The sequence below is a fragment of the Sus scrofa genome, chromosome 12 (assembly GCF_000003025.6).
Source record: "Sus scrofa isolate TJ Tabasco breed Duroc chromosome 12, Sscrofa11.1, whole genome shotgun sequence".
Classification (NCBI taxonomy): Eukaryota; Metazoa; Chordata; class Mammalia; order Artiodactyla; family Suidae; genus Sus; species Sus scrofa.
In genome coordinates this window covers 25,268,683-25,409,216 of record NC_010454.4, presented here as the reverse complement: position 1 = coordinate 25,409,216, position 140,534 = coordinate 25,268,683, and the positions used below count along the sequence as shown (strand labels likewise).

The following is a 140,534-nucleotide window of genomic DNA, read 5'->3' as shown; positions in this document are numbered from 1 at the left end:
TAGACCTCCTAGCCTGGGAACTTACATATGCCCTAGGGTACGGCCCCAAAAAGACCAAAAGAAAAAAAAATTTTAAAAGGTCAGTTTTCTGCTCCGGAAGACAGCCTCGCGGTGGAGCGAGCGTCCGTTTTGTGGTTTGGGGTGCTAAAAAAAACTTCTGAGTAGCATAATAATTAACGGAGGAAGTGCGGACTTGGTGAGCTCATTTAATTTTTATAAACAGAAAGAAGGATCAGAAATACGTCTTGTGGGAGTTCCCGTCGTGGCTCAGTGGGTAACGAATCCGACTACGAACTATGAGGTTGCAAGTTCCATCCCTGGCCTTGCTCAGTGGGTGAAGGATCCGGTGTCACCGTGAGCTGTGGTGTAGGTCGCAGACGTGGCTCGGATCCCGCGTTGCTGTGGCTCTGGTGTAGGCCGATGGCTACAGCTTCAATTAGACCTCCAGCCTGGGAACCTCCATACACAGGCACCTGCGGCCCTAAATGGCTTAAAAAAGGGGAGGCGGGGAACCGTGTTGGTTAGATGATGTTTTATGAGGATTAAAATGAAGTATACGAGTTCTCTGATGGTGCAGCAGGTTAAGGATCCAGCGTTTTTCCTCCTGTGGCAAGGGTTTGATCCTTGGCCACCCGGGGAACTTCCTCATGCCCTGGCGCTGCCGAAACAAATAAGGAAACCAAGAAACACGTTTGTACTGAGGCTATGGCAGAACTCAGCAAAGGGAGGTAGCTCTTGCGTTACCAGCTAAAGTCCCTTCTAAGGCTTTCCTTCCAGCACTTCCCCAAAATTATCTCATCCCACATTCCTTAGTGAATGAGGAGAATGACCAGGAGTCTTGATACCAGGATCCAAACTGGTGCCAACCGAACATTCTGGCAAGTCCATGTTGCTGTGTTTATGTCTCTAAGATTTTAAGGCTGCTGGCTTGGGTGACCTTGGGAAACAGGTTTCTTCCTCAGAAGAAACTTACTCTTTTAAATGTTTATTTGCCTTTTTCGTTTTCTTTTCTTTCTTTCTTTTTTTTTTTTTTAATTAAAGAGTGTCTGATTTTGAAATGTGCATTTCTGATCTTTGTCCCTCTGAGAAAGGATGTTTCACTACAACACACCCTACCAACCCAGGAAATGATCGTTACTTCCTGTTGGTGAATTCATTTCATTTCATCCACTGTGGAGCACTTATCTGTTACGTACAGGCCCTGTTCTAGATTGTGCCTCTAATGCGCCCAGCAACACTCTTGGAAGAGTTATGTCCACTTCAGAGCTGTGAACATGGAGAATGGAGGTTGCCCAAGGGCAGCATTATAAGGAGCAGATGGGAATCCAGCTGTACTTGAGGATAACGCCAATGCTTCTTTTTTAATCTTTTTGAAAAGTTAAAGTATAGTTGATTTACAGTGTTGTGCCAATTTATGCTGTACAGCCAAGTGACTCACTCATACATATATATACATTCTTTTTTTTTTCCCTTTGGTCTTTTTGTCCTTTTAGGGCCGCTCCCGCGACATATGGAGGTTCCCAGGCTAGGGGTCTAATTGGGACTGTAGCCTCTGACCTACACCACAGCCACAGTAATGTCAGATCCAAGCCATGTCTGCGACCTACACCACAGTTCACGGCAACACTGGACCCTTAACCCACTGAGCGAGGCCAGGGATCGAACCCCCAACCTCATGGTTCCTACTTGGATTCTTTCCTGCTGAGCCATGACAGGAACTCCGTTATATACTTACTGTGGTTGCAAGTTTACTATTTTTTTTTTCTTTTCTTTTTTTTTTTTACCATTTCGGGCTGCACCCTCAGTGTTACAGCAGATACCCAGCAGCCCTGCGCTGCAGCGTATCAGCTCTGGCGACAGCCCCGTGGCTGTAGCGTACCAGCTCCAGTAGCTCTGTGGCCATAGTGGAGCAGCTCTTTTACCCGGCGAGAAACCAAGCAAGCACTCGGAGAGTTGGAGAACTCAGGTTTATTACGCCGGCGGGCTCAGATGAGATCACTCTCCAGAGTCTGAGCCTGGAAGAAGGGTTTCACAAGGCTTTTATGGGCTACGTCTTCCAGGTCCAAGCTTGGGTAGTTGGACTGGAGTGACGTCAGGCAAGGTAGTAGATGCGGAAACAAATTTACAGAAGCAGATGCATGGGGGAGGACTGGTTGGGGCAGTTGGCTAGACTTTGCTTAGTCGTCATGGCCGGGGTCTCTCCTTTCCACATTTTATTGGGACATTTTCTCCTACATCCCCCCCTCTTGATGCTTTTTCACATTCTTGGAGCAAGCATCAACCTTTCTGGTCTTCTTGGCCCAGAGGCTGATATAAGTGTGGCCGGGACATCACCACCGTTTGTAGCTTTATAGATTCTAGGCCTGAGGAGACAAACTTGACAAGACAGTTCAGGATACAGGGGCCAAATGTGAGGGCCATGAAGAGCATGAGGAGGGGCCCAACCAAAGCGTGAGCCATGCCACCCAACTCCAGTAGTTGCTCCAATTTAACCAGGAGTTATCTAAGTCTTCCCTTCTCTTTGCTATGCGTTCTTTTATTTGTTGGGCCATGTTTCTGACTATTCCAGATCTGCTGGCATAAAGACAGCATTCTTCATCAGGCAAAGTTCCCCTTTTTCAGCAGTGAATAAGTCCAGTGCTCTCCTGTCTTGAAGGGCCACTTCTGCCAGAGAGTCTACCTAATCCTGTAAGGCTACTAGGGAAGGGGCTACTTGTTCCACATCATCCGTGAATTCTTTAGATAATTGATGATAATAAGCAGTGGAGGATTCTATTCCTCCCACTCCTGCTCCTATCCCTGCTGGAATTCCCAAACCAACTAAATAAGGGGATAACTTGCATTGCTGTCTTGTTCTGCCATGTGCCTCTATGGGCACCATAAGAGACTGATTCCCAGGGACAATATCTATTTGAAGAGTGACAAAGGCTAGAGTGCAGGTCCCTGTCCAATTAGCAGGGAGGCACTGGTAAGCATCTGTTAATCCCGTCCCATCCCATAGATCATTGTCCCAGTCTGTTGCCCCTGGAGTGAGCAGCAGGGTGAGTGTTAACAGAACTATGATTCCTTTGATCCTTTTCACTGACCCATTATGAACAGGGATTCTAGTATACTGACAGTCAGGAGATACATCACACAGATGAGTAGCTGGGCTCCCTGTCCCCATTCTGAAGGGGATACCGCATATAGCCCCACTCCAAATATGAAGGCTATGGCAATTTCAATTACCAATATTCCCCACCAGAGCATGAGTTCAGTTCAAGTTTGCATAGAGATCCTCTGGCCTCCACTTGTACAAACCAACCAACTCCAGTATGTGGCTGGGGCAGGGCTGTAGACTCCTCAAGTTTCTGCCGTGCATAGACTGGCCAGCTTCTGGGTGTGACCAGAGCAGGGCCTGCCATCCTCCGGTGCCACATGTCTCTGGAACTTGATCCTGAGGGGGGTTCTCAGGGTGCCGGACAGCTTCCCAGGTGTCTGTGTCAATGGCGGGAGCAGCCTTCTTTATTCTGGTGTGATGGATCCATGGGGTAATACCTGTAACCTTTATAGCAGTTGGGGTTGCTGTGCAACCCTTAATTTACAAATGTTAACCAATAGCCACATCAAAGAATGTATCGAAGCCCATGTTCCTACACTGACTACCTGAGTGAATATTCTGCCTCAATCCCACCAGTGAGTTGGAGACTCTAACTGTGGGGAAAGGGGGCGATGACCGCTCTGACTTCTTCCTGCTGAAAAGGGGCGTCATTAGGGAAAGTAGTTAGGTCTCCACTCATGGGACGGTCAAGTGGGCTTTGATACATTGCTTTGGGTACCCCTTCTATCAACATTTTAAGGTTGATGGCTTTTAATCAGGATGTAATGAAGCAAGAAATACAGTTAATTATACAGGGTCTGAATAAAAAGATATGGTGAAGAAATATTTTCACCAGGAGGAGGAGGTCAGCTGGTTCCACAGGGCAGCTCCAAAAGCTGGAGCTGGATAGGACCACTCATGAATCTACTGTTGAAGATGGAGCAGGGAATTAGACACATTCTGTGAACAATCAAGAATACAACACTTAGATTTTATAATAGCACAGGTAACTTGTATGATTTTTCGGATTTCTCTGGCTGGTTATGAAACACTTGTATGCCTTGGTCAGCATGTAATTGAAAGCTACCTTATGTCCTTGTGAGCAGTATGATTTATGGCACCACATTACTTTTAAAGTTAACTTACTCAAATATAGACAGTCCCCACCATGCACAAAATTCTCAGTGTCCACTTCCCACACACCTTGTATCACTTTCTGTATCCATATTAGTCTGTCCCTTATTTTCCAACCAGAGCAATCAGCTGAAGACAGACTTTCTTTTGCCTTCATAAAATGCAGTTCCATCCCTCATTCCTTCTATGTTGAAAGCACACAGATTCTACGTTTCTAAAGCAACCACAGACTGTCCTTTATAATTTCTAAAAACACATGTTTTCCTTATGGAGACCATTCAGGGTGACACTGATCATATTGATTAATTATTCTAAATACCTTTAGTTTCTGTTTAGTAACTGATGTCTCAGTGTCTCATTTGACTTCTGTTAAACCTAGGTACGATAAGATATTATACCTAATGTTGACAGCTGTAATGACATGTGTGTATTAATTAGATCAGCAAACTTCAATTCTAATTTAAGATATTAATTTAATACTGAATATTTCCCAGTTGACTTGAACCTAAAATTAATTCTGGTCAGTTAGTTACCTTCCATATTTTGAGAATTTATATATGCAAAGCCTTAGTCAAGGAAATGCAGAATAAAGGCATCTTTTAAATATGATACAGTAACCCATGCTGCTGTTTCTGGAATTTGTGAAAGAAGAGTGTAGAGATTGGGCACCACTGGATGTAATGAGACCAGTGTCTCATTTATTAGATGGAGGTCTTGTACTAGGAACCAATCCCTGTTAAGTTTTTGCACTCCCAATATAGGAGTGTTACAAGGGCTGATACAGTCAATTAATAATCTGTTCTCTTACGCTTCCTATAATTGATACAAGTCCCTGTCATGCCTTGGGTCTCAGAGGATACTGCTTTTGGCAAAGAAATAAATTCCAGTCTTTAAGACCTATTTCCACCAGTTGAGTATTCTTTTCTCTTCCTATGTTTCCTCCTATGGCCCAGACTTCTGGGTCAGTATATACTTCCATCCAAGGCAGGCATAAACCTTGATTAGGCTCCATTGCCATGTGAATTGAGGCTTTAACCTCTTACAAAATATCTCTTTCTAAAAGAGGAGTTGGACTCTCTGGAACAATCAGAAAGGCATGAGAGAAGAAAATGGATTCCCAGCCACAACTCAAAGGCTGTGTAAGAAATTTTGTAACCGGCTTGCCAGAAATATAAATGTGGCAGATTCATGAGGGAGGGGCCCAGGATTGGAGAGGAGGACTGAAAAGTGGCTCCCGTATTCAGGAGGAAGTCAATAGGCTGTCTTCCTACATTTAGAGTCACCCAGGACTCCTGAGTGGTGAGAAGGACAGGAGCCATTATGGAAATGTCCAGTCAGCCTTGATCCTGGGCCTGAGGGGTCAACCCCAGAGACCTTCGTCTTCAGGGGCAGTCCCTCTTCCAGTGATCTCCCCAACACATGGGGCATGGCCTAGGTGCTGTGGTCTGAGGCTTGGGGCATTCCCATTTAAAGGGTCCCTCTTTTCCACAGAGGAAACAGGCTGCAGGCATAGGTCTCTGCCCTAGTCCTCTCACCTTGGCAACTCCCAGGTTGACTCCCTGTAGTGCCATAACTAGAGCCTCAGCCTTTTCTCTGTCTCTCCTCTCATTCTCCTTTTATTCTTCCTGGCCCAGATTATAACATACTTGAGTTGCTACTCTGAGGAGGTGCTCCAGGTCCTGATCAGGGCCAAAAGCCAATTTTTGGAGCTTTCTCCATATATCTGGCACCAATTGAGCTATGAATTTATCCTTAAGAATTATTCGGGAGTTCCCGTCATGGCGCAGTGGTTAACGAATCCGACTAGGAACCATGAGGTTGAGGGTTCGATCCCTGCCCTTGCTCAGTGGGTTAACGATCCGGCATTGCCGTGAGCTGTGGTGTAGATTGCAGACTCGGCTCGGATCCTGCATTGCTGTGGCTCTGGTGTAGGCTGGTGGCCACAGCTCTGATTAGACCCCTAGCCTGGGAACCTCCATATGCCGCGGGAGCGGCCAAAGAAATAGCAAAAAGACAATAAATAAATAAATAAATAATTATTTGGCCCTCCATTGTTTCTGGGTTCCCTGTTTTATGTTTTCTCAATGCCTTTCTGAGCCTTTTTAAGAAAGCTGATGGACTCTTGTTCCCCTAGTAAACCTCCGATAGTTTTTAACGGGCTTTTAATCCCTTAACTATACAAGTAATAAAATGATTTCTATGCCAATTGTTGTTATCTCCCTCATCAGCAGACCAATTGGGATCGCTCATAGGAACTGCCTGACACCCTGTGGGGAATCTTGATCATTCCTCTTCTAATCTGCCTCTGGCATTTTTAGCATCATTCCATTCATCTTCCCCAGCTTTGAGCAGTTTTGGAGACTTTATGTAATTTTCCACTTATAGTCAATGTCTGTTTCCGTAATAACATGACGTCCTTGAAGGCTAACTCAAAGGACTGCATGAGACCCTGAAAACCTCAATATATCTGGGTCATCAGCAAATTTTCCCAAATCTGTTTTTATTTGCCCTAAGTCCTGAAGTGAAATAGGTATATAGACCTGTATTTGGCCTCCATTCTCTGTTTGCTACTTCTTGTAAAGGGAGTAGAGAGAGATATAACTTTGGCACTGGCTTGCGGGGAGAAGGAGCCTTGAGCAGTATTGGAGAAGGCTGACTAACTTCTGGCTAATTGGAGAATGGTATTATAAGCTAGTGAGCCTTCAGATGGCTGTCACTCTCCATCTGACAGATTATATAACGGCCAGGCTTTTGTTCGAAAGAAAATTAAATGTTTCTTTTTCAGAATCTCAGGGTCAAACTTTTTCCAGTTCTTCAAGGCACATGTCAGAGGGGTTGCTATTGAGTCATGCAGCAGGCTTGAGGGTGTGGCTCCCATCCGAAAAAGACAAAAAACAGCATCCAGCGCCTATTGTCCTTTCTTGGCTATGTGAGGGTGTCCCCTCTCTTATATGGAGCAGCTAGACACTAGTGGTCAAATGTCCCATCCGACCTCAGGCTGACTGGAATTAACCACTCCTTACCAGCGTAGCCTCTCTTCCCGTCATCCCTGCCCAGTGCCTGTCTCTGGACAGAGGTGAAGAAAACCCAGGCATACAGGCCCTGCCCTGAGTTTTCAAATCCTAAGATGCTCACTCTGACATGCCCTGTATTAACATTAGGAAAGTTTCTAAACCACAGTTAACAGGTAAATTGGATGAACCAGCCATCAATTACTCCAACCAGGATGAAAGTAAACAGCAAAAAGCAAAACTGACTATGCCGAGGCTCTGAGGCTAAACACTTGGCCTAAGTTGGATGAATACTAGCTATGAACTCCTTTTCCCCCACAGGCCTGGTAACAACTCAGGATGGTCTTAACATCTAGAGGTCTGTTTCCTTTGCCCCCACAGCTCTATTTGAGGTAATGGCAAAGGAAATGATGAAAGATCAGGTTAGTTTTATACCATAATCTTCAGAAAATCCCTTTTTGAAATCTTTGATCACACAGTCTACAACCACAGGTTTAGACTTGGGTGAACCCATGGTGTCTTTATGAGGATCTTTTCTATGGCCTGATATTATGAGACCTTCTCTGGCCTCGTGGGTGGTATCCCCAATAGCTTTGCCTCCACCACTCTTGAAAGCAAGACAGATCCCACTCAGCTTGCTCTATGACTGGGAAGAGCACCTGCTTTATTGCAAGTATCTCCAATCCATCTGGACCCCCGGTCTCAGGAAGGCACTCTCAGACAAGTTCTAATGTTTTGGGCAAAGGACAGGGGACCTTGTACCCAATCCTCCCTATACCCTGAACTGAGCCAGGGATGACAGGCTTGTCTCCCTGACTCAGATCCTGGGCCTCCATGAACTGACAAAATAGGCAGTCCCATGGCTGGTTTAGAATCTGGGCCGGGAGTTCCTGGAGGCCCAGGGGCAAGGTCAAATTAGGTCATCTCCTTGGAGGAATTTATGGCCCAAAATGGCGAAAGCACAGGGGTCTCTGGCTCGTGGGCTTCTGGGTTAGGTCCCACCCCATGTGGACGCCCTGTGCCAGTGTCGCAGACAAAACAAGGGAGGGTGCCTCCTTCTCAGAAAGTGGCCATTCAGATGTCCGCCTGACTGCCCCCCTCTCGGGAGTTTAGGTGCCTCTTAGCAATTGGCTGGTTCGTATAATCCCCGAACTTGGATTGGACTTGCAGGGAGGGAACAGAACCCTCAGAGTCTGCTGCAGCCATAAGCCCTATGAGGTCACCACGGAACTGCAGGTTAGGACCCACTCAGACTCCATAGCCACTAAGACCGTGGAGCCACAAACTCGAACCTGAAGCACAAGCGAATCAGGCCACTCATTCACTCTCACACACACTCAGAGGTTATCACAATGCCTCCCACTCCCTGGGAGTCCCTAACTAGTAGCTCGATCAAGCACAACTTTCAATTGGCTACACCTGACAGTTGCTCCACCCAAGCAAGAGGTTCCTCTGCTTCCAATCTGGAGCACTAGGACTGCTGCTCCAGTCAGGCACAGCTTCTGACCGGGAGAGTCTCCCTCAGGGGGTGATCAGTCCCCTCTTCTGCCCACTGGGGCAGGACCTGACTGGGGTTGGCCCCGGGGCCTTACCTTGTCCGGATGCCTTTCTGGTGAGTTGGTCCATCCCTCCACTGAGTCTGGTCAGGGTTTGGTCACCCGGGAATCAGGAATGCCGCTGACGAAGGAGGACCCGGAATACCGTCGGGTGGTGCGCCGCCTCATTCGGTTTGAGGCTCCCCGGCTCCCGGGCGGCCTTACCTCTGTTCCAGTGGCTCAAGGGACCAGAAAGGTTGGAATCTCGCTGGGGCCTCCAGAAATGTTACAGCAGATACCCAGCAGCCCTGCGCTGCAGCGTATCAGCTCTGGCGACAGCCCCGTGGCTGTAGCGTACCAGCTCCAGTAGCTCTGTGGCCATAGTGGATCAGCTCTTTTACCCGGCGAGAAACCAAGCGAGCACTTGGAGAGTTGGAGAACTCAGGTTTATTACGCCGGCGGGCTCAGACCAGATCACTCTCCAGAGTCTGAGCCCGGAAGAAGGGTTTCACAAGGCTTTTATGGGCTACGTCTTCCAGGTCCAAGCTTGGCTAGTTGGACTGGAGTGACGTCAGGCAAGGTAGTAGATGCGGAAACAAATTTACAGAAGCAGATGCATGGGGGAGGACTGGTTGGGGCAGTTGGCTAGACTTTGCTTAGTCGTCATGGCCGGGGTCTCTCCTTTCTACATTTTATTGGGACATTTTCTCCTACATCAGCATATGGAAGTTCCCAGGCTAGGGGTCGAATTGGAGCTGCAGCTGCTGGCCTACACCATGGCCACAGCCACAGCAACACTAAATCTGAGCTGTTTCTGTGCCCTGAATCCTCATGGATGCTAGTCTGATTCATTTCTGCTGTGCCACAGCGGGGAAAGCCCTGCAAGTTTACTCTTGAAAGGAACCTCTGCAGCTGAGCCAGGTCTATGTTGGAAACCAGTTGTACTGGTGAGTTTGTCAGATTACCTTGCACACAGAATATAATTTTTATTAAAGATAAGTAATAGAATGTGCTAATTGAAGCTCACCTATATTATTATTATCTTATTAAATTTTTTTATTGAGGTACAGTTCATGTATCATATAAATTTCAGGGGTGCAACAGAATGATTGGCCTTTTTATAGGCTACATTCAATTTATAGTTATTACGAAATATTGGCTACATGCCCTCTATTATATTGTTTGTCCTTGTAAAAACTCATCTTCAGTATTAAAACTTAACAAGAACCACAGCAGTTGCTTAGAACATAGACCAGCCGTTCTTGATCTTTTTGGTCTCAGGACCCCTTACACTCTTCGAAATTATTGAAGACCCCAAAAAACTTCTGTTTACATGGGTTGTATCTATTCCTATTACCCTATTAGACACTTTTTTTTTTCTTCTTTTTTGGCTGCCCCGATGCATATGGAGTTCCTGGGCCAGTGATCAGAGCTGAGCCCCAGTTGAGACTTATGCCCCAGTTGTGGCAATGCTGGATCTTTGACCCACTGTGCAGGACTGGAGATCAAACCTGCATCTCTGCGCTTCAGAGATGCTGCTGATCCTGTTGCTCCACAGTGGGAACTCCACACCTAATTAGAAATTAAAGCTGAGAAAATCTAAAATTTTTATTTATAAAGTTATTAAAATAATAACCTTAAACCTACTCAATGTTAACATTTTATATATATATATATTTATATTAAAAATTTATATATATATTTTTTTTAGGGCCGCCCCCTGTGGGTGGATGTTCCTAGGCTAGGGGTCGAATTTGAGCTGTAGCTGCTGGCCTGTGTCACAGCCACAGCAATGTCAGATCTAAGCTTTGTCTGTGACCTGCACTGCAACCACAGCTTGTGGCAACACTGGGTCCTTAACCCACTGAGCAAGGCCAGGGATCAAACCCGTGTCCTCACGGATACTAGTCCGGTTTGTTACTGCTGAGCCACAACGGGAACTTCAACATAACCTTTTTTTTTTGTGTGTGTCTTTTCTAGGGCCACACCTGCGGCATATGGAGGTTCCCAGGCTAGGGGTCCAATCAGAGCTGTAGCTGCCAGCCTATGCCACAGCCACAGCAACACGAGATTTGAGCCGCGACTGCGACCTACACCACCGCTCATGGCAATGCCGGAACCTTAACCCACTGAGTGAGGCCAGGGATTGAACCCGCAGCTGCAGTGGGAACTCCCGATTTTTACCCTTTTTTGAATGTGTCTCAAATGTGGTTCAACTATAATAGCGGGCGGACCCATATAATTTTAACATCCCCACTTAAGTACATAAAGTGCAGTTTTAACAGTGGAGAACATTTGTAGTTATCTATTAAAAATTGGGCGGTTGAACATTTTATTAAAAATCTCCTACCAAACAATTCCTATTAATGCCGTCCCAAGCGTTCCTGGGCCAGGGATCGTACTTGTGCAACAGCAGCAACCTGAGCCACTACAGTGACAACACCAGATCCTTTACCCACTGTGCCACAGGACAGCTATTCTCAATATCTTATAATAGGGAGTTCCTGGTGTGGTGCAGCAGAAAGGAATCTGACTAGTATCCATGAGGGTGTAGGTTGGATCCCTGGCCTCGCCCAGTGGGTCAAGGATCCAGTGTGCTGTGAGCTGTGGTGTAGGTTGCAGACATGGCTCGGAAACCGTGTTGCTGTGGCAGTGGCCGTGGTGTAGGCGGGCAGCTGTAGCTCCAATTCGACCCCTAGTCTGGAAACTTCCATATGCCACACATGCAGCCTTAAAAAGAAAAAAAAAATGTTGAAACAACCTATAATAGAAAAGAATCTGCAAAGGATATGTATGTGTATATATGTATATATGTAATTGAATCACATTGCTGTGTACTTGAAATTCACACAACATTGTAAATTAACTATACCACAATTAAAAAAAAAGAAATTTCTTAAAATGCAAAAAAATTGACTAAAATCGTTGAAAGATGTATTCTGTATGTTCTGCACAAGATACAGGCAACCCTTTACTAGAAATGTTACTCATTCACTCTCATTCTTTTTATTTTTTTCAATTGCTTTTTCTTTTTTCTTTTCTTTTTTTTTTTTTTAATGGCCGCAGCTTTGACAGCGCCAGATGCTTTAACCCACTATAGCGGGCCAGGGATCAAACCCGCACCTCCACAATGCCCCGAGCTGCTGTAGTCCGATTCCTAACCCACTGTGCCATAGCGGGAACTCCCACTTTTTTTCCTTTGTCAAGAGTTCAGGCCTGTTGTCTTGCAGAAAACATTCTGATGTCCCTGATTTGTCTATTGTTCTTGATGGTGTTACTAAATTTTTATCCCCTGTTTTTTCCTATAAATTGGCAGTGAGGTCTCTGAGGCTTGATTACATTTCGGTTAAATATTTTGGCAGTAATACTCCTTTAAATGATGTGTGTGCTTCCTATCATCATATCCGGAGGACAGTTGGTCAGGCTGCCTCACTATTAAGGATGTTTATTTGACCATGTGGTTAAGGTAGTGATGCATGATCCTTTCATTGCAAAGATGTGTTTTTATCTCTTTGTAAGTAGTAAGTGTTCTCCGGAATGGCACCATTCAATATCCTGCCTCCAGGAGTTCCTGTCGTGGCTCAGTGGCTAATGAACCCGACTAGTATCCATGATGAGGCAGGCTTGATCCCTGGCCTCGCTCAGCGGGTTAAGGATCTGGCATTGCCGTGAGCTGGGGTGTACGTTGAAGGCACAGCTTGGATCCAACGTTGCTGTGGCTGTGGCGTAGGCTGGCAGCTGCAGCTGTGGTTAGACCCCTAGCCTAAGAACTTCCATATGCTGTGGGTGCAGCACTAAAAAGACAAAAAAAAAAAAAAAAAAGAAAAAGAAAAAAGAAAAGAAAGAAAAAGAAGAAGAAAAACACAAAAAGCAGAACAAAACAAAACAAAATCCTGCACCTGGCAACTGTTTTAGAACAGATGGACAATCCTGGAGTTCCCATTGTGGCTCAGTGGTTAACGAATCCGACTAGGAACCATGAGGTTGTAGGTTCGATCCCTGGCCTTGCTCAGTGGGTTAACGATCCGGCGTTGCCATGAGCTGTGGTGTAGGTTGCCGACGCGGCTTGGATCCCTCGTTGCTGTGGCTCTGGCATAGGCTGGCGGCTACAGCTCGGATTGGACCCCTGGCCTGGGAACCTCCATATGCCGAGGGAGTGGCCCAAGAAATGGCAAAAAGACGAGGGAAAAAAAAAAAAAAAAAGAACAGATGGACAATCCTGGCCAGAATCATTTATTACATTGTTGGTAGCAAAGTGGTGATTTTTCTAATTCTATCATTTCTCCTACATATATTTGTTTTGTTTTGTTTTTGTAAAGAGGAACTTTTTTTTTCTTCAATGGGTAAAAGATTAAAATTTCATAATCAGAAAAAATGGATAAAAATGGTTGCATGCAAAAATATAAGCAAAGAAAAAAGCAGAAAAAAGTTCTGGAGATCCGTTCTAAAACGACATGAACAATCTACATTATGAAAGTATATTTACACTTAGAAGTAGTTAAGGTGGTAAATTTTTTCTTTCTTTCTTTCCTTCTTTCCTTCCTCTCCTCTCCTCTCCTCTCCTCTCCTCTCCTCTTTCTTTCTTTCTTTCTTGTTTTATTGAGGGCCACACCTATGGCATATGGAGGTTCCCAGGCTAAGGGTCAAATCGGAGCGATAGCTGCCAGCCTACACCACAGCCACAGCAACGTCAGATTTGAGCTGCATCTGCGACCTACACCGCAGCTCATGGCAAATGCGGGATCGTTAACCCACTGAGTGAGGTCAGGGATTGAACCTGCATCCTCATGGATACCAGTCAGGTTTGTTTCTGCTGAGCCACAACGGGAACTCCAAGGTACTAAATTTTATGTGTTTATTATCAGGATTAAAAAACCTTTTTAATAAATTGTATTCGGGAAGTAATTAAAAAATAAAGAAAAAAAGAAAAAAAAACTCTGTCTAGTCACTTATGATGGAGCATGATAATGTGAGAAAACAGAATGTGTACATGTATGTGTAACTGGGTCACCATACTGTACAGTAGAAAAAAAACTATATTGGGGAAATAACAGTTAAAAAAAAAGGTTAAAAAACCCTGTGTTTTGGGCAAGGTGTGCAGCGGCTTGATGTGGGATCTCAGTTCCCAGACCAGGGATTGAACCTGGGCCACAGTGGTGAGAGTGTAGATCCATAACCACTGAACCACCAGGGAACGCCTCCAAACTCTTTTTGGCAGGGTGGAGGGGCCGTGCCAGTGGCATATGGAGTTCCTGGGCCAGGGATCAGATCTGAGCCACAGTTGCAACCTATGCTGTCAGGGATCAAACCTGTGTCCCTGGTGCTGCAGTGATGCCACCGATCCCATTGTGCGCAGTGGAAACTCCCTCTATTTTGTTCCCTTGCTTGGTGGGTTTAGGATCCGGCGTTGCTGTGGCTGTGGCGTAGGCCAGCAGCTGTAGCTCTCATTCCACCCCTAGCCTGGGAACTTCCATATGCCACAGTGGGGCCCTCACAAAAAAAAAGCAAAAAAAAAAAAAAAAAATTTCATTGATATGGTTTCAGAGTCCATACTTTACTAACTTTTTAAGAAAGTACCACTTCTTGGAAGTTCCCTCGCTCCTAGGGGTTCGGGTTCACACTTTTTTCCTCTGTGGCCTAGGTTCAGTCTCTGGACTGGGAACTGAAATCCCACATGGAGCTACTGTCAAAAAAAAAAAAAAAAAAAAAAAAAAAACGACAAAAGACAAAACCCTGCTACCACTTTTTGACTTTTGGTGTAGTATCAAAGATAAATATCTACAATATTGAAAAAGCAATTAAAGTGTTTCTCCCTTTTCTGGTGACATACCTGTGTGGGGCTGTATTTTCTTCATATTCTTCAGCGAAACAACCTGTCCTAACAGATGGTTCATTTTATCTATTAAGCTAAACATTAAATAGGCAAAAAGGTAAAATGATGCCACTTTTCCTCACTACTGGGTTTTTTTTTTTTTTCCTTTTCTTTTTTTTTTTTTTTTTTTTTTTTTTTTTTTTTTTTTGGTCTTTCTGCCTTTTGCTTGAGCCACTCCTGAAGTATATGGAGATTCCCAGGCTAGGGGTCGAATCTGAGCTATAGCCGCTGGCCTACACCACAGCCACAGCAATGTGGGATCCGAGCCGTGTCTTCGAACTACACCATAGCTCACGGCAACGCCGGATCCCTAACCCGCTGAGCAAAGCCAGGGATCGAACCCACAACCTCATGGTTCCTAGTCGGATTTGTTAGCCACTGCGCCACGACAGGAATTCCCATATTTTATTTCTAAATTAGTAAATAAAACTAAAAAAAACCTCCTCAAATTTAATTTCCAAAATGGTAAACATTAACCATTAAGTATCACCCACAAAAACAAAAGCTCTTTGGGCTCCTCAGTAATTTTTAAGATTATAAAGGGGTCCTGAGACTGAAAATATTGAGGACCAGTGATTTGGGCTATTATCAAATGGCTGCTAATACCCGAAAAGATGATGAGCTCTTCTGAGCCCCACCTTCCTGAGAGGGGGCCACACACCGTTACCTATGAAGTAGTTTCCTCAGAAATCAAACCTGAATCGGAGTTCCTGTTGTGGCACAGCGGAGGCGAATCCGACTAGGAACCATGAAGTTGCAGGTTCGATCCCTTGCCTCACACAATGGGTTTAAGGATCTGGCGTTGCTGTGAGCTATGGTGTAGGTCACAGAGATGGCTCAGATGCCTGCATTGCTGTGGCTGTGGCTGTGGTGTAGGCTGGCAGCTGTAGCTCCGATTCGACCCCTAGCCTGGGAACCTCCATATGCTGCAGGTATAGCCCTAAAAAGCTAAAATAAATAAATAAATAAATGAATGAATGAATGAATGAAAAAGAAAATTTGCTTAAAAAATAAAAAGAAAGAAATCAAGAGTTCCCATTGTGGTGCAGTGGAAACAAATCCGACTAGGAACCATGAGGTTTTGGGTTCGATCCCTGGCCTCACTTAGTGGGTTGAGGATCCAGTGTTCCCGTGAGCTGTGGTGTAGGTCGCAGATGTGGCTCGGATCTAGCATTGCTGTGGCTCTGGTTTAGGCAGGTGGCTACAGCTCTTATTAGACCCCTAGCCTGGGAACCTCCATATGCTGCAGGTGTGGCCCTAAAAAGACAAAAAAGAAGAAGAAGAAGAAGAAGAAAAAAAAAAAAGAAATCAAACCTTAATCTGATTGAGACTCTTTTTTTTCCCCCTTTAAGGGCCACATCTGTGGCACATGGAAATTCCCAGGCTAGGGGTCAAATCACAGCTGCAGCTGCTGGCCTACACCACAGCCACAGCAACGCTGGATCCTTACCCCAATGAGTGACGCTAGAGATCGAACCTGCATCCTCATCGATACTAGTTGGGTTCTTAACCCGCTGAGCCACAACGGGAACTCCTGATTGAGCCTTTTCATCTAACCACAAGTTTATAGAAAATACAGGGGGCAAAAGAGCATGGGCCCATGGCTGAAATCAGCACAACCCAGGATGTGGAAAATCCAGATCATGTTCAAAAAACCACACAGTTCCTTCAACAAATAAGTTGCAAGCAGGAGTTCCTGCTGTGGTGCAACAGGATCAGCGGTGTCTTGGGAGCAGTGGGATGCAGGTTCTATCTCTGCCCCCGCACCATGTGCTCAGAATCCAGTGTCGCTACAGCTATGGCTTAGGTCGAAGCTGTGTCTTGGATCTGATCCCTGGCTGGGAACTCCAGGTGCCATGGGGCAGCCAAAAAAAGAAAAAAAAAAAGTTGCAAGGAAAAATAAAGAGAGGAGTTCTCCTTGTGGCTCAGTGGTTAACAAACCTGACTAGTATCCATGAGGATTCGGGTTCGATTCCTGGCCTCACTCAGTGGGTTAAGGATCTGGTGTTGCCATGAGCTGTGGTATAAGTCCCACATGCAGCCTGGATTGCATGAGGCTGTCGCTGTGACCTAGGCTGACAGCTGCAGCTCCGATTTGACCCCTAGCCTGGGAACCTCCATATGCTGCAGGTGTAGCCCTAAGAAGACAAAGAAAAAAGCTAAAATAGGAGCTCCCATTGTGGCGCAGTGGTTAACGAATCCGACTAGGAACCATGAGGTTGAAGGTTCAATCCCCGGCCTTGCTCAGTGGGTTAAGGATCTGGTGTTGCCGTGAGCTGTGGTCTAGGTCGCAGACATGGCTCGGATCCCGAGTTGCTGTGGCTCTGGTGTAGGCTGGCAGCTACAGCTCCGATTAGACCCCTAGCTTGGGAACCTCCATATGCCACAGGAACGGCCCAAGAAATGGCAAAAAGACAAAAAAAAAAAAAAAAAAAAAAAAGCTAAAATGGACTCTGACTACTAGGGAGAAGCATGTTCATATTGATGGGAACTGGTTTTTTCCCCCCTCCCCTTGAGGGCGTCTCATGATGATTAACCATTTGCATCTGCAAAAGGTATTCTTCCAGTTTTCACGTCAGATGAAAGCCAGGATAAATGTTGAGAGCGTACCTGGCCTGGGCAAATTCCTTGTGAGGAGGCTAAAGCTCAGTTACGCAGAACTCGGAATGGATAACAGTTTAAAGAGAAAAAATATATATAGAATACCGGGCCAAATATCCAGAGAATTTTTTTTTTACTCTCCATTTTTTGTTTTTGTTATTGATTCTTTTTTGGTATGTGTGTGTCTTTTTAGGGCCGCACCCGCAGCACATGGAGGTTCCCAGGTTAGGGGTCCCATCAGAGCTGTAGCTGCCGCCTACACCACAGCCACAGCAACACAGGATCCAAGGTGCGTCTGTGACCTACACCACAACTCATGGCAATGCCGGATCCTTAACCCACTGAGCAAGGCCAGGGATTGAACCTACAACCTCATGGTTCCTAGTTGGATTCGTTAACCACTGAGCCACGACAGGAACTCCTGTTTCTGTTTTTGTTTTCGTTTGGGTTTTTTTTGGCCACGCCCGAGGCTTGCAGAAGTTCTCAGGCCAGGAATGGAACCCATGGCACAGCAACGACCAGGGCCGCTGCAGTGACAACACTGGGTCTTTAACCTGTTGAGCCACAGAGAAAGTCCGACCCTATTTTTGTTCTGTTTTCACTAAGTGATGCAATTTTAAGTTTTAGTACCTAATAGCAAAAGGAAACAAACCCAACCCTCAAAAAGGCCAAGACCACACTCACTTCCGCCAAATGCTGCCCCCACCCAGGTTGTCAGTGATTTGTTTCTATCTGATAGTCTGAAAATTGTGTTAGGAACTTAGGATGTGATCATTCTTTTTTTTTTTTTTTTTTAAGGAGGGAGAGCAGATGAGACTGTGGGCCTAAGATGAGCTGACAGCATGGCGTCGGTGTGGTTCAGCCCCACAGTGGCACTGAGTTATCCTTGCCCTCCTAGAAGGAACATGCTTTTGTTTTTGTCTTTTTAGGGCCGCACCTGTGGCGCATGGAGGTTCCCAGGCTAGGGGTGGAATCGGAGCTACAGCTGCCGGCCTACACCACAGCCACAGAAACATGGGATCTGAGCCACGTCTGTGACCTACACCACAGCTCACAGCAATTCCAGAGCCCTGACCCACTGAGCAAGGCCAGGGATGGAGCCTGTGTCCTCATGGATACTAGTCAGATTCGTATCTGCTGAGCCATGACGGGAACTCCAAGAACAGCATTCGTTAACGGTGACTCATTCATTTAAGATACTGTTCTGTCCCACTGGTTAATATTTGTTTGGCGTATTTACGTTGTTATTCGTCAGTACCTATATTTGCATCACTGCAAACTGGTTTCTTATAAACCAGTCTGGAGTTACTTGTGAAGTGTGGATTTGGGACTTTGAAAAGTACATAGACCTTTGATAAATTCCTGTTTTTTTTTTTGTTGTTTTTTTTTTGTCTTTTGTAGGGTCGAACCTGTGGCATGTGGAGGTTCCCAGGCTAGGGGTCTAATTGGAGCTACAGCTGTCAGCCTACGCCAGAGCCACAGCTCATGGCAACGCCAGATCCCTAACCCACTGAGCAAGGCCAGGGATTGAACCCAAAACCTCATGGTTCCTAGTTGAATTCATTAACCCCTGAGGCATAAAAGGAACTCCTTGATTGTTTTTTCTTTTCTAATTTTTACAGGTCTGTTTAAGTCTTTTGTGGGTTTTTTTTGGGGGGGGCTTCAGTGGGAATTCTTTTATTTATTCGTTTATTTGTTTATTTTATTTCCCCAATATATTATTCATTTGTGTTTTTGTAGAAAGTCATCCCTTTCATCTAGGTATTCAGGATCTAGGCGTCTCTATTTTAAAAAAAAATTTTTTAAGTTAAAAAAACTAAATTAAAAATTTTTTAATTTTAAAAAAATTAAAAATTTTTAAATTAAATTTTTTTTTTTTTTTTTTTTTTTTTTTTGTCTTTTAGTGCCATACCCATGGTATACGGAGGTTCCAAGGCTAGGCCTACACCACAGCCACAGCAATGCAGGTTCCGAGCCACATCTGCAACCTAAGCCACAGCTCACGGCAATGCTGGATCCATAACCCACCCAGCAAGGCCAGGGATCGAACCTGAAACCTCATGGTTACTAGTTGTATTCGTTTCTGCTGCGGCACAATGGGAACTCTTTTTCTAGGGGAGGGGCAGGTGAAGGAGAAAAAGATAGCTTTATTGCTTTGTCAGGCAAAGGGAGCCATAGCAGACTAATGCCTTAAAGACACTGCCCCCAAAATTTTAAATTAAAAACGATTTTTTTTTAGGGCCGCACCTGTGTCACATGGAAGTTCCCAGGCTAGGGGTCGAATTGGATCCACAGATGCCAGCCTATGCCACAGGCACAGCAACGCCAGATCCAAGCCGCATCTGCCACCAGTTTGCGGCAATGCCAGAGCAAGGGTGGGGATTGAACCTGCATCCTTATGGACACTGGTCATGGTCTTAACCCACTGAGCCACAATGGGAAGTCCTTCTAGGCTTCTTTTGTTTCTCCCACCTTCTGTCTTCTCTCTCTTCTTTCCTCCCCTCTATTCTCAGTTCAGGGGATTAGGATTAGCCGAACAATATCTCTGGTTCCCCATTTCTGGGAAGGAAATTCTGGCTGATTAGCCCCATTCGGATGAGGTGAACACCCGTGGTCCACTCAGCCAGGACCAGGGGAGCGTCATGTGATATAACCAGACTCGTTTGTAGGCATCACTTCTGGGTCAGGAGGAAAGTCTTAGAGCAAGGAGGTTATAAAGTTGTCTGGAATTCCCACCCTGGCACAGTGGGTTAAGAATCCGACTGCAGTGGCTCAGGTCACTGGAGAGGTGCAGGTTTGATCCCTGGGCCCAGTGCGGTGGTTAAAGGTGTAGGTTGAAGCTATGGATTGGATTCAGTCCTTGGCCTGGGAACTTCCACAGGCCATGGCTGTGGCCATAAAATTAAAAAAAAAATAAAAGAAAAAACCAGTTGTCTACTCTGTGCTTAGATTTAATGATGATTCCATTTTAGTTTTTTTTTTTTAATTCACCACTTTCTATTTGGCTATTTCTAAAATCTTGTTTCTGCTTTTCGTAGGTTCATTTTGTTGTCCATTTTCAAATCTCTTATTTTATTGCTTCATTTATTAATTTTAGGTCTTGTGATCAGAAGTGCGTATTTGAAAAACTTCACATTTTCCACTGAGTATAGTTTTTTGGCCATGCCCACGTATGCAGAAGTTCCTGGGCTAGGGATGGAGGTCATGCCACGGTGGTGACCAGAGCCACAGCAGTGACCACACCAGATCCTTAACCCAATGAGCCACCAGGGAACTCTCTGCAGATTTGATTCTTTACTTTTCTATTTATCCGAAATCAGTTTTTTAAATGATTTTTATCATTTCCATTATAGCTGGTTTGCAGTGTTCTGTCAATTTTCTACTGCACAGCAAGGTGACCCAGTCACACACACATGTATACATTCTTTTTTCTCACATGATCATGCTCCATCGCAAGTGACCAGACATCGTTCCCAGTGGATCCCAGCAGGATCTTTTTGGGTTATTTTATGGTTTCCTTTGCTGTGCAAAAGCTTGTCAGTTTGCTTAGGTTTATTTTTGCTTTTCTTTCTCTTTTGCTTTGGGAAGAAATCAATTTTGATACGTAGTGTACGAAACAGGTTTGACTTGCATTTTTGCTCAAGTTGCTATTCCCATCTATGTCGCACAATGAAATCTTTTTTAACATACTCAGAAAAGATTTTAACAGCGTTTGCTCTCTTGTGTCCCAACAGCCCTAGATGTCTGTCGATCCTCAAGATATCGATGGTGCTTTTGGTCCTGAGCGTTGGACTCTTTATGTTCCAAAGCGTGTTCCTCGATACAGACTTCAGTCTCCTCAACTCACCCATCCCGTCCCCCACCCTGGATGCGCAGACGCTGAAGCTTCTACCTGAGAAACCCGATTTCTACGGTGAAAACGGGTGAGATGGCAAGAATACCACTTTGCACTGACACTTCCCTGGCTCCTCCTGTGGCTTTACTGTGTCCTTTTTTCTTTTTTTTTTTTTTTGTCTTTTTGCTATTTCTTGGGCCCTTCTCGCGGCATATGGAGGTTCCCAGGCTAGGGGTCCCATCGGAGCTGTAGCCGCCGGCCTACGCCAGAGCCACAGCAACGCAGGATCCGAGCCGCATCTGCAACCTACACCACAGCTCGCAGCAACACTGGCTCCTTAACCCACTGAGCAAGGCCAGGGATCGAACCCTCAACCTCATGGTTCCTAGTCGGATTGGTTAACCACTGCGCCACGACGGGAACTCCTACTGTGTCCTCTTATGCCCACTTTACAGCCAGTTCCCTACCTTTCTGCACCTGTGCTGATTGGGAATGTGAATCCTGACTGCGGGACCTGGTGGGAGTATGGCTCAGGGGTAGAGCATTTGACTGCAAACGGCGGGACTAGAAAGGGGCTTGGTCTGCTGGGCATAGCCTCTATAGCACCCAGCAAAGTTCTTTAGGACTTTGGAGGGCCTATTTAACCAAAACTGTAGGAGGAGTTCCCGTTGTGGCTCAGTGGTGACAAACCCAACTAGGATCCATGAGGATGCGCAGATTTGATCCTTGGCTTCGCTCAGTGAGTCGGGGATCCAGGGTTGCGGTGAGCTGTGGTGTAGATTGAAGACGCAGCTCAGATCCCATGTTGCTGTGGCTGTGGTGTAGGCCGGCAGCTGTAGCTCCGATTCCACCGCTAGCCTGAGAACTTCCATATGCTGCAGATGTGGCCCTAAAAAACAAAAACACATTAAAACCCCCAAAACTAAACAAAATTATAGGAAAGATGTGGCCTTTCTGGCCCTCTGGCCTTTTCATCTGGTGGGTGGGGCTGCAATGCCTCTGAGATTCCTGTGACTCTCAAGTTTAAAGGAGTTTGGGGAGTTCCTGTCATGTCGCTGCAGAAACGAATCTGGCTAGGAAGCATGAGGTTGTGGGTTTGATCCCTGGCCTCGCTCCATGGGTTAAGGATCGGGGTTGCCGTGAACTGTGGTGTAGGTCCCAGACGCCGCTTGGATCTGATCTTGCTGTGGCTGTGGTGTAGGTTGGCAGCTGTAGCTCCGATTGGACCCCTAGCCTGGGAACCTGCATATGCTGCGGGTGCAGCCCTACAAAGCAAATAATAATAATAATAATAAATAAAGGACTTTGATTCCAGAGAGGGGGCCTTCTCGCCCTCCTTCCTTCCTCTCTTCCCTTCCTTCCCTGTGTCTTTGGGAGCGGCCGCTGCTGGGATTCCAGGGTCTCAACCCAACCCTGGCGCTAGGTATGGGAAAGCCTAGGGGGAAAAACACACTGGATTGGGAGTTCCCATCATGGCTCCGCGGAGATGAATCCGAATAGGAACCATGAGGTTGAGGGTTCGATCCCTGACCTTGCCCAGTGGGTTAAGGATCAAGCATTGCTATGAGCTGTGGTGTAGGTCGCAGATGCGGCTCGGATCCTGCGTTGCTGTGGCTCTGGCGTAGGCCGGTGGCTACGGCTCCGATGAGACCCCAGCCTCGGAACCTCGCGGCCCTAAAAAGACAAAATAAGAGAAAATAAAAAGTTAAAAAAAAAAAAATACACCGGACCGAGCTTGCGGCTCCCCCTCACCTACCAGCCCACTTTCCCAATATGTGATCTTTGACCTTATCTTATTTTAGGCTGTTCCCGAAAAACCAGTGCCAATGTGACGCCTTCGGGCATCAGGAAAGCTATAACTTGGAGGATGCCTACGACCCGCGTGACCTCCCCGCAGTGAACCTGAGGAGACAGGCTGAGCTCGAACACTTTCAGAGGAGGTATTGCAGATGCTGAGGGCTCTTGCGCCCTGAGATGGAGCGGAAGCTCTCTACTCATTCCCGAGGGTGTGGCTCCAAGGAGGGGGGAGGGAATGCCCTCTTTTTTTTTTTTTTTTTTTTTTTGTATTTTGCCTTTTCTAGGGCCACTTCCCATGGCACATGGAGGTTCCCAGGCTAGGGGTCTAATCGGAGCTGTAGCCTCTTGCCTATGCCAGAGCCACAGCAACGCCAGTTCCGAGCTGCATCTGCGACCTACACCACAGCTCCAATGTAACGCCGGATCCTTAACCCACTGAGTGAGGCCAGGGATCGAATCTGCATCCTCATGGATCCTAGTCAGGTTCATTTCCACTCTGCCACAATGGGAACTGCACATTTGTGGTTTTAAAAGAGGAGGGGATAGTTGTGTGTATAAGTGTGGGTAGATGTGTTTATATGTTGAGGGAGAAATATGAATAGTGGTGGTAATATTTAACCATGGGCTTTTGGTAGTGGCTTGTAGTGCTTGCCAATTTCCACGGTTTAATAATCACACTGTACACAACATTGTAAATCAACCCTGCTTTAGTAAAAAGTTCAAAAATTAAAGAAGGAGTTCCCGTCGTGGCGCAGTGGTTAACGAATCCCACTAGGAACCATGAGGTTGCGGGTTCGATCCCTGCCCTTGCTCAGTGGGTTAACGATCCGGCGTTGCCGTGAGCTGTGGTGTAGGTTGCAGACGCGGCTCGGATCCCGCGTTGCTGTGGCTCTGGCGTAGGCCGGTGGCTACAGCTCCAATTCAACCCCTAGCCTGGGAACCTCCATATGCCGCGGGAGCGGCCCAAGAAATAGCAACAATGACAACAACAACAACAAAGACAAAAAAGACAAAAGACAAAAAAAAAAAATTAAAGAAAAACCCAACCCTACAAGAAATCACACTGTGGCTGATTTCAAGTCTCCCACGAGATATCATTGCATGCCAGTTATATAATATCTCCATCCACAGGGAGATTGATGCAAATAACCTCAAGAGTAGAGATAATATGTTAATATTTTTTAATATTACATGTAAAGACTTATTTAAAATGGCTCACATTGAAAACCAGCAATTGAAAATGTATTAAAATAATTCGAACGTGGTGAGTGTTAAGCAGGTGTTACCTTGTTCTCTTTATGTTATGTTACATTTTATTTATTTATTTACTTTTTAGGGCCGCACCCGAGGCACATGGAGGTTCCCAGGCTAGGGGTCCAATCGGAGCTACAGAAGCCAGCCTACACCACAGCCACAGCCACAGCCATGTGGGATCCGAGCCGCGTCTGCGACCTACACCACAGCTCAGGGCAACGCTGGATCCTTAACCCTCTGAGCGAGGCCAGGGATTGAACCCGCAACTTCAAGAATGCTGCATTGGATTCTTAACCGGCTGAGCCACAACAGGAACTCCGTGATTTTTATTTTTAATGTGTGTTGTTGTAATCTGCCTTAGTTTCTTTGTGGAATTCGAGGCTGGAGGGAGGGGCAGGAATAAAGAAGAGGAGAGAATGCAGGACAATCCGACGATTTACTTTGGATTTCTCCCCCTTTGCAGCCCAAAGCTCTGGGCACAGATACCCCTTTAAGAGCTAGCCAGCAGTTCCTGTCGTGGCTCAGTGGTTAACGAACCTGACTAGTATCCATGAGGATGTGGGTTGGATCCCTGGCTTTGCTCAGTGGGTTCAGGATCCAGCATTGCTGAGAGCCGTGGTGTGGGTCGCAGACGCGGCTCGGATACCGCATTGCTGTGGCTGCGGTGTAGGCCGGCAGCTACAGGTCTGATTGGACCCCTAGCCTGGGAACCTCCATATGCCGCGGGAAGTGGCCCTAGAAAAGCAAAAAAGAGAAGGAAAAAAAGAAAAAGAACTAGCCGGTGGGGACAGTGAAGAGCTCCTGCTGTGGTACAATGGAATCAGCTGTGTCTGGGGAGCACGGGGATGCAGGTTCAACCCCTGGCCTAGCACAGTGGGTTAAAGATCTGTTGCTGCAGCTGCAGCTTAGGTCGCAGCCACAGCTCAGGTCTGATCCCTGGCCTGGGAACTCCATATGCCTCGGGGAGGCCAAAAACGAAAGAAAAAAAAAGAACGAACCAGTGGGAGCAGTGGGAGTTCCCTTGTGGCTCAGCACGTTAAGGAGGATCTGGCATGGTCACTGCATTGGCTCAGGTCGCTGCCGTGGGGTGGGTGAGATCCCTGGCCTGGGAACGTCTATGCCGTGGGTGTGGTCGCACCCCCCCTCCCCCCCAAAAAAAGAGCTAGTCAGGGACAGGTATCAAGGCAGCTGCTGATGGTTTTGTTTCCCTGCAGAGAAGGGCTCCCTCGCCCACCGCCCCTGCTGGCTCAGCCCAACCTCCCCTTTGGGTACCCGGTCCACGGGGTGGAAGTGATGCCTCTACACACCATCCCCATCCCAGGTAGGTGCATCTCCACCCGGACAGGACCCAGGCAGCTCTCGTAGTCCTTCTGAAGCAAAGGAGGGAGCAGAAGGGAGCAGTTAGCCGCTGAATCATTCCCGGATACCCAGCACAATCCGTGAAGCTGGACATGGTTTCATTTGATGTTATTCTCACTGTTTCCACCACTGGGAATGGCACTTAGGAGCTGTTGCCTCCCTGGGCATCTTGGATCGTATAGGAGAGGATGGAGATCTGGGTGCCTCGAGGAATCTTAGGCCATTATTGGCTTTTTGGTGTCTGCCAGCATCAAGGGAGCAAGCAAAGCCTCAGCCCATCTCCAGGGACTGCATATGGAAAGAATATTTCTATCCGTTACAGCTCCTCCACGAGTGGTTTTTACACACACCTCTCGTCCAGCATACATCCCTGTGAGGTAAATGTTATTTTGCCAATTTCCCAAATAAGTTTAGCATGTTAGCTAAGGCCACAGAAGGAGGATGTGTTTGAGTTAGGATTTGCATTAGTCATAAGAACAGAGATAGATTTTAAAGTAAAAACATTTGAGATGAGTTGCTGGTGTTTTGGGTTTTTTTTGTTTTGTTCTGTTTTTTGTTTTTTGTTTTTGTCGTTTGTCTTTTTAGCACCTGGAAGTTCCCAGGCTAGGGGTCAAATCGGAGTTGTAGCTGCTGGCCTACAGCAGAGCCCCAGCAACACCAGATCCGAGCTGCGTCTGCGACCTACACCACAGCGCACAGCAATGCTGGATCCTTTACCCATTGAGCGAGGCCAGGGATCGAACCCACAACCTCATGGTTCTTAGTTGGATTCGTTTCCACTGCGCCATGACAGGAACTCTGAGTTGCTCGTGTTTTTAAGTACTCATTTAAAAAATGATTTGCCATTTTGGATAATTCTCTTTCTAGTGTGTAAAATATATGTAACATAAAGTTTACCATTTAGGGGTTCCTGTGGTGGTGCAGCGGAAACAAATCCAACTAGGCACCATGAGGTTTCGGGTTGTATCCCTGGCCTCGCTCAGTGGGGCAGGGATCCAGTGTTGCTGTGAGCTGTGGTGTAGGTCGCAGACTCAGCGGACAATCTGTATTGCTGTCATTGTGATGTAGGCCAGCAACTGCAGCTCTGATTCAACCCGTGGCCTGGGAACTTCCTTATGCAGAGGGTGTGGCCCTAAAAAGCCCCCAAACCCCCCCAAGACCCAACAACAACAAGACAAAAAAAAAAAAAACAAAAACCCAAACTAGGGGAGGGCATCAGAGGCTTTGGTTTGCTGGAGTTTGCAGAGGTCCGTTGGACACCATCTAGCAAGCTCTAGTGGGGAGGCGAGCGGTCTGCAAACACCCTGGATAGGTGACACTTGAAGGGGCTCTGGAGGGATGTGTAGGAATTGGCCAGGGAGCTGAGAGCATCAGGGAACTCTTGGCATCCTCTCAAATGCTTTTTTTTTTTTTTCCTTTCTCCTTTTTCCTGTGACCTCCAGGCCTCCGGTTTGAAGGACCTGATGCTCCCATCTATGAGGCAAGAGTCCCCTTCCCAGCCCCACTTTGCACTTAGCATCCTGTCCTTGGCTCACTGCCCATGCGCTTTTCCCCGTGATGGTGGCTGGTCTCAGCGTTTGACAGAGAGACAAAGATGGGGCAGACAAAGATGCTGTAGCTCTGATTGGACCCCTAGCCTGGGAACTTCCATGTGCTTCAGGTCTGGCCCTAAAAAGAAAGAAAAGAAAAGAAAAGATCTGTTGACTGAAATGTTTCCAGCAGTTTTCTTTTTCTTTCTTTCTTTCTTTCTTTTTGTCTTTTGTCTTTTTAGGGCCGCATCCAGCGGCACATGGAGTTTCCCAGGCTAGGGGTCCAATCAGAGCTGTAGCTGCCAGCCTACGCCAGAGCCACAGCAACACCAGATCTGAGCCGCATCTACAACCTACACCACAGCTCGAAGCAACACTGGGTCCTTAACCCACTGAGCAAGGCCAGGGATCGAACCTGCAACCTCATGGTTCCTAGTCGGATTCGTTATCACTGAGCCACAACAGGAACTCCAGAAGAAATCTTTAAGAATGGATGCCACTTAACTCTGCATGCCAAGAGTTAAGAATGTTTCAGAAATGGCCCTTGAACACACCAGGTCCTAGGTCCTAGGCTTTTGGGGCTGGGGCAGACACTCCATCAGAGCCAGACCCTAGCTTTCGGGAGCATGAAGCGTTCTTCTCCTCACACCCTTATGCATGCTGCCCCCTGCTGGCCGTCCTGGGTATGTGCCTCTCTGCATTTAGGCTTTCTACCTCCTTTATCCTAGGTCACCCTGACAGCTTCTCTGGGGACACTGAACACCCTTGCTGACGTCCCAGACAATGTGGTGAAGGGCAGAGGCCAGAAGCAGCTGAACATTTTGACCAGTAGCCGGGAGCTTTTGAATTTCATCCTCCAGCATGTGACATACACGAGCACAGAGTACCACCTCCACAGAGTGGATGTGGGTGAGTCCGTCCTCGGATGGCAAAATGCTGAGGGACCCCATAAACACCACCACTGCCCCCGCCCCCGGCTCTCAAAGTCTCCAGGAAGCCTGCTTCCCTGGCTCCTGTTTCTAACTTCCCACTTAGTGTACCTGGTACTATCCCCGTGTTGCCATTGAGCCCATGGAGGGACCCGAAAGAAAGACAGTGAAATGCCTGCTTGTCTGTACATGAGGACAGATCATTCATGCTCTGCACCTGGAAACCATCCCCTTCTGCTCCCGTTCTTATCAGTGATCAAAGCTGAAGTTTCCCTGTTCCGGTTGTGGTGCAGTGGAAATGAATCTGACCAGTATCCACGAGGTTGGCGGTTCGATCCCTGGCCTCACCAGTGGGTCGGGGATCCGGCGTTGCCGTGAGCTGTGGTGTAGGTCGCAGATGTGGCTCAGATCCCATCCTGCGTTGCTGTGGCTGTGGTGTAGGCTGGCAGCTGCGGCTCCTATTCGATTCCTAGCCTGGGAACTTCCATATGCCACGGGTGCGGCCCTAAAAAGCAAAGGGAAAAAAAGAAAAAGAAAAAGCTGAAGGTTTCAGCTGCAGTAGAGGAGAACACAGTCCATGCGTCAGTGGCTTGTCCTGACCACTACGGGAAAGAGGGATGTGGGGGAGCTGTCAGTCCCAAGGCAGTGGCTTTGTCTTCCTCCTCCCCTCCCATCCCAAACCCGACTCTTACTCCCAGAATTCATGGGAGACCAATTCCTGCCACCCTCAGGGCAGCCCCACTTACCTTCTGGAAGAATTAAAACCCTTTTCCGGGAGTTCCCATTGTGGCTCAGTGGTTAACGAACCCAACTAGTATCCATGAGGACACGGGTTTGATCCATTGCCTTGCTTAGGGCATTAAGGGTCCGGCATTGCGTGAGCCGTGGTGTAGGCTGCAGAAGTGTCTCAGATTCTGAGCTGCTGTGACTGTGGTATAGGCTGGTGGCTACAGCTCCAGCTAGACTCCTAGCCTGGGAACCTCCATATGCCACGGGTGCAGCCCTAAAAAGAAAAAGACAAAAATAAATAAATACATACATAAATAAATTACCCTTTTCCGGAGTTCTTGTGGCTCAGTGGATTAAGAACCTAACTAGAATCCATGAGGATGCAGGTTTGCTCCCAGGCCTCGCTGCGGCATAATTCGCAGATGTGGCTGGGATTCCATTGGCTGTGGCTGTGGCTGTGGTATAGGCCGGCAGCTGCAGCTCCAATTTGAGCCCTAGTCCAGGAACTTCCATATGCAGCAGGTGCAGCCGTAAAAAGAAAAAAAAAAAAAAAAAAGACATTTACCTTTTTCTGCTTTGACCAGATACACAGGATGCTTTCCCAACCCCAGTGAATGTGAGGCAGATTTTCCATGAGCATAAGCTAGAGAGAGAGTTCTCTGTACCTTGGGATTTTTAAACATGTCTTACCACAGAATGACCCTGTGACGGGGCTTCCCACTGTGGCTCAGCAGAAACGAGCCTGACTGGGATCCATGACGATGTAGGTTCAATCCCTGGCCTCACTCGTGAGTTAAGTATCTGATGTTGCCAGGCACTGGTGTAGGTTGCAGACACGGCTCGGATCCCATGTGGCTGTGGCTGTGGCTGTGGTGTAGGCCGGCAGCTACAGCTCCGATTTGACCCCTAGCCTGGGAACCTCCATATGCTGCACCTGCAGCCCTTCAAAAAAAAAAAGGCACTGTGAGGTGAACTGGGCTGGTAGTGTTACCCTGGTTTTGGAGGTGGAGGTGGAGGTGCTGTGACTTACCCAAGGTATTTCAAATTATAGATGCAGAGTCAAACTTAATCTACCCCTCTGATTCCAAGCCCACTTCACCCGACAGAGTCTCACGGGGGCAGACATGTGCGTTTCAGAGGCAGTCAGCAGGTTGCTTCCGGAACACACAGCAGGGTAGGAGCCAGAATGCCATAGACTCTGTGGGGTCCTCAGTCCTTCACTCCCCCATCACGTGGGCTTCCCCGGCCTCGTGGGGAGTGACCCAGATACCGTGCACCAGCCCTGACCTGATTTCTCCCTCCAGTGAGTCTGGAGTCCAAGTCCTCAGTGGCCAAGTTTCCAGTGACCATCCGCTATCCTGTCATGCCCAAGTTATATGACCCTGGACCAGGTAAGACCCTTGTCCCTGGGGCTCCATCGTGGGTCCCTGGAGACTGTTGGGTGAGATGCAGAAGGGCTCCCCTCTGAGATGGAGGAGGAGACTCGATGAAATAAAAGCTCCAATAGGATTCCTGTTAACAAGCTTTTTTTTTTTTTTTGGTTGTGCCCGCAGAGTGGAAGTTTCCAGGCCTTGGATGGAACCTGTGCCACAGCAGTGACCCAAGCCACAGCAGTGACAACACTGGATCCTTAGTCCACTAGGCCACCAGGGAACTCCAACAAGCTTTTTTGGAGGAAAAAAATGCTAGAATACGCTCTTAATACTGCTTCATTACGTTTAACTTATTGTACGGTTGAATTTATTTTGAAAAAAATCTAATGATTTATGACATTTTAATAAGTAATAATTATAAAAATAGAATGTTATTGGACCACGAAGAGCTATGTCAGTGGAATCAAATTAGATACCTAGGCATTCTTGTCATGGCTCAGTGGTTAACGAACTAATCCGACTAGGAACCATGAGGTTGCGGGTTCGGTCCCTGGCCTTGCTCAGTGGGTTAAGGATCCGGCATTGCCATGAGCTGTGGTGTAGGTCACAGACGCGGCTTGGATCCCATGTTGCTATGGCTCTGGCATAGGCTGGCAGCTGCAGCTCCAATTCGACCCCTAGCCTGGGAACCTCCATGTGCCGTGGGTGTAGCCCTAGAAAAGACAAAAAAAAAAAGAAAAAGAAAAGAAAAGAAACCCAGAAATAGACATCTTGGAATTTTACTGTGTGATCAAGGTAGTTTTTCAAATTAAAGGGGAAAAAGATGGATTGCTCAAGAGATTGTGTTAGATAACTGTGTAGCTGTGTGAAAATAACAAGCTGAATCCATCTCATAGCTCACACCAAGGTACATTCCAGGTAGAGCAAATATCTAATTTTTTTAAGTACTAGGAATCAGCCTGGAGTTTAAAAATAACTGTGTAAAGTATGACTTTTCTAAATAAGACACAAAACCTAGGAAAAAGACGAAAAACATAAATTATATAACAATTTTTAATGTTTTTAATGACGGAAGCCTACCATATGCAAAGTCAAATGACAAAAGACAAACTGGGGAAAAATAACAACACACACGAAAGTCAAAGGTCTAATTTTACTTCAGAGGACTTATGAATCAGTAAGAAAAGAACATGAATAAGAACCACAAGGAGTTCCCGTCGTGGCTTAGTGGTTAACGAACCCTACCAGTGCCCATGAGGTTTCAGGTTCGATTCCTGGCTTTGCTCAGTGGGTTGAGGATCCAGCATTGCTATGAGCTGTGGTGTAGGCTGCAGACTCGGCTCGGATCTGGCATCGCTGTGGCTGTGGCTGTGGCTGTGGCCAGCAGCTGTAGCTACAATGCGACCCCTAGCCTGGGAACCTCCATATGCCGTGGGTGCAGCCTTAAATAAGCAAAAAAAAAAAAACCAGGCCAGGCACGTCTCTCTGTAGGATTGCAGCTGTGACAGGGCAGGTCTCAGGTCTTTAAATCTTTTCCCGTCTTCCTGGGCCTCATGACTGGTCATATTGAATCCCTTGATGGGCGAAACTCTATGCGTCTCAATTCCCAGTAACAGCATGAAAGCCGGTTGCAAACCAAGTGCAGATAGGCAAGCATAACTTGAAGCATCCCACTCGACAGAAGGAAACAGCAGACTGGAGCCAACAGAACCAGAAGAGAGGAGTTCCCGTTGTGGCTCAGTGGGTGAAGAACCTGACATGGTGTCTGTGAGGATGCAGGTTCAACCCCTGGCCTCACTTAGTGGGTTCAGTATCTGCATTGCTGCCAGCTGTGATGTGGGTCAAAGATGCGGCTCAGATCTGATGTGGCTGAGGTATAGGCCTGCAGCTGCGGCTCTGATTCAACTGGGAGCCTGGGAGCCTGGGAACCTACATATGCTGCAGGTGCAGCTACTAAGAAAAGAACAAACAAACAAGCAAAAAACAAAAACCAAAAAAAAAAAAAAGGGAGACACTCTAGAAGACAGAAACCATTTAAACAAATTGGGAGTTCGCGTTGTGGCTCAGTGGGTTGAGAATCTGACTCATGGAGTTCCCACCATGGCTCAGCGGAAACGAATCTAACTAGCATCCATGAGGATGCAGGTTTGATCCCTGGCCTCGCTCAGTGGGTTAGGGATCCAGCGTTGCCGTGAGCTGTGGTGTAGATGAGGCTCGGATCCTGTGTTGCTGTGGCTGTGGTGTAGGCCGGCAGCTGTAGCTCTGAGCTGACCCCTAGCCTGGGAACCTCCATATGCTGCAGGTGCGGCCCTAAAAAGACAAAAAGACAAAATAATAATAATAAAATGTATTTTCTGATCCAACTAACATCAACTGTGAACAAGAGGCATGAGGTCCACAAACACTCGAGACATCGCCGTGTAAAGAAACCTCCAGAGCAATGCACGTCAGTGAGGATTCTTGAAAACAGAGCTCTGACACCTACCCTTTCTTGCCCAGAGAGGAAGCTCCGAGACCTGGTGACCATTGCCACCAAAACCTTCCTCCGTCCCCACAAGCTGATGACCATGCTCCGGAGTGTTCGTGAGTACTACCCAGACCTGACGGTGATTGTGGCCGATGACAGCAAGGAGCCCCTGAAAATCACTGACAGCCACGTGGAGTATTACGCCATGCCATTTGGGAAGGTATATTCCTCCCAGAGGGGGAGACACGGGCACCTTGGGACCAGAGGGCCCCAGGGTCAAGTGGTACCCTGGTTGGGGCTGCTTCGGGGTGGGGGGGGCCCTCCCGCAGCAGCAGGATCCTTGGGGGCGGGGGTGGGGGTGGGGTAGGACTCCTCTGAGTCCCCTGGCTGCCTCCAAATTCCCGGAGAAATCAGGTCACTCTCCCTTTCCTGCAGTGACGGGGTGGGTAATCCGTCTTTCCTCACGCTTGGTGTGGAAATTGATGGAGGTCCTTGTAAGCGACTGGCGGTGTCTGACGCTCTAAGGTTTCCTGATACGCAGGTCCCACAGCAGAGAAACCTCTCTCATGATTTCACCCTTGCTGGGGCGTCTCTCTCCGCGCCCCACACCTTCCCTCGAGCACACCGGGAGGAAGTGGATGTTACCCCTTCCAGAGAGCCCCACCCTCCAGCATCTTCCAGGCAACACAGGGGGAAAGGGCCACAAAGACTGTCAGGTGTAAAGGGACTTGCATCCATCCCTCAAGCCACACGGCCAAGGAAGGACTTTCTCGTCTCCAGAGAGTCCCTCTCCTTCTTCCAGGGTCTCTGAGACATGGACTCCCTTTAGCCCAGAGGTTTTCAGCCACTGTCTGGGGGGCAGCCTGACCCTTGGGAGCTGAGAAAGCCCCCAGGTGATGCTAGGAGGCAGCGGGGCGGGCAACCACGGGTCTAACCTCCCTGCCCTCGCAGGGCTGGTTTGCTGGCAGGAACCTGGCCATATCTCAGGTCACCACCAAATATGTGCTCTGGGTGGACGATGACTTCATCTTCAACAGCAAGACCAGGATCGAGGCGCTGGTGGACGTCCTAGAGAAAACGGAACTGGACGTGGTAAGTGAGCTGAGCGCTGCCAGTTCTACCCCATTGCCATCTGACGAGCCAGAGGGGGAGGGAGAGGGCAGAGAGGAAAGGACAGGAGGAAAGAGGAGAGGAAAAGGGACTGGGGGGGGGGAGGAAGAGGGAGGGGGGAGGGGAAGGGCCGTGCAGGAGGTGATGCAGAGCAGCTCTGGGGTTGAGACTCTCGCACGGAAATGAGACCCGCGGATTCTGCTTCTGCCTCCATTCTTACTTTTCTTTGAACAAATCACACCAACCCCACTCCCCAGACTCACCGTTGTTCTGTCCTTAAAGTGTGTTGTGGAGTTCCCGTCGTGGCTCAGTGGTTAACGAATCCGAGTAGGAACCATGAGGTTGCGGGTTCGATCCCTGGCCTTGCTCAGTGGGTTCAGGATCCGGCATTGCTGTGAGCTGTGGTGTAGTTTGCAGATGCGGCTCGGATTGCCCGTTGTTGTGGCTCTGGCATAGGCCAGCGGCTATAGCTCTGATTGAACCCCTAGCCTGGGAACCTCCATATGCTGAGGGAGCAGCTCAAGAAATGGCCAAAAAAAAAAAAAAGTGTGTTTAGGCACTTTTTTCAATGTTTTTTTTTTTTTTTTTTTTTTTTTTTTTTTTTTGTCTTCTGTCTTTTTAGGCCCCATCTGGAGGTTCCCAGGCTAGAGGTCCAGTTGGAACTGTAACTGCTGGCCTACACCACACTTTACAGCAATGCCGGCCAGATCCTTAACCCACTGAGTGAGGCCAGGGATCAAACCTGCAACCTCATGGTTACTAGTTGGGTTTCTTAATCACTGAGCCACAATGGGAACTCCCAGTCATTTTTTTTAATTGAATTTTTTTTTTTTTGCTTGGCCACACCTGCGTCATGCAGATGTTCCCAGGCCAGGGATGCAGAAGTTCCCAGGCCAGGGATCCAGCCTGATCCCGCCTGTGCCACAGCAGTGAGAATGTTGGATCCTTAACCTCTAGGCCACCAGGTGGCCTAGGTTTTATTTTATTTTTATAAAATTTATAAAACCCTAATTTGTATTTTCTATTGGAGTAGAGTTGATTTACCATGGTGTATCAGTTTCAAGTGTACAGCAAAGTGATTCAGCTATACCCATTCTTTTACAGATTCTTTCCCCCACGTAGGATATTACAGAATAATTGCGTGTACTTCCCTTTGCCATACAGTAGGTCCTTGTCAGTTATCTTTTTTTTTTTTTTTTTTTTTGGTCTTTTTGGGGCTGCATCCGAGGCATATGGAGGTTCCCAGGTTAGGGGTCAAATCGGAGCTATAGCTGCTGGCCTACACCACAGCCACAGCAACATCAGACCTGAGCTGCATCTGTGACCTACACCACATTTCACAGCAACACCGGATCCTTAACCCACTGAGCAAAGCCAGGGATTGAACCTGCATCCTCATGGATCACAGTTGGGTTCATAACCCACTGAGCCACAATGGGAACTCCTATCTATTTTATATATGGTAGTATGTATATATTAATCCCAATTTCCTAATTTATCCCTCCACCCCCTCCCCACGCCAGCCACCTTTCCCCTTTGGTAGCCATAAGTTTGTTTTCTAAATCTATGAGTCTGTTTCTCTTTGGTAAATAAGTTCATTTGTATCTCTTTTGAATCCACATATGTGGGATATCATATGATATTTGCCTTTCTCTGAATTCATTCAGTATGATAATCTCTAGGTCCATCTGTGTTGCTGCAAATGGCATTATTGCACTCTTTTCATGAGTGAGTAATATTCCATTGTGTGTGTGTGTGTGTGTGTGTGTGTGTGTGTGTGTGTGTGTGTACACCACTCATCTGTTGATGGACATTTAGGTTGTTTCCACGTCTTGGCTATTGTGAATAGTGCTGCCGTGAACGTTGGGGTGTGTGTATCTTTTGAAAACTGTGGTTTTCTTTGTATGCATCACTTCCAACTTCCTCTCTGGACTGGTGAGAGTTGGAGAGGAATGTGAGTGCTGCTCTGGTTTTGTCACACACCATCACAAAAAATGAAAATGGCACAAAGCTATAAAAGCACACGTGGCCTTAATGACAATAAAAAATTAACACAGGAGTTCCTGTCGTGGCTTAGCAGTAATGAACCCGACTAGTGTCCATGAGGATGTGGGTTCAATCCGTGGCCTTGCTCAGTGGGTTAACGGTCTGGTGTTGCATAAGCTGTGGTGTGTGTCCCAGACGTGGCTCAGATCTGGCATTTCTGTGGCTGTGGCAGTGACTGTGGCGTAGACTGGCAGCTGCAGCTCCAATTGGACTGCTAACCTGGGAACTTTCATATGCTGCAGGTGCAGCCCTAAAAAGACAAAACAAAACAGAACAAAAAACCCACACATATCAAAAGTTAATTTACACATGGAAAAGGGGGAAAAAAGGTGATGAATAGTTAATAATACTGCATTGCGTTCTTGAAATTTGTGAAGATACCCATACTGTGTAGAGGTGATGAATTCATTAATTAGCTTGCGTGTGGTGATCTTTTCACAGTGTCTACATATATCAAAACATCAAGCTGCAGGGAGTTCCCTGGTGGTGTAGTAGTTAGGATTTGGTGCTTTCCCCACTGTGGCCCAGGTTCAATCCCTGGTCTGGGAATTGAGATCCTGCATTAAGCCACTACATGCCACAGACCAAAAAAAAAAAAAAAAAAAAAAAAAAAAAAAAAAAAAAAAAATCAAGCTGTACACCTTCAATACATACAGTTGTTTTTTTGTTGTTGTTGTTGTTGTTTTGTCTTTTTGTCTTTTTGCCATTTTCTTGAGCCGCTCCCGCAGCATATGGAGGTTCCCAGGCTAGGGGTCCAATCGGAGCTGCAGCCACCGGCTTACGCCAGAGCCACAGCAACGCGGGATCCGAGCCACGTCTGCAACCTACACCACAGCTCACAGCAATGCTGGATCCTTAACCCACTGAGCAAGGCCAGGGATCGAACCCGCAACCTCATGGTTCCTAGTCGGATTCGTTAACCACTGAGCCATGACAGGAACTCCTTCATACAGTTTTAATATGTCAAAGGTATCTCAATAAAGCTGTTTGGAAAAAGAAAGATGGGAGTTCCCTGGTGGCTCATAGGGTTAAGGATCCAGCATTGTCACTGCTGTGGCGCTGGTTCTATCCCGGCCTGGAAAGAAAGTGGATAAGTAGAACCGTGACCACAGTTATCTCTTATTCCAGGTGGACAGTCCCCCAAAGCATCTGGATTGACGAAGATGTCTCTTTGCTACTCTTCTAGAGACCCAGTCACAATAGCATAAATGACAAAAAACATGCGGTTCCTACCCGTGTAAGAATGCAAGCTGGGGAGTTCTTGTCGTGGCACAGTGGTTAACGAATCCGACTAGGAACCATGAGGTTGCGGGTTCGGTCCCTGCCCTTGCTCAGTGGGTTAACGATCCGGCGTTGCTGTGGGCTGTGGTGTGGGTTGCAGATGCGGCTCAGATCCCGCGTTGCTCTGGCTCTGGCGTAAGCCGGTGGCTGCACCGATTGGACCCCTAGCCTGGGAACCTGCATATGCTGCGGGAGCGGCCCAAGAAATAGCAAAAAGACAAAAAAAAAAAAAAAAAAAAAAAAAAAAAAGAATGCAAGCTGGCCCTATCCTCTCTTTCCAGGGTCATCCTGGTCCAGCTTCCTTCCCTGTTGTTCATCCATCTTTGTGGCCCTCAGCTGCACGGTCAGAAGAAAGGGGGAGAGAGGGAGTGGAAGACAGCAGTTTTCTTTTAAGAATGTGGTCTTGGGAGTTCCCTTCGTGGCGCAGCAGAAATGAATCTGACTAATATCCATGAGGATGTGGGTTCGATCCCTGGCCTTGTTCAGTGGGTCAGGGATCCGGCATTGCCGTGAGCTATGGTATAGGTCACAGACAAGGCTTGGATCTGGCGTTGCTGTGGCTGTGGTGTAGACCAACAGCTGTGGGTCCAATTTGACTCCTAGCCTGGAAACTAACCACTAACCCCCTATGCCGTGGGTTCAACCTTAAGAAGCCAAAAAAAAAAAAAAAAAAAAAAAAAAAGGAAAAGATGAGAAGAATGTGGTCTTTTTAAAAATTGGAGACATCTGTTCTAAATCACATCCTTTCAGGGAGTTCCCACTGTGACACAGTGGGTTAAGAACCCGACTGCAGCATTTCGGGTTGCTTCAGAGGTGCTGGTTCAGTCCAGCGGGTTAAAGGATTTGGCATTGCTGCAGCTGCAGCTGGGATTCAAGCCATATGCTGTGGGCCATTTCTCCCTTCCTTCCTCCCTCCCTCTCTCTCCTCTTTCCCTCCCTCCCTCTTTCCCTTCCTTCCTCCCTTCTTCTTTGTAGGGCACATGGAAGTTCCCAACCTAGGGGTCCCGTTGGAGCTGCAGCTGCCCGTCTATACCACAGCCATAGCAACATGGGACCTGAGCCGATTTTGTGACCTACACCACAGCTTACGGCAATGCCGGATCCTTAACCCACTCAAGGAGGCCAGGGAGTGAACCCACGTCCACATGGATACTGGTCAGGTTCATTACCGCTGAGCCACATTGGGAACTCCAGAGAAGTGGGGAAATTTCATCTTTCGTAGGATCATTGTCGCTTAATTTAGTCCACTTAAATCTCAGAGGGTTTGGAGTTTGGAGTTCCCACTGTGGCATGGGGGTTAAGGATCCAGTTTGTCTCTGTGGAGGTGCCCATTCAATCCCCAGTCCTGTGCCATGGGTTAAATTAAGTATCCAGCGTTGCTGCGTGGGGGTGGGGTGGGTGCAGCTCTGGCTTGGATTCCATCCCTGGCCTGGGAACTGCAGGGGCGGCTGAAAAAGGAAAAACAAAAACCAAAAAACACCTCAGGGGGCTCATTTCCTAAGAGGAGGAAGGAAAGAACAGGCGAGGGGGTGGGGGGCAACTGGCAGATTCTGCTCTGCCTCCCTAGGTGATTATGATGGTTCAGGAATAGATGTACTTGCTTGTCCTGCTGTGCTCGGGCTCACACAAAGCTGCGAGCTCCCAGGAGTGTGTGGTGTGTGGACAGACGGCGCAGAGAAGTGAGCCAGGGGCAGAGAATGGGAGGGAGACAACTTGAGACAAAGGCTTGCTCAGGAAGTCCACATAGGGACGGCTGCACCCTGGCTGCCTCTCACCTGCACCCAAACGCGATCCCCCATCCTCGATCCTCCTGGATCCTTGTAGCAGAAGGGAGGGGAGGGAGTGGCCCTCTGGAAAGAGTGAGCTTGCTGGAGGGTAAGTGCAGCAGAGACTTTGCTGCCCTTTGGACTTGGCGGAAGTGTAACATGAAGGGTAGATAAGACAAGGGAGTACAATTCTTTTTCTTTTTTATTTTATTTTATTTTATTATTATTATTACTTTTTTCTTTTTTTTTTTTTTTTTTGGTCTTTTCGCCATTTCTTAGGTCACTCCCGCAGCATATGGAGGTTCCCAGGCTAGGGGTCCAATTGGAGCTGTAGCCACCAGCCTATGCTACAGCTCACGAGCCACGTCTGCGACCTACACCACAGCTCACAGCAACGCCGGGTCCTTCACCCACTGAGGGAGGCCAGGGATCGAACCCGAAACCACATGGTTCCTAGTCAGATTCGTTAACCACTGAGCCACAACGGGAACTCCAGGGAGTGCAATTCTTGTCGTGACTGAGGTTCAGTCCAGTAAGGCTTCCTGGCAGAGGCTACATGGATATGGAGTCTGTTCTCTAACAGATTTCTCCTCCCGCTGGCTAGGTAGGTGGCAGCGTGATTGAAAACACATTCCAGTTCAAGCTGTTGCTGGAGCAGGGGAAGAATGGCTACTGTCTCCACCAGCAGCCAGGATTTTTCCGGCCCGTGGATGGCTTCCCCGACTGCGTGGTGACCAGTGGCGTTGTCAACTTCTTCCTGGCTCACACAGAGCGACTCCAAAGAACTGGCTTCGACCCCCGGCTGCAGCGAGTGGCGCACTCAGGTGGGGAGGCTGGAAGGGCAAGAAGCGAGCTGGGCTGTGCGCTGGCTTCAGAAGTCTCTTTCTGAGGGAGGGCGGGGCCCCGCTGCTCAGGGAAGCGGCCCCTTCTCCCCAAACTAGGGAGCTCTTGGTCTCTCTTGCCTCCCTCCACCTTCGTGTCTCCCATAGGCTATTCCTGCTTCTCCGAGACACCCTTCTACCTCCTCTCCCTGCAGCTCTGCCCCTTCCCTCTTTCCTTGTCTTGCTGCTGCTCCTCCTTTTTTTTGCCTTTTTAGGGCTGCACCCATGGCATGTGGAGGTTCCCAGGCTAGGGGTCGAATTGGAGCTTTTGCTCCCGGCCTATGCCAGAGCCACAGCAACACGGGATCTGAGCTGCCTCTGTGACCTACACCACAGCTCAGGGCAGCGCCAGATCCTTAACCCACTGAACGAGGCCAGGGACCGAACCCACAACCTCATGGTTCCTAGTCGGATTCATTAACCACTACGCCATGACCGGAATTTCCTGCTCGTCCTTTTCCAGACATCCTTCTCTGTTTAGCTGCAGCTGGTGAGCAGCACCCCACCTCTTCCCCTCTCATTCCTCCCAGTCCTGGGGTCTGCTAATCTGTGTCTCTCTGCTGATATCTGTCTGATCTTCCAACTCAGTGGCTTTGCCATGGGACTGAACCTCCCCAGAATAGAAGCTATGTCTCCCCCACACACACACCAGCCCTCCTCCCAGAGTCGCAGTATTGGCCCCGGGTCTCTGGTTTGAAGCTCACGTTTCCTTCTCGCGCTCTCTCCCTCTCTTGGCAGAGTTCTTTATTGATGGGCTCGGGAGCCTGCTCGTGGGGTCCTGCCCACACGTGATCATAGGTCACCAGCCCCATTTACCAGTGATGGACCCAGAGCTGGCCACCCTGGAGGGGAACTACACCAGTTATCGGGCCAACACCGAAGCCCAGATCAAATTCAAGTTGGCTCTCCACTACTTCAAGAACTATCTCCAATGTGTCACCTAAGGTATCCGGGCATTGGAAAAGCGCTGAGCTGCCTGGTTGCAAGTATCTAAGACAGCGGATGCGGTGGCTGGGATACCAATATTTGAACTCCTCATAAGATAAGCACTGTAATGCCCAGGGAGCAGGGTAGGCAGGTGGGTCTGACTCCGTTACTGGAAGTACCAATAAAAGTACAGGGTCATTAGAAATGGACCAGTCACTGAGGTGGGCAATGGAGACTTCATTCATAACGATTACGGCGGAGTTTCCATCATGGCTCAGAGGTAGCAATCCAGACTGCTATCCACGAAGATGCGAGTTGGATCCCTGGCCTTGCTCAGTGGGCTAAGGATCTGGCATTGCTGTGGCTGTGGCATAGGCTGGCAGCTGCAGCTCTGATGCGCCCCCTAGCCTGGGAACTTCCAGATGCTAAGTGTGTGGCCATAAAAAAAAAAAAAAAAAAAAAAAAAAAGACCAAAAAAGAATAAACAAAAATTACTGTGTTATGATGCCTTACTATGTGGGAAGCATTTGTACATATAGTATCTCCCATCATCTGATTCCATCTCACTGGGAAGAGTGTATCTTCAGTCAAAAAGATGGCTGCTGGTTGCTGGGAAACCTGGACAGCTGCATGCAAAGCAATGAAACTAGAACACGCCCTCACACCATGTACAAAAATAAACTCAAAATGGCTGAAAGACTTAAATATATGACAGGACAAACTCCTAGAAGAAAACATAGGCAAAACACTCTCTGACATCAACATCATGAATATTTTCTCAGGTCAGTCTCCCAGAGCAATAGGAATTAGAGCAAAAATAAACCCATGGGACCTAATCAAACTGAAAAGCTTTTGCACAGCAAAGGAAACCAAAAAGAAAACAAAAAGACAACTTTCAGAATGGGAGAAAATAGTTTCAAATGATGCAATGGACAAGGGCTTAATCTCTAGAATATATAAACAACTTATACAACCCAACAGCAAAAAAGCCAATCAATCAATGGAAAAATGGGCAAAAGACCTGAACAGACATTTCTCCAAAGAAGATATACAGATGGCCAGCAAACACATGAAAAAATGCTCAACATCGCTGATTATAAGAGAAATGCAAATCAAAACTACCATGAGATACCACCTCATATCAGTCAGAATGGCCATCATTAATAAATCCACAAATAACAAGTGCTGGAGGGGCTGTGGAGAAAAGGGAACCCTCCTGCACTGTTGGTGGGAATGTAAACTGGTACAGCCACTATGGAGAACAGTGTGGAGATACCTTAGAAATCTATACATAGAACTTCCATATGACCCTGCAATCCCACTCTTGGGCATCTATCCGGACAAAGCTCTACTTAAAAGAGACACATGCACCCGCATGTTCATTGCAGCACTATTCACAATAGCCAGGACATGGAAACAACCCAAATGTCCATCAACAGATAACTGGATTCTGAAGATGTGGTATATATACACAATGGAATACTACTCGGCCATTAAAAAGAATGACATAATGCCATTTGCAGCAACATGGATGGAACTAGAGACTCTCATACTGAGTGAAATGAGCCAGAAAGACAAAGACAAATACCATATGATATCACTTATAACTGGAATCTAATATCCAGCACAAATGAACATCTCCACAGAAAAGAAAATCATGGACTTGGAAAATAGACTTGTGGCTGCCTGATGGGAGAGGGAGGGAATGGGAGAGATCGGGAGCTTGGGCTTATCAGACACAACTTAGAATAGATTTACAAGAGATCCTGCTGAGTAGCGTTGAGAACTATGTCTAGATGCTCATGTTGCAACAGAACAAAGGGTGGGGGAAAAAATGTAGTGTATACATGTAAGGATAACTTGATCCCTTTGCTGTACAGTGGGAAAAAAAAAAAGACGGCTGCTGGGTCCTTGAAGGTTACTTGCTGGAAATTATATTACAGATCATCTCCAGCATCACTGTCCTCCACAAATTTTCCTTTGGTCCTACCTTGTGGACTCAAATAATGTGAAGAACCCAGGGTCCTTGCCTTGAGGAGGTGGCAGCCTCGTTCGGTTCAGTCCGCTAGTAGGATTGAGCAGCCAGGGTTGGGGGACCAGAGAAGGGAGAAGTCACAGGGCCCCGGCAGGTGAGGAGAGCTCTGTGGAGTCAGCTCACCTGGAGCCCGGCACAGGGATGGGATGCAGGCAATTAGAGGGAGGCGATCACTGCGGTAAACCACGCCCTGCCAGAATAAAGGTTTCCCAGGCGTCAGACTCCCTACCATAAAGGCATATTCTCGGAGTTCCCATTGTGGTCCAGTGGATTAAGACCCCACACAGTCTCTGTGATGATTCGGGTTCCATCTCTGGTCTCACTCAGTTGGTTAAAGATCCAGCGTTGCCACGAGCTGTGGAGTAGGTCACAGATACAGCTTGGATCCAGTGTTGTTGTGGCTGTGGTGTAGACCAGCAGCTGCAGCTCCAGTTTGACCCCTGGCCAGGGCACTTCCATATGGTGTGGGTGCAGCCATTAAAAAGAAAAAAGAGGAGTTCCCGTCGTGGCTCAGTGGTTAACGAATCCGAGTAGGAACCATGAGGTTGCGGGTTCGATCCCTGGCCTTGCTCAGTGGGTTAAGGATCCGGCATTGCCGTGAGCTGTGGTATAGGTCGCAGACGCGGCTCGGATCCCGCGTTGCTGAGGCTGTGGGGTAGGCCGGCGGCTACAGTTCCAATTGGACCCCTAGCCTGGGAACCTCCATATGCCACAGCAGCGGCCCAAGAAATGGCAAAAAGACCAAAAAAAAAAAAAAAAAAAGACACCTACTAGAATGCCTGGGATTGATCTGGGACCCTCTGCTGAGGTGCCAGTGTAAGGCTAAGCCACTAAATTCCAGGGCCTTGAGATCAGTTGCTGACCATTCAAGACCCATGTCAAGTACAGAGTCTGGCCATCATGATGAGGCAGGCTCTCTCTGTTATCTTAAGAGTTAGCATGGGGAGTTCCCATCATGGTTCAGCAGAACTGAATCTGACTAGCATCCATGAGGACGCAGATTCAATCCCTGGCTTTGCTCAGTGGGTTAAGGATCCAGTGTTGCCGTGAACTATGATGTGCGTCGCAGATGTGGCTCGGATCCTGTGTTGCTGTGGCTGTGGTATAGGCCAGTAGCTACAGCTCAGATCCGACCCCTGGCCTGGGAACCTCCATATGCCTCAAGTTCAGCCCTTAAAAAAAAAAAAAAGAAGAGTCTGGGCTCAGTGGTTAACGAATCCAACTAGGAACCATGAGGTTGTGGGTTCGATCCCTGGCCATGCTCAGTGGGTTAAGGATCTGGCATTGCCATGAGCTGTGGTGTAGGTTGCAGACTCGGCTCGGGTTCCGTCCGAGTTGCTGTGGCTCTGGCATAGGTCAGCGGCTATAGCTCTGATTGGACCCCTAGCCTGGGAACCTCCATGTGTCGTGGGAGCGGCCCAAGAAATGGCAAAAAGACAAAAAAAAAAAAAAGAAAGAAAGTGGTTAAGAGAATAAATCCTACAAGTTCTCATCACAACGAAAATTTTTTTCTATTTAATTTTTTATTTATATGAGCTAATGGATGTTCACTAAACTTACTTATTTTTATTTGTATGTGTTTTTTAAGGCTGCATCTGTGGCATATGGAAGTTCCCAGCCTAGGGGTTGAGTCAGACCTGCAGCTGCCAGCCTACACCACAGCCATAGCAGTGCCAGATCCTTAAACGCACTGAGCGAGGCCAGGAATCCAACCCGCATCTTCATGGATACCAGTCAGGTTCATTACTGCTGAGCCACAGTGGGAACTCACTCACTAAACTTATTGTGGTAATCATTTCATGACGTATGCAAGTCCAGTCATTATGCTCTACAACTCATTCAATGCTGTAGGTGAATTATAAAACTGGAAGAAAAAAATACATAGGAGTTCTCTGGTGGCCTAGTGGTTAAGGTTTGGCATTGTCGGTGCTGTGGATCAGGTTGGATCCCTGGCCCAGAACCTTCTGCGTGCTGCTGGTGTGGCCAAAAAAAAAAAAACATATGTTTACTGATGAACATTTGAGCATCTCGGGATCTAGGGCTCAGCACTGGGACAACATAACCTGTTTCCCTAAATAGCCCCTCGTTGAAGGTGGTCAAAAGGTACAAACTTCTGGAGTTCCCATCGTGGCTCAGTGGTTAACGAATCTGACTAACAACCATGAGGTTGCAGGTTCGATCCCTGGCCTCGCTCAGTGGGTGAAGGATCCGGCGAGGCCGTGAGCTGTGGTGTAGGCTCCACACGCGGCTTGGATCTGGCATTGCTGTGCCTGTGGTGTAGGCTGGCAGCTACAGCTCTGATTGGACCCCTATCCTGGGAACTTCCATATGCCATGGGTTTGGCCCTAGAAAAGACAAAAAGACAAAAAAAAAGTACAAACCTCCAGTTATAATAACCACCTGTTTCCCTAAATAGCCTGTACATTGTTCAGACCCCAGGGGAAGTGCTTCTCTATACCTCTTACTTTATGTCCTCAAAACAAAAGATGACTGGAGTTCCTGTCATGACTCAGTGGTTAACAAATCTGACTAGGAATCATGAGATTGAAGGTTCGATCCCTGGCCCTGCTCAATGGGTTAAGGATCTGGCATTGCCGTGAGCTGTGGTGTGGTGTAGGTCGCAGACGTGGCTCGGATCTCGAGTGGCTGTGGCTGTGGTGTAGGCCAGTAGCTGCAGCTCTGATTTGACCCCTCCCCTGGGACCTTCCACATAACTCAGGTGTGGCCCTAAAAAGGAAAAAAAAAAAAAAAAAAGGAAAGTTAAATATATAAAATAGTTAAAATATAAATAAACATTTAAATATTTAAACAAATATTTATTTTCTCCTAGGTCTGCTTCCAAAAAAGTTCTGCCTTCCTGATGAATTACTTGCTTTGTTTTTTTGTTTTAATTTTTTTTTTTTTTTTTTTTTTTGGCTGTGCCCACAGCCTGCAGAAGTTCCCAGGCCAGAGATTCAACCTGAGTCACAGCAGCGACAACTCCAAATCCTTAACTTCCAGTCCATTAGGGAACTCCTAAAAGTTTTAAATTTTACTTAATTTATTTTTTGTCTTTTTGCTATTTCTTGGGCCACTCCCTCGGCACATGGAGGTTCCCAGGCTAGGGGTCCAATCGGAGCTGTAGCCACGGGCCTACACCACAGCTCACAGCAACGCCGGATCATTAACTTACTGAGCAAGGGCAGGGACCGAACCCGCAACCTCATGGTTCCTAGTCGGATTCTTTAACCACTGCGCCACGACGGGAACTCCACTTAATTTTTTATTTATTTATTTATTTATTTTGGCTGTGCCTGTGGCATGCAGAAGTTCCTGGGCCAGGAATAAAACCCTCACCACAGCAGTAACAATGCCAGATCCTTAACCCACTGAACCACCAGGGAACTCCTGACTTACTTGCATTCCTGTTTTCTTGTTTTTGTCATTTTAGGGCTGCACCCTCGGCATATGGAGGTTCCCAGGCTAGGGGTTGAATCAGAGCTACAGCTGCCAGTGTGTGCCACAGCCACAGCAACACCAGATCCAAGCACATCCTTGATCTACACTGCAGCTTGCAGCAACACCAGATCCTTTAACCCACTGAACTATTCTAGGGATCAAACCTGCATCCTCATGGATATTAGTTAGATTCTTAACCTGCTGAGCCACTAGGGAACTCCTGAAACATGCACTCTTGATACAGGGAGATAGAGTTGTCCACTTTCATGGCAGTTGTTGCATGCTCCAACATCCCCCAGCAGGGACTGTTTTGATGTGCTGTAGTTATCATCAGTAGGTTCTAGGAACCTCTTCCCTGCCCCAGGATCTGGAACCTTCTACTCTAGCAGGAAGGAACTGTTGTAGGACTTACGTACAGAGATGGGACACCCACCAAGGCTTATTTCCAGGAAGCAGTATTTATTCATGCCAGCACTGGCTCGACAGATTCATGTCCAAAGGCTGAGCCCCGAGCACAGTGAGGAGATGCCTTTTATATTATTTTTACCCCTTTGTCCCCTTTTTATGGTAACATATAGCCTTACTGCAGTCTTATTGGGTACAGTCTGGGCTGTGCGTACGTGTAGAGAGGGTGATTGGGCCATGCGGTTCTTCCTCATTTTAAGGACGTTCCTGTCACCTTCCTTGGGGAGAGGGTTCTGCTGTGCCACCACAGCAAAGTTAAAATGGAACTCTCGGAGGGTGTTAACCACTGAGCTGAAATGAGAGACTTCTGAAAACCTTCTGGTTCTTTCCTAAGCTCTGGCTACAGTCCTGCCCTGGGATTTTATAAAACACTGTGCCCTTATAATTCCCCATTTTTCTTTAACCTAATCTGAGTTGCTTCCTATGACTTAGAAGCAAAGTGTCCAGAATAATAAATACGACTGTTTTCTTTGTCTGTGTGCCTTTCAAAACAGAAAGGGTGGAGTTCCTGTCGTGGCACAGTGGTTAACGAATCCGACTAGGAACCATGAGGTTGCAGGTTCGATCCCTGGCCTTGCTCAGTGGGTGAAGTATCCGGCGTTGCCGTGAGCTGTGGTGTAGTCTCCACACGAGGCTTGGATCTGGCGTTGCTGTGGCTGTGGTGTAGGCCGGCGGCCCCCTATCCTGGGAACTTCCATATGCCATGGGTTTGGCCCTAGAAAAGACAAAAAGACAAAAAAAATAGCAGAAAGAGTTTCTTTTGGGCTGATTTGGAAGCAAAAGTCAAGGCACAAACAATAACCGTCACACAGCGCTCCCTTCAGCCGTGACTTTTCAGGCACAACCGAGCAGCCTGGACCAAAACCACTGACAAAACTATCCTTCCAGGACGGTGAATGAAGACCCTCGGATTCTTCCCGCTCAACTCCAAAAGCCAGGACAAGTTGGTGCAAATAATCGTTTGGGCCTCCAGGGGGAGCTCAAGTCCACTCTGTGGCCGCAACTTATTCCCCCGCCCCCACTCTGCTCAGGAAGGAAAAGCGCTGTGACTTTCAGAAAGGAGGAATCCTATTGGCTACTGGACTAGGGGCCTTTTTCTTATGTACCTGGGGCCTGTCCAGTTCATGTGGTGGAAGTGGAAATGGGACTGGGGCCTGTTTCCCTCTGGATGCTCTCTTTCCCCAAGCCTTGGGAAGGTCTCTGTTTTTGATTTTTGATGGACCAACAATATATACAAGTCACTACAAAAAGTGCATCTACTAGAATGCAGTTGTCTGCAAGGTACTGGAAATGTGACCCAAACTCTCTCTCTCTCCTTTTTTTCTTTGGGTTTTAGGGCTGCACTCTCCGCATATGGAGGTTTGCAGGCTATGGGTTCAACTGGAGCTGTAGTTGCTGGCCTACACCATAGCCACAGCAACATCGGATCTGAACCCACTGAGCAAGGCCAGGGATCGAACCTGCATGGATGCTAGCCAGATTCATTAACCGCTGAGCCATGACGGGAACTCCCCAAACTGTCTTAAACTGTCTCCTGTATCGCTTGAAGCCCAGAGGTGAGCCAGACCACATGTATTCTCTGACCGGCAGGAATACACAGCAGGGAGGGTGTGCCTTGCTTAGCCCATCTGGCACCATCCAGAACTGTCCAGGTTCTTCTCTCTAGGAGGTGCCCCCATGGCCACTACTTTCCCAATCCCCATCCGAGGGGGCGTTGGGTGGGCAGGGTGACCTTTCTTGGGTCTACACCGCTCTAACTGCCTGCTTTTTGTCTGCACCAACGTGGGGGTGGCCACAGAAGTTAAAATAGTTGTTATCAGATTTTTAAGGAAGCCGAATTGCCAATGAGATTTCACTGGCCACGAAAGCTTACAGATTTTCTGTCGTTTCAGTCCATTCCAGACGACTTGTCTAGACAGAATCTTTGAGACTGGTAACCACAGGTCTCTGCCTACCCTCTGGCACCCAGTTCAGTGGCTTCTGCCTTGATGCTATTTCAAACGTCATCTAACGTGCAGAGAAACTACCTCGAACCTGCCCTTTGCCCCCTGAGTTTTCTCTTCATGCGCAGAAAATGTTTAACACATTGCAGTGCAATGTAGTAGACAGTCTTTCGCTCAGACTGGTCTCTGGCCAAGTCTTCTGTCTCTGCTGGAGCTTTCTCTGGGGGTAGAGAATTCAGCTTTTCTAGCCCTGCAAGTCTTCAAATTATAGGACTTCCAGTATACTTGGATTGCAAGCTTTACAACCTAAACCCTGTCTCTCTCTCTGTTGTCTTTTCTACGGCCACACCCTCAGCATATGGCGGTTCCCAGGCTAGGAGTCTAATCAGAGCTGCAGCTGCCAGCCTACACCACAGCCACAGCCACAGCAACGCAGGATCCCAGATGCGTCTGCGACCTACACCACAGGTCACAGGAACGCTGGATCCTTAACCCACTGAGTGAGGTCAGGGATTGAACCTACAACCCCATGGTTCCTAGTTGGATTTGTTAACCACTGAGCCACAATGGGAACTCCCTAAGCTCTCATCTAGGACCATCAATAAGACTGTGTGAAGTCACTAAGACATGCCAACCTCCTGATTTTTTTTCCTACCAATTCCCATCCTTGATATTCCACAGCTTTGAGAGGCCCTTGGTCTGTGTTTCAGACACCAGCAACAAATTTCAGGATCATCAGCTTCCCAGGAAGGCACTGCTCTTTACTTCATTTCTCGTTTTTCTTTCTTTCTTTTCTTTTCTTTTCTTTTTTTGGTTTTTAGGGCCGCACTTGCAGCATATGGATATTCCCAGGATAGGGATCCAATCAGAACTACAGCTGCTGGCCTACTCCAGCACTGCAGCAATGCGAGATCCGAGCCGTGTCTGCGACCTACACCACAGCTCACGGCAACGCCAGATCCTTAGCCCACTGGGCGAGGCCAGGGGTTGAACCCTCAACCTCATGGTTCCTAGTCAGATTCGTTTCCACTGGGCCATGACGGGAACTCCTTTACCTCATTCTGCTCATACCTACATCTGTAGGTTTCATGACGGGATTCATGTCTATGTACAGCTTTTTCTTAATCCTTTGCCAGGATGCTGCAGCCATAGCTAACCTCCTCCTCTAGCTTCAGACAAGTCTGCCATATAAAACCTACATTCCGGAGTCCCCCGCGTGGCTCAGCGGTAACAAGCCCAACTAATATCCATGAAGACTCAGGTTCAATCCCTGGCCTTGCTTAGTGGGTTAAGGATCTGGTCGTGGTGTGTGCGTGGTATAGGTTGCAGACGTGGATTGGACCCTGCGTTGCTATGGCTTGGTGTAGGCCGGCGGCTACAGTTCTGATTCGACCCCTAGCCTGGGAATTTCCATATGCCGCACTTGTGACCCCAATAATAATAATAGTAATATAATGTAATTAATAATATATTAACAAGTATATGTATATACTGGATGTGATGTTAAAGTTCTCCTTTGTCCTCTTAGGGGGTTTCAGTGAACATGTCTGTTAAGGCACCAGCCACACTCAAAGACAAGCAAGTCTGAGGTCTGTCCCCCATGGAATTCACAGCCCATCCAAGGGGGAGAGGGAGGGAAGATGGGAGAGACTGAGCTACAGAACAAGAGAACCCGCCCACAATTGCTTGCTTGCTTGCTTTTTTTTCCTTTTTTTTTGGTCTTTTTGCCTTTTCTTGGGCCATTCCCGCAGCATATGGAGATTCCCAGGCTAGGGGTCTAATCGGAGCTATAGCCACCAATCGGACCTACACCACAGCTCACGGCAACGCGGGATCCTTAAGCCACTGAACAAGGTCAGGGATTGAACCCTCAACCTCATGGTTCCTAGTCGGATTCGTTAACCATTGCGCCACAACGGAAACTTCTCCCACGATTTCTTTTTGTCTTTTTTTTTTTTTCTTTTGTTGTTGTTGTTGTTGCTATTTCTTGGGCCGCTCCCGCGGCATATGGAGGTTCCCAGGCTAGGGGTCCAATCGGAGCTGTAGCCACCGGCCTACGCCAGAGCCACAGCAACGCGGGATCCGAGCCGCGTCTGCAACCTACACCACAGCTCACGGCAACGCCGGATCGTTAACCCACTGAGCAAGGGCAGGGACCGAACCCTCAACCTCATGGTTCCTAGTCGGATTCGTTAACCACTGCGCCACGACGGGAACTCCCCACGATTTCTTATAATTCCAGTGAGTCATGAAAAAAAGGTGCTAAGAGATTTGATCCTTCTATGTCCCTTGAGGCATCCAAGTGGGGGATTTCATTTGGGCTGGGAAGATTTTTTTTCAAGCTGAGAAAAAATGGGGGCGTTCCCGTCGTGGCACAGTGGTTAACAAATCTGACTAGGAACCATGAGGTTGCAGGTTCGATCCCTGGCCTTGCTCAGTAGGTTAAGGATCTGATGTTGCCGTGGGCTGTGGTGTAGGTCACAGACGCAGCTCCGTTCTGGCGTTGCTGTGGCTCTGGTGTAGGCTGGCAGCTGTAGCTCCGACTGGACCCCTAGCCTGGGAACCTCCATATGCCACGGGAGTGGCCCTGGAAAAGGCAAAAAGACCAAAAAAAAAAAAAAAAAAGTGGAGGGAACTGTAAAGGCAGAAGTAGGGAGGGTGGGATCAGGAGGGTCATCATTCCTCCTCCCTCACGCTGGACAGAGGAACTAAGTCATAAACATCACCCTTCAGTAGCTTTCTATGGTAGCTTTTTTTTTTTAAGGCTGCATCTGTGGCATATGGAAGTTCCCAGGCTAGGGGTCGGATTAGACCTGCAGCTGCCAATCTACACCACAGCCACAGCTGTGCCAGATCCGAGCCACGTCTGCAACCTACACAACAGCTCATGGCAACGCCAGATCCTTAACCCACTGAGTGGGGCCAGGTTTCGAACCCACATCCTCATACTAATGAGGTTCATTTCCGCTGAACCACAACAAGAACTCCTACAGTAGCTTTTGAAAAATTAATTTCAATACACTCTAGCTGGCACAGAATTTTGTAAGAAGGAAATAGATGGGAAAACTGAGGTCCAGAGATGCTAAAGTCATTTAACGTTAAGTCAGTTTGGTGTTAAGTCACTCCAGCCTGAATAAAGGGACACCCTGATCTCACTTAGCTCAAGAGAAGTTTGGTTCATTCTTCAAAATGGAAAATAGTTAATGCTCCTTCTGATGATACATAAAAGTTATAAACAATTTTTTCAAGGAATACACAAAAAGCCCCTTCACAAATTTACCTCTAGTGGGAGGGGGAAGGGGATGGGATGGACTGGGGGTTTGGGGTTAGTAGATGCCAGCTACTACATTTAGAATGGATAAGCACTGAGGTCCTACTGTACAGGAGTTCCCGTCGTGGCTCGGTGCAAACGAATCTGACTAGCATCTGTGAGGACACAGGCTCCATCCCCTCTCAGCAGGTTAAGGATCCGGCATTACTCTGAGCTGTGGTGTAGGTGGAAGACGCGGCTTGGATCCAGCATTGCTGTGGCTGTGGGTAGGCCAGCGACTACAGCTCCAATTTGACCCCCTACCCTGGGAGCCTCCATATGCCCCAGGTGCAGCCCTAAAAAGATAAAAACAAACAAACAAACAAACAAAATAGAAGGAAGTCTATCAGTCTCTATCCAGTCTCTTTGGATAGACCAGGATGGGAGACAACGTAAGAAAGGGAATGTAGGAGTTCCCATGGTGGCGCAGTGGTTAACGAATATGACTGGGAACCATGAGGTTACAGGTTCGATCCCTGGCCTTGCTCAGTGGGTGAGGGATCCGGCATTGCCGTGAGCTGTGGGGTAGGTCACAGACATGGCTCAGATCCTGCGCTGCTGTGGCTCTGGCGTAGGCCAGTGGCTATAGCTGCGATTCAACCCCTAGCCTGGGAACCTCCATATGCTGCAGGAACGGCCCAAGAAATGGGAAAAAGACAAAAAAAAAAAAAAAAAGAAAGAAAGGGAATGTATATATATATATGCCTGACTGGGTCACTTTTTTGCACAGCAGAAATTGGCACAACACGGTCAATCAACTATACTTTAATAAAAAAAATAAATTTACTCTCAGGAGATAACTGTTATCAACAGATCTTTTCAAGTTTGGACTAAGCAGATTCTTGACTATATGCAGCAGAAATGGACACTGGGTACCTTAGGTGGAAAAAGAACTACTTAGGAGGATGTCATATGGCTCACAGCACCAGAAGGATAACAAACTCAGAAAGATGGGCAAGGATGAAGGGGAACTAGGCAACCAGGAACCCAGCCAAAGTCCGGATCCTGGATCACCTAGTTAGGATGCCACTTCTGCTGCCAATGGACTTGGCATGGCTACCATCACTGCCTCTGAAACCCTGGCTGTCACAGCCACCGCCAGCAGCCAGGTTCTAAAATGTTCTTGCTTCTGGATTCTAAGTCCAGGTGGCCAAGCTAAGGACACATAACTTTTGCTCCAGCTGCCAGAAGCCTGGAGAGTGAGTTTGTCTATCTTGGGGCCTAGCTTTGTGTCACTTTGACCCGTGAAATGTTGACTCCTTCAGAAAGAGAGTCAATCAGGTGGACCAGGGCGAATAAATGGCAAATGTTTGTTACATATATATTCATATTTTCTGCTTGTATATTAGCGGGATTTTTATTAAACATACTAATTGGGGAGTTCCCGTCGTGGCACAGTGGTTAACGAATCCCAGTAGGAACCATGAGGTTGAGGGTTCGGTCCCTGCCCTTGCTCAGTGGGTTCAGGATCCGGCGTTGCCGTGAGCTGTGGTGTAGGTTGCAGACGCGGCTCGGATACCGCGTTGCTGTGGCTCTGGCGTAGGCCGGTGGCTACAGCTCCGATTGGATCCCTAGCCTGGCAACCTCCATATGCCGCGGGAGCGGCCCAAAGAAGTAGCAAAAAGACAAAAAAAAAAAAAAAAAAAAAATACTAATTGGTAAGTAGATTTTTATTTTTGTTTTGGCTTGTTTTGTTCTTTTCATGTGAATACAATAATATATCCCCTAAATTCCTGCACAGTATTTATGTTATATATTCAATATTTAATCAATTTTCCCCGATGGACATATATTTCAATTCTTTATTGTAAACCACACAGCTGAGAATATCCTTGGACACTTGGCACTCGTTCTTAGGATAAAGTTCCAAAGTGAAATCGCTTAGCAAATGGACTATAAAATTTTATCTGCCTCCAGACTGACGTGAGGAAACATTTATCCATTTACACTCTCACTAAAACTTATGAAATAAGTCCAAAAGGGACTCTTCACTGATTTGATTCTCATCTACAAGTGAAAGGAACCATCCATCCACCAAATAGCTTTTAAGGTAGAACACAGAAATGGAAGCTAAACGTTCTGGACAGATTTCTCGGTGTCCCTAGTTATGTGGAATGCCAAGGAGTCAGGTGGGGCACAATCCCTAGCGGCAATTCGCGCTTGGGGCGCCCGGGGCCTTGAACCCCTGTGCCCTAAATGCCAGTCGTCTTCCCTACCCATTCGGCCAAAATAACCTATTCCGGGCACTCGCTGCGTAAATAAATAAACAAACAAGTACGAGGCCCAGGATTCCAGCACCGAGCACCGAGCCGGATGCGCCTGGGGGTCGCAGCCGGTCTTCTCTGGCCCAGCGTCACGGGCCTCGCTCTGCTAAGACCGATCCCGCCAACCTGCCGCCCTCCGGGCTTCCCCAAACACCGTGAGGACCCCTGTAGGAGAGCAGGGAGAGAGGCAGCAAGAGGTACACCGGGGCTAGGATCGTCTGGCACGTCGGAGACGCAGAAGCCCTGGCTGTTCCGCTCCCAGTCCCGGCCTGTGTGGCTTGAGGCCCAGCGTGCAGGGCCCAGGTCCAGCGAACCCGGCATCCTCTATGACTTTCGAAGGCAGCCCGGTGAGCTCTCTATGTGGCTTGAGAAGGCTCCCGGCTGCCTAAAGCAGCCAGCAGGTCCCATGGTGTAATGGTTAGCACTCTGGACTTTGAATCCAGCGATCCGAGTTCAAATCTCGGTGGGACCTCGGTGAGTATTTTTCTCGTTCTACAACCCCTGTTTTGGAGGACCGTGGCGGCATTGGCCTTCACGGACTGTCCTTTGCCCCTGTGACCTACCCAACTGCAGTTTAGGGTCCCTCCCCCTCTCTCAAGATGCTTTCATCTTGAGGATCGCAGTGCGCATGCGCGAGAGTGGGCCGGAAAACGAAGTGTATCTGTGGCAGCTGGAGCGTGACTCTAACCCTGAAGGGGACAGCCCCAGGCGCCCGAGGGATCCCGAGCATCCTGCTTCGGAAGGGGAGCTGCTGCAGTCTCCCTGTCTGGGGAAGCCTTCTTTCGATTGGCTAACGCGCGGAGAGCCAAACACTGGTGCTTTGGAAGCCGGGACTGAAGTGCCCAACAGAGCGGACGCGCGCTAGAGGGCTGCGGGGGAGGGTGTGTTTGCAGGTCAGTCCGCTTGGAAGTCGGTCAGATTCTGAAGTGTGTCTGACTGTGAGGTTGTCTATGTCTTCCAGTCGTAAAAAAAATTCTCTTAGTCAAAGAATTGGTCCGTCAGTCTATTTCAGCCCGAAAGGTATGTCTGCCTGCGATTTCTCGTCGGATGCTGGGCTATTTCTCCCGCGCAGACGGTAGCAATCTCTATGGGGTTCACCCGCAGGGCTGAGCGAATCTCTTTTGGTGAATTTGGCCAGGGTGGGTGATCTGGGTGCTGACCAAGCGCACGCGATTTGCAGGAAAGAGTCTACCCCTGGGATAGCGGGAAAGAGGCGTGCACAGAGAGTTGTCTTCTGTAGCTTGGTTTCCTGGGTTTTGAGAGCTGGCCGTCCCTCTGGGATAAGTGACGAGGGAGCCTGCTGACGCATTTCCATCTCCCTACAGGGTGATTGGCACTGTGGTTATACGGCCCTGAGCCCTGGCGAGATGCCACGGGAACGGAGCATCCTTGCCCTGCTCTCCCCATCTCTCTCCTGGGTACCCCTCCTCCCACCCCACCCCACACACTCCTTAAACGTTTGAATGGATTTGTGGGTATGAGCGATCCCAGCTTCAAAAATACCTAGTCATGAGATGTGGGAGGACTTGCACCATAAGATGTTAAAGCTTATTATCAACTATAAGCTATAGGAATTAAGAGAGCGTGGTACTGGTGCAGGGATAGCCAAACATACCTATGGAACAGAACAGAGAGCCCGGATATAGCTCCACACCTACTTGGACAGTGATTTTTTTTTTTTTTTTGGTCTTTTTGCCATTTCTAGGGCCGCTCCCGCGGCATATGGAGGTTCCCAGGCTAGGGGTCCAATCGGAGCTGTAGCCACTGGCCTACGCCAGAGCCACAGCAACGCGGGATCCGAGCCGCGTCTGCAACCTACACCACAGCTCACGGCAACGCCAGATCGTTAACCCACTGAGCAGGAGCAGGGACCGAACCCGAAACCTCATGGTTCCTAGTCGGATTCGCTAACCACTGCGCCACGACGGCAACTCCTGGACAGTGATTTATGACAAATATAGCACAACAGAGCTGTGGAGAAAAGGATCTATTTTTCAGTAAATTCTTGTGGGACAATCGGGCATCCATATGGAAAAATATAAAATGAAATTCCTCCGGGTTTACACTAAACACAGCAATACATTCCGTGTGAAGTATGGATCTGAAGGTGAAAGGAAAAGCAATAATTTTGGAAGACAACATAGGAGAATATCTGCATGACCTCAGAGAAGGGAAAGTCTCAAGCAAGACACAAAATTTTCTTAAAGTTTGATATACGTCACCATATTAATATGATATTTTATGTTCTTACCAAAAGGCCCCAGTAAGGAAGTGAAAAAGCAAGCCATAGAATAGGAAAAGCTATTTGTAACACCCAACAATTTCTAGCTAGATTGGGTTGTATTAGAATGAACGCCTCAAATTCTGTAAGAAAAAAGACAACCTAATGGAAAAATGGCAAAAGATGGGGAGTTCCCCTTGAGGCCTAACACGTTAAGAACCTGATTAGTATCCATGAGCATGGGGGTTCGATCCCTGGCCTTGCTCAGTGGGCTAAGGATCCAGCATTGCCAAGCTGCAGTGTAGGTTGGAGATGCTGCTCGCGTCTGGGGTGGCCGTGGCTGTGGTGTAGGCTGGCAGCTGTAGCTCTGATTGGACCCCTAGCCTGGGAACTTCCATATGCCGCAGGTGTGGTCCTAAAAAACAAAAATAAATGAATGAATGAATGAATAAATAAATAAATAAATAAATAAATAAATAAAATGCCGTATGAACACCTAGAAGATAAGATTTGGAGGAACAAACTTTTTCAAAAAAGAGCAAAAGAGGAGCTGGCACTTCACACACACAAAAAAGATACAACAAAAAGATGCCAAGCGTTATTAGTCATCAGGAAAATGCAAATTAAAAGCTCAATGAGATACCATTTTTACACTCACCAGAATGGCAGTGTTGAATGGTTTTTTGTTTTTTTGTTTTTTTTTTTTTTTTTGCTTTTTAGGGCCACACCCATATGGAAGTTCCCAGTCTAGGGGTCAAATCAGAGCTACAGCTGCTGGCCACAGCCACAGCCACAGCAACGCAGGATCCAAGCCGCGTCTGGGACCTACACCACAGCTTATGGCAACACCAGATCCTTAACCCACTGAGTGAGGCCAGGGATCGAACCTACATCTTCAGGGATACTAGTCGGATTTATTTCCACTGAGCTGTGATGGGGACTCCCGACAGCACTGGAGGTTATTGAGAATATGGTATAATGTGAAATCTCAAATGTAAATTGGGAGAAGACAGTTTGACACTAACTACTAAAGTTGAAGGTATTGTACCCTGTGATCTAGCAATTTCACTCTTGTACATATACCCACAGAAATGCAGGCATTTGTGCACTTAGTGACTTGTATAAGAATGTTTTGGGGAAGTTGCCCTGTAACGCATTGAGTCAAGGGTCCCCCGTTGCTGCCGCTGTGGCTCAGGTCCCTGCAATGGCACAGGTTCAATCCCTGGCCCAGGAACTTTTGCATACCATGGGCGCAAGCAAAAACAATAACAAAACCTCCCCAACAAAACAACAACAAAAACTCGGAGAAGATGGGTAACCTCTTGAATTTGGGACTACCTAATTTTGGAGGTTTTGCTTTTTTTTTTTTGCTTGTTGAGGGTTGCGCCTGTGCCATATGGAAGTTCCCAGGCTAGGGGTTGAATTGGAACTGTAGCTGCTGGCCACAGTCACAACCACAGCAACTCGGGATCCGAGTCTGCAACCTACACCACAGCTCATGGTAATGCCGGATCCTTAACCCACTGAGCAAGGCCAGAAATCGAGCCCGAGTCCTGATAGATACTAGTTGGGTTTGTTATTGCTGAGCCACAACTGGAACTCCCTGGAACTACAGAATTTTGAATGACCTATTCATTCAGTCATAAAGAAGAGAATCTGGGAGTGCTTTCCTAAAAGTGATGGTTAAACCTAGTTGTGATTTTTTTTTTTTTCTGTCTTTTTGCCATTTCTTGGGCCGCTCCCGCGGCATATGGAGGTTCCCAGGCTAGGGGTCCAATCGGAGCTGTAGCCACCAGCCTACGCCAGAGCCACAGCAACGCGGGATCCGAGCCGCGTCTGCAACCTACACCACAGCTCACGGCAACGCCGGATCGTTAACCCACTGAGCAAGGGCAGGGACCGAACCCTCAACCTCATGGTTCCTAGTCAGATTCGTTAACCACTGCGCCACGACGGGAACTCTTTTTTTTTTTTTTTCTAGTTGTGATTCTGTATGAATTAGCTACATGCAGAAGGGGCAGCATGCTAAGGTGTCTCAAGCAGGACATGAGCAGGCGGAAGAAGTTTAAAAAAAGATCCACTGGAGTTCCCACTGTGGTGCAGCAGAAACAAATCCATCTAGGAACCATGAGGTTGCAAGTTCGATCCCTGGCCTCGATCAGCGGGTTAAGGATCCAGCATTGCCGTGAGCTGTGGTGTAGGTTGCAGACACGGTTGGGATCTGGCGTTGCTGTGGCTGTGGTGTAGGCTGGTAGCTGTAGCTCTGATTCAACCCCTAGCCTGGGAACCTCCATATGCCATGGGTGTGGCCCTAAAAAGCAAAAAAAAAAAAAAGTTCCGCTGGAATTCCCTAGTGACCTGGTGGGTTAAGGATTGGGTATTGTCAGCGCTGTGGCTCATCCCTGGCTGGGGAACTTCCGAAGCATGTCACAAGGGGGAAAAAAAAAAAAGAAAAAAAGGAGCCCTGGAGGCATGTGGGGTGAGCAGTGGGGAGAGCTGAGGCCGCAGGGGTAGGCAGGACCTGCCAGTGGTGTGGGAAGGGCCTCTGTGCTAAACCCACAGGTCTTGACTTGGTCTTCTAGGAGGTAAGCAACAGAGCCACAGAGAAGCACTGCAGCTGGGGCAGGGCTGCAGGGGGATCGGCCCAGGGCCGAGGCTGGGAGGCTGTTGCAGCAAAGGGATAAACCGATGAATGTGTGAAGGCTGGAAAAGGTCATCTCTTTAGGAATTTGGATTTGACTAGACGGGATGGGGAGGATGGGGAGTGGGCAGAGGAGAGGCGAGTCCATGGCTCTTCTTTGCCTCCTCACTCCTCCCCCCAGTTCACTGTCTCAGCTCCGATGCTGGAGGTAATGAGTCACCCGCTTCACCCATTGCTGTGGTCTGGTAGAGAAAAGTCAGAGGGGCCAAAGGGACACTGAGAAACACCACAGAGGCACTTCCTCTGCCCCTGCTTCTAACCCTCAGATACAGTGGAGGAGGGCAGGAAGTACGAACATTTTGACGCTATTTTGTTTTGTGGGTTTTTTAATATTTTATTTTATTTTGGCCTTTTAAGGCCACACCGGCAGCATATGGGGGTTTCCAGGCTAGGGGTCGAATCGGAGCCACATCTGCTACCTACACCACAGCTCACGGCAATGCCAGATCTGAGCAAGGCCAGGGATCGAACCTGAAACCTCATGGTTCTTAGCCGGATTTGTTCCTGCTGTGCCATGACAGCAACTCCTTATTATTATTATTACTATTATTATTATTATTATTATTTGCCAAAGAAATTCCCTGGCCAGGGATCTAACCCACGCGACAGCAGCCACTGAGCCACTGCGGTGACAATACCAGATTCTTAACCTGCTGAGCCCTAAGATAACTCCTAAATGAATTTATTTTTAAAAATTGAAAAGTTGATATACAATGTTGTGTTAATTTCTGCTGTACAGCAAAGTGACTCAGTTAAACATATATATATATATCCTTAAATTTTTTTTTTTTTTTTTTTTTTTGGCCGCACTTGTTGCATATGGAAGTTCCTGGGCCAGGGATTGAAGACAAATCTCAGCTATGACCTATGCCACAGCAGATTCTTAATCCACTGCCATAGTGGGAACTCTGTCTTTTTTGTTTTTTAACTGATAAATTAAATTTTATTAAATTCTCATTTCTTATGCATCTAGAAATTACATGCAGAGTTCCCATTGTGGCTCACAGTGGTAAAGAACCTGTGAGCTGTGTATAGGTCACAGACACAGCTTGGATCCCAGGTTTCTGTGGCTGTGGCTGAAGTATAGGCTGGAAGTTGCAGCTCCAATTTGACCCCTAGCCCAGGAGCTTCCACATGCCACAGGTGTGGCCCTAAAAAGCAAAAGAGGAGTTCCCGTCGTGGCTCAGTGGTTAACGAATCCGACTAGGAACCATGAGGTTGTGGGTTCGGTCCCTGGCCTCGGTCAGTGGGTTAAGGATCCAGTGTTGCTGGGAGCTGTGGTGTAGGTTGCAGATGCAACCGATCCTGAGTTGCTGTGGCTGTGCTATAGGCCAGCGGCTACAGCTCCGATTGGACCCCTAGCCTGGGAACCTGTATATGCCTCAGGTGTGGCCCTAGAAAAGGCAAAGAGACAAAAAAAAAGAAAAGGCAAAAGTAAAGAAAAGAAATTACATGCTATGGGTATTATGAATGAATGAAATATATGGAAATTCCCCTATTCTTTTTTTTAAATGTTCTTTCCCATTATGGTTTATCATAGGCTATGACATATATTTCCCCGTGCTCTACATAGGACCCTGTTGTTTATCCGTTCTATACGTAAGTTTGCATCTGCTATCCCCAGAATCCCAAAATCCCAATCCTTCCCTCCCCCTCCCCTTCTCACCCCCTCCCCCTTGACCACCACAAGTCTCTTCTCCATATGAATCTGTTTCTCTTTCATACACGTTCATTTGTGTCATATGTTAGATTCCATATATAAGTGGTGTCAGATGGTATTTGTCTTTTTCTTTCTGACTTGTTTAGCGGGATAATCTCTCAGTCCATCCATGTTGCTGCAAATGGCATCTCATCCATTGTTATGGCTGAGTAGTATTCCATTGGGTGCATTATGCATTCTTTTTTTTTTTTTTTTTTTTTAATCTTTTGCCTTTTCTAGGGCTGTTCCCATGGCATACGGAGGTTCCCAGGCTAGGGGTGGAATCGGAGCTATAGCTGCCGGCCTACGCCAGAGCCACAGCAACGTGGGATCCGAACTGCATCTGCAACCTACACCACAGCTCTTGGCAACACCGGATCTTTAACCCACTGAGCAAGGCCAGGGATGGAACCCACAACCTCATGGTTCCTAGTTGGATTTGCTAACCACTTCACCACGATGGGAACAGCTATCTATTCATTTTTGATGCTATTTGGAACCTCACTTTATTTTATTTTTTGCTTTTTAGGGGCACACCAGGGGCATATGGAAGTTCCTAGGCTAGAGGTCCAATTAGAGCGACAGGTGCCGGCCTGCACCACAGCCACAGCCAGAGCAACTTGGGATCTGAGCCGAGTCTGCCACCTGCAGCGCAGCTCACTGCAATGCGGGATCCCTGACCAAGCGAGGCCGGGGATCAAACCCATATCCTCATGGATACTAGTTGGATTCCTTTCCGCTGTGCCACAACGGAAAACCACTTTAAACCCTGCTCCTTGGAGTTCCCTTTTGGTGCAGCAAGTCAAGGATCTGGCGTTGTCACTGCCGTGGCCTGGGTTTGATCCCTGGCCAGGGAAATTTCACATGCTTTGGGTGAGGCCAGAAATAAATACAATAAAACCCTGAGCCTGGATAAGCATCCTGCCTTCTCCAACAGGCCTCGGTATCCCGCACAAGACCAGGCAGAACACAGGGGGCCCAGGACAAAACTGTTGAAAAATTAAAAACGTCAAGATGGGGACAGCAGAGTGTGACACCAAGTCTGCAGCAAGCACAGGGACCTTCTGAGCAGGAGGCCTGGGTGTCCCGCAAAGCCAATTTGGTCCCCAGGCCTCCAGCTCAGATAGGGAGCTGGAAGGAGGTAGCAGGGGGCTCTGACTAACTTTCCCAGAGGCCCTGAGGTCAGAGTTGGGTAATTGTCCTCTGCCTGAGGCACCAAAATGCCCAGCAGATAAGGCACGCCCCCCATCCCATTCCTTGTAGGCTGCAGGACATCCAGAAGGAGGTGGAGGTAGGGAGGGGGCCTGGTCCATGAAGAAGGATGTCGAGCATCAGCCAACCCTAGGAGCTGAGCCCTGTTAACCAGTTAACCTGTTAACCAGTCAGCTGTTCACCTCTTCCCCTCTCCTTCTGGGGCCTGGGACTCCTATTCTGGGAGGCTCTGGTGAGCACGGAGGGCGGAAGGAAGGTGATATAGAATCTGAAACTTGGGGAGTTCCTGTCGTGGCTCAGCACAAACGAACCCCACTAGTATCCATGAGGATGCAGGTTCGCTTCCCGGCCTCGCTCAGTGGGTGAAGGATCCGGCGTTGCCGTGAGCTGTGGTGTAGGTCACAGACGAGGCTTGGATCCTGTGTTGCTGTGGCTCTTGCAAAGGCCAGTTGCTACAGCTCCGATTTGACCCCTAGCCTGGGAACCTCCATATGCCGGGTATGACTCTATAAAGAAAAACAAAACAAAATTGAAACAGGAACTATTCAGCCTGATGTTAATTGATCAGGAAATGAGGAGCTCGAGAACAACTGGCTCCCTTCCTCCCATTCAGCACAATCTTACTGCTCTGGACCATCGGAATGTCAATTATCCCTCCTCTGCTTGGCCTCCTAACACCTCTGACCTTCTTACCTTCTTGGTCTTTTTTTTTTTTTTTTTTGTCTTTTTGCCATTTCTAGGGCCACTCCCACGGCATGTGGAGGTTCCCAGGCTAGGGGTCGAATCGGAGCTGTAGCCGCCAGCCTACACCACAGGCACAGCAACGCAGGATCCGAGTCGCATCTGGGACCCACAACACAGCTCACAGCAACGCTGGATCCTTAACCCACTGAGCAAGGCCAGGGATCAAACCCACAACCTCATGGTTCCTAGTCGGATTCGTTAACCACTGAGCCAGGACAGGAACTCCTCTTCTTGGACCTTTTCACCGCCCTCTTCCTCCATCCTAGTAAAGCAAAAGGCTAAATGTCCCTCGGGGATTGCCAATCTCATCGCGTGTCTATCATCTGGAAGCTGGGAGCCTTGCAGAGTGAGGACTGGCCTGGTGCAGGTCCGGTTTTGTGCCAGTGAGGAGTTACCATGTGCAAAGCTGGGGTGTTGTCAAGAGGCTGCTGGATGTTCTCTGACCTGAACCAGTGACAACATCCAGTGCTTTCTTTTCATGACTGCGAGGCTCAGGGATTCCCATCCCTGACCTTGAGGCACAGGGTCCTATGGTTTGGGTTTTTCTTTTTTTTCCTTTGTCTTCTTAGGGTCAGACCCATGGCATATGTAAGTTCCCGGGCTAGGGGTTGAATCATAGTTGTCGCTGCCTGCCTATGCAAGAGCCACCCAGCAACGCCAGATCCGAGCCGAGTCTGTGACACAGCTCATGGCAATGTCGGATCTTTAACCCACTGAGGGAGGCCAGGGATTGAACCTGTGTCCTCATGGATACTAGTCCGGTTCATTACTGCAGAACCACCATGGGAACTCCCAGGGTCCTAGGGTTGTTAGCACACGTTGAGGGCCCAAGAGGGTATAGGTGGAGCCAGGAGAGCCCCTGGGGCACCATGGCCTGAGTAAAGGTGTTAGCAGTTAAGAGAGGGGTCCCCAGGGAAAGAAAAGCAGACGTGACTTTCTTTTTCTTTTTCTTTCCATTTTTTTAGGGCCGTACCTGCAGCATTTGGAAGTTCCTAGGCTAGGGGTCCAATCAGAGCTGCAGCTGCTGGCCCACACCACAACCACAGCAATGCCAGATCCCAGCCGCATCTGCGACCTACACCCCAGCTCACCGCAATGCTGGATCCTTAACCCACTGAGGGAGGCCAGGGATCAAACCTGCATCCTCATGGATCCTAGTTGGGTTCTTAACCCGCTGAGCCCCAACAGGAAAACAACTTTCTTGCCCAAAGAAAAGCCATTTTTGGCCTGAGCCATTTTGTGATCGAAGCCTGGTCACAACGCCTGCCCTTGAACGCGTCTCCGTAATGAATGATCGGAAGGGAACAGAGGAATGCCGGAACAACTGTCATCAGGCCAGAGGAGTAACGAAAGCAAAGATAATATCTCAGTTGTAAAGACTACCACTCCGATGTCTGCGGTAAAGATTAGCCTGACTGCTCAACCACCAGATCAACTGGAGCCTAAAGGATGATGACGTTGACCTTTTCTGACCCTTGTGACTCCAATCGACTCATGCTTGGACTCCTTGGGACCTTCCAAGCCCCTTCATAATAGGCATATATGCTTAGCTTCAAACGTCCCCAGTACTGGAGTTCCCTTCATGGCTCAATGGTTAAGGAACCCAACTAGGATCCATGAAGATGCAGGTTCGATCCCTGGCATCGATTGGTGGGTTAGGGATCCCGTGTTGTCATGAGCTGTGGTGTTGGTCGAAGATGTGGCTCGGATCCCGAGTTGCTGTGGCTGCGGTGTAGGCCAGTGGCTGTAGCTCTGATTCGACCCCTTGCCTGGGAATTTCCATATGCCACAGGCGTGGCCCTGAAAAAAAAAAAAAAAAAAAACACTTCCCCAATAGTGCTGTTCGGAGAGATACTGCCTGGAGAAAAATTCCCATGTGCTACAAGTAATAAATCTTTCCTTCTCCCATTCTTTGCCTTAATTGTGTCTTTTGTCTTGACATCCATCAAGAGGCCAACCCAGTTTTTCAGGTGACAAAGGTGAGCAGAAGAAATTACTGCCCTACCTGGAGCTCCGATAAGGGTTCAGAATCCTCAGGAATGAAGGTTGGAGTCAGCCCCCTGGACCAAGAACTTTCACCAAGAAGGAAGCCACATGGAATATTTATGCTTCCCCACCAAAAAAACGAAGTATTGAGTAGTTCTTGCTATGGTATAGTGGGTTAAGAACCCGACTGCACAACTGTAAAGAAAAAATAAAAATCTTTAAAAAAAAAAAAAAGGAAAACAAAAAGGCAATAACTGTACTTTGTGAGTCAACATGAATAATTATGTAGTCAACACTGAATATTTATTAAATAAAAAGTTGCTGAGTAACCATTATGGGAAGATAGGGGAAAAGAAATATGGGGGAAAAAAAAAAAAAAAAAAGAATTTGCGAAGTTCCCGTCATGGCAGAGTGGAAACAAATCTGACTAGGAACCATGAGGTTGTGGGTTCGATCCCTGGCCTCACTCAGTGGTAAAGGATCCGGCGTTGCCATGAGCTGTGGTGTAGATTGCAGATTTGGCTTGGATCTGGCATTGCTGTGTGGGCCAGCGGCTACAGCTCCAATTAGACCCCTAGCCTGGGAACCTCCATATGCCTCGGGTGCAGCCCTAGAAAGCAAATAAATAAATAAATAAATAAGTATTGCATTTCAATGTTTTCTCTTTCTCATCCCTCTCCTTCCTCTTCAGACAGAATGTATTGTGGCCGCTGAATTTATTACTGAGGTTGCCGATTGGTGAAGTGGGGCCCTGATGGAATTGGGAAAGGAGTGAACTGGGAAGGAGCCTCTGGGAGATTCTGGATTCTGATCAGTGACCCAGGACGCGCCCTGGGGCTGGGGCCCGCGGGGAGGGGATGAGGGGGGGTGGAGCTCCAGGTCAGATCACTGTATTATGTTAGGTTCATTTTCACACACTTGCTTCCAAGTCTCTCTCACCACCCACCTCCCCCAGACAGAAACTTGGGCGGCACCCTTGACCACTCCCGGTCCCTCGCCCATCACTGCATAAGATGGCAAGATCCGAAAACTTCATTTCCTAAGCAACTCTTCACCCCAGCTCCCCCTCCAGATGCAGCCACTGCCCGGACCCCTGCCCCCAACTCACAATCAGCTCTTTAATACTCTCTCTGCCTCCCTCTGCTCTTCCCCTTTCAATCTTGTCCAAAGCCAATTCCCTTCTAAATGGAAACATTACTGACCAACTCCCAGCAGATAAGGTGGTTTAGTGTTGCCAACAAGACCCTCCGGTCATCTCCAGCCCCACCTCTCTAGCAGGTGATCCTAAGCCTCTAGGCCTTTCTTTTTTCTTCTTTTTCTTTCCTTTTAGCTTTTTAGGGCCACACCTGTGGCATATGGAGGTTCCCAAGCTAGGGGTCCAATCGGAGCTGTAGCCGCTGGCCTACACCAGAGCCACAGCAACGCGGGATCCAAGCCACATCTGCGACCTACACCACAGCTCATGGCAACGCCAGATCCTTAACCCACTGAACGAGGCCAGGGATCGAACCGACAAACCCATGGTTTCTAGTCTTTCTAGTCAGATTCATTTCTGCTGTGCCACGATGGGAACTCCAACGCCTTTCTTTTTTCAATTCTTTTTTAATGGCTGCACCCACAGTGCAAGGAATTCCTGGGCCAGGGATCAGGCTCAAGCCACAGCTTCGACCGATGCCCCAGAAGCGGCAGCACTGAATCCTTAACCTCCTGCACCACAGCAGGAACTCCTAGGCCTTTCTTTTGACATTCCAGCAACTCCAACCTGAATGGGGTTTGCATTCAGACACTTGTTCTTTTTTTTTTTTTTTTTTTGTCTTTTCGCCATTTGTTGGGCCGCTCCCATGGCATATGGAGGTTCCCAGGCTAGGGGTCGAAATGGAGCTGTAGCTGCCAGCCTATGCCAGAGCCACAGCAACACAGGATCCGAACCACGTCTGCAAACTACACCACAGCTCACGGCAACGCCAGATCATTAACCCACTGAGCAAGGCCAGGGATCAAACCCAAAACCTCATGGTTCCTAGTTGGATTTGTTAACCACTGCACCACGTCAGGAACTCCTTTTTCTCCTTCTTGTATCTGTTCCTCTTGTTCATACTGCCCCTTCGACCAGATTTACCATCCATCCACCCACTTACAGCTTCACCCTTTAGGACTCTGCTCCAAATATCATCTCCTTTGGGAGTCTCCCTGTGGCTCAGTCAGTCAAGAACCTGACTAGTGTCCATGAGGATGTGGGTTCCATCTCTGGCTTCACTCAGTGGGTTAAAGGATCTGGCGTTGCTGTGAGATCTCATTTAGGGGAGTTTCTGCTGTGGGGCACTGGGTTAAGGATCTGGTGGTGTCTTTGTGGCACCCTGGGTTCACTGTCTACCTGGTCTGATACTCTGGGTTAAGGATCCGGCATTGCAATTGGACCTGTGTCCTCATGGATCCTAGTCAGATTAGTTTCCGCAGGGCCCAGCGGGAACTCCTCACCACCTTTTAGAAGCCTTTCCTTTCCTCCCTCCCAGGATGCAACGCCCCCATTCCGCTGGATTAGGCAGCCCGTCTGAGTGTCCAGCTCATGCTCTGCACAGACCTCTCGGATGTGGCACTGAATGCATTGTATCATGAAAGTTTGTCTGTGGCTCCTTTTTTTTTTTTTTGGTCTTTTTAGGGCCACACCCATGGCATACGGAAGTGCCCAGGCTAGGGGTCCAATCAGAACAGCACCTGCCCGCGTGTGCCACAGCCACAGCAACACGGGATCCAGCCGCGTCTGTGACCTACACCACAGCTCACGGCAACGCGGGATCCTTCACCTACTGAACGAGGCCAGGGATGGAACCCGTGTCCTCATGGATACTAGTCGGGTTCATTACCGCTGAGCCACGACGGGAACTTGTCGGTGGCTCCTTTAGACGGTAATCTTCTTGCTACCAAGACGCAGGAATTAGTCTTCCAGCCCTTAGCAGGATCCAGCCTCCCTTATGCTAATCAAAGCCTGGCCTTCTGCTGTTTAAAGAGCTTCACAAGCTTCCTGTTGCTATGAGGGTGAAAAAAGAAAGTTCTTACCTGAGCTCATGGCAATGTCCTTTAAGACTTGACCTCACAGTCCCCTCCAGCTCCATGTTTTACTGCTCCTGGGTCTGCCCCCCTCCCCACTTGCCCGCCGCAGTTGACTGTGACCTTGTTCACTGCCCTGAAAGTCTGCCCGCTGTGTGTCCCTACAACACTCTCGGCTTTCCCCAGAGTAGCTCTAACCGATTTAATTGTAACTCTTGTTTCCCGTCTCCTCTGCTAGATTCTATGAGAATAAGAGGCATTTGAGGGTTTTTGTCTGTTTGTTTTTCTTTTTCTTTTTATGGTTGAACCTGTGGCATATGGATATTCCCAGGCCAGGGATCAAACCCGCACGCCCGGAACGACCCGAGCTTCTGCAGTCAGGATCTTAACCCCCCGCGCCACAGAGGGAACTCCATGTCCCCCCCTCTTCTATCCTGCTTCTCGCATGGAGCAGACATTCAATAACAGTGAAGAAATCATGACTTTACAGGCTCTTTGTCCTCACGTCGGCTGGGGTGATCTAAATGACTAGGCGGAATTCCCCGGGACCAGATGTGACGGGGGGAGAAGGACGCCCCCACTCCAGTCCTCGACCCAGCTCCTGAATGGGAATGACGGGTTTTAGGAAGAGAGTGGAGGGGAAAAGGGGAGGGGGTTCTAAGGAGTAACTGTTGCCAAAGGACTTCCCTCCCCCACCCCGGGGTGGGGGTGGGGGAGCAGCTCAGGGAATTGCAGTCTTTTCAGACCCCACAAAGTGCCACCCGCTGCCCCTGGGGAAGCTCTCCAAGCACATTTCCAAGTGGGGTCAGCAGTGCCCCAGCAGGTGGTGGAGGGATGCGAGAAAGGAGCTCAAAGCGGGACTAGGGCACGGACTGCCAGTGCGTGGAGCCGGGCGTCTTTACTCATTCTCTAAGAGACAGTGAACAGCCACCGGCTGCCTGGGTGACCCAGGACATTTGGTTCTGGCTGAGGAGGGGGCTGAGGAGGGGCAGGCAGTCTGGGTGAGGGGCTCCAGTGCCATCAGCTTATCAGACAACCGCCTTTCTCTTTGAAGGGATTCTTGTCCTCAGGGATGCCTTTGAGAAGAGGGTCATTTCCTGCTTCAGCCTCCACGTAATCTTTGATTTCCTTTCCTGTCTTAGAAATCTGCAAGAAAGCAGAGCGTGGTTCTAGCCCTTGTCTGTTGCTCAGGAGTCATGATTGAGTCAGTCTCAAGAAAACAGCCTTCTGGGAGTTCCCTCTGTGGCTCCGACTAGTGAGCAGGAGGATGCTAGTTTGATGCCTGACCTCGCTCAGCCACTTAAGGATCCGCCTTTGCCGCACGCTGTGGTGTAGGTCACAGATGCGGCTCTGATCCCACATTGCTGTGGCCGTGGTGTAGGCTGGTGGCTGCAGCTCTGCTTCAACCCCTAGCCTGAGAACGTCCATATGGTGCGGCGCTAAAAGGACAAAAAGTAAAAAGAGGAAGGGGTGTTCCCGTTGTGGCGCAGTGGTTAACGAATCCGACTAGGAACCATGGGGTTGAGGGTTCGGTCCCCGGCCTTGCTCAGTGGGTGAGGGATCCGGTGTTGCCATGAGCTCTGGTGTGGGTTGCAGATGAGGCTCGGATCCCATGTTGCTGTGGCTCTGGCATAGACTGGAGGCTACAGCTCCGCTTTGACCCCTAGCCTGGGAACTTCCATGTGCCATGGGAACAGCCCTAGAAAAAGGCAAAAAGAGAAGAAAAAAAAAGAAAGAAAGAAAGAAAGAAAGAAAAAGGATACATTCTCTTGGGCAGGGTCGGGGATTGAGGCCAGAGAGGAAAAAGAGGAGAGGCACAGGCAGATGCGAGAGGGGTGCGAGTTCCTTGAGCAGAACCCCAAAGACCAACTCTTACTGGGAGGGCCATTTGGCCAGGCCCCACTCCGGACAGGGCTGGAGCAGGCTGGATACACGGAGCCCTCCAGGCTCTGCGCCCATCTCTTGCGCACCTTCGTGAGCTCAAACCCTGGCCTCCTTCCCTATCCCAGCTCTTTCCAGAGGCAGCTAGATCTCCTTCCACTGCCCTGCTGTCCATCACTTCCTCCTTCGCATCCCGGCTCCAAGGGGACCAGAAAGGGATGGAGGAGAGGGTGTGGGGAAGGGAGGAGGAGGCTCACCAGGGCTCTTGGGGTCTTCACTTCCTTCTTCAGCTGCTCCACCTCCATCTTCAAGAGCTCCTTCTCGCTGAGATCCTGGGCCATCCTGCCCCGGAGAGACCAGGTCCTGGAAAGGATTCCACAGCCGAAGCTGTACATCCCTTGGGCTCACCCAGCTCCCTTCTCTGCACTCTCTACACCTCAGCATCTCCCCGCTCTCCCCCTGCCTTCTGTGGCCTCCCTTCAGGCCCTTCATTGCTCACCCCTACCGGGTATGCACTGTACCACCCCCGCCCCATCATAAGTCCAGGCTCAAGAGACGAGGATGCTCCAGTCTGATGGGATCTTGGCCCTTGGAGAAGGACCTATCTATGGCGGAAATGGAAATCAGAGCGTGGAGAAGGGGGAGAAAAGGAGTTTCTTTCCTTGAGCAAGATTTGGGAAGCAGGAGTTCCCGTCGTGGCGCAGTGGTTAATGAATCTGACGAGGAACCATGAGGTTGCAGGTTCGATCCCTGCCCTTGCTCAGTGGGTTAAGGATCCAGTGTTGCCGTGAGCTGTGGTGTAGGCTGGCGGCTATAGCTCTGATTGGACCCCTAGCCTGGGAACCTCCATATGCCACGGGAGCAGCCCTAGAAAAGACAAAAAACAAAAAAAGATTTGGAAGCAAAGTTTGTGTTCCACCGAATGACACAGGCAGAAGTTTTCAGGAAACTCCAGGTCCTGTCAGAGGCGCGAGTGCCCTAAGGGTTAACAGAAGGGCTCTGATTCCAGTCTGAGCTGGATCCTTTAACCCCACTGCATCGGGCTGGGAACAGAACCCATGCCTCTGCAGCAACCAGAGTGGCTGCCGTCAGATTCTTAACCCACTGCACCATAGCGGGAACTCCCCAACTCTGATTGTGACTCCGCTGCTTCCACGCTGTGTGGCCTGAGGCAATGTTGATCATCCTCCTGGAGCCTCCGTTTCCCCATCCTCACAATGGGTATAATGAGTAGTACCTGCCTTTCCTGATTATTGTGAGTCCTAGGACCACAACACATGTGAAATACTCTCACACACCGCCTGGCGCATAATGAACTCGATACAATTATCATCGTCACCGTCACCATCATCCCCCCATCCCTCCTCCAGGGTCATCGGGGAGGCCTGCCCGGTGCCTCATGTCAACCACTGTAAGCCGAGATCCCAGCCCAGTGCAACCGCAGCCCCTCTCACCTGCCAAGCAAGAGCGTGCACTTCAAGCCACTTGTCCCCGACCCAGACAAGATGGGGTTTGAGCCTCCTGGCTCCTGATCAGCTGAAAGTCTTTGGATAAAGCAGATGGTCTGGAAGCCCAAATCTCTCACGCCTAAGCTGATCATAGGCTCAAGGTTCCAAGCCCATCCGGCAGCCTGAGCCTCCAAGACGGCCACCACTGCCGGCCCCCTGCACCCCCCGCCCCCCCCCCGGCATCAGCCCCATGCCCCTAGGGACCCCTCTGGTTCTGGCTTAGAGCCCATTTCTCTAGTTCTCACCCTCCAGCCCTGCAAGCTCCCTTTTCCCTGCCTTCTCCCCCAAGCCCTCTGCTTCCCTACCTCTGAGCCTGCTCTGAGGCTGTTCTTTCTCCCCAGAGAGGCAAGTCCTGGGGAGCCGCTGTGTCCCCCATTCAAGCCCCACAATTTCCCCTTACAAGGTTCTCCCAGCTCAGGCTCCATTCACCCATTCAATGAAAAGGCACTCACTTAGGATGCTGTGCCCATCGGCGCTGGGGGCCGTGGCCACCTGTAACACTTGTGTCCCTGCTTTTTTGCCTCCATGCCTCCCTGGGGCCCTGCCTGTGGTTCTCCCTCGGCCATCCCGGAGCACAGAGTCCGCATCTGGATCTCGCTCTTGGTTTTCTCCCAGAACCGCACAACGGCTATGCCCTTGAGCAGTCCCTGGGCTCCTGCTGAGATGGACTCCTGACCAATGACAAGGGACCCTCTCCAGGAGCAGATGTTATGGGACCAATGTGGTCAGTAAGGGATTCTCTTTTTATTTTTTAATTTTTTTGTGTGTGTTTTGGACTTTTCTAGGGCCGCACCCATGGCATATGGAGGTTCCCAGGCTAGGGGTCCAATCGGAGCCGTAACCTCTGGCCTACGCCAGAGCCACAGCAATGCCAGATCCGAACCACGTCTCATGGCAACGCCGGATCCTTAACCCACTGAGCAAGGCCAGGGGTCACACCCTCAGCCTCATGGTTCCTAGTCGGATTCGTTAACCACTGTGCCACGACGGGAACGCCGGGATTCTCTTTTCTTCCTGACTCTAGACTGACACTCGACTCCTCAGTGGAAGGGGTGGGGAGGAGGCCAGAGTTCATCTCAAGCTTTCCCTGCCCCAGGATCCAAGTCCCACTCCCAGCTGTGAGCTCTAAGAATTTGAGATCAGGAGTTCCCGTTGTGGCTCAGTGGTAACAAACCTGACTAGTATCCGTGAGGATGTGGGTTCAATCCCTGGCCTCGATCAGTGGATTAAGGATCTGGCTGTTGCTGTGAGCTGTGGTGTAGGTCACAGACGCGGCTCGGATCCTGCATTGCTGTGGCTCTGGCATAGGCTGGCAGCTGTAGCTCTGAGCTGACCCCAGCCTGGGAACTTCCATACGCTGCGGGTGTGGCCCTGAAAAGACCAAAAATAGAAAAAAAGAAGAAGAATTTGAGATCAGGTCAGGACCCCAGAGGTCATCCTGAGTCCTCTGTGATGCAGGAAAAAATGGGGCACATACCTGCTGAGGCTGGCTCAGTGCTCGGTCCACCTCTGCCTCCTAAGACCGACCGGATAATCTGGAATTTAAATCTGGTGCTTCTCCAAGCCAAGTCCTTCCTGCCATCTAGCCTGAGCCCCTCACGCTACCTTTGGTCGGTTTCATCTTGTCCTGCCTCCATCAGGCACAGAGTGTGTACACCAGGTCTTCACGGCAGGGTACCCTTCGGAGACTTGATAACCCTTCTCAGGGGACCTCTGGTTGTATCTTCCCAGCGTCCAATCTGACTCCTCTCGGCTGCTGCATCAGCAGCTTCCCATTGCTGCCGCCCTGCCGGCCCACAGCCCCCCAGCCTGATCCGGCTCCATATCCTCTCCACCCTCCAGTGCCCTGTCTCTTGGTGACTCATCCCCGAGCTTCCCAAGGAAGCCCCCACCCTCTGCCCTTTCCTCCCCTTCCATGAGTGGAAAATTCATCTCCACCCCCCCGGAGCAGGCCAGCCCCTTCCTCCTAGTCTCCCACCCCAGCCCATGCGCGCTGCAGTTTCCTCTCCAGGCCCAGGGAGCAATCACAGCCGCCCCCATCTTGACTTCCTCTGCGGGGAGAGAATGGGGGGCTGGGCCCCCAAAGGCCCTCTCCCCCGCCCCCACCCCCCCACCCCAACCCTCGCTTCCCCCTTCCCCTAGGCGGGGACAGAGAGGCACAGGCCCAGGGAGCAGGGACTGACTTCCTCTTGTCCCAGAATGAGCATGCCTGCCCTTTGCGAGCAGGTTTGGGGCTCTCACAAAGAGGAAACCAAAAGCAGTGAGAGAGAGAGAAGGCGGAGCGACCGATCAAGGGCAGGGTGAGGTGCAAAACCGGCCGGCTCCCCGGGGAGCCCAGCAGAGGCGGGGGCCATGGCGGAGCTGCAGCAGCTGCAGGAGTTTGAGATCCCCACGGCCCGGGAGGCTCTGCGGGGCAACCACAGCGCCCTGCTGCGGGTCGCGGACTACTGCGAGGACAACTACGTGCAGGTAGGCAGCCCCGCACCCCAGCCCCACCAGGCGCCTGGAGCCTGTCCTGACAGGTGCTTGGCTTGGACCCGGCTGAAATATGCCCCCGACCCAGATCAGCTTCACCCCAGCCCCCCAAAACCTGAACACTGACCCTGCTCCCCAAACCCCCACGGTGCCCCCTTCTCTCCTCCAGAGCCTCAGGGATGCCAGCCTGGGCAGTGCGACCCCGTCCTGCCACGGGCCTCGGCTCCTTCCCAGCCTCATCATCATATCCAGAGGCCCAAAGACTTGGCCTCGCACACCTGTTGGTGCCAACCTTCCCTGTTGAGGATGGCTCTAGGTGCGACTTCAGCAGAACTTTCCAAACTTTGTTGTGAACTTGAGATGCACCAAGGGAAGGTCTCTCCCTGATATCTGAAGGAGAGCTGAGAGAGGTCAGACTACACCGGGTTAAGGAGATGGGGTCTGGAGTTCCCGGCGTGGCTCAGTGGTTAGCGAATCTGACTAGCAACCATGAGGACACAGGTTCGATCCCTGGCCTTGCTCAGTGGGTTAGGATCTGGGGTTGCTGTGAACTGTGGTGTAGGTTGCAGACATGGCTGAGATCCCGCATGACTGTGGCTGTGGTGTAGGCTGGCAGCTATAGCTCCAATTAGACCCCTAGCCTGGGAACCCCCATAGACACGGGTGTGGCCCTAAAATGCAAAAAAAAAAAAAAAAATGATGGGGTCTGACTCAGAGGCAGGGGGATGGACCATATGACAGCTGGGAGCAGGCTACAAGCAAAAGACAAGGATAGTGGCATTTTAGAATGGCTTTCTAAGGAGTTCCCTGGCGGTCTAGTCGTTAAGGGTCCAGTGTTGTCACTGGTGGGGCTCAGGGCTGCTGTGGCAGGGATTCGATCCTTGGCCCAGGAACTTCTGCATGACATGGGCACAGCCAGAAAGGAAAAAAAGAAATGATAGAGCACCTCTGTTATTTCACTGACCTTCTTAATCGCCTTGCGAGACCGTATCGCTATTCCTATTTCAGAGATGAAGAGACGGCAGTTCAGGGAGGCAAGATGACTTGTCCAAGGTCACACGGCTTGGCAATGGTAGAGCCGGGCATCCGCCCAGGCCTCCTGACTCCTCAGGCTGAGCCCTTTCCTTTCAGCCTTCCCCTCCCTGACACGCGGTATGATGTTAAGACAGTTTATGTGCACTGGGACCTCCCAGCTCAAGGGGTGTTGAAAAAACAATAGTAAAAGGAGTAAGTGTTTATGGGAAAATGGCAGCTTAAAGAAAGTCAATGTTGGAGTTCCCACTGTGGCTCAGTGGGTTAAGAAGCTGACCAGTACCCATGAGGATGCAGGTTTGATCCCTGGCCTCGCTCAGTGGGTTAAGGATCAGTGGGCAAGCCATGATGTGGATGTGGCTAGGATCTGGCATTGCTGTGGCTGTTTCCACCCCTAGCCTGGGGAACTTCCTTCCATATGCTGCACCTGCGGCCCCCCCAAAAAGAAAGAAAAAGAACAGGAGAGGGAGAGAAATAAACAAATACATACATAAAGAGCACCAATGATAACAACAGCTAAGATACTCTGCCCCCCTAACTGCCCTCATTGTCTCCTTCAGTCCTCACCCCAATCTTGGGAGGCAAGGAGCACTCCCACTTCACAACCAGAAGGCGGAGCTTTGGAAAGGTTAACTCACTTTCCCAAGGTCTCCAAGCTAGTGGGGCTTGAATGGGAACTCTGACTCCAGAGCTCCCCCGACACACACCTCTAGTTAAAAATGCTACACTGGGAGTTCCCATGGTGCGTGGCTCCGTGGTTAATGAATCCGACTAGGAACCATGAGGTTGCGGGTTCGATCCCTGGCCTTGCTCAGTGGGTTGAGGATCCGGCATTGCCGTGACCTGTGGTGTAGGTCACAGACGTGGCTCGGATCTGGCGTTGCTGTGACTGTGGCGTAGGCTGGAGGCTACAGCTCCGATTGGACCCCTAGCCTGGGAACATCCACATGCCATGGGAGCAGCACTAGGAAAGGCAAAAAGACCAAAAAAAAAAAAAAAAAAGCTACACTGAGTGTAGATGTTGAATGACTAATTGTAGATACTGCAGATGAGCTGGAACATGGCTTGTAAACCATCCATTCTCCCAGCACCAGAAGGCACGCTCTTCCTACGGACTAGGATGGAGGCGCTCCTTCCATTCCTTAAACACCTTCTGCGTATCTCAAGGCACGTCTGGGTTGGTCCTCCCTTGCGCGCACAGTGTACGTAGAGATTTGGAGATCGCCAAGACCTGAGGCCAATTCCCATCTCCTGGACCTGTGGCAAATTTCCTTTTTCTTTTTTTCATCTTTTTGCCTTTTAGGGCCACACCCGCAGCATATGGTGTTCCCAGGCTAGGGGTCGAACTGGAGCTGCAGCTGCCAGCCTACACCCCAGCCCCAGCAACGCCAGATCCTTAACCCCCTGAGTGAGGCCAGGGATCAAACCCGCATCCTCGTGGATACTAGTAGGGTTCGTTAACCGCTGAGCCATGATGGGAATTCCTGCATTTCTTCTTTCTTCATGCAGAACACTAACTACCAGGCCACACAACCCGTTACTTCTCCCGGCTTCTCTGGGGGTTTTGGGGAAGGAAACGCCTAGGAAGGGTTTGGGTGACTTCTCAGAGCTGGTTTTAAACAAGGCCTGGTTCCCACGACCTCCCTCCCCGCCTCCCTCTACCCCAACCAGGTGTCAAGAGACCCTTGGGGAATGGGGGAGGGCAGGCTGGGGTCACCTGCAGAGTTCTCTGTCAGGGTCCGACGAGTTTTCAGGCAGGTGATTTGCATGATGCATAAACAGTCAGCCATGACGATGGCTGCCAGGCCTTTGCGTCTCTCCAGACCTGGCTCTGGGTCAAAACCCAAGCCAGGGGACAGGAGGCATCCGGGCTCTAGCCTCCCAGACCTGGGCCCAAGCAGACCTTTTTTCCTGTTTGGACGGACGGGTAAAATCCAGTGATGCATTCCGCATGCCAGTCCAGGGAGGGGACAGTACAGGGGAGGCCAGCCAAGACCAAAGGAGTTGTCACCGCTCCATTCTGGGCCTTCATCTCCTCACCTAATTTTTTTTTTTTTTTTTTTCGCTCTTTAGGGCCGCACTAATGGCATATGGAGATTCCCAGGCTAGGGGTGGAATTGGAGCTATAGTTGCTGGCCTACACCACAGCCATAGTAACTCGGGATCCAGCCTCATGGTTCCTAGCTGGATTTGTTTCCGAGGCGCCACAATGGGAACTTCTCCTCACATATTAAAGGAAGGTTTTGAGCTAAACTAAGACCTGCTGTCCTTTCTGGTTTTAACTTCCTGGGCTTGATTTTTTTTTTTTTTTTTTTTTTTGCTTTTGCTTTTTCAAGGCCCTTGGTTACATATGCTGATGCGATGAGATATAAACTGAATGCAAATGAGCAGCTCGCTCCCTCTGTTGGAACAGAAAGCAGGGAGGACCACCTGACGGGAGCGGGGGACAGAAGATTTTCTGGGCCTGCCCTTTGGCTCCAGCCTGCCCTGGGCTACCCCGGAGGCCCCCGGGTCTCTCTCAGCATCCTGTCTGGATAGGTTCTAGGTCTGTTCTCCACTACAGGCCCTGAGCGCCCCTGAGGGCCCTCAGCAAGGAGACCCTAGCGTGCAGTCTTGCTGGTCAGTCCCCGGGCCTCTCCCCAGACTTGCCCTGGCATACCCCCCTCCCCTTAATGTCCCGTCCTGGGATGAGGAAGCTGCCTGGGGAACCAAATGACCAGAGAAGTCTTGTCCCAGCCCCCACAGTCTGATCTGGGACTGAAAAAAAAACGCTCTTCTGTCTTCAGCCACTCCCTGCCCACCCCACCACCACCGACTGGAAGTGTGGCCCTGGCCAGAACCTGGCACAGTGCCTGGCATGCAGTAGGATGATGCCCAGCAAGTGATTGGGCTGGCATGCAATCTGCTGATTAACTAACGAACACGGATTTATTAAGTATCATGTATGTGTTGGGCACTAATCCAGGAAAGGATGCAGAATAAAACACGCGAGTTTCCTTCTTTCCAAGCACTTATTTTAGTGTGTGTGTGTGTGTGTGAGAGAGAGAGAGAGAGACAGACAGAGAGACAGAGAGAGAGAGAATGGGTGAGGGAACAGATAATAAAGTTCACAGATAAATAATTACTGATAGTGTTAAGTGCTCTGAAGAAAAGAGAACAGAGTCAATTTGACAGAGACTCCATACAGAACGGAGTTCCCATCCTGTGTGGCTCAGTGGTTAACGAATCCAACTAGGAACCATGAGGTTGCAGGTTCGATCCCTGGCCTCGCTCAGCCGGGCTAAGGATCCGGCGTTGCCGTGAGCTGTGGTGTAGGTTGCAGATGAGGCTTGGATCTGGCATAGCTGTGGCTGTGGTGAAGGCTGGTGGCCACAGCTCTGATTTGACCCCTAGCCTGCGAACCTCCATAGGCCGCGGGAGCAGCACTAGAAAAGGCAAAAAGACAAAAAATAAAAAAATAAAATGCAGAAGTATTAGCTGGGGCCAGAAGGTAATCTCTGAAGAGCTGAGCGATTTAATAATAAGGATTCTTGAAAGAAGTACAGTGGAGTTCCTTGGTGACTCAGTGAGTTAAGGATCTGGTGTTATCACTGCTGTGGCTCAGGTCATTGCTGTGCCATGGGTTCGATCCTTGGCCTGGGAACTTCCACATGCCATGAGCACAGTCCCAAGGGGGAAAAAGGTACAATGAGTGCAAAGGCCCTTGGGTAGAAACAATTTTTTTTTTTTGTCTTTTTCTAGGCCCGCACCTGTGGCATAAGGGGGTTCCCAGGCTAGGGGTCCAATCAGAGCTGTAGCTGCCAGCCTATGCCACAGCCACAGCAACGTGGGATCCGAGCTGCCTCTGTGACCTCCACCACAGCTCACAGCAACGCTGGATCCTTAACCCACTGAGCGAAGCCAGGGATTGAACCTGCAACCTCATGGTTCCTCGTTGGATTTGTTAACCACAGTGCCAGGACGGGAACTTCCCGAAACAATCTTATTTTGATCAGGAACAGAGACCCAAAGGCCAGTGTGGCAGGAGGACCATGCGGGAGAGGGAGAGTGGAAGGGGAGGAGGAGGAGGAGGAGGAAAGCAGGAGCCACCCTCGGGGGGCCCATGTAAGCCATGGCCAGAGGTTTGCTTGACTCTCAGAGTGTTGGGAAGCTACCGGTGGAAATGAATGATGCCACCCTTCATGGGCCTCAGTTTCTTATCTATAAAATGGACCAGAGAGTTCCTTGGTGGAGCAGTGGGTTCAGGATCCAGCGTTGTCACTGCTGTGGCGTGGGATCCATTCCTGGCCCAGGAACTTCTGCCTGCCATGGGCTCGGCAGAAAAAGAAAGGGGGAGAAAAAAAAAAGGACCACAGGTTATTGCTACCCCGAAACCAACTTGCAGACTTGAGCTAAACCAGGAGCATAGGAGGCACCAGGGGAGCTTTTAGAGGTGCAGATTCACTGGCCTCACTCCCAGGGGATTCTGGTTAGAAGATCTGGGAAATGGAGTTCCCCGTTGTGGCTCAGTGGTAACAAACCCTCCTAGTATCCATGAGGACGAGTGTTGGATCCCTGGCCTTGTTCAGTGGGTGAAGGATCCAACGTTGCCGTGAGCTGTGGTGTAGGTTGCAGATGCGGCTGGGATCCCGTGTTGCTGTGGCTGGGGTGTAGGCTGGCAGCTGCAGCTCCGATTCCACACCCCAAGCCTGGGAACTCCCAAGTGCCTCGGGTGGGGCCCTAAATAGCCAAGAAAAAAAAAAAAGAAGAAGAAGAAGAAGATCTGGGATGGGTGCCTGAGTTTGGTTGTTTGGTTTTTAAGTCTGAGAATATCTCCTCCAGCCAGTAGTGACTTCCTCTTTCCTTTCTACTGTTCACTTTTTACTGTGCCATCCACCTCCCCCAAAGCCCAGGAAGCTGGTAGAGCCAAGCCTCAGGCTGACTATTTGAGAAGGGTATCAGGGTATCTTTTCCTCACCTTACATCCAGATCCCAGGGCCACAGGTTCACTTCACTTCCCTGATGTTCCCTCTCTAAGCCATTTTTTTTTTTTTTTTGCTTTTTTTTAGGGCCGCACCTGCGGCATATGGAGGGGCCCAGGCTAGGGGTCCAATCAGAGCTGCAGCTGCCAGCCTGCGCCACAGCCACAGCTACAGCCACACCAGATTTGAGCCACATCTGCAACCTACAACACTGTTCACGGCAACTCCAGATTCTTAACCCACTGAGCGAGGCCAGGGATCAAACCTGCATCCTCATGCATACTAGGTGGATTCGTTTCTGCTGAGCCACCAGGGAAACTTCCCCCATGTCATCCTTCGAGAAAACACCTGAACCATCTAAGGGTTGAGGCTTTCTCCCAGCTCAGCCCTCGCCTGCCTCATCCCTTACCCCACCCTAGCCCATCCAGCCAAGGATCCAGGGAGACAGGGTGGCCTGAGGCCAGGACTGCGTGTCTTTCAGGCCACAGACAAGCGGAAGGCGCTGGAGGAGACCATGGCCTTCGCCACCCAGGCCCTGGCCAGTGTGGCTTACCAGGTGGGCAACCTGGCTGGAAACACTCTGCGTATGTTGGACCTTCAGGCGGCTGCCCTGCGGCAAGTGGAAGCCCGAGTGAGCACACTGGGCCTGGTAAGCGCTGTGGGGAGACTGCTCACGTCAGCCCCCAACTCTTTTTTCTTTCCTTTTTTTTTTTTTTTTTTGTCTTTTTGCCTTTTCTAGGGCCGCTCCCGTGGCCTATGGAGGTCGCAGGCTGGGGGTCTCATCAGAGCTGTAGCCACCAGCCTACACCAGAACCACAGCAACGCGGGATCCAAGCTGTGTCTGTGACGTACACCACAGCTCATCGCAACACCGGATCCTTAACCCACTGAGTGGAGTTAGGGATCGAACCTTCCACCTCATGATTCCTAGTCAGATTCATTAACCACTGCGCCACGACGGGAAATTCAGCCCCCAACTCTGAAGCCCCTCCCAGACACCTTCTAGAGCCAAAGCTCTTTGCTGCCTTCCTCCATGTCCAAACGCACATGCCAGGCTTTTTGAGCCCTCTTGTCTCTGTAGCTATGTCTCAGGGGTGGGCCTTGCTGCTCCATCAGAACAGGAATTCTGTGATGGCAGAACTTTTCTTTTTTTTTTTTTAAAGCTGTACCCATGGCATAAGGAAGTTCCCAGGCTAGGGGTCTAATGGGAGCTGTAGGCACCAGCCACAGCCACAGCCACAGCCAAGTGGGATCTGAGCCGCATCTGCGACCTACACCTCAGCTTACGGCGACACCGGATCCTTAACCCACTGAGCAAGACCAGGGATGGAACCCAGAACCTCATGGTTCCCAGTCGGATTCGTTACCCATTGAGCCATGACCGGAACTCCCTGGCAGAACTTTTTTTTCCCTGAGTTCTCTCCTATATGACAGACAGTAGGCTCGCCCCATCACGGGGGCTGCATGGGACAGGAAAGAGGCAAATGGACCCAGTTTCCATCCTAACACAGGCGGTGACTTAGGAAAAATCCCAGACCCACAGTGCTTGCCTGGCAAGGTATCCTCAGCCCTGGCAGCACTGCCACTACCCCCCACCCTATCTAGCACACACGCCCTCCTCCTTCCTTCCTGGATCCTTGGCCGAGCCACTGCCCCATAAACCACCCGCACAGCTCCAGTTACACATCAGCCTGGCCAGTGTATCCTCCACAGGTTCCGTGTGGGTGTGTCTTTTCCTCTCACCCCAGCAGGCTGGAGGTCCCGCCCTCCCGGGGCTGCAGGTTTCTCCACAGAACATTCCAAGAGGAAGTTAATTCACTTCATAGTGTCCCCCCAAAGGGAGAGCTGCTCCAGCCACAATTCTCAGCCACCTCTGCATTGACCCGCTCTGCTCCCGAGCCAGCCCCGTCTCTTCCCTGCACCCCCAGGGATGCTGTGCTTTCCCTTTGCCTCTGGTTCCTGCTCAGCGAACAATAAATAACCCTTGTTCTCTTCCGCCAGGAAGTTGCTCCAAAGTAGCTCCATCCTCCCCTGGCCACTCTTTTCCCAAATGCTGTGTGGCCTTGGGGACAGACCTCCCTCTTTCTCTCTGGACTTCACGGCCTCCTCTGGTCCTCCCCCCGCCCCCCAACATCTTAAAGGGCAAGGTGCTGGGCAGAGGCCATCTCACTGTCACCTCCAACCCTGTGTCTGTGTCGCAGATGGTGAACATGCATATGGAGAAGGTGGCCCGAAGGGAGATCGGTACTTTAGCCACCGTCCAGCGGCTGCCCCCCAGCCAGAAAATCATCGCCCCCGAGAGCCTACCTCCCCTGACACCCTACTACAGGAAACCCCTCAACTTTGGTTGCCTGGACGACATTGGCCATGGGATCAAGGTAAAGAGAGGGGCCCCTCCTCTTTCTCTACAGCCCACCCTCTTCTGCCTCACCGATCTCTTCTCTCTAGAGCCTCAGCTCTCTTCCACGGCCATGTTCTTGTCCCCACCTGCGGCCTCTTTCCTTCCTCAGTCCCTGAAGCCATCATCCTAAGTTGCTGCCCCACCCCACAAGGCCTCCTTAAAGAGGAGACTCCCGGAGTTCCTGTTGTGGCTCAGTGGTTAATGGATCCGACTAGGAACCATGAGGTTGCAGGTTCGATCCCTGGCCTTGCTCAGTGGGTGAGGGATCCGGCGTTGTCATGAGCCGTGGTGTAGGTCACAGACATGGGCCAGATGCTACATTGCTGTGGCTGTGGTTTAGGCCAGCAGCTACAGCTCTGATTAGAACCCTAGCCTGGGAACCTCCATGTGCCATGGGTGCGACCCTCAAAAGACCAAAAAAAAAAAAAAACCCAAACAATAAAATCTTCATGGAGTTCTCATTGTGGTTCAGTGGTAATGAACCCAACTAGTATCTACAAGAATGTGGGTTCAATCCCTGGCTTCACTCAGTGGGTTAAGGATCTGACGTTGCTGTGAGTTGTGGTGTAGGTCGCAGATGCGACTCGGAGATGGCATTGCTGTGGCTATGGCGTAGGCCAGTGGCTGCGGCTCCGATCAGACTCCTAGCCTGGGAACTTCTTTTTTTTTTTTTTTGTCTTTTTAGGGCCGTGCCTGTGGTATATGCACGTTCCCGGGCTAGGGATCTAATCAGAGCTGTAGCTGCCAGCCTACACCAGAGCCACAGCAACTCGGGATCTGAGCTGAGTCTGTGACCTAAAACCACACCTCTCAGCAATGCCAGATCCTTAACCCACCAAGGGAGGCCAGAGATCGAACCCACAACTTTATGGTTCCTAGTCCGATTTGTTAACCACTGAGCCACAACGGGAACTCCTACCCTGGGAACTTCCATGTGCTGCGGGTGTGGCCCTAAAAAGAGAGAGAGGAAAAAAACCAAAAAGCTTCATGACCCCTCTCTTCATAACTGACCTTTACTCACAGGATCTGCTGAGAGTGATATCTGAGCACCCATCCTCACCCCCCTTTGTGGGTGTGGGGTGTGTGTGTGAAGGGGAAGGCGGGGGAGTATGTCAGGGTGTGCATGAGAATGGCTCCCCAGCCACAGGAGCACAGCAACTTCCTCTGTCTGGAGGTCTGAGGTCACTGCACTGAACTGTCATCCCAGAGCTGCTGTTGGGCAGGAAGCGGCCGGGAAGCAGCCAGCTCAAAGGGGGACATGGTGAATGACTCTGGTCTTTTCTTCACAGCCCATCTCCTCTCGAGGTGGGAGAGTACACAAACCCCTAAGCCCATTTTTTGTTTTTGTTTTTTGTCTTTTTAGGGCCAAACCCATGGCATACGGAGGTTCCCAGGCGAGGGGTTGAATCAGAACTGCACTTGCCAGCCACAGCCACAGCCACTCCGGATCTGAGCTGCGTCTGTGACCTACACCACAGCTCACAGCAACGCAGAATACTGAGTGAGGCCAGGGATGGAACCTGCATCCTCATGGGTGCCAGTCAGTTTCGTTTCCTCGGAGCTACGAAGGGGAACTACTCTGAGCCCATTTTGTTGATTCCTTGTCCCCACACTGCAACACTCCAGATGACACTAGAAGCTTCCTAGTATCTAAATGACCCCCTGATATCCTTTTCTTTCTTTCTTTTTCTTTTTTTTTGGTTGTCTTTTTGCCTTTTCTTGAGCCGCTCCGGCGACATATGGAGGTTCCCAGGCTGGAGGTGGAATTGGAGCTGTAGCCACTGGCTTACGCCAGAGCCACAGCAACGCAGGATCCGAGACGCGGCTGGGACCCACACCACAGCTCACGGCAATGCCAGATCCTCAACCCACTGAGCGAGGCCAGGGATCGAACCCACACCCTCATGGTTCCTAGTCGGAATCATGGACCACTGCGCCGCGAAGCGAACTCCGCCCCCACACCCCATATCCTTTAACACACCTTCTTCCCCCAAAGAGAAAGTACACTCCCTCCTTCAGTCACAAGTCCATTCTACCCATTGTCCAACCTAAGTTCTTCGTGCTTCAGCTCAAGTCCCTTTTGTCTTGTCCCTCCTGAAGGACAGCAGAAGACATCATTCCCCGTGCACCCTCTCTTGGGCAAACGCTGTCCGTCACACAGGTGCTCCCTGGCACGTGTGTTTGCACCTTGTCACTTGAACACTCCAAGGGTGCTGCCCCTCTCTGCTCCCAACTCCCCAAAGCCAGTGCCGCAGGCCGGCCAACAGGGGACGATTCTAAATGGGAGGTCCTTTCCCTACCACCTCCGCAGCCCCGCGCGGGGGCTGGGGTTTCTCAGGGTTGGGGACCAGCGAGCTGGGGGCTGCTGGGGGGAAAAGGGTGGGGCTCGGCAGAGGAGGAAGCGGCCTTCAGACCCAAGACCCAGGCAGCGGGTGAGGGGGGTGGGAAGAGGGGCTGGGAAGTGGAAGCGGGAACTTGCCGGTGGCCACGCTCTCTCTCCCGGCCCTCGCCCGCCCCTCCCCCATTTCCTCTCCCGGAGGAGGGGCCACGGCGGCGTGGGGGCGGGGCAACGAGTCAGCCCCGCCCCCTGCTTCCCCTCCCCTCCACCCGCAGGATTCGAGCACGCAGCTGTCTCGGACCGGGACCCTGTCTCGAAAGAGCATCAAGGCGCCTGCCGCACCCGCCTCCGCCACCCTCGGGTGAGGCCTCGCCGCGATCCTAACCTGCCCCGCCCAAGTCCACAAACTCGACTCCCCCACCCTCGCTTCAAGCCGGGCGCCAAACTTCCTCCTGCCAGCTGCCAGCTGCCAGCTACCACCTCCTCCCCGTCCCGACCCCCTGCCTGCCAGCAGCCTTCCCTCTTGCTGACACCCTTCCCCTCCACCCCTAGGAGAGCGCCCCGGATCCCCGAGCCGGTGCAGCCCCCGTGGTGCCCAACGGCAAGCTCTCCGCCGCCTCCTCTGCCTCCTCCCTGGCCTCGGCAGGGTGAGCCCACGGGCCCAAAAAATAGGATGGCTGGGGCGGGGGGGGGCGGGGCGGGTGAGAGGCCACAGGAGAACAAGGGCGGGGCTTACAACTAAAGGGGCGGGGCCAGTTGATGCAGAGTTAGGGAGGGCGTCCCCCAGTCAAGCCTAAGCCCCCCCTTCTCTGGTCTTCAGCAGCGCTGAAGGGGTCGGTGGTGTCTCCGCGGTCAAGGGGCAAGCAGCACCTCCGCCCCCTCCACCTGCTGCCTCCGACGTCTTCCTGCTGCCCCCTCCACTGGAGGAACTGTCCCTGCCCCCGCCGGGTAAGGAGCTCCGCCCTCCCCTCCTAGCTCAACTTTGGGGTCGTTGCCTCACCCCAACACTTCTCCCCACCCCTTGGATCCAATTGGGCCTCTCCGTGGATGCTTTGCAACAGGCGTAAGGGGAAGGGGAAGCGAACGTAGTTGAGCGCACCTGCTTTATACCAGGCCCCCGGGGGCGAAGCGTCTCACCCACCTTCCCACTTAAACTTAACCCTAAGAGAATCTCCACACTCCCATTTAAGAGAAGCTGAGGGAGTTCCCGTCGTGGCGCAGTGGTTAACGAATCCAACTGGGAACCATGAGGTTGTGGGTTCGGTCCCTGCCCCCGCTCAGCGGGTTAACGATCCGGCGTTGCCGTGAGCTGTGGTGTAGGTTGCAGACACGGCTCGGATCCAGCGTTGCTGTGGCTCTGGCGTAGGCCGGGGACTACAGCTCCGATTCGACCCCTAGCCTGGGGACCTCCATATGCCGCGGGAGCGGCCCAAGAAATAGCAAAAAGACAAAAAAAATAAAAAATAAAAAAAAATAAAAATAAGAGAAGCTGAGCCTGAGAGTTAAATTGACTTGCCTCAGGCTCACCAAGCTAAGTGGCAGAGTCTGCTCATCCTACACGATTCGATTCACCGTCACTCAGTGTTTACTAAGCACCTCCTACCTGCATTGTGGGAGGAGCAGGATGAACGAGGGTAAGAGGCAGATTACCTAAAACGAGTAGATCCTTAGAGTTCTCTTGTGGCACAGTGAATTGAGGCTCCAGCCATGTCACTGCGGCGGTTTGGGTCGAAGCCCTGGCCTGGGAGCTTCCATATGCCACAGGCTTGGCCAAAAAAATAACATGGATAAACCCTGGAGCCCTGCTCTTTGAACAGTGACGTTCAAAGAGTGGCAGGTTCCCTGTCACATTGGCAGCCTTTCTGCTTTTCCCTCTCAGCCCCAGAGCTGCCCCTCCCCCTGGACCTGCCCCCTCCTCCACCCCTGGATGTAGACGACTTGGGGCTTCCACCTCCACCCCCACCAGGCTTTGGGCCAGAAGAGCCTAGCTGGATCCCTGATGCATACTTGGAGAAAGGTACTTGACTCTTGAGACGGGAAAGGGCACCAGATCCTGGGTTCAGGGCTCCCCCCACCCAACTCTTCCATCGCAGAGTCATCCTCCCCTCCCTTCTGCAAAGGTGGTCTGCACCCCACCCCCTGCAAAGGAAGCAGCTGGCCTCATTATTAGCTCAGCTGGGGAAGAATGGGGGGGGGGGCTTTGGAAAAGGCATCTCCTGTCCCACTCCCTGCAGCCTTCTCCCCTAGTTGCTCCCTAAAGTCTAGCATGCAGGGCGCCAGCATCCCCATGGTTGCAGGAAGCACATCTCATGGCACCCTCCCCTCCCGCCCTGCAGTGGTAACGCTGTACCCATACACCGGCCAGAAGGACAACGAACTCTCCTTCTCTGAGGGCACCGTTATCTGCATCACCCGCCGCTACTCTGATGGCTGGTGTGAGGGCGTCAGCTCCGAGGGTTCCGGATTCTTCCCTGGGAACTATGTGGAGCCCAGCTGCTGACAGCCAGGGATCTCTGGGATGCTGACCCAGGCACTGCCATGAGCCCCATGCCAGAGCCAGCTCTCGTGAAGCCTGGACTAGACCTGCACACCTCCTGGGGCCATGAGCTGTGACTGCCCCTTCCCCACCACCCCGCTGCAGTGGGAAGGATCTGGGGAGAGGAAGTACACAGAGCTCTACTGCAGACAGGAAAAGAACTGGAAGCCAAGGAGCTTGGTGATCTTATCCACGGAGGATGCTTAATGCCGTGCAGGACAGGGTCTCCAGTTGCAAGTGCCAACTTTGAATAAAACGCGTGATGAGCTCCTGGTGATTGCCCTGAAGGGCTGGGGGGACAGAGGGAAGAGGGGTTGAATGGCTCTCCAGTTCTAAGACCTCCACTAATTGCTGAGCTCCTCTGCCTGCCCCAAGCAGTGGGTTATCTCCCCCGCCCCCCCCCGGGGGGGGTGTCTCAGTGAGCCCCCTACATTAGAGGCTCTGCCACGATGGGCTGCACCGTTCTTTTGCCTGCTGCTTGGGTTATGTGTTCAGTCTTGGCGGCGCGAGAGATCTCAGTCACCTCGGCCCCTTCACCACCTCCTTTATGGCTCTGAAACACAAGAGGGTAGAAGGGCTTGGGTTTCGCTGGCTCTGCTTTAAAACATCATGGCTTTCTGGTTCATACGGGAGGAGCGGGGCACAGAGGGCCCAGCCGGCCCGACTTTGGTTAAGTCCCTGGTCTCCTGCTGCATAGACGAGGCTGGGGTGTGGGAAGACACCGACGCGGTGCTGCGAGGTCCCCTGAGGGCTGGACCGGGGCCGGACGGTGTGCTACCTCATTCTACCACCAGGAGGCGATCGTTCGCTCTGGCTTTTTATCCTGTGAGGACCTTGAAGAGGTGGACAGGGAAAGAGAAGCAGGCAAAGGGGTGTAGTGTAGGATCTCGGCGGGTGAGGCACGATCTAGGCCTGGGGCCATCGTCGGAGAGCACCATTTCTCTCCGTTGGGAGTCCGGTGTGGCCGCGAGCGTGCGCGGGGTTGGGGGGGAGAAGGAGGGAGTTCCAGACCTGGGCCCCCTGGATAGTGGGGGAGGGAGGTCATGCGACCCAAGGCAGCGGTTAATGCAGCGGGAGATGTTCCTTCTCTCTCCCGCCAGTGAACCCCTTCCTCTCAATTTAGAAGGCAAGGTTTTTGGAACACACGGGTGCCTGCCCAGATATGTGCAGCAGCCCTGGAATTTGCTTGCAGTGGAACGGGGGGAGGCAGCCGAGCTGGGTTAACTGCATCGATGGGGAGCGCTCCGAACCTCCTCCCCCAGCCCCCAAGTGGACGAGCCCGCAATACCGGAAATTCCCAGAGGGACATGCCGAAACAAAAGGGAAAGGGAGTAATAAAACTAGGTTTGTCTTTCGATCCCCACCCACGCCTCACCCCCTTTCCGCCTGGGTGCCCCCAGCAGGCCAGGTCCTCAACAGATCTTCAGCACCTGTTGGAGATGGAGGCGCACGTCGGCCGCCGTTTCCCAGGGCACCACGCTGGCGCGGAAGGAACTGGGCTCGGCCTTCTGCGCCTCCTGGATAAGGCGGTGCATGGGGTAGCCACGGCGTGGGAAGGCCACGTCGCTGCCCGCCAGCAGCCCCATGGGGCAGAAGTCGTTGGCGCCGTTGCCCACGTAGAAAAGGCGCTCGAAGTGCACACCGTCGTGGGCCCGCTCGCGCAGGTAGTCGCTGAGCACCTTGTGCTTGCACATGTTGGCGGGGCAGCGCGCGCAGGTGTGCGTGTGGAAGGGCCGCAGAGCCAGCAGCCCCCGCGCGTCGGGCCCCGACGGGTTGCTGAAGATGCGGCGGAACAGGCTGAAGTGGCCGGCGGCGCGCAGCGCGCTCTCCACGCCGAAGGTGTTGGCGTCCGAGATGAGAATAACCTCAAAGCAGGCGCCCTGCTTGCTCACGAACTGCAGCAGGTCGCTCATGCCAGGCGACAGGGGGATGGCCTCGTAGACGGCGCGCAGGTCCCGCGGCCGCACGCCCTGCTCGCCCAGGTACTGGAAGACGCGCTGCATATACTCGTTGTAGAAGCCCTCGCGGTAGGTTGCACGCAGGCTGTCCGGCAGCCGCTGACCCGGCGCAGCGCGCACGATTGAGTCGTCGCTGTTTTCGTCTACGATGGTCTCGTCAAAGTCAAAGGTCAGGAGGAAGCGAGGCGAGCCCTGCACGGCCATCCTGCTGTCGTCCTGGGAGCAGGGGAGAGAGGAGCAGGAGGAGGAGGAGGGAGCAAGCGAGGGGAGGCGCGGCGGGAGCCGGCCGGGAAGAGGCTAGTTAGCGGGCCACGGCCAGAGACGCTGGCACATCCAAGACCTGAGGAGGACCCAAGGCTGGTTAAGCAATGCCGCTGTCCCCACCCCCAGCCTTCCCTGCCCATCCCCTAGCTCCTCTCCGTTAACGGTGCTGGGGTTTATCCTCAGGGGACCGTCCCCCTCCTGAACCCAGAAGAGCTTCTCTGGCACCTGTTTCTGCTACTCTCTTCGGTGGCCTTGGGGGGCTTAACGAGGGTCGATTGCAAAAAGAATGGAGAAGTTCCCGGAGGGGCACACTGGAAACGAATGTGACTAGGAACCACAAGGTTGCCAGTTCGATTCCTGGCCTCGCTCAGCGGGTTAAGGATCCGGCGTTGCCATGAGCTGTGGTGTAAGTCGCAGACACGGCTCAGATCCGGCATGGCTGTGGCTGTGGCTGTGGCCGGCAGCTGCAGCTCTGACTAGACCCCTGGCCTGGGAACCTCCACATGCCTCAGGGTGTGGCCCTAAAAAGCAAAAAGCAAAAAAAAAAAAAAAAAAGGAAAAGCAGCTTCCAAGGGGTCACTCCTTTGGGACCCCTAGTTTCTGGACTAGACCATCCTGGAGACTTCCAGTGACTCCAGGTGGTTGGATAAAGAGAGTGGCAGGTTTTTTCTACTCCCTCTCCCCCAACAAAGCGTCAAGGGAAACCAGCCATTCACCCCACTGGAGCAGCTACCTTGTGTCCCCCTTCCGCCGGGCAGAGCCAATGGCTTGTGGGAGTGTGGTGGACAGTAGGAGCCAGGGAAATGTGTTGGCACCGTCCAAAGCATGTGATAGTCGGTGTCTGGCCTGGAGAGTTAGTCCCCTGGGTTTCCGCACTGGCCAGAGAACGGGCTTTTGGCTCTTGGAAGAACCAGGTAGGTGGACTGCCCAACCAAGACCCAGGCAGGCTCTCGGGAGCTGCTTCCAGCCAGATGGGATGCAGATGCTTCCAGCCAAGGATGGTTGGGACAGCTTCTCCAGAGTTTTAGGGCCCTGTGCTGACAGCTCATCACTAATCACTTGCCAGTTCCCAGGGAGGAACGTGTCAGCGGGTGGGGTTTCTGCCAGAGTCCGAAGCAAGCGGGCAGCAGGAGAAGCAGTGGGGCTTGGGGAGGTAGAAGCCTCCCGCGCCAGGCCACGACATACCTGGGAGACAGGTGAGGGAGAGGAAAGAGCAGCAGTGGCTGAAAAGGCAGAGGATGGAGCATTTAGCGGGGACATGGGCAGAGGGCATGAGGTGGGAGTGGGGGATTGGAGGGCCAGGGGGAAGTCATACTTGGGGCACATGGGGGGACAGGAAGATGGGGCCGTGGGGGGGTGGAGCTCCAGGAAGGGGAGACCTTGGGCTCGCCATGTTGCTAGGGGGACAAGGTGGCGGCTGGGGGACAACAGGGCAAGCGTGAGGGCAAAAAGGCAGGCAAAGGGAGAGAAGTCCTCTGCAGCTTGTCCCTGCCCCTTTTCAAGCCAGCGGCTTTAGGTGACAGAGGGGCAGCAAGCAGATTATGTATGTAGAGCTTCAGAATACCCACGGTGCCGCCTTTCTCCCTCTCAACCTCCCACCACAATTAGTTGAGTCAGAACTGCTCCTTTTCCTGGTTTTTTCCTAACTCTCTCTCCAAAATTCCTGTGTTTATAACCGGGCACATCCTGTGAAACAGAGTCCAGGCTCCTAATTTCAGAGCTGGGATTTGAACCTGGCTCTTCAAATGCATCCCTAGAGTCACCCTCTTGTCTCAACATCTCTGGGAGTCTCAGTGGCCTGGGATCCGTGGAGTCTGAGGATGCAAAGCATCAGGGACCCCCCCCGCCACCCGACCTGGGATGGAAGCTTCCAAGGATTCGTGGGGGCCCACCAGAGGTGTGGGCACGCCTAAAAGGGGCTGGATGGGGCTCCTCCCACCCCATGATGGGAACATGGGGGCTGAGACCTCATCCTAGGAAACCCCTGGAGGGACCCACTTACCCTAGACAGGCATCGGAGGCCAGCAATTGGAAAACACCCGCTCATTGTCAGTACATCACCCTGGGCACCGCTTGTAGTGACTGTTGGCCTCCAGCCGTCGTCCAGGGCCCCTGACAACCAGACAAGGTCTGTTTGAGGACCAGCTGGCTTTGCTGGCCCCACTAACACCCACCTGGATCCTATCCCCTTCTCCTGAGCCCAAGGAACCACTCCCAGGGCTTAGTGAAAAACAGCCCCTCATGGAGTTCCCGTCGTGGCTCAGTGGCTAACGAATCCGACTAGGAACCATGAGGTTGCGGGTTCGGTCCCTGGCCTTGCTCAGTGGGTTGAGGATCTGGCGTTGCCGTGAGCTGTGGTGTAGGTTGCAGACATGGCTCGGATCCTGCGTTGCTGTGGCTCTGGTGTAGGCTGGTGGCTGCAGCTCCGATTCGACCCCTAGCCTGGGAACCTCCATATGCCGTAGGAGCGGTCCAAGAAATAGAAAAGTCAAAAAAAAAAAAAAAAAAGAAATGGCAAAAAAACAAAAAACAAACAAACAAACAAAAAACAGCCCTCCATGGACTTCCCCTTGCGGCGCAGCAGAAACAAATCTGACTAGTATCCATGAGGATGCAGGTTTGACCCCTGGCCTTGCTCAGTGGGTCAGGGAACCAGCGTTGCCATGAACAGTGCTGTAGGTCACAGACACACGGTTTGGATCCTGTGTTGCTGTGGCTGTGGTGTAGGCTGGCAGCTGTAGCTCTGATTGGACCCCTAGCCTGGGAACCTCCATATGCTGCAGGTGTGGCCCTAAAACCAAAAACCCAATCAAACCAAACAACCAAAACAAAACCCCAAACAAACAAAAACCAGCCCATCAAATAAGCGTAGCACTTACAGACCACAGAGCCCTTGCTAGGCATTCTCTTAATCCCCCACGATGCTGGAGAGGTAACAGATGATACTATTGGAGACCTAGAAAGGTTAACCAACTTGCGCAAACATCAGCCCCCACTACACATGACGCAGACAGACCTCGAAACCAGATCTCAGGGTCTGAGACCAGGGCTTGCTTTTCTAGTATGGTCACTGCCCCTTTCTTGTGTAAGGCACCCCATCGTTTACCAATCACCTCCATTCATTCTCTCCCTGCCCAGCACAATCCCATGAATTTGACAGATGACAAAGGCTCCGAGAGATTTCACTTGCCCAAGGCTCCTCCTCCATGGGGCAGAGTCTGGTTCATGCACGCACACCTGGCCTGCCCTCTGTCCTCCAAAGGGAAGGGGCACATGACCAGGCTCACAGCACCACAGCTGGAGGACCGGGACGCCTAGGCAGGTGATCTGGGACTGCCTCCCTCCTTGGTGCTTCCAGACGCTGGCAGTCAGCCAGGGAGTCGGGTGGCAATTCCTACTGGACTTTGCTGTGTGGCTTTGGAGGCAGGGTGTGGCTTTGTGGAGGCTTCAACGCAGCTACAAACCCACAGCTCCCCGTGCCTCTCCTGCATCTTAGAGTTAAATGAAAGACGACGTGCTCCTGGGACAGAGCTGGACCACTCCTGAGAGCCAGACTGGGCAGGCAAAGCAGCGGCGGTCTGGCTGGCTGCTGCCCTCTGGTGGTGAGAGTGGGTAACACCGGGTACCCCTCGGACTTGGTCAAGGTGACTCCCCAGACCATCCCAGGACAGCAAGGAGGAACTGTTGCCCTCAAGACGGATACTGGGACACCCAGGAAGGAAGGTGGTGGGCAGAAGGGGGGGCTCTAACACACTCCATCTTGAGGTACCCGATCCCTCCCCACTCCCTGACCTTACATGCATTAAACACTTTTGCTAAGGATGGGATGTGGGTCTCAGGCGTTTCCCTAAGGACTTGTAATCTAGGAACTGAGAGTGGTGGCCAAAACTGAGTGGGGGCAGTGTGCTAAAATGGGGTGGGGGGGGAGAAGGGACACTGGTCAAGAAGATGGGAGAGAAGGGGAGGGAGGCACGTGAAGTGAAGGAAGGGCGTGTTTGGGGGGTTAAGTGGGAGGGCCGGTCCCAGGCTGCATCTGGAGGGAGCTCCAGCCTTCCAGAATCCTGGCTCATATCACATGTGCCCTCCACCCTGGGCCAGTCCAAAGAGAAAAGGTCAGGGGATGCCACTCCCCTTGTGAAAGCAAACATGGACGGACACGTGCCAGGCTGATCCGAAGATAAAAGAGGGTCTCCAGGAGCCACCCAGAGACCAACTTTCATTGCTTTCTCTGTGGTTCTTTTTCCTTCTTAACATTTGGTGGGATGGTCTGGTTTTTAATCATGTTCAGAACTTCTCATAGCAAAAGACCCCCCATCTAACCAGAGTATGTAGGGAAATCAATGAAAACATTTATCATTTGGTGAGGTTGCTCTTGTTTCTTTTAGTCCCCAGAGCAGAAAGCCAGGCTCCCTGGGCTTCTCTCCAGAGTAGCTCTTGTGATACCCACCCCTGCCCCACAGGAGTCAGAGGGACCCTGGTCCCATTGGAATCTGGCTCCTGTGACATGCACAAAGGTTCCTTACCTCTGGCGGCTTTGCCTTGAGTGATGAAGTCCTTTCATGGTCCCCAGAAAGTCCCTCAGAAGAAAGGGGGGCAGGATCCCCGAGCTTCTCCTGCAGGCTAGAGCAGAGAGGAGAGAAGGGTGTCACTGGGCTGGCAGGGGGCCCCTATCCTAGTTCCACCTAAAAGCAGCACCTGCTCCCTGCCCGCCCCCACCCCCGGGCCTTTTACCCAAGTGCTGTTACAGGACCTCTGTGGGAATGGGTGGGAGGGCCCCTGGGGATGGGGGAGGGAAACAAACTCAGGCCCTCCTTTGAAAGTCCCCCCTTAATGGATGGATGGGTCACAGGACAGTTTGGGGAAAGTTTTCCACAGGAAATGTGCAGGATGGCATGTGGCAGGGGCAAGGTCCCCAGAGATATTATGGCAGCAAGTGCTCTGCCCAAGACCAGGTCTCCTGGTATCAGTCTCTAGAAATCAGATTCCAGCACTAGGCTGGAATTCTTTCCCTTCCCCGCACAGCACTCCCAACTTCCCCATAGTCTCTTGTTTACCACCAGCAGCAGTACATAGGAAAAACGGAGGCCCAGAGAGGTCAGGCTAACATCCTGGGGGTCCCACAGCATCAGAATTAGGATTAAAACTCGGGGCTTTCTGCTGCCTTAGGAAAACTGCGGCCAGAACTTCCCCTCTTCCATGGGTTGTGAGCTTGCTGTCCGGACTAGCAAGGGTAAAGCCCTGGAACACTGGTGCCAGTGAGGAAGCTGGGACAGAAGTCATCTCTGGGCTCGCCCTGCCTGGGTGGACAAGCTGGGTGGGGGGGGGGCATCCTCAATGGGCAAGGAGGTGGCAGCTGCCGGTGGAGTGGGGGGGGGGGAGATATTTTTAGAGGTGGCTGGAAAGCAGGCACTCTGGCACACCCCCAGCTGGCGGGCGCCTCGCTCCAGTGCGGGGCGGGGTGGGGGGGAGGGGGGTACGCAGCTCAGGAGCCGAGGGGACTCGTGGGTGGCAGGGAGCAAGAGAGCAGATTCCTTTGCCTTGTCCGAGTCGGAGATAGAGCGGTACCCGGACACCCCATTCCTGGGCTATAAGAACTCCTTCCTCCGCTCCAGAGATTCCCCCACTGACACGCGTGAAGGATCCTTCTGACTCCGCGCAGCCCCCACCCCACACTGGGACCCCAGCCCTCCCCTACCTCTGGGAGCCCAGGACTCACGTGGGGAGCGGCGGCGGCCGTGGTCTATCCCGGCTGAGTTTGGAAGAGTGGGGAGAGGGTCTAGCTGAGGTATTTGGGCGCAGGATGGAGAAAGGGGAATTGGAGGGGACGCGATGTCTTATCCACCCCCAAATTTCTGGGCTCCGGCTCACGAGTTCCAGTCCCGAGGGACTGTGGATGATGAGCGTCTGAACGGTACTCTCCACCTGGCCCCCATCCCCCGGGGCCGCCGCCGCGTCCCCTTTAAATACCCGGGAGCCAGAGCTGGGTAAGAGGGTGGAGAAGGAGCGCATCCCTTCAGAGGAGCACGGGTGGCGGGCAGCGTCATTAGAGCACCTGCCGGGCTCCGCGTTAAGTCCCGCCTACACACCTGGAGGTGCCAGAGCTGTGGACTCTCTCCACCGCCGCCTCCAGAGCGCTGATCCCTGAGATTTGCAGAAGTGCACCCCCACCTCCAGCCCTCATTCCGTTCTGCGCTCCCAAGCCCGGGGCTAGGCATCGGTGGACCCAGCCCAGGGAGAGCCGTTCTTCTCCCGCGTGCGCAAGGCTGGGTGCTCTCTCCCCTCCAAACCGAGTCTCTGCGCTTCGCTCCTTGGGACCCTTCCTCCCGCTGCAGGTTATAGAGGTTCGCCGGGAAAGGGACTCTCCCACTCCCCTATGCTGCAAACACTGAGTTAGGGACCAAACTCTGCGCCTTTGCAAATAGGGTTGTAAAGAAAAAACTTACTTTCTCCCTGTTTCCTAAGTCGGTTCCTAGCCCCACCCGCCCCACCCTTATGCCCTCCCACCCTGGTGGTGAGGAAGAGAGAAGCTTCTGTTTACAGAGGCAGAAACTTGTATTTACCCACAACATATTGTGAACCAGGCATGGTACTAGAACTTACGGTTGCAAGTTGACAGCAGGACTCAGGCACACTTGAGTCCTGGGGTTAAAAAGGGTTGGGGGGGCAGCGGCATCCCCAGGCCTGCATCTAACTTGAGGCCTCCCTCCCTAGTCTCCTCCACTCCATTCCTGGAAGAAGAGAGCCAGCGAATGCAAAGCCCCTAGGAGATCTGGAAATCAGCAGGGCTGGAAACCAGAGAAGGAGGGAGGGCCAGCCAGGGAGTGCCCTGATCTCTTGTGCCAGGGGCTAGGGGTACAGTGATGAACGCATGTTTTCATATGTACAAAGGGGAGTGAATGCTTTGAAGCTGCAAACCTGATCCTTAAAACCCTTGCCAGCAACTCTCAGGGCCCCAGCTCCTTAAACGGGTTTGCTGCTCCGCTTCATCTCCTACTGCTGTCTCCACTCCTTGGCCCTTCCTCCTGCTCCCCTGCATCAGGCCCTTTCCTCCTCAGGACCATGCCCGACCCGGTTTGCTGGGCGAGCTCAGCCTTGGCATCAGCTCTTGCCCTGTTGCACATCATGCAGCTCCTTTTATTATACTGATCACGTGTGTGCTAAGAGACTGTGGTAGATACATACTGTGAATATGAGGCAGACAGGGTAAGGGGGTCTGGGGAGAAAGAGAACCAGGCTTGGCTTTCTGGCCATAAGAGGAGGTCGTTGGGGGGAGTTCCCGGGCAGCCTAGTGTTTAAGGATCTGACATTATCACTGCTGTGACTCAGGTTGCTGCTGTGGTGGAGGTTCGATCCCTAGCCCAGAAACTTCCACATGCCATGGGTGTGATCAAAAAAAAAAAGAGGCTGGAGTTCCTGTCTTGGCTCATCTGTAATGAACCCGCCTAGTATCCATGAGGATGCAGATTTGATCCCTTGCCTTGATCAGTGGGTCAGGGATCTGGCGTTGCCATGAGCTATGGTGCATGTCACAGATGAGGCTCAGATCCTGTGTAGCTGTGGTGTAGGCCGGCAGCTGCAGCTCCGATTTGACCCCCTAGCCTGGGACCTTCCATAAGCCGTGGGTAGGGCCCTCAAAAGACAAAAAAAAAAAAAAAAAGGGGCCTTTTACACTTAAGCCATTTTGAGATCTAAGCCTGACCACTACAGGTCTTAACAGGCCTCCGGAGTAATTAAAGGTCTTAAGGAATGGGAGGAAATGCAGGAACAAAGGAAAAGCAGTCAAGAAACAATAGTTCAGAGATAAAATAGAGTCCTAGTCCCTCCTCAAGGGATCCACAGCACAATCTGATTCTTATCTCTGAGTTCTTCGGGAGGGGGCTAAGGGCCCCACCCAGGTCGAGGATGGAACAAGGACGGGACTTTTCTGACTTCAGTCAACTAAAGCTCAAACTCGGTTGACCTCTGCCCCCGTTCTGTGCTGAATTCTCCATGGCTCAAGCCCCTTCGTGAATATGTGTGTACCTTTAGCTTGAAAATGCCCCAGTTTTGCTGGGGAGACACACGGCTTTGGGAAAGATCACTCGTGTTCAAATTCTTCCTTCTCCCACGGTCTCGTTTGGTTGTCTCTTTAGGCCAACCCAGTTTTTAGGTAACATAGTTTTCCATGGGTCTGTTCATGCAGTCCCTACCACCCCATCACGTGCGTGCACGGCTCACTTTACTGTTGGGAAATCAAGGCACAAAGAATGGAGCTAGGGAGTTCTTCTGACGCAGCAGAAATGAATTGGACTAGTATCCATGAGGACGTGGGTTCGACGCCTAGCCTCGCTTAGTGGGTCAGGGATCCGGAATTGCTGTGAGCTGTGGTGTAGGTCACGGACACGGCTCGGATCCCATGTTACTGTGGCTGTGGTGTAAGCTGGCAGCTGTGGGTCTGATTCAGCCCCTAGCTGGGAACTTCCATGTGCTGCTGGTGTGGCCATAAGAAGTCAAAAAAAAATTTTTAAAAAAGGGATGGACGGAGTTCCCGTCGTGGCGCAGTGGTTAACGAATCCGACTAGGAACCATGAGGTTGCGGGTTCGGTCCCTGCCCTTGCTCAGTGGGTTAACGATCGGGCGTTGCCGTGAGCTGTGGTGTAGGCTGCAGACATGGCTCGCATCCAGCGTTGCTGTGGCTCTGGCGTAGGCCGGTGGCTACAGCTCCGATTCGACCCCTAGCCTGGGAACCTCCATATGCCTCGGGAGCGGCCCAAGAAATAGCAACAACAACAACAACAACAAAAAGACAAAAGACAAAAGACAAAAAAAAAAAAAAAAGGGATGGAGCTGGACCAGGGCCACCCATCTGGTGAATGGTGAGCTGGGTTTCCAAGCCGGTGGCCTTGATCATCACCCCACACCACCCATCCGTCTCCCTCATTGTCTGCTATCCTACTTCCCATAGGCAACAAGAGGGAGGAGACCATGTTGGCCTTGTGTAATACTATTTCCCTAGGAGTTCCCTGGCGGCTCAGTGGTTAAGGATCTGGAATTGTCACTGCAGTGGCTTGGGTCACTGCTGGGGTGCAGGTTCAATCCCTGGCCTGGAAAATTCCGCATGCTGTGGGCATGGCCATGAAAAAGTCAGAGTTCCCGCTGTGGAGCAATGGGATTGGTGGCATCTTGGGAGCACTGGGACATAGGTTCAATTCCTGGCCTGGCACAGTGGATTAAGAATCTGGCATTGCAAAGTTCCCATCGTAGCTCAGTGGCTAACAAACCTGACTGGTATCCATGAGGACTCGGGTTCGCTCCCTGGCCTTGCTCAGTGGATTAAGGACCTGGCGTTGCCATGAGCTGTGGTACAGGTGGCAGACTCGGCTTGGATTTGGCATTGCTGTGGCTGTGGCATATGTAGGCTGGCAGCTATAGCTCTGATTCAACCCTAGCCTGGGAACCTCCATAAGCCAAGAGTGCAGCCCCCCCCAAAAAAAAAATCCGGCATTGCCACAGCTGTGACTTAGAGACGGTGACTTGGATCTGATCCCTGGCCTGGGAATTCCTCATGCCATGGGGCAGCCAAAAATGAAAAAAAAAAAAAATTCCCCTAGACACTGGCACGCAGTAGGCCTTAGATATTTGTTGTTGAATCAGTGTCCCCTGCCATGGTCACCTTGACATCACTGCTCCCTCCTTAAGTGAAGGAATGCGTTCCCTCATTCCGTCTTCACACCAATAGGTCACTTCAGTATTATCCCCATTTTACAACAGGCAAATTGAGATCAAATGACTTGTCCAGGGTCACATGCTTCCAGGAGGCCCTAGAATCCCTTATGATGCAATTAGCAGCACTTTTAACCTTTTTTTGGGCCAAATTCACTGCTGGGGCTGGGGGAGGGGTGGGCAGAGAACTTCCTGGAGCTGCTCATAGTGAATTCCTTCTGCCTGATTCTGCCTTCCTGAGATGGGAATACCAAAGCTCCCAGGGACTTCATGCAAATCACCTTTGTGGAATAAGTGTAGAAACTCCTAGTTCCCCCTGCACTAAAAATTTCAGGACACAGGAGCTCCCTGGTGGCTCAGTGGGTTCAGGATCACAGCTATAGCATGGATTTGATCCCTGGCCCAGGAACTTCTGCATGCTGCAGGTACTGCTTCCCCCACACACCCCCCACAAATTTTAGGACACAAACTTGTTTCTCTCTCTCTCTCTTTTTTTTTTTCTTGCGTTTTAGGGCTGCACATGCTGCATATGGAAGTTTCCAAGCTAGGGGTCGAATCAGATCGGCTGCTGCTGGCCTATGCCACAGCCACACAGGATTCAAGCCACGTCTGTGGCCTACACTGCAGCTCACGGCAACACCGGGCAATTTACCCACTGAGTGAGGCCAGGGATCGAACCCATGTCTTCATGGATACCAGCTGGATTCCGTTATCACTGAACTGCAGTGGGAACTCCCAAACTTGTTTCTCTTTAAACATGCCCCTCTCATTATGCCAGTGAGTAAGCAAGTTGGATGACCCGTTTGTGTGGGTGTCTGAAGATGGGGACAGAATGGGAATCCCACCTCCCACCTCACCCCATCCCCACCCCCAGAAGGTTGAGGCCGCTGCCCAGTGCCCAGGCTGCAGAACTTCCTCCCCGCCTGTAGGGTTCACCTTAGAACTCAGGTCAGTCCATCTGGCAGAGAGCTGGCAGGGACGGGAGTCATCTGAGGTGACACGCACAGGAGTCCCTGGTGAACCCTGACTCAGGAGGCCAGGGATGGAGCGCTCCAGCTGGGTCTTCACAAAGAGGGCGTAACTCTTGCCTGGGATTCCGGTGGTAAAGCCTGGGAGTCCAGGAGTCCAGGCATGTGGCCTCTGGTGTTGGGAGGGGCACGGGCCAGAGAGAGGAGCAGATCCAGATTGCTGGAGGGACAATTGCATTCGGGCACCGACCGGGTGCTGGGCACACGATTTCCACAGCCATCCTGACACATGGGTTTTAGGATTTCCATTTTTACAGCGAAGAAAGCAGAAGCTAGGAGTTCCCCTTGTGGCTCTGTGGTAATGCACCCAGCTAGTATTCGTGAGGATGCAGGTTGGATCCCTGGCCTCACTCGGTGGGTTAAGGATCTGGCGTTGCCATGAGCTGTGGTGTAGGTGGCAGATGCAGCTCAGATATCACGCTGCTGTGGCAAAGGCTCCAATTCAACCCCTAGCCTGGGAACCTCCACATGCCATAGGTGCAGCCGGAAAAAGCAAAAAAGCCAAAAAAAAAAAAAAAGAAAGAAAGAAAAGAAAAGAAAAGAAAGCAGAAGCTCGAGGCCATTAAGAAAGCACCTTGCCCAAGGGTGCTGTGTAGCAAGTAGTGGTCAGCCCAGAGGTTTAGGTCCATCCTTCTCTGTCTGCAGAAGACACAGGACCCCCGGGGATCTAGCAACAGATGCAGGTGGGCTTAGTGGAAGAGGCCACGGGGAGTGAGCCCTTTGAGGCAGTTCGGCAGGATCTCTGGGTCTAAGGCATTGGGCTGGGGCTTAGGGATCAGGGCTGAATAAATCCCTGGCCAGGCCTCTCATCTCCTTCCTAGACAATAATTACTGACATTGACAGAGCGCTTAATGTGTGCCAAGCAGTGTTCCGAGAGCCTCAGCTTTCTTCATTCTCACATCAAGACTATGATTAGTTCCTGCATTTTACAGATGAGCAAAATGAGGCACAGGTGTTCCCTGGTGGCTCCGTGGGTTAAGATCAGTATTGTCACTGCAGAGGCTGCGGGTTGCTGCTGTGACGTGGGTTGGATCCCTGGTCAGGGAATTTTGGCATGCTGAAGGCGCAGCCAAAAAAGAAAAAAAGTTACTGAGGTTTTGTTTTTGCTTTATTTTTGTTTGTCTTTTTGCCATTTCTAGGGCCGCTCCCATGGCATATGGGGTCCAATCAGAGCTATAGCTGCCGGCCTACACCACAGCCACAGCCACGCAGGATCCGAGCTGCGTCTGCAGCCTACACCACAGCTCATGGCAACACCGGATCCTGAACCCACTGAGCAAGGCCAGGGATCGAACCCACAACCTCATGGTTCCTAGTCGGATTCGTTAACCACTGCACCACGATGGAACTCCGTTACTGACTTTTGAGTTGCCTTTCTATGGATTGGAATAGACTGCCTCACCTTTTTCCAGCCCTTGGAAAAATCTAGTGACAACATAGTTCAAGGCTCAGATCTTCAGAGCTGGGTCCCATCAGCTGTGGTGGGTGGTCTCCCGACCTCCAGATCATCACCACAGCTCAGTATCGGGTGTTGTATTTTCATTCATTTGGTAAGTATTACCTGCACTAGGCACTGAGAGATAGGACGTTGAACAAGACCCTGGCCCTGCCCTCCAGGAGGTATAATTTAGAGAGAAGACCCAGGAGTTCCTGTCGGGACTCAGCGGTAATGAACCGGACTAGGATCCATGAGGTTGCGGGTCCGATCCCTGGCCTTGCTCAGTGGGTTAAGGATCCTGCGTTGCTGTGAGCTGTGGGGTAATTGGCAGCTGTAGCTCCGATTTGACCCCTAGCCTGGAATCCTCCATACACCGCAAATGGGTTCAGCCCTAAAAAGACAAAAAAAAAAAATTCTCAGAGAATTACTGACAGATCTGCTCTACCTGTGACCATCAGAACCAGTCTGTCTTTCTTTCTTTCTTTTTTTTTTTTTTTGTCTTTTCTCTTTTTGTCTTTTGTTGTTGTTGTTGTTGTTGTTGCTATTTCTTGGGCCGCTCCCGAGGCATATGGAGGTTACCAGGCTAGGGGTCCAATCGGAGCTGTAGCCACCGGCCTACGCCAGAGGCACAGCAACGCGGGATCCGAGCCGTGTCTGCAACCTACACCACAGCTCACGGCAACACTGGATCGTTAACCCACTGAGCAAGGGCAGGGACCGAACCTGCAACCTCATGGTTCCTAGTCGGATTCGTTAACTACTGCGCCACGACGGGAACTCCTGTCTTTCTTTTGAGTGTGTGTGTGTTTGTGTGTGTGTGTGTGTGTGTGTGTGTGTGTGTGTGTGTGTGTGTGTTTAGGGCCACACACACGGCACATGGAAGTTCCCAGGCTAGGGGTGGAATCAGAGCTATAGCTACAGGCCTACACCACAGCCACAGCAACACCAGATCCAAGTCGAGCCTGCAACCTACATCGCAGCTCACGGCAACACCAAATCCTTAACCCACTGATCGGGGCCAGGGATGGAACCCACGTCCTCATGGATATTAGTCAGAGTAATCCTCAGAGATAGGTTCGTTACCCCGAGCGACGGTGGGAACTCTAGGGCCATTCTGTCTTGTCCTTCACCAGATAAAAGACAGCTGGGACCTGAGGTGCCTCCAGGAAAGTGAAGAGACATAATCCAGGGGTAGGGACCACCTGAGATGCCCCGTTCCCTGGCCCACCCAACTCCTATTCTCTGCTGCTGCTCGCTCTCCCCTGCCCTCTCTCACCACCTTCCCTGAGCAGCCTGGAACCACGTCAGAACAACCTCCCCTTCCCTGCATCTTTCTTTTTCTTTCTTTGCTTTTTTTTTTTTTTTTTTTAAGAGCTGTACTTGTGGCATATGGAAGTTCCCAGGCTAGGGGTTAAACTGGTGCTGCAGCTGCCGGGCTACACCACAGCCACAGCAACACCAGATCTGAGCCGCGTCTGCAACCTACACCACAGGCTCAGGGCAACACCGGATCCTTAACCCACTGAGCCAGGCCAGGGATCAAACCTGCATCCTCATGGATACTAATTGGATTCTTAACCTGCTGAGCCACCATGGGAACTCCACCCCCATCCCTGCATCTTTCTGTAAGCAGAGTAGACGGTCCCTGGAGAAAGACAGCCAGGCGTGGCTCTCTTGCCATAGAAATCTTTTTTGGCCAAGGCCGTTTTGTGATCTAAGCCTGGCCACAATGTGTGCCCTTAAATAGTCTCAGTCATTCATGATTTTAAGGACAGGAACAAAGGAAAAGCAGTCAAGAAACAACAGATCATCTATAAAAAACTGAGTCCTGGTTCCTCCTCAAGAGAAGCATGGAACAATCTGATAGAAATCTTTGAGTTCTGCAGGATCGAAGGCCCCACCCAGACGGCGGATGGTGACTTATACTCTGAGACCCTAGACTGGTCCGAACAGGAGTGATGACACTGATCAATTCTGACTTCAATCAACTAAAGCTTGGACTCTGGGGGCCTCTGCCCCATTTCTATGCCCAGACTCCTCTGCCCAGGTCCCTGCATGGGGAGTTCCCCTGTGGCTCAGCGGGTTAAGGATCCGGCATTCTCACTGCTGTGGCTCAGGTTTGATTCCTGGCCTGGGGACTTCTACATGCTGTGGGTGCAGCCAAAAAAGAAAAAAAAAAAGGTAAAAAAAAAAGTCCCTTCCGGAATATGTAGACACCACCCAAGCCCCTTCCAGAGTATGCCTGTACCCTTCACCAAAAGCTTCTCCAATTGTTTTTCTTTTTTTTCTTTTTAGAGCTCCCAGGTCTAGGGCCCAGGTCTTTTAGGGAGAGAACGGGAGAGCAGTGGGGGAGTCCGATAACCACCCTTCTGCTCCCGGAGGCTGTGTGATGAGGTGGCCAAAACCAAGCCTGGTGAGGACAATCAATCTAGTGGCAAAACATGCAAAGTGTGACCTCTGGTGGGTCCCACGATCCAGACATGCTCCCACCTCAGGGCCTTTGCACTTGCCGTTCCTGCTGCCTGATGCATTTCCCCCTGGGTTTCTCTAGAGCTCCCTCCCATGGGTCTTTTTTTTGTTGTTGTTTTTTCTTTTTTTCTTTTTAGGTCTGCACCCAAAGCATAGGGAGGTTCCCAGGCTAGGGGTCAAATCGGAGCTACAGCTGCTGGCCTACATCACAGCCACAGCAACACAGGATCCGAGCCGTGTCTTGCAACCTACACCACAGCTCACGGCAACGCTGGAACCTTAACCCACTGAGCGAGGCCAGGGATCGAACTGGCAACGTCATGGGCCATAGCCGGATTGTTTCGGCTGCACCACTATGGGAACACCAAGAGTCCCTCATGTTTTTACTAGGCTTTGGAGCTTACAAAACACTCTCTCATTCACATTATTTTCCTGATGAGGAAAATGAGGCTAGGAGAAGTTAGGTGACAAGTCCAAGGTCATACAGTTAGTAAGGTGGATAAGGCAAAACTTGAACCCAGGCCTTCTGGAGTCTTCCAGTTTTCCTGAAGCAACTTCACCAGAGGAAACAGCAAAGATTACAAGATTTTGGCTTTTTTTGGCAGTTGGCACTTTTTTTCTGTTTTATTCATGCATGCGCTCATTCCTTGGTTCAGGAAACACAAGCTCCTCATTGCCTTCCAGAAAGCCACCGGAGTTCCCTTTGTGGCTCAGCGGTTAACAGTCCCTACTAGGATCCATGACGTTGCAGGTTCGATCCCTAGCTTCACTCAGTGGGTTAAGCATCCGGCGTTGCCATAAGCTGTGGTGTAGACTGGCTGCTGTAGCCGATTTGACACCCAGACTGGGAACTTCCACATGCTATGGGTGTGGCCCTAAAAAGCAAAGTAGAAAAGGAAAGCCGTAGTCCAGTGCTAGCATTTCAAATCTGTGGTTCATCTGTGAGCAGCCTGAATTTATTATATACATTTTTTCCTGTGTTTATATACCAATGTGTATTTTTTGTGTAAACTTTCAAAAAGTTTCCAGACACCACCTACCCACCTGCAAAAAGGTTAAGCACCACAGGTGTAACACATGCTACTCAGTGTAAGTGGACAGCAGCCCACATGCTCAGCAGTCTGTCCTGCTTATTCGGGTGCCAAAGCCCCAGCACATGATCATCTCTGGCCCAAGTGATAAACCCGGTGTCTGGACCGCGTGAGCCATTCTGGGTACGGAGACCCTGGACAGCTCCTCTCAGCCACTTCTCACAGAGTCAACATTGAGAAACACAAGTACACACGTGCCACATGCAGCTCTAAAACCGCTTCAGACGCCAGGGAGATACTTTGGTTTTTCCCTCTGGTTGTGGTAATCCAGCGTCCTGCCCACAGTGGCTGCATTTATTGAGGGCTGTGTGGGTCAAAAGCTATGATGCTCACACCCGCATCCTCATCTCTCTCTTTTCTTTCTTTTTTTTTTTTTTTTTTTTTTTTTTTTTGTCTTTTTAGGGCCGAACCCGAAGCATATGCAAGTTCTCAGGCTAGGGGTCGAATCGGAGCTGCAGCTGCCACCCTACACCAGAGCCACAGCCACGCCAGATCCAAGCCAGGTCTGTGACCTACACCACAGCTCAAGGCAATGCTGGATCCTTAATGCACTGAGCGAGGCCAGGGATGGAACCCGCATCCTCATGGGTGCTGTGAGGATTCGTTAACCACTGAGCCACGATGGGAGCTCCCCCCATCTCTTTTAATCCCCATAACAGGAGCTTGCCCAAGATCGCAGAGCTGGGCAGAGGTGGAGCTGAATTATAAGAGGACATCATGGGGAGAGGGTGGGGGTTGAGGGAAGCTGAGTCGGGTTCAGATCCTTCAGGGATATGGCAGTGGTCACAGCTATTAGCTCCCCATGAAAACTGACTCCTGCTGAAATCATTCCTACCTTTATGCTTTCATTCTACCATTCTTTCTCTCCTTCTTTCTTCTTTTTTTTTTTTTTTTTTGCCTTTTCTAGGGCTGCTCCCACAGCATATGGAGGTTCCCAGGCTAGGGGTCCAATCGGAGGTGTAGCCACCAGCCTACACCACAGCCACAACAATGTGGGATCCGAGCCTCATCTTCGATTGATACCACAGCTCATGGCAACGCCAGATCCTTAACCCACTGAGCAAGGCCAGGGATCGAACCCACAACCCCATGGTTCCTAGTCAGATTCATTAACCACTGAGCCACGACTGGAACTCCGGGTTGGTTTTAAGCTACTAAAATTTGAGGGTCATCTGTTACCCAGCCACAGAGAAGTAAACCATAAACCAGAGATACAACTGTACAGAAAATGGCTTTTACCTTCTATGGAAAGGGGGCAGACAATGGAAGTAAGGGAGGGAGAAAATGCTGGAGGGAGAGAAGGAACCCTGCCTGCGAGAGAGCAGTAAGTGCTGCGGAGAAAAATAAAGCCGGAGAAGGGAGTGGGAGTGGAGTTCCCATCGTGGCTCAGTGGCTAACAAATCCGACTATGAACCATGAGGTTGTTGGTTTGATCCCTGGCCTTGCTCAGTGGGTTCAGATGCAATGTTGCTATGGCTATGGTGTAGGCCAGCAACTACAGCTCCAGTTGAACCCATAGCCTGGAACTTCCATATGCGGAGAGTGCAGCCCTAAAACCCAAAGAAAAAAAAAGGAAAGAGAGAGAGATACAGTTTGGGTCACATTTCCAGTACCTTGCAGACAACTGCATTCTAGTAGATGCACTTTTTGTAGTGGCTTGTATATATTGTTGGTCCATCAAAAATCAAAAACAGGGATCTTCCCAAGACTTGGGGAAAGAGAGCATCCAGAAGGAAACAGGCCCCAGGTACATAAGAAAAAGGCCCCTAGTCCAGTAGCCAATAGGATTCCTCCTTTCTGAAAGTCACAGCGCTTTTCCTTCCTGAGCAGAGTGGGGGCGGGGGAATAAAGTTGCGGCCACAGAGTGGACTTGAGCTCCCCCTGGAGGCCCAAACGATTATTTGCACCAACTTGTCCTGGCTTTTGGAGTTGAGCGGGAAGAATCCGAGGGTCTTCATTCACCGTCCTGGAAGGATAGTTTTGTCAGTGGTTTTGGTCCAGGCTGCTCGGTTGTGCCTGAAAAGTCACGGCTGAAGGGAGGGCTGTGTGACGGTTATTGTTTGTGCCTTGACTTTTGCTTCCAAATCAGCCCAAAAGAAACTCTTTTGCTTTTTGTTTTTTGTCTTTTTGCTATTTCTAGGGCTGCTCCCTCGGCATATGGAGGTTCCCAGGCTAGGGGTCCAATTGGAACTGTAGCTGCTGGCCTACCCCACAGCCTCAGCAACACAGGATCCGAGCCGCGTCTGCGACCTATACCACAGCTCACAGCAATGCCGGATCCTTAACCCACTGAGCAAGGGCAGGGATCGAACCCGCAACCTCATGGTTCCTAGTCGGATTCGTTAACCACTGAGCCACGACGGGAACTCCTCTTTTTTCTTTTTAATGGCTGCACCCACACCATATGGAAGTGCCCTGGCCAGGGGTCAAACTGGAGCTGCAGCTGCTGGTCTACACCACAGCCACAACAACACTGGATCCAAGCTGTATCTGTGACCTACTCCACAGCTCATGGCAACGCTGGATCTTTAACCAACTGAGTGAGATCAGAGATGGAACCCGAATCATCACAGAGACTGTGTGGGGTCTTAATCCACTGGACCACAATGGGAACTCCGAGAATATGCCTTTATGGTAGGGAGTCTGACGCCTGGGAAACCTTTATTCTGGCAGGGCGTGGTTTACCGCAGTGATCGCCTCCCTCTAATTGCCTGCATCCCATTCCTGTGCCGGGCTCCAGGTGAGCTGACTCCACAGAGCTCTCCTCACCTGCCGGGGCCCTTGTGACTTCTCTCTTCTCTGGTCCCCCAACCCTGGCTGCTCAATCCTACTAGCGGACTGAACCGAACGAGGCTGCCACCTTCTCAAGGCAAGGACCCTGGGTTCTTCACATTATTTGAGTCCACAAGGTAGGACCAAAGGAAAATTTGTGGAGGACAGTGATGCTGGAGATGATCTGTGATATAATTTCCAGCAAGTAACCTTCAAGGACTCAGCAGCCATCTTTTTGACTGAAGATACACTCTTCCCAGTGAGATGCAATCAGATGATGGGAGATACTATATGTGCAAATGCTTCCCACATAGTAAGGCATCATAACACAGTAATTTTTATTTATTCTTTTTTGGTCTTTTTTTTTTTCTAGGGCCACACATTCAGCATCTGGAAGTTCCCAGGCTAGGGGGCTCATCAGAGCTGTAGCTGCCAGCCTGTGCCACAGCCACAGCAACGCCAGATCCCTAGCCTACTGAGCCATGCCAGGGATCCCACCCGCATCTTCATGGATAGCAGTCTGGATTGTTACCTCTGAGCCATGATGGAAACTCCGCCGTAATCGTTATGAATGAAGTCTCCATTGCCCACCTCAGTGACTGATCCATTTCTAATGACCCTGAACTTTTATTGGTACTTCCAGTAACGGAGTAAGACCCACCTGCCTACCCTGCTCCCTGGGCATTACAGTGTTTATCTTATGAAGAGTTCAAATATTGGTATCCCAGCCACCGTATCTGCTGTCTTAGATACTTGCAACCAGGCAGCCCAGCGCTTTTCCAATGCCCGGATACCTTAGGTGGCACATTGAAGATGGTTCTTGAAGTAGTGGAGAGCCAACTTGAATTTGATCTGGGCTTTGGTGTTGGCCCGATACCTGCTGTAGTTCCCCTCCAGGGCGGCCAGCTCTGGGTCCATCACTGGTAAATGGGGCTGGTGACCTATGATCACGTGTGGGCAGGACCCCACGAGCAGGCTCCCGAGCCCATCAATAAAGAACTCTGCCAAGAGAGGGAGAGAGCGCGAGAAGGAAACGTGAGCTTCAAACCAGAGACCCGGGCCAATACTGCGACTCTGGGAGGAGGGCTGGGGCGGGGGGAAATAGCTTCTATTCTGGGGAGGTTCAGTCCCATGGCAAAGCCACTGAGTTGGAAGATCAGACAGATATCAGCAGAGAGACACAGATTAGTAGACCCCAGGACTGGGAGGAATGAGAGGGGAAGAGGTGGGGTGCTGCTCACCAGCTGCAGCTAAACAGAGAAGGATGTCTGGAAAAGGAGGAGCAGGAAATTCCGGTCATGGCGTAGTGGTTAATGAATCCGACTAGGAACCATGAGGTTGTGGGTTCGGTCCCTGGCCTCGTTCAGTGGGTTAAGGATCTGGCGCTGCCCTGAGCTGTGGTGTAGGTCACAGAAGCAGCTCAGATCCCGTGTTGCTGTGGCTCTGGCATAGGCCGGGAGCAAAAGCTCCAATTCAACCCCTAGCCTGGGAACCTCCACATGCCATGGGTGCAGCCCTAAAAAGGCAAAAAAAAGGAGGAGCAGCAGCAAGACAAGGAAAGAGGGAAGGGGCAGAGCTGCAGGGAGAGGAGGTAGAAGGGTGTCTCGGAGAAGCAGGAATAGCCTATGGGAGACACGAAGGTGGAGGGAGGCAAGAGAGACCAAGAGCTCCCTAGTTTGGGGAGAAGGGGCCGCTTCCCTGAGCAGTGGGGCCCCGCCCTCCCTCAGAAAGAGACTTCTGAAGCCAGCGCACAGCCCAGCTCGCTTCTTGCCCTTCCAGCCTCCCCACCTGAGTGCGCCACTCGCTGCAGCCGGGGGTCGAAGCCAACTCTTTGGAGTCGCTCTGTGTGAGCCAGGAAGAAGTTGACAACGCCACTGGTCACCACGCAACCGGGGAAGCCATCCACGGGCCGGAAAAATCCTGACTGCCGGTGGAGACAGTCGCCATTCTTCCCCTGCTCCAGCAACAGCTTGAACTGGAATGTGTTTTCAATCACCCTGCCACCTACCTAGCCAGTTGGAGGAGAAATCTGTTAGAGAACAGACTCCATATCCATGTAGCCTCTGCCAGGAAGCCTTACTGGACTGAACCTCAGTCACGACAAGAATTGCACTCCCTGGAGTTCCCGTTGTGGCTCAGTGGTTAACGAATCTGACTAGGAACCATGTGGTTTCGGGTTCGATCCCTGGCCTCCCTCAGTGGGTGAAGGATCCGGCGTTGCTGTGAGCTGTGGCATAGGCTGGCGGCTACAGCTCCAATTGGACCCCTAGCCTGGGAACAGCCATATGCTGTGTGAGTGGCCTACGAAATGGCGAAAAGACCGAAAAAAAAAAAAGTAATAATAATAACAAAATAAAATAGAAAAAGAATTGTACTCCCTGTCTTATCTACCCTTCATGTTACACTTCCGCCCGCCAAGTCCAAAGGGCAGCAAAGTCTCTGCTGCACTTACCCTCCAGCAAGCTCACTCTTTCCAGAGGGCCACTCCCTCCCCTCCCTTCTGCTACAAGGATCCAGGAGGATCGAGGATGGGGGATCGCGTTTGGGTGCAGGTGAGAGGCAGCCAGCGTGCAGCCGTCCCTACGTGGACTTCCTGAGCAAGCCTTTGTCTCAAGTTGTCTCCCTCCCATTCTCTGCCCCTGGCTCACTTCTCTGCGCGGTCTGTCCGCACACCACACACTCGTGGGAGCGCGCAGCTATGTGTGAGCCCAAGCAAAGCAGTACAAGCAAGTACATCTATTCCTGAACCATCATAATCACCTAGGGAGGCAGAGCAGAGTCTGCCAGTTGCCCCCTACCCCCTCGCCTCTTCTTTCCTTACTCCTCTTAGGAAATGAGCCCCCTGAGGTGTTTTTGGTTTGTTTGTTTGTTTTCCTTTTGCAGCTGCTCCTGCAGCATATGGAAGTTCCAAGCCAGGGATTGAATCCAAGCCAGAGCTGCAACCCACCCCACCCCCACGCAGCAACGCTGGATACTTAATTTAACCCACGGCACAGGACTGGGGATTGAATGGGCACCTCCACAGAGACAAACTGGATCCTTAACCCCCTATGCCGCAGTGGGAACTCCACAAACTCCAAACCCTCTGAGATTTAAGTGGACTAAATTAAGCGACAACGATCCTACAAAAGATGAAATTTCCCCACTCCTCTGGAGTTCCCAATGTGGCTCAGCAGTAATGAACCTGACCAGTATCCATGTGGACGTGGGTCCACTCCCAGGCCTCCTTGAGTGGGTTAAGGATCTGGCATTGCTGTAAGCTGTGGTGTAGGTCACAAAATCTCCTAGGTCCCATGTTGCTATGGCTGTGGCATAGATGGGCAGCTGCAGTTCCAACGGGACCCCTAGGTTGGGAACTTCCATGTGCCCCAGGTACAGCCCTACAAAGAAGGGAGGAAGGAAGGGAAAGAGGGAGGGAGAGAAAGAGGAGAGAGAGGGAGGGAGGAAGGAAGGAAGGCAGGGAGAAATGGCCCACAGCATATGGCTTGAATCCCAGCTGCAGCTGCAGCAATGCCAAATCCTTTAACCCGCTGGACTGAACCAGCACCTCTGCAGCAACCCGAAATGCTGCAGTCGGGTTCTTAACCCACTGTGTCACAGTGGGAACTCCCTGAAAGGATGTGATTTAGAACAGATGTCTCCAATTTTTAAAAAGACCACATTCTTCTCATCTTTTCCTTTTTTTTTTGGCTTCTTAAGGTTGAACCCACAGCATAGGGGGTTAGTGGTTAGTTTCCAGGCTAGAAGTCAAATTGGACCCACAGCTGTTGGCCTACACCACAGCCACAGCAACGCCAGATCCAAGCCTCGTCTGTGACCTATACCATAGCTCACGGCAATGCTGGATCCCTGACCCACTGAACAAGGCCAGGGATTGAACCCACATCCTCATGGATATTAGTCAGATTCATTTCTGCTGCGCCACGAAGGGAACTCCCAAGACCACATTCTTAAAAGAAAACTGTTGTCTTCCACTCCCTCCCTCCCCCTTTCTTCAGACCGTGCAGCTGAGGGCCACAAAGATGGATGAACAACAGGGAAGGAAGCTGGACCAGGATGACCCTGGAAAGAGACGATAGGGCCAGCTTGCATTCTTTTTTTTTTTTTTTTTTTGTCTTTTTGCTATTTCTTGGGCTGCTCCCGCAGCATATGGAGGTTCCCAGGCTAGGGGTCGAATCGGAGCTGTAGCCGCTGGCCTATGCCACAGCCACAGCAACGCAGGATCCGAGCCGCGTCTGCGACCCACACCACAGCCCACAGCAACGCCGGATCGTTAACCCACTGAGCAAGGGCAGGGACCGAACCCGCAACCTCATGGTTCCTAGTCGGATTCGTTAACCACTGCGCCATGACAGGAACTCCCCAGCTTGCATTCTTACACGGGTAGGAACTGCACTTTTTTTTGTCATTTATGCTATTGTGACTGGGTCTCTGGAAGAGTAGCAAAGAGACATCTTCGTCAATCCAGATGTTTTGTGGTCACGGTGCTACTTATCCACTTTCTTTCCAGGCCGGGATAGAACCAGCACCACAGCAGTGACAATGCTGGATCCTTAACCCTATGAGCCACCAGGGAACTCCCATCTTTCTTTTTCCAAACAGCTTTATTGAGATACCTTTGACATATTAAAACTGTATGAAGGAGTTCCTGTCGTGTCTCAGTGGTTAACGAATCCGACTAGGAACCATGAGGTTTCAGATTTGATCCCTGGCCTTGCTCAGTGGGTTAAGGATCCAGCATTGCTGTGAGCTGTGGTGTGGTCGCAGACGTGGCTCGGATCCCGCGTTGCTGTGGCTCTGGCGTAGGCCGGTGGCTGCAGCTCCGATTGGATCCCTAGCTTGGGAACCTCCATATGCTGCGGGAGCGGCTCAGGAAAATGGCAAAAAGACAAAAAGTCAAAACAACAACAACAAAAAAAAAAAAACAACTGTATGTATTGAAGGTGTACAGCTTGATTTTTTTTTTTTTTTTTTTTTTTTTTTTTTTTTGGTCTGTGGCATGTAGTGGCTTAATGCAGGATCTCAATTCCCAGACCAGGGACTGAACCTGGGCCACAGTGGGGAAAGCACCAAATCCTAACTACTACACCACCAGGGAACTCCCTGCAGCTTGATGTTTTGATATATGTAGACACTGTGAAAAGATCACCACACGCAAGCTAATTAATGAATTCATCACCTCTACACAGTATGGGTATCTTCACAAATTTCAAGAACGCAATGCAGTATTATTAACTATTCATCACCTTTTTTCCCCCTTTTCCATGTGTAAATTAACTTTTGATATTTGTGGGGTTTTTTGTTCTGTTTTGTTTTGTCTTTTTAGGGCTGCACCTGCAGCATATGAAAGTTCCCAGGTTAGCAGTCCAATTGGAGCTGCAGCTGCCAGTCTACGCCACAGTCACTGCCACAGCCACAGAAATGCCAGATCTGAGCCACGTCTGGGACACACACCACAGCTTATGCAACACCAGACCCTTAACCCACTGAGCAAGGCCACGGATTGAGCCCACATCCTCATGGACACTAGTCGGGTTCATTACTGCTAAGCCACGACGGGAACTCCTGTGTTAATTTTTTATTGTCATTAAGGCCACGTGTGCTTTTATAGCTTTGTGCCATTTTCATTTTTGTGATGGTGTGTGACAAAACCAGAGCAGCACTCACATTCCTCTCCAACTCTCACCAGTCCAGAGAGGAAGTTGGAAGTGATGCATACAAAGAAAACCACAGCTTTCAAAAGATACACGCACCCCAACGTTCACGGCAGCACTATTCACAATAGCCAAGACGTGGAAACAACCTAAATGTCCATCAACAGATGAGTGGTGTACACACACACACACACACACACACACACACACACACACACAATGGAATATTACTCACTCATGAAAAGAGTGCAATAATGCCATTTGCAGCAACACAGGTGGACCTAGAGATTATCATACTAAATGAATTCAGAGAAAGACAGATATCATATGATATCCCACATATGTGGATTCAAAAGAGATACAAATGAACTTATTTACCAAAGAGAAAGAGACTCATAGATTTAGAAAACAAACTTATGGCTACCAAAGGGGAAAGGTGGCTGGCGTGGGGAGGGGGGGAGGGATAAATTAGGAAATTGGGATTAATATATACATACTACCATATATAAAATAGATAGGAGTTCCCATTGTGGCTCAGTGGGTTATGAACCCAACTGTGATCCATGAGGATGCAGGTTCAATCCCTGGCTTTGCTCAGTGGGTTAAGGATCCGGTGTTGCTGTGACCTGTGGTGTAGGTCACAGATGCAGCTCAGGTCTGATGTTGCTGTGGCTGTGGTGTAGGCCAGCAGCTACAGCTCCGATTTGACCCCTAACCTGGGAACCTCCATATGCCTCGGATGCAGCCCCAAAAAGACCACAAAAAAAAAAAAAAAAAAAAAAAAGATAACTGACAAGGACCTACTGTATGGCAAAGGGAAGTACACGCAATTATTCTGTAATATCCTACGTGGGGGAAAGAATCTGTAAAAGAATGGGTATAGCTGAATCACTTTGCTGTACACTTGAAACTGATACACCATGGTAAATCAACTCTACTCCAATAGAAAATACAAATTAGGGTTTTATAAATTTTATAAAAATAAAATAAAACCTAGGCCACCTGGTGGCCTAGAGGTTAAGGATCCAACATTCTCACTGCTGTGGCACAGGCGGGATCAGGCTGGATCCCTGGCCTGGGAACTTCTGCATGACGCAGGTGTGGCCAAGCAAAAAAAAAAAATTCAATTAAAAAAAATGACTGGGAGTTCCCATTGTGGCTCAGTGATTAAGAAACCCAACTAGTAACCATGAGGTTGCAGGTTTGATCCCTGGCCTCACTCAGTGGGTTAAGGATCTGGCCGGCATTGCTGTAAAGTGTGGTGTAGGCCAGCAGTTACAGTTCCAACTGGACCTCTAGCCTGGGAACCTCCAGATGGGGCAGGTGTGGCCCTAAAAAGACAGAAGATTAAAAAAAAAAAAAAAAAGATTGAAAAAAGTGCCTAAACACACTTTTTTTTTTTGCCATTTCTTGAGCTGCTTCCTCAGAATATGCAGGTTCCCAGGCTAGGGGTTCAATCAGAGCTATAGCCGCTGGCCTATGCCAGAGCCACAACAACGGCCAATTCGAGCCGCATCTGCAAACTACACCACAGCTCACGGCAATGCCGGATCCTGAACCCACTGAGCAAGGCCAGGGATCGAACCCGCAACCTCATGGTTCCTACTCGGATTCGTTAACCACTGAGCCACGACGGGAACTCCACAACACACTTTAAGGACAGAACAACGGTGAGTCTGGGGAGTGGGGTTGGTGTGATTTGTTCAAAGAAAAGTAAGAATGGAGGCAGAAGCAGAATCCGAGGGTCTCATTTCCGTGCGAGAGTCTCAACCCCAGAGCTGCTCTGCATCACCTCCTGCACGGCCCTTCCCCTCCCCCCTCCCTCTTCCTCCACCCCCACCCCCCCCCCGCCCCGGTCCCTTTTCCTCTCCTCTTTCCTCCTGTCCTTTCCTCTCTGCCCTCTCCTCCCCCTCCCCCTCTGGCTCGGCAGATGGCAATGGGGTAGAACTGGCAGCGCTCAGCTCACTTACCACGTCCAGTTCCGTTTTCTCTAGGACGTCCACCAGCGCCTCGATCCTGGTCTTGCTGTTGAAGATGAAGTCATCGTCCACCCAGAGCACATATTTGGTGGTGACCTGAGATATGGCCAGGTTCCTGCCAGCAAACCAGCCCTGCGAGGGCAGGGAGGTTAGACCCGTGGTTGCCCGCCCCGCTGCCTCCTAGCATCACCTGGGGGCTTTCTCAGCTCCCAAGGGTCAGGCTGCCCCCCAGACAGTGGCTGAAAACCTCTGGGCTAAAGGGAGTCCATGTCTCAGAGACCCTGGAAGAAGGAGAGGGACTCTCTGGAGACGAGAAAGTCCTTCCTTGGCCGTGTGGCTTGAGGGATGGATGCAAGTCCCTTTACACCTGACAGTCTTTGTGGCCCTTTCGCCCTGTGTTGCCTGGAAGATGCTGGAGGGTGGGGCTCTCTGGAAGGGGTAACATCCACTTCCTCCCGGTGTGCTCGAGGGAAGGTGTGGGGCGCGGAGAGAGACGCCCCAGCAAGGGTGAAATCATGAGAGAGGTTTCTCTGCTGTGGGACCTGCGTATCAGGAAACCTTAGAGCGTCAGACACCGCCAGTCGCTTACAAGGACCTCCATCAATTTCCACACCAAGCGTGAGGAAAGACGGATTACCCACCCCGTCACTGCAGGAAAGGGAGAGTGACCTGATTTCTCCGGGAATTTGGAGGCAGCCAGGGGACTCAGAGGAGTCCCCACCCTCCGCCCCCCAAGGATCCTGCTGCCGTGAGAGGGTCCCCCCCAACCCCGAAGCAGCCCCAACCAGGGTACCACTTGACCCTGGGGCCCTCTGGTCCCAGGGTGCCCGTGTCTCCCCCTCTGGGAGGAATATACCTTCCCAAATGGCATGGCGTAATACTCCACGTGGCTGTCAGTGATTTTCAGGGGCTCCTTGCTGTCATCGGCCACGATCACCGTCAGGTCTGGGTAGTACTCACGAACACTCCGGAGCATGGTCATGAGCTTGTGGGGACGGAGGAAGGTTTTGGTGGCAATGGTCACCAGGTCTCGGAGCTTCCTCTCTGGGCAAGAAAGGGTAGGTGTCAGAGCTCTGTCTTCAAGAATCCTCACTGACGTGCATTGCTCTGGAGGTTTCTTTACACGGCGATGTCTCGAGTGTTTGTGGACCTCATGCCTCTTGTTCACAGTTGATGTTAGTTGGATCAGAAAATACATTTTATTATTATTATTTTGTCTTTTTGTCTTTTTAGGGCCACACCTGCAGCATATGGAGGTTCCCAGGCTAGGGGTCAGCTCAGAGCTACAGCTGCCGGCCTACACCACAGCCACAGCAACACAGGATCCGAGCCTCATCTACACCACAGCTCACGGCAACGCCGGATCCCTAACCCACTGAGCGAGGCCAGGGATCAAACCTGTATCCTCATGGATGCTAGTTAGATTCGTTTCCGCTGAGCCATGGTGGGAACTCCATGAGTCAGATTCTCAACCCACTGAGCCACAACGCGAACTCCCAATTTGTTTAAATGGTTTCTGTCTTCTAGAGTGTCTCCCTTTTTTTGGTTTTTTTTTTTGTTTTTTGCTTGTTTGTTTGTTCTTTTCTTAGTAGCTGCACCTGCAGCATATGTAGGTTCCCAGGCTCCCAGGCTCCCAGTTGAATCAGAGCCGCAGCTGCAGGCCTATACCTCAGCCACATCAGATCTGAGCCGCATCTTTGACCCACATCACAGCTGGCAGCTATGCAGATACTGAACCCACTAAGTGAGGCCAGGGGTTGAACCTGCATCCTCACAGACACCATGTCAGGTTCTTCACCCACTGAGCCACAACGGGAACTCCTCTCTTCTGGTTCTGTTGGCTCCAGTCTGCTGTTTCCTTCTGTCGAGTGGGATGCTTCAAGTTATGCCTGCCTATCTGCACTTGGTTTGCAACCGGCTTTCATGCTGTTACTGGGAATTGAGACGCATAGAGATTCGCCCATCAAGGGATTCAATATGACCAGTCGTGAGGCCCAGGAAGAGGGGAAAAGATTTAAAGACCTGAGACCTGCCCTGTCACAGCTGCAATCCTACAGAGAGACGTGCCTGGCCTGGTTTTTCTTTTTTTTTTTTTTTTTTTTTTTTTTGCTTTTTTTAGGGCCGCACCCACGGCATATGGAGGTTCCCAGGCTAGGGGTCGCATTGTAGCTACAGCTGCTGGCCACAGCCACAGCCACAGCCGCAGCAATGCCAGATCTGAGTCGAGTCTGCAGCCTACACCACAGCTCATAGCAACGCCGGATCCTCAACCCACTGAGCAAAGCCAGGAATCGAACCTGAAACCTCATGGACACTGGTAGGGTTCGTTAACCACTAAGCCACGACGGGAACTCCTTGTGGTTCTTATTCATGTTCTTTTCTTACTGATTCATAAGTCCTCTGAAGTAAAATTAGACCTTTGACTTTCGCGTGTGTGGTTATTTTTCCCCAATTTGTCTTTTGTCATTTGACTTTGCATATGGTAGGCTTCCGTCATTAAAAACATTAAAAATTGTTATATAATTTATGTTTTTCGTCTTTTTCCTTTTAGTCTTTTTCCTAGGTTTTGTGTCTTATTTAGAAAAGTCATACTTTACACAGTTATTTTTAAACTCCAGGCTGATTCCTAGTACTTAAAAAAATTAGATATTTGCTCTACCTAGAATGTACTTGGTGTGAGCTATGAGATGGATTCAGCTTGTTATTTTCATACAGCTACACAGTTATCTCACACGATCTCTTGAACAATCCATCTTTTTCCCTTTTAATTTGAAAAACTACCTTGATCACACGGTAAAATTCCAAGATGTCTATTCCTGGGTTTCTTTTCTTTTCTTTTCTTTTTTTTGTCTTTTTGCCTTTTCTAGGGCTGCTCCCGTGGCATATGGAGGTTCCCAGGCTAGGGGTTAAACTGGTGCTGCATCTGCCAGCCTATGCCAGAGCCACAGCAACATGGGATCCAAGCCGCGTCTGTGACCTACACCACAGCTCATGGCAACGCTGGATCCTTAACCCACTGAGCAAGGCCAGGTATCGAACCCGCAACCTCATGGTTCCTAGTCAGATTAGTTCGTTAACCACTGAGCCATGACAAGAATGCCTAGGTATCTAATTTGATTCCACTGACATAGCTCTTCATGGTCCAATAACATTGTATTTTTATAATTATTACTTATTAAAATGTCATAAATCATTAGATTTTTTTCAAAATAAATTCAACCATACAATAAGTTAAACGTAATGAAGCAGTATTAAGAGCGTATTCTAGCATTTTTTTCCTCCAAAAAAAGCTTGTTGGATTTCCCTGGTGGCCTAGTGGACTAAGGATCCAGTGTTGTCACTGCTGTGGCTTGGGTCACTGCTGTGGCACAGGTTCCCCTGGAAACTTCCACTCTGCGGGCACAACCAAAAAAAAAAAAAAAGCTTGTTAACAGGACTCCTATTGGAGCTTTTATTTCATCGAGTCTCCTCCTCCATCTCAGAGGGGAGCCCTTCTGCATCTCACCCAACAGTCTCCAGGGACCCACCATGGAGCCCCAGGGACAAGGGTCTTACCTGGTCCAGGGTCATATAACTTGGGCATGACAGGATAGCGGATGGTCACCGGAAACTTGGCCACTGAGGACTTGGACTCCAGACTCACTGGAGGGAGAAATCAGGTCAGGGCTGGTGCACGGTATCTGGGTCACTCCCCACGAGGCCGGGGAAGCCCACGTGATGGGGGAGTGAAGGACTGAGGACCCCACAGAGTCTATGGCATTCTGGCTCCTACCCTGCTGTGTGTTCCGGAAGCAACCTGCTGACTGCCTCTGAAACGCACATGTCTGCCCCCGTGAGACTCTGTCGGGTGAAGTGGGCTTGGAATCAGAGGGGTAGATTAAGTTTGACTCTGCATCTACAATTTGAAATACCTTGGGTAAGTCACAGCACCTCCACCTCCACCTCCAAAACCAGGGTAACACTACCAGCCCAGTTCACCTCACAGTGCCTTTTTTTTTTTTTGGCTTGTTGTTGTTGTTGTTGTTGTTGCTATTTCTTGGGCCGCTCCCGCGGTATATGGAGGTTCCCAGGCTAGGGGTTGAATCGGAGCTGTAGCCACCAGCCTACGCCAGAGCCACAGCAACGCAGGATCCGAGCCGCGTCTGCAACCTACACCACAGCTCACGGCAACGCCGGATCATTAACCCACTGAGCAAGGGCAGGGATCGAACCCGCAACCTCATGGTTCCTAGTCGGATTCGTTAACCACTGCGCCACGACGGGAACTCCCTTTTTTTTTTTTGAAGGGCTGCAGGTGCAGCATATGGAGGTTCCCAGGCTAGGAGTCAAATCGGAGCTGTAGCTGCCGGCCTACACCACAGCCACAGCCACAGCCAATGGAATCCCAGCCACATCTGCGAATTATGCCGCAGCGAGGCCTGGGAGCAAACCTGCATCTTCATGGATTCTAGTTAGGTTCTTAGTCCACTGAGCCACAAGAACTCCGGAAAAGGGTAATTTATTTATTTATGTATTTATTTATTTTTGTCTTTTTCTTTTTAGGGCTGCACCCGTGGCATATGGAGGTTCCCAGGCTAGGAGTCCAGCTGGAGCTATAGCCACCAGCCTATACCTATACAGCAGCGCAGAATCTGAGCCACTTCTGCAGCCTACACCACGGCTCACGCAATGCCGGACCCTTAACGCCCTGAGCAAGGCCATGGATCAAACCCGTGTCCTCATGGATACTAGTTGGGTTCGTTAACCACTGAGCCACAATGGGAACTCCCGGAAAAGGGTTTTAATTCATCCAGAAGGTAAGTGGGGCTGCCCTGAGGGTGGCAGGAATTGGTCTCCCATGAATTCTGGGAGTAAGAGTCGGGTTTGGGATGGGAGGGGAGGAGGAAGACAAAGCCACTGCCTTGGGACTGACAGCTCCCCCACATCCCTCTTTCCCGTAATGCTCAGGACAAGCCACTGACACGTGGACTGTGTTCTCCTCTACTGCAGCTGAAACCTTCAGCTTTTTCTTTTTCTTTTTTTTCCTTTGCTTTTTAGGGCCGTACCCGTGGCATATGGAAGTTCCCAAGGTAGGAATCGAATAGGAGCCGCAGCTGCCAGCCTACACCACAGCCACAGCAACGCAGGATGGGATCTGAGCCACGTCTGCGACCTACACCACAGCTCACGGCAACGCCGGATCCCCGACCCACTGGTGAGGCCAGGGATCGAACCGCCAACCTTGTGGATACTGGTCAGATTCATTTCCACTGCACCACAACCGGAACAGGGAACCTTCAGCTTTGATCACTGATGAGAACGGGGAGCAGAAGGGGATGGTTTCCAGGTGCAGAGCATGAATGATCTGTCCTCATGTACAGACAAGCAGGCATTTCACTGTCTTTCTTTCAGGTCCCTCCACGGGCTCAATGGCAACACGGGGATAGTACCAGGTACAGTTAAGTGGGAAGTGAGGTGCCTAGCGTTAGAAACAGGAGCCAGGGAAGCAGGCTTCCTGGAGAAGGATGACCTTGAGAGCCGGGGGCGGGGGCAGTGGTGGTGTTTATGGGGTCCCTCAGCATTTTGCCATCCGAGGACGGACTCACCCACATCCACTCTGTGGAGGTGGTACTCTGTGCTCGTGTATGTCACATGCTGGAGGATGAAATTCAAAAGCTCCCGGCTACTGGTCAAAATGTTCAGCTGCTTCTGGCCTCTGCCCTTCACCACATTGTCTGGGACGTCAGCAAGGGTGTTCAGTGGCCCCAGAGAAGCTGTCAGGGTGACCTAGGATAAAGGAGGTAGAAAGCCTAAATGCAGAGAGGCACATACCCAGGACGGCCAGCAGGGGGCAGCATGCATAAGGGTGTGAGGAGAAGAACGCTTCATGCTCCCGAAAGCTAGGGTCTGGCTCTGATGGAGTGTCTGCCCCAGCCCCAAAAGCCTAGGACCTAGGACCTGGTGTGTTCAAGGGCCATTTCTGAAACATTCTTAACTCTTGGCATGCAGAGTTAAGTGGCATCCATTCTTAAAGATTTCTTCTGGAGTTCCTGTTGTGGCTCAGTGATAACGAATCCGACTAGGAACCATGAGGTTGCAGGTTCGATCCCTGCCCTTGCTCAGTGGGTTAAGGACCCAGTGTTGCTTCGAGCTGTGGTGTAGGTTGTAGATGCGGCTCGGATCCGGTGTGGCTGTGGCTCTGGCGTAGGCTGGCAGCTACAGCTCTGATTGGACCCCTAGCCTGGGAAACTCCATGTGCCGCTGGATGCGGCCCTAAAAAGACAAAAGACAAAAAAAAAGAAAGAAAGAAAAAAAACTGCTGGAAACATTTCAGTCAACAGATCTTTCTTTTTAGGGCCAGACCTGAAGCACATGGAAGTTCCCAGGCTAGGGGTCCAATCAGAGCTACAGCATCTTTGTCTGCCCCATCTTTGTCTCTCTGTCAAACGCTGAGACCAGCCACCACCACGGGGAAAAGCGCATGGGCAGTGAGCCAAGGACAGGATGCTAAGTGCAAAGTGGGGCTGGGAAGGGGACTCTTGCCTCATAGATGGGAGCATCTGGTCCTTCAAACCGGAGGCCTGGAGGTCACAGGAAAAAGGAGAAAGGAAAGAAAAAAAAAAGCATTTGAGAGGATGCCAAGAGTTCCCTGATGCTCTCAGCTCCCTGGCCAATTCCTACACATCCCTCCAGAGCCCCTTCAAGTGTCACCTATCCAGGGTGTTTGCAGACCGCTCGCCTCCCCACTAGAGCTTGCTAGATGGTGTCCAACGGACCTCTGCAAACTCCAGCAAACCAAAGCCTCTGATGCCCTCCCCTAGTTTGGGTTTTTTTTTTTTTTTTTTTTGTCTTGTTGTTGTTGGGTTTTGGGGGGGTTTGGGGCTTTTTAGGGCCACACCCTCTGCATAAGGAAGTTCCCAGGCCACGGGTCGAATCAGAGCTGCAGTTGCTGGCTTACGTCACAATGACAGCAAAACAGATTGTCAGCTGAGTCTGCGACCTACACCACAGCTCACAGCAACACCGGATCCCTGCCCCACTGAGCGAGGCCAGGGATACAACCCAAAACCTCATGGTGTCTAGTTGGATTCCCCTAAATGGTAAACTTTATGTTACATATGTTTTACACACTAGAAAGAGAATTAGCCAAAATGGCAAATCATTTTTTAAATGAGTACTTAAAAACACGAGCAACTCAGAGTTCCTGTCATGGCGCAGTGGAAACGAATCCAACTAAGAACCATGAGGTTGTGGGTTCGATCCCTGGCCTCACTCAATGGGTAAAGGATCCAGCATTGCTGTGCGCTGTGGTGTAGGTCGCAGACACAGCTCGGATCTGGTGTTGCTGGGGCTCTGCTGTAGGCCAGCAGCTACAACTCCGATTTGACCCCTAGCCTGGGAACCTCCAGGTGCTAAAAAGACAAACGACAAAAACAAAAAAACAAAACAAAAGAAAAAAACCCCAAAACACCAGCAACTCATCTCAAATGTTTTTACTTTAAAATCTATCTCTGTTCTTATGACTAATGCAAATTCTCACTCAAACACATCCTCCTTCTGTGGCCTAAACTTATTTGGGAAATTGGCAAAATAACATTTACCTCGCAGGGATGTATGCTGGACGAGAGGTGTGTGTAAAAACCCCTCGTGGAGGAGCTGTAACGGATAGAAATATTCTTTCCATATGCAGTCCCTGGAGATGGGCTGAGGCTTTGCCTGCTCCCTTGATGCTGACAGACACCAAAAAGCCAATAATGGCCTAAGATTCCTCGAGGCACTCAGATCTCCGTCCTCTCCTACACGATCCCAGATGCCCAGGGAGGCGACAGCTCCTAAGTGCCATTCCCAGTGGTGGAAACAGTGAGAATAACATCAAATGAAACCATGTCCAGCTTCATGGATTGTGCCGCGTACCCGGGAAGGACTCAGCGGATAACTGCTCCCTTCTGCTCCCTGCTTTGCTTCAGAAGGACTACGAGAGCTGCCTGGGTCCTGTCCGGGTGGAGATGCACCTACCTGGGATGGGGATGGTGTGTAGAGGCATCACTTCCACCCCGTGGACCGGGTACCCAAAGGGGAGGTTGGGCTGAGCCAGCAGGGGCGGTGGGCGAGGGAGCCCTTCTCTGCAGGGAAACAAAACCATCAGCAGCTGCCTTGATACCTGTCCCTGACTAGCTCTTTTTTGGGGGGGAGGGGGGTGCAACCACACCCACGGCATAGACGTTCCCAGGCCAGGGATCTCACCCACCACACGGCAGCGACCTGAGCCAATGCAGTGACCATGCCAGATCCTCCTTAACGTGCTGAGCCACAAGGGAACTCCCACTGCTCCCACTGGTTCGTTCTTTTTTTTTCTTTCGTTTTTGGCCTCCCCGAGGCATATGGAGTTCCCAGGCCAGGGATCAGACCTGAGCTGTGACTGCGACCTAAGCTGCAGCTGCAGCAACAGATCTTTAACCCACTGTGCTAGGCCAGGGGTTGAACCTGCATCCCCGTGCTCCCCAGACACAGCTGATTCCACTGTACCACAGCAGGAGCTCCTCACTGTCCCCACCGGCTAGTTCTTTTTCTTTTTTTCCTTCTTTTTTTTGCTTTTCTAGGGCCACTTCCCGCGGCATATGGAGGTTCCCAGGCTAGGGGTCCAATCAGAGCTGTAGCTGCCGGTCTACACTGCAGCCGCAGCAACGCGGGATTCGAGCCACGTCTGCGACCCACACCGCAGCTCACGGCATTGCTGGATCCTGAACCCACTGAGCAAGGCCAGGGATCGAACCCACATCCTCATGGATACTAGTCAGGTTCGTTAACCACTGAGCCACGACAGGAACTGCTGGCTAGCTCTTAAAGGGGTATCTGTGCCCAGAGCTTTGGGCTGCAAAGGGGGAGAAATCCAAAGTAAATCGTCGGATTGTCCTGCATTCTCTCCTCTTCTTTATTCCTGCCCCTCCCTCCAGCCTCGAATTCCACAAAGAAACTAAGGCAGATTACAACAACACACATTAAAAATAAAAATCGGAGTTCCCGACGTGGCGTAGTGCTTAACGAATCCGACTAGGAACCATGAGGTTGCAGGTTCGGTCCCTGCCCTTGCTCAGTGGGTTAACGATCTGGCGTTGCCCTGAGTTGTGGTGTAGGTTGCAGACCCGGCTCGGATCCCGAGTTGCTGTGGCTCTGGCATAGGCTGGCGGCTACAGCTCGGATTGGACCCCTAGCCTGGGAACCTCCATATGCCGGGGGAGCGGCCCAAGAAATAGCAAAAAGACATAAAAATAAAAAATCAAAATCAAAATCACGGAGTTCCTGTTGTGGCTCAGCCGGTTAAGAATCCAATGCAGCATTCTTTTTTTTTTTTTTTTTTTTTTTTTTTGGTTACATACCCAGGAGTGGAATTGCTAAGTCATCTTATAATTTATTTTTAATTTTTCTTTTTGAAGACTGTTGTATTTTATTCTGCAGCAGCTATACCACTTTACATTTCCACTAACAGTGTGCAAGGGTTTCAATTTCTCCAAATCCTTTTCAATACTTGTTTTCTTCTTTACTTCTTTCTCCCTTCCTTTCTTTTTTCTTTTTTTTTTTTTGTCTTTTGTCTTTTGCTGCTGTTGTTGTTGTTGCTATTTCTTGGGCCGCTCCCGCGGCATATGGAGGTTCCCAGGCTAGGGGTCGAATCGGAGCTGTAGCCACCGGCCTACGCCAGAGCCACAGCAACTCAGGATCCGAGCCGCGTCTGCGACCTACGCCACAGCTCACGGCAACGCCGGATCGTTAACCCGCTGAGCAAGGGCAGGGACCGAACCCGCAACCTCATGGTTCCTAGTCCGATTCGTTAACCACTGCGCCACGACGGGAACTCCCAATGCAGCATTCTTGAGGTTTCGGGTTCAATCCCTGGCCTTGCTCAGAGGGTTAAGGATCCAGCATTGCCCTGAGCTGTGGTGTAGGTCACAGACGCGGCTCAGATCCCACGTGGCTGTGGTGTAGGCTGGCTTCTGTAGCTCCGATTGGACCCCTAGCCTGGGAACCTCCATGTGCCTCGGGTGTGGCCCTAAAATGTAAATAAATAAATAAATAAATAAACAAAGAAAGAAATAAATAAAATGTAACATAACATAAAGAGATCAAAGGTAACACCTGCTCAACACTCACCACGTTCGAATTATTTTAATACATTTTCAATTGCTGGTTTTCAATGTGAGCCATTTTAAATAAATCTTTACATGCAATATTAAAAAATATTAAAATATTATCTCTACTCTTGAGGTTATTTGCATCAATCTCCCTGTGGATGGAGATATTATATAACCGGCATGCAATGATATCTCGTGGGAGACTTGAAATCAGCCACAGTGTGATTTCTTGTAGGGTTGAGTTTTTCTTTAATTTTTGAACTTTTTACTAAAGCAGGGTTGATTTACAATGTTGTGTACAGTGTGATTATTAAACCGTGGAAATTGGCAAACACTACAAGCCACTACCAAAAGCCCATGGTTAAATATTACCACCACTATTCATATTTCTCCCTCAACGTATAAATGCACCTACCCACAAACACTTATACACACAACTATCCCCTCCTCTTTTAAAACCACAAATGTGCAGTTCCCCTTGTGGCGCAGTGGAAATGAACCTGACTAGGATCCATGAGGATGCAGATTCGATCCCTGGCCTCACTCAGTGGGGTAAGGATCCAGCGTTACCGTGAGCTGTGGTGTAGGTCGCAGATGCAGCTCGGAACTGGCGTTGCTGTGGCTCTGGCGTAGGCAAGAGGCTACAGCTCCGATTAGACCCCTAGCCTGGGAACCTCCATGTGCCATGGGAAGTGGCCCTAGAAAAGGCAAAATACAAAAAAAAAAAAAAAAAAAAAGAGGGCATTCCCTCCCCCCTCCTTGGAGCCACACCCTCGGGAATGAGTAGAGAGCTTCCGCTCCATCTCAGGGCGCAAGAGCCCTCAGCATCTGCAATACCTCCTCTGAAAGTGTTCGAGCTCAGCCTGTCTCCTCAGGTTCACTGCGGGGAGGTCACGCGGGTCGTAGGCATCCTCCAAGTTATAGCTTCCCTGATGCCCGAAGGCGTCACATTGGCACTGGTTTTTCGGGAACAGCCTAAAATAAGACAAGGTCAAAGATCACAGATTGGGAAAGTGGGCTGGTAGGTGAGGGGGAGCCGCAAGCTTGGTCCGGTGTATTTTTTTTTTTTAACTTTTTATTTTTATTTTATTTTATTTTGTCTTTTTAGGGCCGCGAGGTTCCGAGGCTGGGGTCTCATCGGAGCCGTAGCCACCGGCCTACGCCAGAGCCACAGCAACGCAGGATCCGAGCCGCATCTGCGACCTACACCACAGCTCATAGCAATGCTGGATCCTTAACCCACTGGGCAAGGTCAGGGATCGAATCCGCAACCTCATGGTTCCTATTCGGATTCATCTCCGCGGAGCCATGATGGGAACTCCCAATCCAGTGTGTTTTTCCCCCTAGGCTTTCCCATACCTAGAGCCAGGGTTGGGTTGAGACCCTGGAATCCCAGCAGCGGCCGCTCCCAAAGACACAGGGAAGGAAGGGAAGAGAGGAAGGAAGGAGGGCGAGAAGGCCTCCTCTCTGGAATCAAAGTCCTTTATTTATTATTATTATTATTATTATTATTTGCTTTGTAGGGCTGCACCCGCAGCATATGGAGGTTCCCAGGCTAGGGGTCCAATCGGAGCTACAGCTGCCAACTTACACCACACCCACAGCAAGATCAGATCCAAGCCGCGTCTGGGACCTACACCACAACTCACAGCAACCACGGATCCTTAACCCACGGAGCGAGGCCAGGGATCAAACCCACAACCTCATGCTTCCTAGTCGGATTCGTTTCTGCAGCGACATGACAGGAACTCCCCAAACTCCTTTAAACTTGAGAGTCACAGGAATCTCAGAGGCATTGCAGCCCCACCCACCAGATGAAAAGGCCAGAGGGCCAGAAAGGCCACATCTTTCCTATAATTTTGTTTAGTTTTGGGGGTTTTCATGTGTTTTTGTTTTTTAGGGCCACATCTGCAGCATATGGAAGTTCTCAGGCTAGCGGTGGAATCGGAGCTACAGCTGCCGGCCTACACCACAGCCACAGCAACACGGGATCTGAGCTTCGTCTTCAATCTACACCACAGCTCACCGCAATCCTGGATCCCCGACTCACTGAGCAAAGCCAAGGATCAAATCCGCATCCTCATGGATCCTAGTTGGGTTTGTCACCACTGAGCCACAACGGGAACTCCTCCTACAGTTTTAGTTAAATAGGCCCTCCAAAGTCCTAAAGAACTTTGCTGGGTGCTATAGAGGCTATGCCCAGCAGACCAAGCCCCTTCCTAGTCCTGCCGTTTGCAGTCAAATGCTCTACCCCTGAGCTATACCCCCACCAGGTCCCGCAGTCAGGATTCACATTCCCAATCAGCACAGGTGCAGAAAGGTAGGGAACTGGCTGTAAAGTGGGCATAAGAGGACACAGTAGGAGTTCCCGTCGTGGCGCAGTGGTTAACCAATCCGACTAGGAACCATGAGGTTGAGGGTTCGATCCCTGGCCTTGCTCAGTGGGTTAAGGAGCCTGTGTTGCTGCGAGCTGTGGTGTAGGTTGCAGATGTGGCTCGGATCCTGCGTTGCTGTGGCTCTGGCGTAGGCCGGTGGCTACAGCTCCGATGGGACCCCTAGCCTGGGAACCTCCATATGCCGCGAGAAGGGCCCAAGAAATAGCAAAAAGCCAAAAAAATAAGGACACAGTAAAGCCACAGGAGGAGCCAGGGAAGTGTCAGAGCAAGGCGGTCTTCTTGCCATCTCACCAGATTCCACTGTAGGTGAAGAGGCTCCTGACATGTTTCTCAGGTAGAAGCTTCAGCGTCTGCGCATCCAGGGTGGGGGACGGGATGGGTGAGTTGAGGAGACTGAAGTCTGTATCGAGGAACACGCTTCGGAACATAAAGAGTCCAACGCTCAGGACCAAAAGCACCATCGAAATCTTGAGGATCGACAGACATCTAGGGCTGTTGGGACACAAGAGAGCAAACGCTGTTAAAATCTTTTCTGAGTATGTTAAAAAAGATTTCATTGTGCGACATAGATGGGAATAGCAACTTGAGCAAAAATGCAAGTCAAACCTGTTTCGTACACTACGTATCAAAATTGATTTCTTCCCAAAGCAAAAGAGAAAGAAAAGCAAAAATAAACCTAAGCAAACTGACAAGCTTTTGCACAGCAAAGGAAACCATAAAATAACCCAAAAAGATCCTGCTGGGATCCACTGGGAACGATGTCTGGTCACTTGCGATGGAGCATGATCATGTGAGAAAAAAGAATGTATACATGTGTGTGTGACTGGGTCACCTTGCTGTGCAGTAGAAAATTGACAGAACACTGCAAACCAGCTATAATGGAAATGATAAAAATCATTTAAAAAACTGATTTCGGATAAATAGAAAAGTAAAGAATCAAATCTGCAGAGAGTTCCCTGGTGGCTCATTGGGTTAAGGATCTGGTGTGGTCACTGCTGTGGCTCTGGTCACCACCGTGGCATGACCTCCATCCCTAGCCCAGGAACTTCTGCATACGTGGGCATGGCCAAAAAACTATACTCAGTGGAAAATGTGAAGTTTTTCAAATACGCACTTCTGATCACAATCCTAAAATTAATAAAGGAAGCAATAAAATAAGGGATTTGAAAATGGACAACAAAACGAACCTACGAAAAGCAGAAACAAGATTTTAGAGATAGCCAAATAGAAAGTGGTGAATTAAAAAAAAAAACTAAAATGGAATCATCATTAAATCTAAGCACAGAGTAGACAACTGGTTTTTTCTTTTATTTTTTTTTTTTAATTTTATGGCCACAGCCATGGCCTGTGGAAGTTCCCAGGCCAAGGACTGAATCCAATCCATAGCTTCAACCTACACCTTTAACCACCGCACTGGGCCCAGGGATCAAACCTGCACCTCTCCAGTGACCTGAGCCACTGCAGTCGGATTCTTAACCCACTGTGCCAGGGTGGGAATTCCAGACAACTTTATAACCTCCTTGCTCTAAGACTTTCCTCCTGACCCAGAAGCGACGCCTACAAATGAGTCTGGTTATATCACATGACGCTCCCCTGGTCCTGGCTGAGTGGACCACGGGTGTTCACCTCATCCGAATGGGGCTAATCAGCCAGAATTTCCTTCCCAGAAATGGGGAACCAGAGATATTGTTCGGCTAATCCTAATCCCCTGAACTGAGAATAGAGGGGAGGAAAGAAGAGAGAGAAGACAGAAGGTGGGAGAAACAAAAGAAGCCTAGAAGGACTTCCCATTGTGGCTCAGTGGGTTAAGACCATGACCAGTGTCCCTAAGGATGCAGGTTCAATCCCCACCCTTGCTCTGGCATTGCCGCAAACTGGTGGCAGATGCGGCTTGGATCTGGCGTTGCTGTGCCTGTGGCATAGGCTGGCATCTGTGGATCCAATTCGACCCCTAGCCTGGGAACTTCCATGTGACACAGGTGCGGCCCTAAAAAAAAAATCGTTTTTAATTTAAAATTTTGGGGGGGAGTTCCGTCTTGGCTCAGTGGTTAACGAATCCAACTAGGAACCATGGGGTTGCAGGTTTGATCCCTGGCCTTGCTCAGTGGAGTAAGGATCCGGCGTTGCTGTGAGCTGTGGTGTAGGCCAGTGGCTACAACTCCATTTAGACCCCTAACTGGTAACCTCCATATGCCGGGAGTGCAGCCCTAGAAAAGACAAAAAAAAAAAAAAAAAAAATTTAATAAATAAATAAATAAATAAAATTTTGGGGGCAGTGTCTTTAAGGCATTAGTCTGCTATGGCTCCCTTTGCCTGACAAAACAATAAAGCTATCTTTTTCTCCTTCACCTGCTCCTCCCCCCAAAAAAGAGTTCCCACTGTGCCGCAGCAGAAACGAATACAACTAGTAACCATGAGGTTTCACGTTCGATCCCTGGCCTTGCTGGGTGGGTTATGGATCCAGCATTGCCGTGAGCTGTGGTGTAGGTTGCAGATGTGGCTCGGATCCTGCATTGCTGTGGCTGTGGTATAGGCCTAGCCTTGGAACCTCCATATACCATGGGAATGGCCCTAAAATACACACACACAAAAAAATCTTTTTTAATTTAAAATTTTTTAATTTTTATAAATTTAAAAAAATTTTAATTTAGTTTTTTTTAACTTAAAAAAAATTTTTAAATAGAGAAGCCTAGATCCTGAATACCTAGATGAAAGGGATGACTTTCTACAAAAACACAAAAGAATAATGTATTGGGGAAATAAAATGAATAATAAATAAATAAACAAAAGAATTCCCAATGAAGCCAAAAAAAAAAAAAAAAACCCCACAAAAGACTTAAACAGACCTGTAAAAATTTAAAAAAAAAAAAAAAAGGAGTTCCTTTCATGCCTCAGGGGTTAATGAATTCAACTAGAAACCATGAGGTTTCAGGTTCAATCCCTGGTCTTGCTCAGTGGGTTAGGGATCCGGCATTGCTGTGAGCTGTGGCTCTGGCTTAGGCCAACAGCTGTAGCTCCAATTAGACCCCTAGCCTGGGAACATCCATATGCCACCGGTTCGACCCTACAAAAGACCAAAAAAAAAAATCCAGGAATTTGTCAAAGGTCTATGTACTTTTCAAAGTCCCAAATCCACACTTCACAAGTAACTCCAGACTGGTTTATAAGAAACCAGCTTTGCAGTGATGCAAATATAGGTACTGACGAATAACGACGTAAATACGCCAAACAAATATTAACCAGTGGGACACAACAGCATCTTAAATGAATGAGTCACCGTTAACGAATGCTGTTCTTGGAGTTCCCGTCATGGCTCAGCAGATACGAATCTGACTAGTATCCATGAGGACACAGGCTCCATCCCTGGCCTTGCTCAGTGGGTCAGGGCTCTGGAATTGCTGTGAGCTGTGGTGTAGGTCACAGATGTGGCTCAGATCCCACATTGCTGTGGCTGTGGTGTAGGCCGGCAGCTGTAGCTCCGATTCCACCCCTAGCCTGGGAACCTCCATGTGCCGCAGGTGCGGCCCTAAAAAGACAAAAACAAAAGCATGTTCCTTCTAGGAGAGCAAGGATAACTCAGTGCCACTGTGGGGCAAAACCACACCGACGCCATGCTGTCAGCTCATCTTAGGCCCACAGTCTCATCTGCTCTCCCTCCTTAAAAAAAAAAAAAAAAAAAAAAAAAAAAAAAAAAAAAAAAAAAAGAATGATCACATCCTAAGTTCCTAACACAATTTTCAGACTATCAGATAGAAACAAATCACTGACAACCTGGATGGGGGGCAGCATTTGGGGGAAGTGAGTGTGGTCTTGGCCTTTTTGAGGGTTGGGTTTGTTTCCTTTTTCTATTAGGTACTAAAACTTAAAATTGCATCACTTAGTGAAAACAGAACAAAAATAGGGTCGGACTTTCTCTGTGGCTCAACAGGTTAAAGACCCAGTGTTGTCACTGCAGCGGCCCTGGTCGTTGCTGTGCCATGGGTTCCATTCCTGGCCTGAGAACTTCTGCAAGCCTCGGGCGTGGCCAAAAAAAACCCAAACAAAAACAAAAACAGAAACATGAGTTCCTGTCGTGGCGCAGTGGTTAACGAATCCAACTAGGAACCTTGAGGTTGTAGGTTCGATCCCTAGCCTCGCTCAGTGCGTTAAGGGTCTAGCGTTGCCATGAGTTGTGGTGTAGGTCACAGACACAGCTCAGATCTGGCCTTGCTGTGGCTCTGCCGTAGGCCAGTGGCCACAGCTCTGTTTCAACACCTAACCTGGGAACCTCCATGTGCGGTGCATTCAGCCTTAAAGAGAAAAGAAAAAAAAAAAAAACAGTAGTGAGGAAAAGTGGCATCATTTTACCTTTTTGCCTATTTAATGTTTAGCTTAATAGATAAAATGAACCATCTGTTAGGACAGGTTGTTTCGCTGAAGAATATGAAGAAAATACAGCCCCACACAGGTATGTCACCAGAAAAGGGAGAAACACTTTAATTGCTTTTTCAATATTGTAGATATTTATCTTTGATACTACACCAAAAATCAAGAAGTTAGTAGCAGGTTTTTGTTTTGTTTTGTTTTGCCTATGGCATGCATTAGCTCGATGTGGGATTTTTTTTTTTTTTTTTGGCTTTTTTTTTGGCCTTTTGCCATTTCTAGGGCCGCTCCCAGGGCATATGGAGGTTCCTAGGCTAGGGGTCCAATTGGAGCTGTAGCTGCCAGCCAGAGCCAGAGCCACAGCAACGTGGGGGATCTGAGCCACGTCTGCGACCTACGCCACAGCTCACAGCAACGCTGGATCCTTAACCCACTGAGCGAGGCCAGGGATCGAACCCGCAACCTCATGGTTCCTAGTCGGATTCATTAACCTCTGAGCCACGACGGGAACTTCTCAATGTGAGATTTCAGTTCCCAGTCCAGAGACTGAACCTAGGCCACAGAGGAAAAAGCGAGAACCTGAACCCTTAGTAGCCTGGGAACTTCCAAGAAGTGGTACTTTCTTAAAAAGTTAGTTAAGTGTGGACTCTGAAACCACATCAATGAAAAAAAAATTTTTTTGCTTTTTTTTTTTAGGACCCCACCTGGTGCATATGGAAGTTCCCAGGCTAGGGGTGGAATGAGAGGTACAGCTGCTGGCCTACACCACAGCCACAGCAACGCCGGATCCTAAACCCACCAAGCAAGGGAACAAAATAGAGGGAGTTTCCACTGCGCACAATGGGATCAGTGGCATCACTGCAGCGCCAGGGACACAGGTTTGATCCCTGACAGCATAGGTTGCAACTGTGGCTCAGATCTGATCCCTAGCCCAGGAACTCCATATGCCACTGGCACGGCACCTCCACCCTGCCAAAAAGAGTTTGGAGGCGTTCCCTGGTGGTTCAGTGGTTATGGATCTACACTCTCACCACTGTGGCCCAGGTTCAATCCCTGGTCTGGGAAGTGAGATCCCACATCAAGCCGCTGCACACCTTGCCCAAAACACAGGGTTTTTTAACCTTTTTTTTTTAAACTGTTATTTCCCCAATACAGTTTTTTTTCTACTGTACAGTATGGTGACCCAGTTACACATACATGTACACATTCTGTTTTCTCACATTATCATGCTCCATCATAAGTGACTAGACAGAGTTTTTTTTTCTTTTTTTCTTTATTTTTAATTACTTCCCCAATACAATTTATTAAAAAGGTTTTTTAATCCTGATAATAAACACATAAAATTTAGTACCTTGGAGTTCCCGTTGTGGCTCAGCAGAAACAAACCTGACTGGTATCCATGAGGATGCAGGTTCAATCCCTGACCTCACTCAGTGGGTTAACGATCCCGCATTTGCCATGAGCTGCGGTGTAGGTCGCAGATGCAGCTCAAATCTGACGTTGCTGTGGCTGTGGTGTAGGCTGGCAGCTATCGCTCCGATTTGACCCTTAGCCTGGGAACCTCCATATGCCATAGGTGTGGCCCTCAATAAAACAAGAAAGAAAGAAAGAAAGAGGAGAGGAGAGGAGAGGAGAGGAAGGAAAGAAGGAAAGAAAGAAAGAAAAAATTTACCACCTTAACCACTTCTAAGTGTACATATACTTTCGTAATGTAGATTGTTCATGTCGTTTTAGAACGGATCTCCAGAATTTTTTTCTGCTTTTTTCTTTGCTTATATTTTTGCATGCAACCATTTTTATCCTTTTTTTCTGATTATGAAATTTTAATCTTTTACCCATTGAAGAAAAAAAAAGTTCCTCTTTACAAAAAAAAAAAAATATGTAGGACAAATGATAGAAAAATCACCACTTTGCTACCAACATTGTAATAAATGATTCTGGCCAGGACTGTCCATCTGTTTTGTTTTTGTTTTTTTTTTCCCTCGTCTTTTTGCCATTTCTTGGGCCACTCCTGCGGCATATGGAGGTTCCCAGGCCAGGGGTCCAATCCGAGCTGTAGCCGCCAGCCTATGCCAGAGCCACAGCAACGTGGGATCCAAGCCGCGTCTGCAACCTACACCACAGCTCATGGCAACGCCGGATCATTAACCACTGAGCAAGGCCAGGGATCGAACCTACAACCTCATGGTTCCTAGTCGGATTCGTTAACCACTGAGCCACGATGGGAACTCCAGGACTGTCCATCTGTTCTAAAACATTTGCTAGGTGCAGGATTTTATTTTGTTTTGTTTTGTTCTGCTTTTTGTGGTTTTTGTTTTTTGTTTTTTGTTTGTCTTTTTAGTGCTGCACCCACAGCATATGGAAGTTCCCAGGCTAGGGGTCTAACCACAGCTGCAGCTGCCAGCCTACGCCACAGCCACAGCAACAGCAATGTTGGATCCAAGCTGTGCCTTCAACCTACACCCCAGCTCACGGCAACGCCAGATCCTTAACCCGCTGAGCGAGGCCAGGGATCAAGCCTGCATCATCATGGATACTAGTCGGGTTCATTAGCCACTGAGCCACGACAGGAACTCCTGGAGGCAGGATATTGAATGGTGCTGTTCCGGAGATCACGTACTATTTTACAAAGAGATAAAAACGCATCTTTGCAATGAAAGGATCATGCATCAGTACCTTAACCACATGGTCAAATAAACATCCTTAATAGTGAGGCAGCCTGACCAACTGTCCTCCGGATATGATGATAGGAAGCACACACATCATTTAAAGGAGTATTACTGCCAAAATATTTAACCGAAATGTAATCAAGCCTCAGAGACCTCACTGCCAATTTATAGGAAAAAACAGGGATAAAAATTTAGTAACACCATCAAGAACAATAGACAAATCAGGGACATCAGAATGTTTTCTGCAAGACAACAGGCCTGAACTCTTGACAAAGGAAAAAAAGTAGGAGTTCCCGCTATGGCACAGTGGGTTAGGAATCCGACTACAGCAGCTCGGGGCATTGTGGAGGTGCGGGTTTGATCCCTGGCCCGCTATAGTGGGTTAAAGGATCTGGCGCTGTCAAAGCTGCGACCATTAAAAAAAAAAAAAGAAAAGAAAAAAGAAAAAGCAATTGAAAAAAATAAAAAGAATGAGAGTGAATGAGTAACATTTCTAGTAAAGGGTTGCCTGTATCTTATGCAGAACATACAGAATATATCTTTCAATGATTTTAGTCAATTTTTTTGGCATTTTATGAAATTCCTTTTTTTTTAATTGTGGTATAGTTAATTTACAATGTTGTGTGAATTTCAAGTACACAGCAATGTGATTCAATTACATATATACATATATACACATACATATCCTTTGCAGATTCTTTTCTATTATAGGTTGTTACAACATTTTTTTTTTTTTCTTTTTAAGGCTGCATGTGTGGCATATGGAAGTTTCCAGACTAGGGGTCGAACTGGAGCTATAGCTGCCCGCATACACCACGGCCACTGCCACAGCAACACGGTTTCCGAGCCATGTCTGCAACCTACACCACAGCTCACAGCACGCTGGATCCTTGACCCACTGGGCGAGGCCAGGGATCCAACCTACACCCTCATGGATACTAGTCAGATTCCTTTCTGCTGCACCACAACAGGAACTCCCTATTATAAGATATTGAGAATAGCTGTCCTGTGGCACAGTGGGTAAAGGATCTGGTGTTGTCACTGTAGTGGCTCAGGTTGCTGCTGTTGCACAAGTACGATCCCTGGCCCAGGAACGCTTGGGACGGCATTAATAGGAATTGTTTGGTAGGAGATTTTTAATAAAATGTTCAACCGCCCAATTTTTAATAGATAACTACAAATGTTCTCCACTGTTAAAACTGCACTTTATGTACTTAAGTGGGGATGTTAAAATTATATGGGTCCGCCCGCTATTATAGTTGAACCACATTTGAGACACATTCAAAAAAGGGTAAAAATCGGGAGTTCCCACTGCAGCTGAGTGGTTAATCAACCACTAGTAACCATGAGGTTGCGGGTTCAATCCCTGGCCTCACTCAGTGGGTTAAGGATCCAGCATTGCCGTGAGCGGTGGTGTAGGTCGCAGACGCGGCTCGGATCTGGCATTGCTGTGGCTCTGGCGTAGGCTGGCGGCTGCAGCTCCGTTTGGACCCCTAGCCTGGGAGCCTCCATATGCCCCGGGAGCGGCCCAAGAAATGGCAAAAAGACAAAAAAAAAAAAAAAAAGTTATATTCTGTGTGCAAGGTAATCCGACGAACTCACCGGTACAACTGGTTTCCAACATAGACCTGGCTCAGCTGCAGAGGTTCCTTTTAAGAGTAAACACACAGGGCTTTCCCCGCTGCGGCGCATCAGAAACGAATCAGACTAGCATCCATGAGGATTCAGGGCACAGAAACGGTTCGGATTTAGTGTTGCTGTGGCTGTGGCCATGGTGTAGGCCAGTAGCTGCAGCTCCAATTCGACCCTTAGCCTGGGAACTTTCATATGCTGAGGGTGTGGCCCGAAATGGTTAAAAAAAAGAAAAGAAAAAAAAATAGTAAACTTGCAATCACAGTAAGTATATAACGGAGTTCCTGTCATGGCTCAGCAGAAAAGAATCCAAGTAGGAGCCATGAGGTTGCGGGTTCGATCCCTGGCCTCACTCAGTGGGTTAAGGGTCCAGTGTTGCCGTGAGCTGTGGTGTAGGTCGCAGACATGGCTTGGATCTGACATTACTGTGGCTGTGGTGTAGGTCAGAGGCTACAGTCCCAATTAGACCCCTAGCCTGGGAACTTCCATATGCCGCGGGAGCAGCCCTAAAAGGACAAAAAGACCAAAGGGGAAAAAAAAAAGAATGTATATATATGTATGAGTGGGTCACTTGGCTGTATAGCAGAAATTGGCACAACACTGTAAATCAACTATACTTTAACTTTTCAAAAAGATTAAAAAAAAAAAAAAGCATTGGCTTTATCCTCAAGTACAGCTGGATTCCCATCTGCTCCTTATAATGCTGCCCTTGGGCAACCTCCATTCTCCGTGTTCACAGCTCTGAAGTGGGACATAACTCTTCCAAGAGTGTTGCTGGGAGCATTAGAGGCACAATCTAGAACAGGGTCTGTACGTAACAAATAAGTGCTCCACAGTGGATGAAATGAAATGAATTCACCAGCTAGCATTTATTTTAGTTTAGTGCATGCTTCATTAGCGATCATTTCCTGGGTTGGTAGGGTGTGTTACAGGGAAATGTCCTTACTCAGAGGGACAAAGATCAGAAACGCCCATTTCGAAATCAGACACTCTTTAATTTAAAAAAAAAAAAAGAAAGAAAGAAAGAAAAGAAAACGAAACAGGCAAGAAAACATTTAAAAGAGTAAGTTTCTTCTGAGGAAGAAACCAGTTTCCCAAGGTCACCCAAGCCAGCAGCCTTAAAATCTTAGAGACATAAACACAGCAACATGGACTTGCCAGAATGTTCGGTTGGCACCAGTTTGGATCGTGGTACCAGGACTCCTGGTCATTCTCCTCATTCACTAAGGAATGTGGGATGAGATAATTTTGGGGAAGTGCTGGAAGGAAAGCCTTAGCAGAGACTTTAGGTGGTAACGCAAGAGCTACCTCCCTTTGCTGAGTTCTGCCATAGCCTCAGTACAAACGTGTTTCTTGGTTTCCTTATTTGTTTCGGCAGCGCCAGGGCATGAGGAAGTTCCCCGGGTGCCCAAGGATCAAACCCTTGCCACAGGAGGAACAACGCTGGATCCTTAACCTGCTGCACCATCATAGAACTCGTATACTTCATTTTAATCCTCATAAAACATCATCTAACCAACATGGTTCCCCCCCCTTCCCCTTTTTTAAGCCCTTTAGGGCCGCAGGTGCCTGTGTATGGAGGTTCCCAGGCTGGAGGTCTAATTGAAGCTGTGGCCATCGGTCTACACCAGAGCCACAGCAACGCGGGATCCGAGCCACGTCTGCGACCTACACCACAACTCAGGGCAACGCCGGCTACTTCACCCAGGGATGGAACCTGCAATTCCTAGTCGGATTCGTTACCCACTGAGCCACGACGGGAACTCCCACAAAATGTATTTCTGATCCTTCTTCCTGTTTATAAAAATTAAATGAGCTCACCAAGTCCGCATTTCCTCCGTTAATTATTATGCTACTCAGAGGTTTTTTTTTAGCGCCCCAAACCACAACACGGACGCTCACTCTGCCCCGAGGCTGTCTTCTGGAACAGAAAACTGACCTTTTAAAATTTTTTTCTTTTGGTCTTTTTAGGGCCGTACCCTAGGGCATATGTAAGTTCCCAGGCTAGGAGGTCTAACCAGAACTGCAGCCGCCCGCCTTACGCTGCAACTAGATGCTACGCCAGGTCCGAGTGCGTCTGCGACCTACACCACAGCTCACAGCAACATACCCACTGAGCGAGGCAAGGGATCGAACCCGCGTCCTCGTGGATACGGGGGGTGGGGGGGTGTAAACCGCTGAGCTAGAATGGGAACTCCTAGAAAACCGACTTCTTCAAAAACTCTGCCTCTAAAACCCCCAAGCTGTTATTTAATGCAGCGTAAAGGACGCAGCCTCCGCTTCCCCACAGCCTGGGGCCCGCGGCCTCCGCGCCGGGGACCCACATCCCCCGAGACTTACATCCCCAGCCCTGGTCATAACCTCCGAGTTCCGGGCCGCCCCCCGTGCTCTGCGCCACGAGAGGCAACCTCCACGTCGAATGTTCCCCTGGAAAACCAGTGTTCCATGGGGCGCAGGGCGGGGGAACGAGCAGGAACTCCCAACAGCGTCCCGAGGCGCAGTCTCCTTCTCGCTGCCACACCGACGTACGGAGCCGGTCGGACTTAATTTGGAGACCCGCCGCCCCCTCCCTCGGCTCCGGGGCCCCGGGACCTGGCCGCTCCCGGATGGCGCCACTGGCTGGCCAAGTTTGACTTCCCATTTGTCTCTTCTCGAGGGACACGCACCTGTACGAAGTCATCCTTAATCCCGTCGCCTCGGGACATTCTGGGCTGGTGGTGCCACTCCGCGGATTGGACAGCCCTAGCACCAACCCCGGCAAATTCTTCCTGGTAAACCGCGAGAGCTTGGGTCGGACCCGCCCACCTTCTAGGTCCTGCCTTGGGCGCAGCTGGGCGCTGTCGGTCTTTGCAACCTTGTCGTCGTTTGGCGCTGATTGAACCTCACGCCAAACCGATCCGCCACGGGTCACCACGCCCTGGAGAGGCCGAAAAGGTGACAGTAATGACCACAGCCCCTGCTTACGGCACTGGGTACGAGCTTGGGGCTAAACGCTTTGTTTACTTTGTGCCATTTATTAGTCACAACAGAGTGGTACCGTTACTAGCCTTACTTTTAGGACAGCTGAGACAAAGTGGGGCGATCAAAGAACTGGAATTTGAACTGCGTCTGAGTGACTCGGAAGCCCCGGACGAGTGGCGACCCCGAGCCGGCAAAACTCCGCCTCGATGGGGGTCCGAGTTGATAGAAGGGGCGTTTCGTCGAAGGACCGGTGCCGGTTGCACTGCGCTTCCCTTCTCCCGCTCGGGTCACCACTCAGGGCGGTGGGAGCCGGTGCAGGCAACGCGCTTTGATCGCGGAGCGCACCCTGCCGGAGGGCTGCAATCTTGCTCGCTCGCTTCCCTCCCCATCCCCCAGTCTGTCTGGGACCACTCCACTTCTCCTTCTCGGTAGGTAAGTGGAGTTCCCTCTATGCCTTAAAGAACAACAAAACCCCTGTGCCCATCGCTTTCTTTCCGTTTGAAAATGTCTCCCCTTGTCCAGGAACCCCACTGTCTCCCCCGCAGTTTACAAGCGGGTTCTCCAAGCTCGGTCTTTGCCCTGCCTACATGCTACTCCGCCACCGGCACTCTTGCTCCACTGTTCTAGCAAAAGACGCCGGGAGGAAAGCGGGTTGAAGCGGGTTGAATCCCGGTAGCAGACCTATACAGCTACTTAATGCCTCTGAGTATGGAGGGGTCTGATGAATTTCAAATGAAATTAGCACTCGCCAAACCCTTTTCAAACCCCGTGTTTGGTGCTGGGAAGCTTCCTGTGGTTCATCTCAACTGTATTGTATTTTACAACGCCCCAGCTTAAGTCGCAAACAGAACATTGGCATTCAAAATGATTGCGAAAGAGGAGTTCCCGTCGTGGCTCAGTGGTTAACAAATCCGACAAGGAACCATGAGGTTTCTGGATCGATACTGGCCCCGTAAGGATCCGGCGCTCGGTGAGCTGTGGTGTAGGATCACAGATGCGGCCGGGATCCCACGTTGCTGTGGCCCCGTCCTAGGCCGGCGGCTACAGCTCGGATTCGACCCCTAGCCTGGGAACCTCCATATGCCATGGGTGCGGCCCTAGAAAAGAAAAACGGATTACAAAGGAGTTCTCTTGTGGCTCCGCAGAAACGAACCCAACTAGCATCCATGAGGATGCGCGTTCAAAGCCTGACCTCGCCCAGTGGGTTAAGGATCTGGGGTTGCCAGTGAGCTGTGATTTAGACTCCCGCTGTGTGTGTGTGTGTGTGTGTGTGTGTGTGTGTGTGTGTGTGTGTGTGGTGCAGACCAGCTTCCATATGCTTCGTGCGTGCACACACACA

At 50.2% G+C, this 140,534-nt stretch overlaps 5 protein-coding genes and 1 non-coding gene across 24 annotated transcripts in view; 3 read left to right on the top strand and 3 right to left on the bottom strand.

The window, feature by feature from the left end:
* Positions 1 to 40,983, top strand: part of B4GALNT2 (beta-1,4-N-acetyl-galactosaminyltransferase 2) — a 41,788-nt gene extending 805 nt beyond the window's left edge. The window contains exons 2-12 of one of the 6 annotated variants that reach the window (XM_021066146.1): positions 20,967 to 21,155; positions 22,870 to 23,007; positions 25,333 to 25,439; positions 26,920 to 26,957; positions 27,735 to 27,915; positions 29,716 to 29,838; positions 29,969 to 30,055; positions 32,537 to 32,724; positions 33,456 to 33,596; positions 39,312 to 39,531; positions 40,327 to 40,796. In XM_021066146.1, coding sequence (XP_020921805.1) covers positions 20,967 to 21,155; positions 22,870 to 23,007; positions 25,333 to 25,439; positions 26,920 to 26,957; positions 27,735 to 27,915; positions 29,716 to 29,838; positions 29,969 to 30,055; positions 32,537 to 32,724; positions 33,456 to 33,596; positions 39,312 to 39,531; positions 40,327 to 40,532 — 1,618 coding nt within the window. In that variant the 3' untranslated portion in view covers positions 40,533 to 40,796. 6 annotated transcript variants of the gene reach the window in all.
* Positions 54,371 to 54,442, top strand: TRNAQ-UUG. Its single transcript has one exon. It is a non-coding gene; the product is annotated as a tRNA-Gln (tRNA).
* On the bottom strand, positions 68,442 to 74,598 carry LOC110255211 (guanine nucleotide-binding protein G(I)/G(S)/G(O) subunit gamma-T2). 4 transcript variants are annotated; one of them, XM_013980995.2, is made up of 3 exons: positions 74,410 to 74,598; positions 69,720 to 69,825; positions 68,442 to 68,727 (listed from the first exon to the last, which is right to left on the bottom strand). In XM_013980995.2, exons 2-3 carry the CDS (start codon positions 69,801 to 69,803, stop codon positions 68,602 to 68,604), a joined length of 210 nt encoding a protein of 69 aa, XP_013836449.1. In that variant the 5' UTR covers positions 69,804 to 69,825; positions 74,410 to 74,598; the 3' UTR covers positions 68,442 to 68,601. The 4 variants fall into 4 exon arrangements, with proteins under 4 accessions (XP_013836449.1, XP_005668915.1, XP_003358133.1 ...); XM_005668858.3 differs by lacking the exon at positions 74,410 to 74,598 and adding an exon at positions 72,576 to 72,916; XM_003358085.4 differs by lacking the exon at positions 74,410 to 74,598 and adding an exon at positions 72,448 to 72,907.
* On the top strand, positions 73,118 to 87,177 carry LOC110255205 (ABI gene family member 3-like). Its single transcript, XM_003358086.4, is given in 9 exon segments — positions 73,118 to 73,439; positions 79,920 to 80,087; positions 81,640 to 81,816; positions 84,453 to 84,538; positions 84,730 to 84,758; positions 84,761 to 84,824; positions 84,998 to 85,125; positions 86,057 to 86,194; positions 86,514 to 87,177. Coding segments are annotated over 9 exon segments (1,071 nt in total). The 5' UTR covers positions 73,118 to 73,322; the 3' UTR covers positions 86,678 to 87,177.
* On the bottom strand, positions 87,241 to 93,589 carry LOC102158609 (phosphoethanolamine/phosphocholine phosphatase). Of its 2 annotated transcripts, none has more exons than XM_021067121.1 (3): positions 93,459 to 93,589; positions 90,938 to 91,047; positions 87,241 to 88,887 (listed from the first exon to the last, which is right to left on the bottom strand). In XM_021067121.1, the coding sequence occupies exons 2-3, from the start codon at positions 90,980 to 90,982 to the stop codon at positions 88,126 to 88,128; spliced, it is 807 nt and encodes a 268-aa protein (XP_020922780.1). In that variant the 5' UTR covers positions 90,983 to 91,047; positions 93,459 to 93,589; the 3' UTR covers positions 87,241 to 88,125. The 2 variants fall into 2 exon arrangements, with proteins under 2 accessions (XP_020922780.1, XP_020922781.1); XM_021067122.1 differs by having other exon boundaries at positions 87,241 to 89,011; positions 93,459 to 93,479.
* On the bottom strand, positions 106,194 to 139,055 carry LOC110255214 (beta-1,4 N-acetylgalactosaminyltransferase 2-like). 10 transcript variants are annotated; one of them, XM_021067115.1, is made up of 13 exons: positions 138,901 to 139,055; positions 127,863 to 128,063; positions 126,013 to 126,150; positions 123,065 to 123,171; positions 122,650 to 122,880; positions 121,592 to 121,629; positions 120,655 to 120,835; positions 118,625 to 118,711; positions 115,926 to 116,113; positions 115,061 to 115,201; positions 109,225 to 109,444; positions 108,231 to 108,437; positions 106,194 to 106,630 (listed from the first exon to the last, which is right to left on the bottom strand). In XM_021067115.1, the coding sequence occupies exons 1-12, from the start codon at positions 138,912 to 138,914 to the stop codon at positions 108,232 to 108,234; spliced, it is 1,752 nt and encodes a 583-aa protein (XP_020922774.1). In that variant the 5' UTR covers positions 138,915 to 139,055; the 3' UTR covers positions 106,194 to 106,630; position 108,231. The 10 variants fall into 10 exon arrangements, 9 of the variants coding, with proteins under 9 accessions (XP_020922774.1, XP_020922773.1, XP_005668911.2 ...); XM_021067114.1 differs by lacking the exon at positions 106,194 to 106,630 and having other exon boundaries at positions 107,279 to 108,437; XM_005668854.2 differs by lacking the exons at positions 106,194 to 106,630; positions 122,650 to 122,880 and adding an exon at positions 118,842 to 118,964 and having other exon boundaries at positions 107,279 to 108,437.

Bases quoted from the DNA above. Each gene is read 5' to 3' on its own strand.
- LOC102158609 (XM_021067121.1), bottom strand. From the start codon at position 90,982: ATGAGCGGGTGTTTTCCAATTGCTGGCCTCCGATGCCTGTCTAGG. The intron at 88,888-90,937 runs GTAAGTGGGTCC...CCCTGCTCCCAG, and splicing joins GCCTCCGATGCCTGTCTAGG to GACGACAGCAGGATGGCCGT.
- LOC110255214 (XM_021067115.1), bottom strand. The intron at 120,836-121,591 runs GCAAGAGTCCCC...CCTTTATCCTAG, and splicing joins CAGATGCTCCCATCTATGAG to GTCACCCTGACAGCTTCTCT. The intron at 109,445-115,060 runs GTAAGTGAGCTG...CCAACTGGCTAG, and splicing joins AGAAAACGGAACTGGACGTG to GTAGGTGGCAGGGTGATTGA.
- LOC110255211 (XM_005668858.3), bottom strand. From the start codon at position 72,607: ATGGAGGCAGGACAAGATGAAACCGACCAAAG. The intron at 69,826-72,575 runs GTAGCGTGAGGG...AATCCTTTCCAG, and splicing joins CAAGATGAAACCGACCAAAG to GACCTGGTCTCTCCGGGGCA. The intron at 68,728-69,719 runs GTGAGCCTCCTC...GCTTTCTTGCAG, and splicing joins TGAAGACCCCAAGAGCCCTG to ATTTCTAAGACAGGAAAGGA.